The sequence below is a fragment of the Myotis nattereri genome (genome assembly GCF_964212035.1).
Source record: "Myotis nattereri genome assembly, chromosome: 1".
Taxonomy (NCBI): Eukaryota; Metazoa; Chordata; class Mammalia; order Chiroptera; family Vespertilionidae; genus Myotis; species Myotis nattereri.
Genome location: NC_138075.1, coordinates 160,788,368 through 160,895,136, shown reverse-complemented (window position 1 = coordinate 160,895,136; position 106,769 = coordinate 160,788,368). Strand labels below are relative to the sequence as shown.

Genomic DNA, 106,769 nt, shown 5'->3' with positions numbered 1-106,769 from the left:
TTCTTCCCGAACCTCTGAGAGAAATAAAGAATGCTTCTAGAACATCCAGCTGACAATGGGAGTTTGAACATGTATGCACTAGCCCCCTACTCCCACCCCCATTGGCTGAGAGTTTCCCTATGCATGTTAACTCCCCCTCACTTCCTGGATGCTCTTATGCATGGAATAAGGAGCTCCCAGGGCATCAAAAGAGATCTGAGGTAAAGCATAGAAAGACCCATGCCAAGTTCCAGGCGGGGTTGGCTGTGTTAGCTGAGACTGAACTATCAGAGAACTGCCTACTACGGGTGCTACTGAAATTGGAGCTTGACCCTGTGTTGTGGGCACCAGGGCTGTCAGCTGATCCCTAATTCTAAGATATTTTACAACTTGCAGAAGTAACTATTAATTAAGCCTATGATTTTCACACTTCACATTTGGCATGGACATCACCTTAATTGTAGTTATAGAGCAGTACTGTCGCAATGCCCACAGAGGAGTCAGCAGTAGCTTTTCTGGAGGGTGAGCATAGTCCAAGTGCAGGACATGGATGGCTGGCCAGCTCTACTCCTAGTTTTGTCACTAGAAGTCTGGATGCACAAGTCACTTAAACTCAATGTGTTTCTGTTTGCTCACTGGTAACATGGGCATAATAGAGTCTACCTCATAGTTTGATGTGGGGTTAAGTGAAAAAATACATGTAAAGTACTCAGCAGGGTGCCTGGATATATAGTAAGTACTCAAAGGAGTGGCTAGGATTTTATCAAATAATTTGCAATTACCAACCTATCAATTTCCTTCTCTCCTAGCAGGAGGCAAGTGCATTAAAAACACTCCAGGTCTTCCCACTCGTGTTTATAATATGCTAATAATCAAAAGCTTTAAACAAAATAACTACTATTCCAGAAACCAAACACCATGGTGACAGGAAATTTCACCACCCCAAACCCAACATTTTCTTGGCACTTTGTCTCAGAATAATGAAAAGTGTTTCATGGCATTCCTCCCTCACAGAAGCTAACAGCCGTGGGCAAACTACTGCCCGTGGGCCAGGTCCAGCCCGTTTGAAATGAATAAAACTAAAAAAAAAAACAAAAAAAAAAAAACACCGTACCCTTTTATGTAATGACTAGGGGCCCGGTGCACGAAATTCGTGCACTGGGTGGGGGGGGGGGGGGAGAGTGTCCCTCAGCCCAGCCTGCCCCCTCTCACATACTGGGAGCCCTCAGGCGTTGACCCCCATCACCCTCCGATCGCCTGATCGGCCCCTTGCCCAGGCCTGACGCCTCTGCCAGAGGTGTCAGGCTTGGACAGGGGACCCCCATCTCCCTCTGATCGCTTGCTCCACCCCCCGCCCAAGCCTGACGCCTCTGACCCAGGCTTCAGGCCTGGGCAAGGGGACCATCATATCCCCCCAAACCCCGGCTCCGCCCCCCACCCAGGCCTGATGCCTCAGCCAGAGGAGTTGACCCTCATCACCCTCCGATCACCAATCACCGGATCGACCCCTTGGCCAGGCCTGAGGCCTCCGGCAGAGGTGTCAGGCCTGGGCAGGGGACCCCCAGCTCCCCGCGGTTGCAGGCTCCACCCCTGCCCAGACCTAACGCCTCTGGCCTAGGCGTCCAGCCCGGGCAGCGGGGACCTGCAGTGGCAGCGGGGGGCGCCGCAATCATGGGCTTCGCTTTAGGCCCAGGCAAGGGACCCCTACCTCCTGGGACTGCCAGCTTCGACCGTGCCCAGCTCCCATCGCTGGCTCCACCCCTACTTCCTGCTATCACTGGCCAGGGCGGCAAAGGCGCCTGATTCTCCGATCATGGCCCCAGGGCCGCCTTTGCCCTGCCCCCCAGCTCTTAGCTCCCCCCTGGGTTTCAGATCACTGTCAGTGGCAGGGGCCTTCTTCCTGCTTTCCCTTTCGCCTCCCTGCATTGTGCCTACAGATGCAAATTAGCCGCCATCTTGTTGGCAGTTAACTGCCAATCTTAGTTGGCAGTTAACTGCCAATCTTAGTTGGCAGTTAATTTGCATATAGCCCTGAGTAGCCAATGAAAAAGGTATCACCGTACGCCAATTACCATTTTTCTCTTTTATTAGTGTAGATGTTTACTTTGAATTTATATTAGTTCACACAAACACTCCATCCATGCTTTTGTTCCGGCCCTCCGGTCCAGTTTAAGAACCCACTGTGGCCCTCGAGTCAAAAAGTTTGCCCACCCCTGAAAAGGTTTCAAAGGCTCCTATTTCCACTTGGTGAAAATCCTCTACTCTGAAGAGCAGTTGGTTAGAGCAGGGGAGAAAACCTGCCCAGGAGCTGAGTACCTGCTGGTCTCCATAGCAACCGTGTGTCATATTCTGACCTCTTTAATCACTTGATTCCCTAAAGATCAAGCAAGGAGCAAGAAGACAAAGATCCTAAAACAAAACAACAACAAAAATATCCATTTGGGGAGAGGCTGGTGATAAGGCTACAAACATGTCCATGGGGAGATTATAACCACCTACAGTTATGTGATATTTTCTTAGAATTACTTTTTCAGGAAGGATAGGTTAATATTGATTAATCAGAGTTTAGTTGACATTACTGGTCCCCCCCTATCCCCCTCCAAAGCTGTAAGCCATAGCACACATGTGCTGGGGTCCAACCCCAGCGGGTCCAGGGGTCCCCAAGGGTGTGGACGGAGTCGGCGAAGAAGGAATGACATGGAGACAGCGTTCAGTTGATCAGCAGCCTAGCCAGGATCTCCAGCCAAGTTCTGGTCTGGATCTCCAGCGAAGTTCTGTTTAGGATCTCCAGCCAGGTTCTGTGTCCATGGTCTCTTGCTAGGTTCTCCAGCCAGGTTCTCCAGGTTCTCCAGCCAGGTTCTGTAGCCATGTTCCCTCGCTAGGTTCTTCAGCCAGGTTCTGTCCAGGTTCTCCAGCCAGGTTCAGTCACCAGGTTCTAGGCAGGTTCTCTTGCCAATTTCTGTAGTCAGGTTCAGTCCAGGATCTTTTGCCATGTTCTCTCGCTAGGTTCTGTCTCTAGGTTCTGAGGCCAGTTTCTGTCCAGGATCTTTTGCCATGTTCTCTCCAGTGAAGTTCTTCTGTCTCTAGAGAACGTTCTGTGTAGGTTCTGTGCCAATTTCTGTCTCTCCTCGTTCTGTCTTCTTACATCTGTATTTATACCAGTTGATTCCAATCCTATCAATCTCTATTTCAAAGGTTAGGACGTTTCTTATCTCCATTCCAGGGAGTAAAGATTATGTAGCTTAGGCATGATTGTTCGTAGTTAAAGTGATTAATTACCCACCTGGCACTTAGTTAAGAGGTTTTATTCCCTCCCTAACTTCAGGGGAAAATCCCTACCTGGGGAAACAACCTTTCTCAGAGAGGAGACCTTGGTTAAAACACATAGTGCCAAGAAGGTGAGCAAACATATTAAGAACGGTATACCATATATGCCAGGTCCTTTGAAACAGCAAGGATGGACCGGCTCCCGGCACACATGCAAGATGGCATCCTGGGAAGAGGAGATAATTTGCAGCCAGGCCACAATTGGTAGAAAGATAATTGGTCTCCACAGGAATGAAATGTATGATACTTTTCTTCTTACCATAAGCTTGTTTTGCTTGATTTCTAGGAAAAATACTGAACATCTTTTGAATGATCAGAACAACATATCTCAAAGCCAGGTCCGTGGAGCTCCTGTAGCAGAATCCTGGGGGCCTCATTAAAGCACAGATTCCCAGGTGGACCATGGGACATCCCACAGAGCAGCCTGGAGGGGAGCCAGGGAGGTATATGAACAAGCAGTTCCAGGGGGTTCTTCTGCACCCTACCATTTGAAATCACTAATTTAGAGCCTGTGAGTTACTTAAAAAAATCTAACTTTAGCTAACTTTCTTTTCTGTTTGTGTTGGCATTCAAAAGATCATTTTATATAAATATGACTGATCTCAATTTTCTACAGATGACCTACAGAGATAATCCATTTTTGAATCAAAAACATGGGGAAGCATTCAGAACCACTTATGTAAAATGGAACAATTTATTTTTTTAAAAAAATAGCTGTAAATTAATAATAAAAAGTGAAATCTAGGCTTAACTAATTTCATGTAATTCCCTATATTGTCTCTCTAGTTATAATAATGTCCATCTAATTAGCATAAAGCATACCCTTTACTTTCTCTAAGATAGCAATTGCATGTTAAAAGACAGAAACCTAATGTACTAGTAATAAATCACTAATGTATGTCATACCTCCTGAAAGTTTTGCAAGTTGCATTTAGATGCCCATCTGATTTTATTCATACATTCACATATTCAAATGTTTACTAAGGGCCTATTCACTATATGGCAATGCTCAATGCTGGAGTTATGAAGTCAAAAACCCCTAGAAAGTGCTACAGAAAAATATAAAGCAAGGAGTGAGGTGTTGTAGTTTTTAATAACTGGTATGAAAAGACCTTAAGAATGAAGATGACATTTGAGTAAAAACCCAAACATAATGAGGGAACAAGTCTTACAAATAGTGGGGGGAAGAATGTTCAAGGCAGAGAAAACAGCAACTGCAAAAGCCCTGAGACTGAAGCAGACTTGGCCTGTCAGAGGAACATCCCCAGAGTGTAGCTAGCAGGTTGTGATGGAGGAAAGTTGAGGTGAGACATAATAATTTTGGCACAGGAGGCAGATATCATGACCTTGACTTCTATTCCAAATGAGCCTTGAAGAAGCCATAGGAATGTTTTGAACAGATAAATTATATCAATTGACATATTTAAATAGATCATTCTGGCATCTGAATAGAGAATAGACTGTAGGAGGGACAAGGACAGAAAAAGAGAGAGAAGTAGAAAGTGTTCCAGCACTTCCGAGTAAAAACATGTTGAATAAGATTAGACCGGAAGTTGTGATGGTAGTAAAGATTGATAAGCTTCTGGAAAAAAGAAATTGAAGGCAAACAGAGCCAAAAGGATCTGTGAAAGAATCAGATGTAATTCAAGAAAGAGAAGAGTCATATGTTGCTTTTTATCTGAGGAATTGAAAAAAAAGAATGGAGCTGCCTTTACTAGATGTTCAAGAGTGGGAGAAGGAGGTTTGGGGAGATGTTAATATTAAGTCATCTATTAGACACCCAGGTAGCAATGGCAAGTAGACAGTTGGATTAATGAGTCTGATGTTTAGAAGAGATCATTTGGGCTGGAGGTATACTAGTAAATGTGTAAATAACCAGCCTGAATGATATTTCTAAGGGAGTGAGCATAAATAGAAAAGACAAGTTCAATGTCAAAATACCGGGACACTTCAACATTTAAAGATCAGAGACATGAGTAGAAACCATCAAAAGAACTGAGAAAGAATGACTAGTGAGCTAGTAGAAAAAGACAGAAAAGTAGAGTATCCTTGAAGCCAACTGATGAACACATTTCAAAGAGGCAGGAATGATCAAAGATGTCTAATGCTGGGAAGTCAGTAACAGAGGTCTAGGAATGACCATTAGATTTACCGTCTCAGGGGTGAATTATGATCTTCGCTAGAGTGTTAGATATACTTCTGTGGTGCAAATCCTGATTTTATTAAATTCAAGAGAAAATAGAAGAGAAATGGGAGAGAACCAGTATAAAAATTTTATTTCAAGACCTTAGCTCTAGAGAAGAGGTGAGAAATGTGAGGTCAAAAGAACCGACTTTTTCTTTTTTTTCTATTCTCTCTTTTAAAAAAAAAAAACAAAACACATAAATATTTAAAGAATATTTCTAATCTAAAAGAATATTCAAGTAGAAAGGCCAATTTAATTACAAAGGACAGAAGGGGAAAATTGCTGAGCAATGTTCTTGAATAGATTAGAGAGGATATAATCTAGTAGGCAATGAAGTTATTTTTTTTCTTTAGTAACAAATTGTTCATCTGTAATATCAACAGAGAAAGCTGATACATATGGCCATGTGGAAGTGTTTGTGCCAACTTATGGAAGTCCTCTGCTATTTGCTTTTTTTCTCTCAGTAAAACAGGAAACAAGTGCATCTCTAAGGAGGGAGAGATGAAAAGTGTTGGAGGTTTGAGGAGAAAGATAAGGATGAGAACTAGGCTGGGCTTCAGGAGAATGGGAACAAATGACTTGGTAAATGTGGTGTGACTCAGCAGTACAAAGGACCATCTTGATGAATATAAACTGACACTAGTCAGCATTGTAATCTAAATGTCTAGAGTCAAATAGAAAAATCTGAATTAACAATTGTAACAAGTTTTCCATAAAGTTTAAAAAATATCTCCTTTTGATCAACCAATGAACTTGTATGCATATATGCATAACAGATGGACACAGACAAATAAGGTGGTGAGGGCCTTGGGGAGGGGTGGGGGAGAGGAATGGGAGTGGGTGGGAAAATGTTAATGGGAGAAAGAGGGGGACCTATGACCTATGTAATACTTTCAACAATAAATATTATATATATATATATATATATATATATATATATATATACACACACACACACACACACATATATATGTATTTAATCATGTCAAATATTAAATTTTAGTATTTCTCATTCTTCCTTAGAAGTGCTGGGTCATGGTTATTACCCCTGCATACTAGGGGTAAATTTTGGAAGGTTAGTTGTTGAATCATTTGGTCTTTCAGTTTATAAGAAAGTGAAGTATATTTTTTAAATCCCACTTGTTCTAATCCCCATCTTTTACTCTATGGGTCAAAACTTTCTATGCCATGTTTCAGTCTGACATAATTTCTAGGTTTATTCCTACCAATACTATGCTAAATGCAACTCAAAGGAAATCATTATCAATCTGAGCTTTTGAAGCCTTAGATTATTTATACCAAAAGATAATACAAAATTCCTCAACAGTATATGGCATATTAATATAATTTACTAATTTCAAAAGAAGTAATGCTCAATTTAACAACAAAAGGTGGGGATTTTGCAGCTCAAATTTTTAGGATATCTATACTAATAAAAGGGTGATATGCTAATTAGACCTGATAGACCGGACTTCTTCCTGACACAGCCGGGGCCCAGGCAAAGCCGCCTGGGGTCCCGGGTGCCTGTGGCCGGCCAGAGGGAAGGAAGCCCAGGGTGCAAGGGCCAAGGCAGAGGCGGTTAGGGGCAATCAGGCAGGCAGGTGAGCAGTTAGGGGTGATCAGGTAGGCAGGCAGAGGGGTTAGGGGTGATTAGGCAGGCAGGGAGGTGAGTGGTTAGGAGCCAGTAGTCCTGGATTGCTAGAGGGTGCAGGCCAGGCTGAGGGACCACCCCTCTCCCGGCATGAATTTTGTGCACCGGGCCTCTAGTTTTATATAAATGACAGAATTCCTACAGTCAGTCCTGCTTCTGAGTTCTTCAAAAATCATGAGTTTTCATTCACTGCTACTAATTAACACCCTGTTTCATGTCTTGCTACATCCATTGGTTTCTAGGCAGTGACTCAAGTAAGTTGTGTGAGAGAGGTATAACTGGCATTTAGGAAAAACAATTGAGACCTACAGCTGCATTGTGATTTCATTGACACCACCTGTTCTCACCAGGGACGACTGATTCTCCTCATCTTTTTCATAGTTACACATCAGAGTCCTGATATCACTTTTTGAAACTTCACAATGCCTTAACGTAGGTAAGAGAGGGGATGCCCATTTTATGGTACTTGGATTTTTTTTTTTTTCATTTTAAGATATCTTACAAGTTTATATTCAAGCCAATATGCCTCTGTTTGTGGCACATTTTGGCCACATGTGTGAGTTATTTGATAATGGGTAGTTGTTGTTACAGCTCTAACTATAGCATGTTCCTATGGAAAAGTAGAATTCACCTTGCCACTCGTAGTATGATGCCTGTGTCTCTTTTGTTGATTCTTTGATTGACTGATTAAAAGACTGGTTTATGCATTATAATGGTAAATAAACATTTTCAAGCATATCCTAGTTTCATAAGAAATATTATTTCATATTTGCTTTTTTTAAATCTCTTCAAAGATCCATTCACCAATTAACATATTAAATTTACCTTTCTTCTCTACTATGGATACTCTGTATCATTTTGACCTAATCTTTATACTCATAAGTCTTTACTTCTGATGAGCCATTCAGAATAGAAAATAGTTTAAATAATGGATAACACAATATGCTTTAGAGTCAGATAATCCAAGCTTCAAGCTGATTCCAGCATTTGGTTCCAGTGTGATCTTGGAAATTGATTTAATTTGTGAGCCTTATCTGTAATATGGAATAATAATAGTACATTTGTCATAATATCATGGTTAGGATTAAACATCCTAATTCATGTAGCATGCTTGACACACAAAGTCTGTCAGACTTCAATAAGGTTAGTTTGTACTAAATTTATAATGTATTTTAAATGTACTTTATCCAGGCTGCATAGTATATGGGAAGCATTTAGAGTGGGTTGAATCCCAATTTCTTTCACTTATAAGGTATTTAAACTCTCTGAGACTCAATTTCTTAATTGTTAAAATGAGATAGTTCTAAACCTCAAGTAGGTGTTCATATAGGACTCCTAATGCAGTCCCTAACACTTAGTAGATATTCATTAAAAGGTAGAACTACAGTCAATAATATTGCAATAACTGTTTGGTGTCCGATGGGTACTAGGTCATCACAGTGATCACTTCATAAGTTATACTAGTATAAATGTCTAATCACATGCTGTACACCTGAAACTAATATAATATTTTATATCAATTGTAGATTTTAAAAAAATTTAACTTTTAAGGTGGAATTAAATTCTATCTATATTAGTTTTCTAGGCATCCATAACAAAATACTACAGACTGGGTGGCTTAAACGAGAGGAATTAATTTTCTCATGGTTCTGTGAGTTAGAAGTCCAAGATCAAGATGTCAGCAGGTTTGCTTTCTTCTGAGGCCTCTCTCCTTGGCTTGCAGATGGCTGATGGCTGCCTTCTCACTGTGCCCTCACATGGCCTTTCCCCTGTGCATTGCTGTTCCTGGTGTCCCTTTTTGTGCTCTAATCTCTTCTGATAAACACACTAGTTTGATGGTATAAGGACCCACCTTAATGGCCTCATTTAACTTAATTACCTCTTTAAAGGCTCTATCTCCAAATACAGTCCCACTCTGAAGTACTTGGGGTTAGGGCTTCAATACATGAATTAGGGGTGAGGGGATACAATTCAGGTCATAACATGAGCCCCTCAGCTTTCTCATCCCTGTTCTCCTCACATAATCTAACTACCTTGATAGACACACTAGAAGAAATAGGGATTTCAATGTTCCAGATACCACAGTCTGAAGAAATAGAGAATTTTGTATATAATAACTTTATTTTCTTTTCATTTAACTGCAAACATTTTCCTCTTCCCCTGCTTCATTTCTAGGTCTTGAAATTTTAGGTAGTAATTCTAAAAATGCATGCACTTTAATAAAATGTATTACAACAAAACATTGTATTTAAGTCATTTATTTTTTAAAAAATATGTTTTTGTATCTGTAAACAATGACTGATAAGCAAATTGATAACATGAAAAAACAATACTGTGAAGTGAGATAAGTTTTGTTTTTTTTTAATTCTTAAGGCTTTAATGCAGGGTCCTTTATTTTTTTATTTTTTTTTTAATTTTGTTTTATTGCTTAAAGTATTACAAAGAGTATTACATATGTCTCCTTTTTTCCCCCCTTGGCATTCCCCCGGCCTCCCCTACCCCCCAGTGTCTTGTGAGATAAATTTTTAACAGATAAGAGGAAAAACTTTTTTTAACAAAATTTATAACATTAACCTGATAAAAACAACTTTGGCAAACACCATAACATGCCTACCCAATAGTCATTTACTCTCTTTGTGCCAATTGAAACCAAATTGTGTCCATTCTTTTCAAGAAGGCATTGCCACAGGGGGAGCAGAACTCTCCAGATCCCTGGGATGAGCCATGATTGGACTACAAGCCAATCAGTCATTCCACCATTTGCAGGGATTGGCCTACCTTAAGCCAATCAACCTGAGAGGAGTCTGCCAAGAGCTCTAGAAAATGGACTATAGGAAAGGAGTACATCCAGAGATATAGAAGCATCAAACAGACCAACAAACCTCAGAGGGAGTGGGGGTGGAGGTAAGAGATCAACCAAAAGACTTGTATGCATGCATATGAGCATAATCAATGGACACAGACAGTGGGGGGATGAGGGCATGTCTGGGGGGTGGGAGCTGCTGGGGAGAGGTCAATGGGGGAAAAAGGAGACATATGTAATATTTTAAACAACAAAGAATTTAAATTTTTTGAAAAATAAAGTTATGTGAGGATATGTGTTTTTTTTTTGAGGTTTCTGCAGCCGTCTTGTTCTCCAGATTAATTTTCTTTTCTGTTTCCTCTGACACCATGCACAAAATAAGATAACAAAGTCTCTGAAATCAAAGATTAATTCTTTTTAATACAAAAATTAATTTAAAAGAACTGCTAAGAGGCAAACAAAATGGGTCACTTTGACACTCAGCTAGAAAAAGGTCAAGAACAAATTACTGGGGGAAATTTATAATTCCAGGCCAGGAATTATAAGTTCTTAAAAATGGTTTTTAAAAGAAATGTTATTAGTGGGAAAGGTAACAAAGATTTTTAAAAAATGGAAAAAAATTTTCTTAATTTTTAATTTTAAAAGCATTATCTTTGAAAAGTATTCTTCTGTTTAATGCTATTTTATAATAAAGTAAATACACTGAATTTTTAAAATTCTTGACTTAAACGAAGAGAACTCAAGTAGAAAGCCACTATCTATGATCCCTGGCAAAACCAGCAGAAAGGTTGGTCAACAACGTCTGCCATTATTTAGTACCACTTCTTAGAACTAAAGCTTCAGTTCAAAAATATTATAAAAAGGCAACAATTTTCATAGTGGTATTACCCCTCTGGTCTGAACCAGGAACACTGGAGGATTTTTAAATATGAATCAATCTAAATTTTATGCAGCTAGGAAACTCTTTCCACTGCCCTCTCCCTTTCATCTGCAAGGTCACCATATTATGTGTCTGGTTAGGTGCGGGGTGGGAGAGTGATATATCCCATGATTTATTAAAGATTCTAAGTCATATGAGCTACAAGATACTTAGCATCCGTCTGGGAAACTCTCAGCTCTCTGAAAACAGAGAATGGATTTGTCTCTCTAAGTTCCGTGTCTTCATTGGTTAGAGTGATCAATAAATATTCATTAAATGAATGGATGATTGAATTGGAACTCAAAGGGTATTTGAGCCACCATTAAATACTAGTTTCCTTTATCCCCACCTCATTCCCAATTACTATAATTCACCATTCATTAACCTTTACTGTACAAACTGACTTTTGTCTACTCCAAAATGATTTAGTCAGTAATGGCCATTAAATTCCCAATTCAATACTAGATTTATACTATTAACCACTTTTAATTTACCAGTGCTTCGTGATTTTTCATGTGAATCACGTAACATCTTTACATGACCCTATCTGTGTATCTGTGATCTGGTATCATTTCACAAATGGCCATTTTAACTGCATTCAGTAAATAAAACTATGGTTCTTCACAGCTCCTAAGAAAGATAAATTTGCCCATCATTCTGTTTTCAAGAAATTGGGAACAAAAGATGTGACACAACAGTTAGGAAAAAAATTGACCATGTTCACTGAGCTCTGTAGCCTAGTAATCGCACAACCCAAAGGGGCAAGATGATCACAGACCTCCGGTGACCTCTGATTATCTTAAAGAACAATTTAGCAGGAAGGAAGACTTCATCTTGTTCAGTAAATGGAACATGTCAGAGTTCAATAGCCATCATTCTTACCGCATCTGTATCCCAACATCCAGGGAAAAAGTCATGAAGTCTGAATCCAGGTGAAATTTATTTCTGGTAGACACATTATTGAGTAAACACTTAATAAGATTTTAATTTGAATAAGTTAACTCTCCTTTCCTGGACTAATACTATTCCTATTTACTTGTGAGAGAATTTGGTAAGGAAAAGGGGTATAGTGAGGAAGTGAGAGGAAGTTTCTTGATGACCAATTGACAACTACTCACATTTCTTGCACTGATTCTGAAAAGCTCTTAGGGAGAAAGAAAAAAGCTCTTAAAGGCAGATTGTCTCTTAGAACAAAGGAATTTACCTTAAATATATGAAAGATTTTTCTTAACCTGTGAGAAAAGTATTTCTTGGCTAGGTAGTAGACTTACAGGCCCCCATTCTTTGCAGTAGACTAGAATCATGACTTCTGTCCTTCCAAGTCTTCATGGAAGACCCCTGGGCCAGTAGAAGGGACAGTCGGATGGGAGTCCCCAGAATCAGCAGTAATGGAACCAGAAATAAACTTTCTAAATGGCAATTCAGTGTTTCTAATGTAATTATAGCCAATAATTTCATTTCAACTTTCTTAAAACACCCACTAATACTACAGAGCAAGATTAGAATTGTAAATTAGCATGAAGGAAACAATAGAGTCAGTATGGAATGTGGAATGGCAATACTAATTCTGGAATCAGAGACTGTTGAGTATAAACTTCAGCCTTCCCCACTACCCCTCATTTTTAGCTGCATCAACTGGGGAAGCTACTGTGCTTTTCCAAGCCTCCATGTCCCCAGATATTAGAGGAGATAAGCATGCTTATTTCACAGCATTGATTTAAAGATTACATAAGATTATGTACGTAAAGCATTTCCCAGAGTGCCTACAGTTGCTCAGCACTCAAGACATTGTACTTAGTGTCATGCTGCTACTAATAACGATCCATTGTTGGCTCACATATAAGCACTGCTAACACTTTAGCATGTAGTCTTTCATTTTGTTTTCGATATGTCTGCTTCGCATTTTTTATACAATAATGGGATCATAATGTCTGTATGCATAATGTCTGTAGCTTGTTTTATTAAATAAATCTTTCCATGTCAAGAAAGTTCACAATATAATTTGCAATGGCTGTACAATAATCTCTTTTTATCTCTACAATAATTTATTTCACTGATCCCCTTATGGCTAAGCACTTGGGAGATGATACCAAATTTTCACTGTGATAAACAATGCTGTGATAAATTGCCTTGTACCTAAATATGTCCTCCTGGGGTTAAATTCCTAGCACTGAAGTCACTGGGTCAAACAAAGTGCATGAGCACTTTTTTTAGGTTTTTTTTGGCATATTTTGAAAAAGTCCCTTTTAGATAAGGCTCCCACTGAGAATACGTGAGATTCTCTTTTTCTGAAACTATCCACAACACTGGGATGTGTCATTTCACCTTCAAAAGAGAAAAACATGGCCAATATAATAGCAGTGAGAGGTGTTTTGTGGCTGCCACTATAAAATAAAAGCACTTTCTAATTGCTTTTTGAAATGGCTAATTGGAATTTCCTGATTGCTGTCTTCCAGTTGAAGTTTATTCTAGAGGAGTCGACAAACTATGGCCCACACACCAAATCTCACCTGCTGTCTATTTTGGTAGATCCCACAAGCTAAGAATTGTTTTTACGGATGAGCATTTGCAGTCGCTTTGTTAATAGGGAACAGTGACTTGAACTCCAATTAAGCAAAATAGTTTTTTTTTTTAATTCAATTCTTCTCATTAGCCAACCAATATTACAAAAAACACTCTATCTTTATTATCATATTTTGAATTTTGTCATGAGTTTTGTAGAAATGTGCTTTCTCTCCTATTATGTAAGTATCTACATAATATCCTCACTTTTGCACCTTGGCCCACATTGCCTAAAAGATTCACTACCTAGCTGTTCATAGAAAAAGTTTGCCAACCCCTCTTCCAGAGTGTCCATTAAAAATAGAAAAGTTTAAATGTATTTTTAAGTAATTCACCTAACATAATAGAGTGAAAAATTTAACAGGGATATTGGTTTATTCTGAACATCAGTCATTTTCAAACTTGGAGTTCTCAAGTTTCCCAGAGATCATCTTAGGAGAGAAATGAGGACAAAGAAAACCCAGCAAGCCTTCATACTTCAACCATTTTTATTGTCTCTTATTTCATACTATGGGTCCCAAATAATATTCCACGTAAACAATTCCACTATAAAAATGTGTCTAAAAACGGCTTCCTAATATGGAACCGGACCTCCTTCAAGCCAGAGGCTTTTGTTCTACCTTCTTCCAGTGACTGTTAACAGTGGACAGTTATTCCTGTGAGCCCCAGCCCACTTCCTTTCAAATCCAACTGGCTCCCTTCTTAAAAGGTTATAACTCTAATTGATTGAAATGGCCAATACAAATAAATCTGAATTGGTATTTGTAACTTTTTCTCTTTTGGAGAGGAAACTAATCTTAATGCATACAAACTCTTTCACATTTACAACGGTGGAGCCACTGTTCGCACAGTAAGGGAGGCAAGAGAGAGTGTAAAAGAAAAAATAAGCATAGAACAGAAAAATGCACGCCTACCTTTTCCTTATTTTTCTGAGCCATTTATTTAGGCAGTGAGAGTAAACTTACACTGAAGCTATTACTTCACTTTGAGACAAACTGTAAAGAAATGGTTAGGAGTGGAGAAAATAAACACAGGAATAAGTCTGGGTTGTTTTTCCATTAACTGTGACTTTCTTGATGACTGTGCATTTCCAGAAGGTTTAACGCAAGTGCCTCTTTTCCCTTCCTGAAGCTTGTTTAGATTCGGCCTGACACATTCCCACACTTATAGCTCTTCTACCCTCGGGTTCAGTTTGGCAGGGAAATTCTTTCAAATAAGCAAGAAAGAAAATAGCCTGTTTTTTACAGGGCATATGCTATCAAAAATCAACAACAAAATACATATCAATTCTATGACAGGAGCAATGGGCACTAGCATTAAAATTTCTATAGAATTTATATCAAAGTTATCTCCATTCCGGAATCAGATAAGTCAAGACAATGAGAATATAATCAACAGAATTATCAAAAGAGTAACAGTAACAATGGCACTCATACCCAATGTTTGGGTGCTTTCGGTATAACAGGCCATGATCAAGTCACAAGAACCGGATTCAACTGACTTTCGCTAGCACTAGCAAACACTCACTTATGATGGCCAGGCCCTGTTCTAAGTCCATTATGTGTATTAACTGCTTCAAGGCAACGGCAGCAGTGAGGCAGGCACCATTATTGCCACCATGTTACTCATGTGGCTCAGCAGGTTTGCCTGCTCACAGAGCTGGTACACACTGGCCTGGAATTGGAGCCCAGGCCTCTTGGTCCTAGAGCTATGCAGGAGGGTGCTCGCCCCTGACATTCTGCTGCCTCTCATATCCGCCTGCTGATGGCAGGTGAGGACATTATAGTCGGATAAACTCCAGACTAAACCGACACTGAAATATTGAATAGAACAGTTCTGTTCTCTTTTGAAAGGGTTATAAACTGCTGAGAATGAACAAGGAGGTAACTACTACAAAGGTGCATTTAACCCTGATTATCTTCAAAACTTTCAAAATAAAGACCAGAAAAAATGAGCTCCACACCATTCACAATACATTAGCCCATTTTAGACTGACAAAGCCATGGGTCTCAAATATTGCCCAGGGGAAAGTGATACCACAAGAAGGACAAACACGTGGGGACCGAATAAATGCTGATGCCGCCACATTATTGATGGGTACCAGGCTAAGTGGTGGTTGTTATAGGAATCACAAAAATTGAATGAGAGTAGGATAGTCACCATTTCCTGAAGGAATTAAGAAGTATAAATTGGTAGTTACAAAATACTTATGGGGAATATAGCCAATAATATTGTAATAACCATGTACAGTGCTAGGTGTTTTCTGGAAATATTGGGGGGGGAACACTTTGTAAAGTATATGATTGTCTAACCACTATCCATATATCTGAAACTAGCACAAAATAATACTGAATATAAACTGTAATTAAAAAATAAAATTTAAAAAATAAACCTCCCTCTATCCCCACCCTAGCCACCCTCCCCCCCCCCCAAAAAAAAGTAGCCACCATTTCCAAAAGTGTATTCTAGGTAATGCTAATAAGAATTATCCTAATATATAAAAACCCAGGGTCTGTAACATCCAAAACGACCAAAGGCTTGACCAACCAGAAGTCAGTCCTTCAGTCAGTGCTGGGTTGCACGGAAATTCAGCACTGACTGCCGAGGGGGCTGCGGATCAGGCCCAGAGAGAGGCCTGGAGAGAGCAGCAGGGTCTGATCCATAGCCTCTGTGGCAGCTGTTGATCAGCCCTGGCCTCTCTCTTTCTCTCCGGGCCTGGCCAGAAGCTGTGCCTCTCTTTCTCTCCGGGCCTCCGCCGGGGCTGATCAGCCCACCTCTCTGATCAGGCCTGGAGATAGGCCTGGAGAAGCTGACTGGCATAGAAACTGACCAATCAGAACCAAAACTGGGTGAACTGTGAAGGCAGAACCTAAGGTGGGGGCTGAGGAGGGGTTTTAAGGGCAATAGCTGCTTGGTGTAAGGTCTAAGAAAGTGGTTTAATTTTTTAATGACCGGTTTGGCAGTATAGTGCATATGGCTGGCTATCAGTCCAGATATAGGGATTATGTATTTTTGTCTGCCAAGAGCATCTCCTCCTGATGAAAAAGGCTTTTTCCCCCTATTTAAGCAATTCTATCCTATATAATCTACCTATACTAATAAAAGGGTAATATGCTAATTAGACCAGTTGACTGGCCATCTTCCAGAGGTCTGACTTCCTTCTGGACAAAGCCATGATGGTGGGGGCCAAGGCAGAGGCAGCTAGAGGCAATCAGACTGGCAGGGGAGGACGCTGGGGGCAAGATCAGGCTGGCAGGGGAAGGCAGTTGAGGATGAGATCAGGCTGGCAGAGGAGGGCAGTTGGGGGCAACCAGGCCAGCAGGGTCGGGCAGTTGGGGGCGATCAGACAGGCAGGCAGAGGCAGTTAGGGGCAATCAGGCAGGCAGCCAGGTGAGCAGTTAGGAGCCAGATTGTGAAAGGGATGTCCGAACACAGGGATTGGGCCTAAAGCGGCAGTTGGACATCCCCCAAAGGGTCCCCGATTGGAGAGGGTGCAGGCTGAGCTGAAGGAACTCACCCCTCCATGCACGAATTTTGTGCATCAGGCCACTAGTCCTATATAATAAAACCCTAATATGCAAATCAACCAAATGGCAGAATGACTGGTCACTATAACGCATACTGACCACCAGGAGTCAGACGCTCAACACAGGAGCTGTCTCCTGGTTGTTAGTGTGCTCCCACAAGGGGAGCACCACTCAGCCAGAAGCCAGGCTCATGGCTGGAGAGCACAGTGGTGGTAGTAGGGAACAGGTCTAAGCCAGCAGCTGGACATCCCCCAAGGGGTCCCAGACTATGAGAAGGCACAGGTCAGGCTGAGGGGAACCTCTCTCCCCCAGTGCACAAATGTTGTGCACCGGGCCTCTAGTCCAAATATAAAGAAAAATGCTATGTGATTTGATGAGAAAAGCTAGGTGACACATGTTTCTTTACTGCAAGACTTAGAATCTTGCTAGACTAATATGAATCTCCATGAACCAACTCTAGTATGCCACATTTCCTAAACTTTTTTGAACACAGTATTTTTTTCTTAGAAAAAGATGTTAACATTTTGTAGATTACCCACTTTCCATGAATCACAGTTTGAATAAATTAATCAACCTTTATTCTTTCTTTGTGGTAAAAATGTCAGAGTGCATTGCTAGGGGAGGGATTTGTGCTGTGTTCTCTTCCATGTAACTTACATGTAAAATAGTCTCATAAATCAGCAAAAACAGGCTGCTTTATCAGGTTCATTGCCATGTGACCCATATGCAGGACTATTAAAAGCAGAGGTCCACTTGCCTTGGCCTGGTGGCTCAGGAAGGTGGAGCGCTATCCTGTGAACGAAAGGGTTGCAGGTTTGATTCCCATCAGAACACATACCTAGGTTACAGGTTCAATCCCCAGTTGGGACATATGCAGAAGGCAACCAATCGATGTTTCTGTCGCGTTGCTGACTAAAAAATAAAGTGGGGATGTGAGGGCGATCTGGCTGCGACGTCTGTCACCCCATTGATCGCCAGGGTTGATTCGGCTGATCTGGCTGGCTAGGCGGGTGTCCCCCTCCTCCCTCACCGATCCATGTGCGTCCCTCCCCAAGCTGCGCGCTCAGTCGAAGAGGACGACCTTCCACCCCCCGAGGAGAGGACCGGTCTTCGGTCAAGGGTATACGAGTAGCTGCGCTCCCCTGCTAGAACCTCCAAAAAATAAAGTGGAGTCAGAGAGGGAAGAGGAACTGCAGAAATGTGTGTATGCATGATTATTACTGCTGTATACAGAGAGAGGCACCATTACATTAATCAGAGATTTAAAAAATTCCAAGATCCAAAAAAGTTTAAGAACCAATTGTACTGTACACAGTAAAAATAACCTTTACAAAGTTATATTAACACTGAATTCTAGATCCTCCTTAAAATGTCAGACAAATCATTTCTTTGGGGTTTAGTTTCCCTAAGTGCTATGCAGAGAATAAAGGGACTTATAAAATAAAATGAATTGAGTGTGTACCATTTACCAGACATGTTTTAGGCATGGGCACATTTTGACCTGGAAGATAGAAATTATTACCACTGATTTACTGATAAGGAAACTGAGGTTCAGAGAGATGTACCCAAATTCACATAGCAAGTAGATGTCAGAAGCAGGATTAAAGTCTGATCCCCGATTCCAAAATTCTTTCCTTTTCAATAAAACTGTTGTTTCTATAATAAAAATACATTTTAAAAAACCACTAAATAATGAAAAGTTAAGAAACTAAAAACAACTGCAGAGAAATGTTTTTGGTAATGAGAGTTCATACCCAAAAGTTTAGGTACCTGAAATAAGCTTATACAGTAAAATTTTAATCAGAAAATACTTCTAGAATTATCCCAGAAACTTACTTTTGTAATTACATATATAGGAGATATTTCTAAAGAAACATTACTTGTAACAGAAGTAATACTTGACAAGTGGTAGTGTAAGTGGTAAATGAAAGAAATAACATAGCATAATTAAAATTAGGAGAAGTATTTAATGGTTAATACTTATTGATTGATTGACAATAGATCCGCACTAAAAAAAAAAATACAAGTGTTATATTTAATAAAACATTCCCTGCTCAATATTTCCTATTTTTATACTGATCTTGAAATAGCAATGGCAAGTTCTGTATTTTAAAACCAGGTTGAAGGATGATCTAGTTTCTTTGCACCCTCTGCGCCCTTTTTAAGAAAGTTTCTTACCTTCACAATTTCTGTGAGAACACCTCACAAAACATTCATTTTAACCCGATAAACACGGCATTCAAGGAAGACACTTCCCATTCTTTACTCATCAGCAATAATAAAAATCATCTTCAAAAACACCTTTCCCTGAATATCCATTTACCACTAATCCTTCAATAAATAACGACATACAATGGGAACCCATGCTAGCATCCCTGGGTAGAAAGCCCACAGTTCTGTCAGGAGATCATTGAAGCCACGACCCACAATACAATTGGAAGCAAAGACAGCCAATTAGGAATTCCACCTGGAAGTCAGGGGCTGAGTTCCAGGATAAAGGATAAAAAACCATCCTTTCCCTCCAAATCTATATATACCCCATCCCCCTGTGAAACTGTTATTGTAGCAGCTTAAAGACACAGGGAAGCCCCTAGAAGATGAGGAGACAGTAGGAACCCTGTCAGCCAAAGGCAGCGGCTGTGCAGTGTCCCGCCCTGCAGCCCCTGCGCCCGTGCAGGGACAGCTAGCCCTGGCTACCGGCTGCCCAGGAGCAGGGAGTTCCACGGGGCCAGCGTCCAGCTGCACTGCCCACCTCCAAGCCTAGGACACCACCCCCTGTGCTTTCCCAGGCCTCCCGTCCTTAAGCATCTTTCTCCCCAGCACCCCAAAGCGTCTCTCCACCAAAGCGGAGAGTATGGAAATGACTACCTTTCCTGGGCCCTAGAGATTCCAAGCCCAAAAGCCAACCATCAAAGGTGAGGAGTCAGAGCCCAGGCCTGAAACTGCTTCTTTTCCTTCTAACCTGCAACCACCAGCCGCTGGATAAAGCTCAGTTAAGTAAAGAATGCAGACTCACGCAAACCTAACAGAAAAGTCTGTTGGGGCTTATCTCATAAAAGGGGGTTCGCTAAAGCAGCAGTTCTCAACCTGTGGGTCGCGATCTCTTTGGGGGTCGAATGACCCTTTCACAGGGGTCGCCTAAATACATCCTGCATATCAGATATTTACATTACGATTCATAACAGTAGCAACATTACAGTTATGAAGTAGCAACGAAAATAATTTTATGGTTGGGGGTCACCACAACATGAGGAGCTGTATTAAAGGGTCGTGGCATTAGGAAGGTTGAGAACCACTGCGAAAGGGTCCTGGCTGGGCTTAACTCGCACTCCTTCTGGTTTTCACAGAAGCAGGGAGTCTTTGGGGGGAATAATTTATCCTTCTCTGCCTCTTGGGTTGTCACTTTTTATTTATTTTTTTTTTGTTGTGGTAAGAACAGTTATGGTGAGATCTACCCTCTAAACTATTGTGGTGCACAATGTGTGCAGCAGTTCTCTAAAACGTATCTTGCTTAATTGAAACTTTATGCTCGTGGATTAGCAACCTCCTACTAGTATTTCCCCCTCTCCGCCCCCCTACCCCCCACAACTGCCATTTCACTGTCTGATATGATTGTGACTACTTTAGATACTTCTAAATAAGATAGTTTTAGGTGAATGGCATCATGCAGAAACAGAGGGCCTGTAGGAGAGAATGTGGAGGGCGGGACACTGCATACCCGCTGGCTTTGGCTGACAGGGTTCAGATTCCTACGGCCTCTGCATCTTCTACTGGCGCCCCCGTGTCTTTAAGCTGCTGCACTAACAGTTTCACAGGGGAATGGGGTATAGATTTGGAGGGAAAGGATGATTCTTTATCCTTTATCCTGGAACTCAGCCCCTGACTTCCAGGTGGGAAGGCAAATGGTGCAGCCACTATGAAAAAAAGTGCGGAATGTCCTCAAGAAATTCTAAATAGAACTACTATATGATCCAGAAGCAATTCTTTTGGGTGAACACTTGTAGGTGTTTACCCAAAAGAATTGAAATCAGGGTCTTGAAAGAATATCAGCATTCCCATGTTCATAGCAGCATTTATTCATAGTAGCATATATTCAACAGCCAAGACATGAGAAAGAAGTAAATGTCCACTGATGGTTGAATGGATAAAGAAAATGTGCTACATACGTACTATGGAGTATTATTCAGAGTTAAAAAATGAAGGAAATCCTGAAATGTGTGGCAACATGGATGAACCTGGAGGACATTACGCTAAGTGAAATAGTTCAGTCACTCAAAGACAAATCCTGTCTGGTTTCTCTTGAGTTTAGACATATAGAGAAACTTCTGGGAGACAAGTGGGTGAGGTGGCCAGGTGGGCAGAGTTGGACACCAGAATTTGCATTACAGAAGAGAACAGTGAGGAAGGCTGAATCAGTTTGCTTTAATTTCTGGCCATCTGAAGCAATTCAAAAGGGTTTGCACAACTAAGAAAAGTGATGATTACATGCATCAAGAAGTCCCAAGGAATTGGGACTCTAAGGAGAAGGCTTGTTAACTCAGCTGCTAAGGATAGCAAATAGGGGCGCATTTCCGCTTTCTACTTTGCATTCTCAGCAAATCACCTTTGTTCTCATGTTAGCTCCTCTCAATGTACTAGTTTAATTTGCTTGGGCTGCCATAACGAAGTACCAATGACTAGGGACTGGGGAGCTTTAAAAAACAAACAAACAGAAACGTATTGTCTCACAGTTCTTGAGGCTAGAAGTCCAATATCAAGTTGTGCTTAGGGTGAAATAGAATCTGCTCCATGCCTCTCTCCTAACTTCTGGTAGTTTGCTGGTAATCCTTGGCATCCCTTGGCTTATAAAAGCATCCCCCAATCTCTGCCTTTAACTTTTCATGGCATTCTTCCTGGGTGTATATCTGGGCCCAAATTTCTCCTTTTTATAAGAACACCAATTATACTAGAAAATGAACCCACTCTACTCCAATATAGCCTCATTTTAACTGATTATGTAACTGCAATGATCCCATTTCCAAATAAGGTCACAGTTTGAGGTACTAGGGCTTAGGAATCCAACATATCTTTTGCGGGTGGAATACAATTTGACCCCGGGGAGTAGCAAAACAGCTGCTCCAGACATCACATCTAGATACAATGGCTCAAGGAAGTAGAGGGTATCTCTTCCTCATTCCTTCTGAGAAATTTCTTGGAACACATACTGTCTTGTCTTAGTGGTCAGAAATGTGTCATATGCCTAATCCTAAGCAAATAAAATATATTTTCCATCTGCAAATATTACACACATACATCTAGAGGCAATATCATTGACAAAATAATTAGGAAAAGATATTTAGCATGTGTCAAAGATTTAAAACAGTAACAGGACACTTTACAAAAAGTTGTGTGGGAAATAAAGTTCTTAAGCTCTACATAGGAATGTAACATGACAGAGTATCTTATAAAATACAATGACAGAAATATAAAAGGACCGTGCGTGAAGGAGTTAGAATTACACAGATTTGGAGGTGAAATGTTTCAGAGAATGTAATTACTACCTACACTGATGGATATGGGGAAGGAACATACCAAGATATTATGCAAGTTGGCTACTGTGCTCCCCTAATTTCTTCAGTCCTTTAAGTTGTCTCCTTTTTTCCAATAGCATTTATTATCTTTTTTAGGATAAATGTTCATTGAAGAAAATTGAGAAAATAAAAAAAATTCTTGAATGATTTAAATCCCACCAACTGCAATTTCTTCTTTTAAACCATGGATACAGACATGTTTATTGAAGAAAACTGGGGAAAGGTTAATATTTTACACAGAACCAATTTGAAACAATTCATAATCCCACAAAAAAAAATGGAGTTACAGAGTGCATACTCCTGAGTAGCCTGCATTTTAAAGTTAATATTAATTTAACTGTTTACATTTCCTTTAATGTTGTAATAATACTAATAGTAGTCATATTATCTGGAACACCTCACCTCAAATATATTCACACTCTACAGCATAAATGATACCAAAAGGTATACAATTGGTATCAATGGATATTCATCAAATAGATACAGAATATGTTAATACCAGTTTAATGAAACCAAAAGTAACATTCTAGTGATATCAAAAGTACCATTTGTTATCATTAGTTGTAGAAGTGTTCCATCTCAAGTTAAGTCACAGAGTGAGTTCTTGTTTGCATCCATGGGAAGGAGAAAAGGTCTGGTCAGAAAGGAATTAAAAATTATGCACTAAAACCAATGTTAATAGTCAGATGTTACCTTCTCTGTGAAGTATTGCTTGACTGTCTCTCACTCTAACCTAAGGAGAATTCTCCTACTTGTGCCCAATTGCTATTTGTCTATGTGTCTGTCTATCTATCTGACTGACTGACTGCCGGCCCCTGTCCTCTAACATCTGGGTTAGTGGTATCATTGGTTTTTACATGCCTAAATCCCCATGAGCTTTCTGAGGGCAGGCATGGACTCTGATTTGTTTTGTATCCTCTGGGCCTGGCTTCAGTAGACATTGAATATGTACCTTACTGAGCTAATGAATTCATGCATTCACAGGACAAGGTCAGATTTTTTTTTTCTCATCCCATGCAATGATTCCCTGCAAAGGTTTCTCTTATTTTTTAAAGTAGGTAAATTTTTAATGGTTAATTTTTAAAGTGTCATTTGGAAGAAAGTGAAATGTAATTATTCCAACACTAACCTGAATATTATGCTTAAGCATTAGTGAGGTATGTGCCTAAAAAAGCCAGGTGTCTATAAAAATCAAATAATAACTTGACAACCAGATGATAGTTGCTAAGAGACTGCATTTTTTTGCAAACACATGGTGTATGAAGTATGGCCTAGATTCCTATCCCACATAAAACACCTTCCTTGAAGTTATCGAAAAAGTCTGACTTTGTATGGTTTGTCAAGGCATATAAGTTACTCCCTTCAATACCTTGCTCCTGCTATTAAAAACCACCGGTCTTGCCTTAGCAGGTTTGACTCAGTGAATAGTCAGCCTGCAGACTGAAGGGTCCTGGGTTCAATTCCCGGTCAGGGCACATGCCTGGGTTAGGGGCTTGGTCCTCAGTAGGGGGCATGCAGGAGGCAGCCAATCAATGATTCTCTCTCATCATTGATGTTTCTATCTCTCTCTCTCCCTCTCCCTCTCCCTTCCTCTCTGAAATCAACAAAAACATTTTTTAAAACCAGGGGTCTATACATAGAATATTATCCCAACCCCATTATCTGTTCTGAACCCCAAGTTGTTAGATTACAGACTGAGGGCCCCTTTAGCTCCAAAGAATTTCAGTGGTGTTGAATGTTACCCTCTCCTGAAGTCACCAGTTAGAAACAACCATCATTCATGATGTACTAACAGAGCTAAATAAAAAAAAATTAAATATCTACAATGTTTCTAGGTTCCAACGTGAAATAAAAAATGAACTGAGGTTATCTGCAGGTTTTGAAAGACTTGTTCGCCATTAGTGGAACGTAATGGAGATTTTGCTCTATCTGCCCAAAGCTAGAAATTGTGTTTGAAATAAATATGGCAATACTTAACTACTGTACAGTATTAGTTAGAAAGTTTTATTGCAAGTAACAGGAACTCAAATCAAGTCATCTAAATCAAAAGAAGAAAGGACCTCCAGAATAGCTTGGGTAAATTGAAGGAATTGCAGAAAAATCAGAAGCATATCAAGGATGTCAAAGGCTAGGACCACTGACAACTGAGTAAGCCCCTCTCTCCCTTAGTCTTCAGCCATAACATTGTCCTCTCTCTGGGCACCAGTCTCGTTTCCTCAGGTTTCTCCTCTGCCGGAGGTGTGACCAACCAGAAGCTCTGGAGCAATGTCCAATAGGCAAAAGCTCTGGCTCCTCGCCTCCAATGTGAGAAAGATTATGATTGGCTCAGCCTGGTGGCTTGTCCTGCTTGAGGCACAGAGGTGGAGCAAATGCTGTGATTGACAGGCCCTCCTGACCACTGGAGGCGGGAGCAGCCCGTTTCTAAAAGGAAGACTGAAGCTGTTACAAGAAGAAGGGCGGAAGTCAAGATGAGCAAGAAAAATCAGAAGTGCATTATTCCAACCATGTTGGCAATGATTTTAATATCACTTTAATCAGTTTTTCACTGCAAAGTCATAGGGGCACATAACACCTATCTTATACAATTTCACCTCTAATATTCACTATTCTAAAATGTTTAAACTTTTCTCACCTCAAAACACTAAGGGATCACTATGACAGTTGATTATTCTCACACTAGAGGCCTGGTGCATGAAATTCATGTACTGGGGGCAGTGGGCATCCCTCAGCCCAGCCTGCACCCTCTCCAATCTGGGATCTCTCTCACAATCCAGGACTGCTGACTCCCAACCACTTGCTTGCCTGCCAGCCTGATCACCCCCTAACCACTCCCCTGCCAGCCTGATCAACACCTAACTGCCCTCCCCTGCCACCCCGGTCACCCCCAACTGCCCTCCCCTGCCAGCCTGGTCACCCCTAACTGCCCTGCCCTGCCAGCCTGGTTGCCTCTAACTGCCCTCCCCTGCCAGCCTGGTCACCCCTAAATGCCCTCCCCTGCAGGCCTGGTTGCCCCTAACTGCCCTCCCTGCAGGCCCAGTAACCCCTAACTGCCCTCACCTGCCAGCCCAGTGTCCCCCAACTGCCCTCCCCTGCCAGCCTGGTTGCCTCTAACTGCCCTCCCCTGCCAGCCATCTTGTGACCACATGGGGGCGGCAATCTTGTGTCAAAAGACAGAAAGCAAAGGTAGAGAAAGGAGGAAGGTGCATACAGTTTCTAAGATTTCTAAAATCAGCATTTCCCAGTTCCTAGCAATTCCTCATTTAATTCAAGAGTAACATTAAGACCAACTAATATAAAAACCCCAAAGGAAAAGCATTGTCTGCCCACAGGTGTCTACTGCAAACAGGCTCTCACTCTGCAGCCACAAGCTGGAGCCCCTGGTTTTCTCACTCAGCAATGCCTCATAATAAGTCAAAGTGCATTTTAACTGAAGGACTGTGATACCTCTACGTGGAAAAATTATCACAAGACACCAACTGTTTATTCAGCATCACTTACAGAAATATATTCACTCTGCCCCACCTAGAAATCCATGTCTTTATTTTAAAAGTGTGATGTTTAAGAAGTGCTGCCTCACAGATAGTTGGAATATTTTATCTGCTCCAAAGATGCTTATCTGCCAGAAGTACAATAAGTACACTTGATAGGTAGTCTCTCAACACATCCTAGATATTCTTCTCTGTTTGAATTGTTATTCATACAAATTAATCTATCTCAGCAATGTTCAACCTATTTCATCTCATGGCACACATAAAATAATTACTAAAATTCTGCAGCACACCCACAATATATATATATTTTACCTTTCTGGCAAAAAAAAAAAAAAAGTATAATTTTGATTTATTCACACCTATGGCTATTTTTGTGTTGGCTGTTGTCATGTTTTTATTTGACAATCTAAGGGAAAAGAGGTCAGTGCCCCTGACTAAATAGTCAGGTATTGCTTTTTTTAAAAATCCTTGCATCATACCAGTGTGCTGTGGCACACAGGTTGAAAATCACTGATCTAACCAATTTCCATCCTAAGAACACCTTCTAACCATCTTTAGCCCCTGGCAACTTTCAGTTTGCTTTCAAATCACACTCATTCCGCTTCCCTTTACCCATATTAGTGTCTAACTCTCTCCCCAAAATTCAGATATAGTCACCTTCTCTTCCAGGATAAACATTTACTGCTGATCAGTCACAGTTGCAACTGGAAACAAACAGCCCACTCAAACTAGGGTAAGGTGAGTCAAGTTTATTTATTTACAAAGGGTCTACACTCATGTGCAGCATAACAATGTTTTGGTCAATGATGGACCGAACATATGACAGTGGTCCCATAAGATTATAATGGAGCTGAAAAATTCCTTTCTCCAAGTGATGTTGTAGCCATGGTAACGCGGTAGTGCACTGCCTTTCTGTTTGGTGAAGGTATCAGTCTATGGATAGTAATACCTGGGCCCAGGTGAGCTTCCCACAGACTTCTTGCCTTTCTGAACCAAGGTTACAATTGAACACAATGCCCTTTAGCAATAACCATTAGGAACTTTGAAGGAAAAAAAAGATTTTATTTCTTTCAAACCCTGGACCCTACCAGGGGGCACACAGCAAGGTCACAGGTAAAGAGAGAGAGAGAGCAGGTGTATAGGACTGAGGGTTCTGCTTTTATTGGGGTTGAGGGTGGAGGCCTAGGGTTTCACAGGTCCCTCTTTTCTGGTGAATGGAGAACATACAAGTGAGCATTTAAAGTGTGGGAGTGGTAAAATGCAAGCAGCCCAAAAGGTCAATTATCAAGAGCAACCAAAAATCTCTTTAAAAAAAGGACCCTCAGTGAGGGGAGGGGCCTGGCTCTTAATCTAGTGTGAAGCTGGCAATGTGTTTATCTGAGACAGCTGGCTTTAAAGTGGATGCCCCTCGGAAATGGATGCCTTTGCAATCAAAGCTTAAGCCAAGCCCTGCATTGCCTGCCCCCGCCCCCACCCCCCCAAAAAAAGAAGGAAAAAAAAAAGCTAACTGTTCTGGCTTACACTAGGATTACTCATATGTTTGTGGTGATCCTGGCGTAAACAAACATACTGCGCTGCTAGTCCTATAAAAGTCTGTCTGGAGCACACAATTACAGCAGTAGGCTCTCATCTAGGATTGTGCAAATGAACTCTATGATGTTCACACAACAATCACTCAGGTCGCATTTCTCGGAACACATCCTGGAGGTTAAGTGGCACGTGACTGTAACTACAGGTGTGCAAGAGGGACTTGGGAAACCACAGCGTGAACCCAGGGCTAACTGCAGCTGAACTGTCACTACCCCTGTGCCGAGGGGTCAGAGAGAGACCCTGCCAAAAGCAAAGGTGAGGGATCCACAGACCTAGTGTTTGTTCAGTGAGCTCCATACAGCAACTGAGAGGAAGCATGTACAACTTTCAATAGCAATTGGACAGAATAAGTGTGTGTCTTGTATGTAATAATAAAAAATGGTTTGGATTATCTATGTCTTTATTTTAATTTTTACTTCATTTTCTACTAAAGTACCAACCAGCGACAGACTGCAAATGAGAAAAATAAAGCGGCCCTTCACTGGCGGTAATGCAAGCGCTCTGCCTGGAAAAGGCTTCTGAGGAGGAGTTGCCTTCACTCGTGCAACAGGCAGCCCAGGGAGCCCCGTGGGAAGACAGCCCCTCCCCGCTCTCCCATCTCCTGTTGAAGTTCTCCGTTAGCTAAACCCTTTGACATCCACACAGGTCAGTTCTCTGGGACAAAGAGAAGGGTGGAGACAGAAGGGTGGAGAGTGGGTCCCCTTTTGTACAACCGGAAAAGCTCACGTCCCCAACATCGCCAATGCACCAAGTCCCATCATCACAGCCATGTTACTGTGGCCCTTCTCCCTGTGCCACTTGTCACTTTATTGCCTCTCAGCTCCAGATTCACCCTTCCACACATGCTCTGCCTAACGATCAGAGGTCTTGTAAGCAGCTCTCCTGTACAGCAAACACCCTGTTGAGCTTTCTCAGTAGAGGGCTCTGGGGACACTGCAGGAGGAAGGGGCTCTCCTGCTGTTCACAGCTGCTGCCTGGGGTCAGCGGTGCAACGGGGATGACTTCCGTCACACTCTGCCCCAGACACACACCCAGAGTATGTGGCCCGTTGGGAGCTCTCAGCTCCAGCCTAGCCTGGCATTAAAGATAGAACCCATTGCACCGGTCGCCGTGAGTACCGGTTTTAAAGTGCACATGGAATCAGCACATGGACATGCAGTTCTTAAAGGTGAGCCCAAAGCAACTTTGGTTACTTCCTCACCTGCTTGGGGCATGGGGACCGGGTAGGCCTTCACCCCTGGGTAAAGCTTGGCCGACACAATGACTGTTCTGACGCATACTCCGGGGGGGACCTAAGGTCTTACAATCACTAAAGAGAAACATAGTCTCAGGTCAATTATTGAAAGTTTCCAGTCCAGTATATAGATCAGTTCTTCCATCTTTATTCAAATGTAAGACTTCTGGGAAGGAATCTTTCTCTTTCATCCCTCTTCCTCCCCCTGTTTGTTAGCTGTGACCACGGGGCCCTCCAGGGTTGAGTGCTCGCAGGGAGGAGGTAACGGAGGCAGAGAAAAGCTCTTACATGGCCATTTTAGTCAAAATATGGCTTCATGCTGTCTGCACTGACAGGTACTTAAAGCAAACCCTTTCTCTTCACAGGGTATATAAATGTCTAATCACTCTATGTTGTACATCTGAATAATATAATATAATATTGTATGTCAACTGTAATTGTAAAATGTGTTAATTTTTAAAAAGCTGATCCTTTCCCTCACTGACAGCTGTAGGATTCCTCAGAGGGGTTCCTCCCCAGTGGCGTATTCTAGCTCTCCACGGACCCCGCCCGGCTCAGTCCTTGGTTTCCCAGAAGCCTTCTCGGTGCTCACCTTCTCTGTCCTCAAGATGTATCCCTCTCACATGTGATTTTGAATTGTTCCTGCCCAGCGCTCTCACCCCCCAAGTGGCTTACACTAGGCCAAAAGAATATTCATGTAGCCTTTGTCCCAAGAAATCTAGGACTGAAGGTCAAGCCAAAGGCAGCAACAACGCTCCTCATTCACCTTCCAAAGCTACCTGCCAGCATCCCCTCAGCCTCTCTAGACTTTTCTGGAAGAGAGTCAGACACCATTCCACTGTGTCCATCCTAACTCCAGTGCGGCCCCTACTGAGCGCCCTGCAGGCCCACTGGTGCGCACCACAAAATCAAAATGAGACAGGTTTTATGAACTTGCTCAGCTTTTTGAGGGAGGGCAGCATTTCTGATTTCAATGCTCCCTGAGAGACTCCCCTATAATTTGTAATTTTACGTCTCTATTTTTCATTCCCATAACCCTTGGTCAGACATCTCTTTGGTGCGCACAAGCATGATCATAAATTATCCACATAATTTATGTTAGTTTACTGGGGTTTTACCACAGACTGCTCCATACAGTTGTGGGGGTAAGATGCACAATCACTTAAATAGGAATTCAACTATTATGTTCAACAATAATGTTTAAAACTTGCAAGCCCTACCCATTGAAATCATTCTTTAGCAATCTTGCTGTGTACATTCAAACTAGAGGATGTTGAGATTTTTATGTCACCAGTAGTCACCATTTTAATTATATGCAAAAACCAGATAACAAATAACATTTCTGATCCAACTTTGCTTATGCTAAATAGCTGTAATGACATATCAGGGGGAGTATCCTATATAATAAAATGGTAAGTGTCCTAATATGCTAAGTGTCTGGTCATCTGTTCAACCAAAGGTTAATATGCTAATGATATGCTAAGGCTGCTCAATTGCTCGCTATGATGTACACTGACCACCAGGGGGCAGACATTCCAACCAGTAGGTTAGCTTGCTGCTGGGGTCTGGCTGATCGGTTACTGATCAAGACGGGCCAGACATGCACTGACCACCAGGGGGCAGCTCCTGCATTGAGCGTCTGCCCCCTGGTGGTCAGTACACTCCCACAGGGGGAGCGCTGCTCAGCCAGAAGCTGGGCTGGCAAGCGCAGCAGGATTGGCAGAAGCCTCTCCTGCCTCCCTGGCAGTGTGAAGGATGTCTGACTGAAGGCTTAGGGAGCAGGCCTAAGCTGTCAATCAGACATCCCCAGAGGCCTCTCAGACTGCGAGAGGGCGCAGGCTGGGCTGAGGGACCCCCTCCTCCCCCCAGTGCACAAATTTCATGCACTGGGCCTCTAGTAAATAAATAATTTTTAAATTTTCTTTTTGCCAGTGTTTGCTGATAGTTTTATAGCTTTGCATGTGAAGAATTTTAAACAGAAAGATCAAAGTCCATTAAAAAGGAGGTTTGGGGGTTTTTGGTGGTTTTTTTTACTTGTTTTCTTAAAATTTAGACCATCCTTTGGAAACCACAGGATGTATAAAAATACATGTAGCACTCACAACAGGCTGAGACAGAAAGTACAAAGATGAGTACAACTTGTATGAACAATACTGTTGGTAAGACTGGTTATGTGGGTCAGTATAATTAAAATGGTCAAGGTGACATGGAATTACTCTGAAAGAAGCCATGAGAATTCCTAAAAGAAGAAGCAGTTTCCTGAACTGGCTGTGTCAGAACCATCTGGAACAATAATTCCCCCAAGTAAACTAGACACAAGCCTGTCTGTACCAGGGTGGCCACTAGTCTGCACAATGTCCATTCTTTGCTGCTTCTCAGTAGCAGAACCCTGATTTTATTGGTGCAGTGTATCCAAATAAAAGCAACATTTCCCAGCTTCTTTTGAAAATTTATATGACCGTGTGACTCATTCTGGTTGGTGAATAGAGCTAGAAATGTATATTATTTCTGAGAACGCTCCTTTAAGAGGGGTGAAGCACTGGGTGTGAATTTTTTGTTTTTCTGCACAACCCTCCTGAACTACATAGAATTTGGACTCTACAGCTGGATCCCTCCAGCAAACATCTTAGAACATGAAGTAATCTTGAAGTCAGAAGCCCTAGATGAAAGATCGAAGGAGCCCGGGCTCGCAGTGTCTCCAGCCCTGCACTGTTTCTGCCACACTTCCTCTGTAGGAAGGAAAGTGAGCCTGACATGTTTAAGTGCCTGCTATTACACACCATCAAATCCCAAACACAGTGATCCTGGCATTTTCTTGGCCTTCCCAGATTCCAACAGATTCTCTTCACTTTCACACAACTATAACAACCTCAACAATGCCACCTGGTTGCTAGTGATTGTAACATGTCGCTTGGAAATGTTAAAATCTGGGGGAAATGCCTGTCTTAGAATGAATAGAGCAGGTATTTGGAGTTTTCGGTTTATCGTGTCGCCTTAGCTTCACTGAAATGTTACTAGTAACATCACTGATTATGGGACATGGAGAAGTTGGGGACCTCCAGTATAGGAAGTTGTCTGACCATGAAAGGATGCTTTGTGTATACTCAGCACAGGAAGGAAGCTAAGGGAAATGTGATCTAACACATTTGCCACCCACAGCTGGGGCAAGGCAGCATGTCAGTGAAACAGTAGCTATAGCAACATCAGTGTTAGGGAATTTATGTATTATTGGGTTAAGAATCTCTTGCACTGTAATGGAGCTTAACCAAACAAAGCACCTGGAAATTAGGATAGCCTACTGATAAATATCAAAGAAAGGCCCAAAGGAAGACAACTCCAATCAGAGGATGGAGGAGAGATAGGCCATCAGTAATTGGCCCTGTTAAAATACCTATGTTGACTATCCACACATAACGTACACTGGCAAAGGAAAGGAAATAATGTTCTAATAAAAGGGAATCTGAATAAATATTTGCATTAGAACAAGGAAATGGTTCTGGAAACTTCTAATGAGTTATTATTGATATTATGTATTTTCTACCAGGTAAAATGAAATACTAAATAGCCTATAGAAACCAGTTAAGGTAGATTGAATCCTTTTGTTCTCCTTCTCCCCCTGTACTAGAATTATGCACCTATGCTCTTTGCCACATGACTTTGCACCTCTTTTTACAGCAGCCCAGCCTAGCAGACCCCCAGCCTGAAGCTGAGCTGAGCCACCCAGCAATAGCCCAGGCTAGATCAGCTGACCTCCAATCCACAAACCCATGAGCATGGGAATAGCCTGGTGTGAATCTCCAATTCTGCAGGTAGTAAGGGGTCTTCTTTGTTATGAATGTGTGTCTTCTCCCTGGTCCATATGTTGAACTCTAACCCCAAAGGCGATGGTATTCGGGGGAGGCTTCGGGAAGTGCTTAGGTCATTAGGTGGCGCCCTCAGGAGTAGGACTGGTGCTCTGACAAAAAGGTTCTAGAGAGATCCCTTGCCCCTTCCACCACATGAGGATACATTGAAAAGGCACCATCTATGAATCGGAAAACAGGCTCTCACCAGACACCAAATGTGCTGGTGCCTTGATCTTGAACTTCCACCCTTCACAGCTGTGAAAAATGAATATCTGTTGTTTATAAGCTACTCAGTCTGGTATTTTTGTATAGCAGCCTGAACAGACTAAGACAGGATATGATACAATACTCAAAAAATGCCAGCGATTTCTGGGCATTTTTAAAAATTTAACAATACAAAACTAAAAGTATGTAACCCAATATATCATGCACTGGAGTCATTTTTAGTTTGTCATAGCATCATTAAAGTCTAAAGATTAGAGAATGTTCAACTGAATGCTTCAGTATATATGTTGACTGATAGGGTTATACTTTGTCAAATAGGTATCTTGGATAATATAAATTTAATCATGGCTATCCATTTCCTACCTATTGGAGACAACACACATAGTCTTCAATAAGTAGCAATTTTGTTTTTGCTTTTTGTCCCTTCATGCTGTATTGTCTGTGTTCAACTCATAGTTGAGGAAAATGGCCAGAAGGTCAACACATGGAGAAGATAACATGAAGCACCCAAACAGTCCATATATGCAATGATCTATTGTTTTAATATCATGTTGTAAATAGTTTCTTAACCCAGACATACAATCTGTGCTTTGAAAAGGTAAGATTATTTCCTAAAATTTTGTAAACAGATGACATGATAAAAATAGATTCTATGCCTACTGCCTTGAATGAAGAGTTACTAACTTTATCATTTTTATTTGCTGAATGTCCCTGAAAGAAACACGTCACCAACTTCCTATTTACCTATCCCCCTCATAATACCCAGTATATGAAAGTTACTCAAAAAAGATACATACGAAAATTCATAATGAATGACACAATACATGGTTTCAAAGGTGTTTACTATTTGGTCAAACAATATTTTTAATTGTCAGTCATAAAGTGAAATGTATATTCACATGCATGTTAAACACCCGTCAGACCTGCATTATTGCTATGAGACACCATTTTATACTCTGTGGGAAAATGCAATTCCTGAGGTCATTATTGGCTTTTATAAATCATTTTCTTCACCGTTAGATCATCTTTCCTTAAGTGACTTGGGAGTGTGAATTGGGGGCAGGATGTCAATTTCAGACCAACTTTCTGTGCCTACTAAATGAGAAAACAGGCTCTATCTTTTATAAAAGGTAGAAAAATAACCATGATGTGCAGAATTTTTTTCCAACATATACCATAGAGGAAAAATGTAGAATGAACACAAAAAAGGGCTTTTCTGAATGATCTCAATCCCATAAGGAACGTATGTTTTCCAGATAATCAGTCCTCAACATACAGCAGTCCAGCTGTTGTTTTGCATTTATTTAAAACATCCTTTGCTAAATAATTGTGTTCATCTTTAAAAGAAAATTACTTAAAATTACATTCAATTTTTTTTTTTCTGAAAACCAACATAAAGCAAGGACATTATACATGAAAACTGAGCCATCAGTTACCAGCTTTGCAGACTCTTTTTGTTTGGTGCATCCACAACCTAAGTCATACAAAGCAATTCCTACTTTTTGTGAAATCTGGTAGAGCTTACACTTAGAGATAAGTATCAGAGACGGTCTAAATTTACTAAGGCTAGCAAAGCTTTATTGATTTCATAATTTATATTGGATGGTTTTCAAAACAGTCCTATGAATGCCTAACTAAAGTATGACACAACAAAAGCTGTGAGCAATACTTCATTCCTGGGCTCAGGAAGGCCTGGGAATCCTTTGTGTCTGTGTTGTGTACGTTTTGATAGCCTTCACATTTTTATGTACTTGCTCGTGAAAGTACTAGAACAAATCAATTTAAAAGAACACCACACTGAAACCTCTTGAATTCTTGATCCTACCCAGAGGTTTAAAAGCTTCTACCACCTAGCTTGGATTCTCCTCTGGGTTTTTGGTGTCTAAGTGACTATACACTGCATGTTTCTTGCTTTGTGATGATTTTCTAATATGTATGATACATGAAAAAGTATTTCCCAAAGATCTTGCATTCAAGGCTTTTCAGACTGGAACTATAATCTTTTGAAACATTTTTAATAACAAATAATAGCCTATTTCCCAGATCTGAAAGCAATAGCTAGTTTTCTTGACCTACAGTTGAAAAAAAATTATCTTTTAACTAAAGAGGATCAGCTTAAAATCCCTCTGGAGATGTTTTTATTTGTTAAATGCCTTCATTACAACACCATCTTTCATCTCCTGCTACCCCAATTCAATTTCTCCTGCATACAGAGTAATGAGCAGGATGGCTGTGAACCCCGTTAACATTCCAGCGTTCTGAATCATGAAGAAGGTGAAGTCAATCTTTCTGCCAGTTACCTTTTCTCTCAGCATGTCGTTCATCTCTGGAAACTAGAAGAGAGATATATTGTTAGATAACTGTCGCCATCTTGTGGTAAAACATCAACTAGTCATTTATAGACTTCTGAAATAACCATTTATTTCAGATGTTTTGGTGTTTTAGGAATATCTAGCTCTATTAAATATCAAAAAATAAATAAAAGTACTAAAATAGTGTTCCTCAGTGAGTTAATTAGTTAACCAGTGAAATGGGATTTACCTCATTTAATTCTCTCTGTCTCTCTCTCTCTGTCTCTCTCTCTCTCTCTCTCTCTCTCTCTCTCTCTCTCTGTCTCTCTCTCTCTCTCTCTCTCTCTCCTCTCCCTCCCTCTTCTCTCTCTCTCTCTTTCTCTAGCCCATCACAGCATTCTTTCAGGGCCTCAAACACATGGAGCCTCTTTCCTCCCTCAAATCTTCACATCTGCTAAAATTTTTACTGAGCTTTTCCACCTCCAGTTTTCCAATGAGCTAAATCCTTCAGGTTTCAACTTAAACCATACTTTCTTAGAAAGGCTTCTCTTAGCCCCTTCTAACTTACATTAGGTTCCTTTACTTTCATCTCTCAGATATATTGCTTTATCTTTTATTTCACATATTTTTATGTGTAATTACTTAGTCATGTGTGTGGTTTTTGTTTCTTTATTGAACTTTAGCTTCTCCTCTTTGTAAACAGGAAGCCCCATGAGTGAGGGGACGGTGCCGCTTGTTCACACCAGCATGCCCAGTGGCCTATCAATTTCCAGGCCTGGTGGCTGAATAAATCATTTTTTAGTAATCACTATACATTTAAACCCTGTTCTTTTCAATTTGTGTATTTTTGCTTGCTCTGCCCCTCACAAAATTACAAGGTTTTTAAGTAAATTATGCACTGCTCTAGGATTGAAGACTATAACAGTCTCATTACAGTGAAAGCAATTAAACCCCCAAGTTCTGTACTTAAGATCTACTCTTTCTCAGCAGGTAACTTCTACTGAAAAGGCTCCATGTGGAGATCAGCAAATGCCACTCCTAAAAACATATTCCGAAATGCTTGCTGTGTGTGCAGTGGTGCATTGTACCAGCATCAGCATCCAAGAGGTCCCCTCAGTCAGTCATGTGCCTGATTTAAGAAAATCGGTACGAAGATAAAATGGGTGAAACCATTCTGAAAAGAATGAAACTGCTGCAAGTATATACAGCATCATTTATCAGTATTATTTCTGCAAATTAACCACTCTAATAGAGTCTGTTCTTATATCAGAGAAAGGAGAAGTGATGACCTAGCATCAATAGAACAGGAAACACTAATTCTGTGAAGAAAACTGTAAATGCAGTGATGGCTCTAAAGGATGTAATCCTTGCTCTTATAAGGGCTGAACAGCACAACCAACAGGGCTCAGCAATGATCATTTGGAGCTAAGAATGCAGATGAAGGAACTTAAATTATTAAATTATGCCTGTAATTTAAAACATTCAGTTCCAAATGCAAAGGAAATACGCCTTGATTTGCATACACTTAGCACCTCTTCATTTTCTAAAAAGCTATACATGATGCATATGAAAATGCACAGGACTATTTATATTCTCTCTCTTACACACACACACACACACACACACACACACTAAATAAATAAATAAATAAATAAATAAATAAATAAATACACAAGACACAGCCATAGGTATAAATATAGATATAAGTATAGACTGACCCAAGTACATATTGTCTACTTTTAATTTACCAGTTTCAGTTTCCCCCAAAAGTCTCTCACTGTTTAGAACTTTGAAATAACAAAATTCTATTTACAAAACAAGTTAGTCCTCTTCCAATGTGAGATCCTCACAACAGAGAAGGAAAAAACCCTAAGGGACATACACTAATAGAATACAAGGTTCATCCACCCCAAGACAAAACCTTGGGAAAATATCTCTACTTCAGCAAGAATAATTCATTTCCTCTTCTATCAATAAGATCATAACTTAACGAATCACCCTGCCAACATGGCTCAGTGATTACACATCGACCTAGGAACCGGAAGGTCACAGTTTGATTTCCGGTCAAGGGCACATGCCCGGGTTGCAGGCTCGATCCCGGGTGTGGGGTGTGCAAGAGGCAGCCAATCAATGATTCTCTCATCACTGATGTTTCTATCTCCTTCTCCCTCTCTCTTCCTCTCTGAAATCAATAAAAATATATTTTTAAAAAAGAATCAATGAGAATACCTTTCAAATTACTATTCAAAGAGTTATCTGCTAAACCAGGAATGTCTTAAATTACAACAAAAAGAGTTTCTTTTCATCCTTAGTCAAATTGTAACCCAGATGTTTATTCATAAATTTTAAACTAAAACAAGATAAAAATTTAAAATTTCTTACCATGTCTGCCAGAGAAATATACAGGAACATGCCTCCAGCAAGTGCGAATATAATATTTGGAGCAAAGTTGTTGCCCACCAAAATGCCAAAAGCTAACCCAACATAACAGGAACACGCCGAAAGGAAATTGAATAGCAAGGCTTGTCGAGTGCTCATTCCTGCATTGAGTAGGATCACAAAGTCCCCTAGAAGAAGAAGAAAATATCAAGAGTTTTTTTTCAATTTGGGATGAGATAAAAGATAATGTCTAACAAGGGCTTCTTTACTTTGATGCCATCAGCAGGGCTTTTAAGTGTGTCACCTGAAATGTCTCATTCCACTGAAAAACCAAGAAGCAACTGACTTTCCCAGCCTGAGCAGAGCCCTTACCCAGCTCGTGAGGAAACTCCTCGCACAGGATTGCTATAGAGGTGCTGAGTCCCTGGAGAAGAGACAAGGTGCAGGAAGCCCCAATCGCCAGGCCATCGATGAAATTGTGGAGGGCGTCACTGAGCGTTATCATCCAGGCGATTGTCCCTATCTCTGACAGTTTGGGCCCCTTCAAGCAGGTGCATGAGCTTGACTCCTTTTTATCATCCTGTAAAACGGCAGAAAAATCAATCAGCAGAAAAAAAAAAACATTTCTTGAAAGTGTAAGAAATATAGAGAAGTAGGAGATATGTTATGTCTTGAGGGAGACAAAAGGTTACAACAGAAAGTCTTTCATAGCGGATGGGAACCCCTCATCATTTGTAACAGAGAAAAGAAAACTTATGGTAGGGAAAAGGGAAATGAGTAGATTGGCAGGCCTTGAACAAGCCACTTAAAAGACATTTTATTTTACTTTCCCCTTAAAATAATCCTTTGATTTACATGAACAAATTCCTACCACTGCCTTCCTGAAATGTAACAGTTATTAATCTATGAATTTGATTTATTCACATACTTTGAAAAAAAATTTTAAAGGCTAAATTTAAAGTCTTTTGCATGTCACTATTTAAGTGTGAAATCCATGTTTAAAGCATGATGGCATCAAAGAATGTTTACTCTAGTCACTCCTGCACCACTATGGGACTGTGAGCAAGTGATCTGGGCCTCAGGTTCTTCAGCTGTAAAGGGAGGAGAATGTATTAGATGATTCATTTATTTTTCCATGACTTATTAAATTTCCACCGTCTTCTAGGTGCCATGCTGGGTGTCTAGGCTATAATAACTTGGTCCTACCAGCTCTAATTTCAACGATTCCCTTAACAAATTTCACAAAGTGTGATTGGAACAAGCTTGCCTTTATACTAACACTTCTTTCCATTTTGAAACAATTATAAAAATAGAAAATCTTACAATGAACCCGTTTTAAGAATTTAAATTTTCATGAAATTTACAAAATGTATAAAATCAAATGTCAAATGCCAACTAAAGCATTTTCCTGAAATTGTGGTGGGGGGAAAAGATAATGTCATGCAAAATCATTTTTAAGTAGGGAAGCAATTTACAATTAACTCGAGAACATTTTATTCCTAATTCTCCGCCCCTCAACTCTACTTCAGCAGCTAATCAACATATTTATTGAACATCTGCAATTTGGAAAACAGTGTGCTGGATGTTACAGGAAATGCCTGGAAGCATAAAATTCAGCTTCTATCTTCAACAAGTGTATTTACCTTGGAGAAACACGACTGTAAAGTACCTGACTGACTCTTTTTAAAAGGTGCACTATATATCCAGCTGAGAGAGACTTCCTTCAGAGCAATCATCTGAGAGTTTTTACATTTACTCCAACATCACTTCATTACGCAAAACACTTTGGGGACTGAGCTTTCAGAATTGACTTTAGATCTTGCAATACATCTTTTCACTGTTTCCTTAGTGGCAAATATTCACCTTTGGGGGATGATTTTTGTTCGTAGACACAGCCAAAGTCATCTGGAGCCTATAAATTATTACATTTATATGGAAGGAGGGAGGATTGTTAGTACTAGTAATAGTAGAGGCAGTAGTAGCAGCCTTCATAACAGCATTGGAAATAGCCATAGCAAAGCCCTATAGTTTTTTATTATGTGCCAGGTACTGTTCTAAGCACCTAGATAGTTAATTCCTTTAGGACAAGTCTATGAATTAAGCACAACTGTTATCATCATTTTATAGCTGAGGAAACTAAAGCACAGAAAGGTTAGTTAACTTACCCAAGAATACAAAGAAAGGAAGTGGGATTTTTTTAATTTTATTTTTTTAGTAACCATTTCACTACTCCAAAGGCCTGGTGGCAGAGGGGCGGGGACTTCTTGTTTGGAACAGGATCTGGAGGCAGTTCCCCAGGAAAACACCCCCTCCTTTCAAACACCTCTTCTAAACACTTGAAGCAGTGTTGGGGTAAGTGTTCACTCTCCTTTGGTTTTAATAGGCAAAATCTCCTCAGCATAAAAATATTTCATCTGGTCTTAAAATATATTTTTGTTACTTTATAGTGTTAAAAGACAAACTGAAGCAAATTAAAAATGTTAAAAAGAGTTTTTTTGAGCAAATATCGATTCAAATAGGCCCCGTCAAACAGGAAGTGGTGAGGAGCGCTCCACTGACAGGAGCTCAGGGAGACACCATTATAGAGACGAGGTAAAGCCAAATTGTTGATTGGCTGTAGCTTCCACCCAGCTGGCTGTTTGTGACTGATTGCCCTTGGGTCTCTATTTTGTACCTTTCAGGCATTTACAGGCTTAGATTTGAGTTTGCTTCCATGGGCCACCATAGCATTAGAGCCACCTCAGTCAATGGCCTCCTGGTTTAATTAATTTAACCATTGATGTATCTTAAACGCACAAAAATATACACAATTATGATTTAGTACATGGCTAGGAATAAATGCGGGAAGCATTTACTGCCAACAGAAAAACAAAGGCGGTCATGGGAAAAACCATAGAGGAAGAGACCTTGGCTTTGCAAAAACTTACTGCCAAGATACGCATACTAAGATCAGTTGTTTTAATCTTCCAGCTTGGTTTACCTAATCAAATATTTATGATTTTTAAATTTTTATTTCTTTTCTTTTTTTATTTTTCAATTACAGTTTTAAGTGTCTTTATTTACCTATAATGACTTAGGGAAGAGACTACAAGACCAAGTCTTGAATGCCTGATATTACATAATATATACAAACTCTGTGTTCAAACTCCTTTAATTCTGAAAAAGAAATTAAATTAATATATTAGACATGATAATTTTACCTCTAAGTACAGTTATTATTGAATCTATTTATTATACTCCCTTTTAGCTCTATAAGCTCAGGTCTCCAATGGCACTGTTAGGTAGGTTAACAGCTATACATTTTTAATAGCTTTGGAATAAACAAAAGTAGGCAAACATTCACACAAAAAAAGTCTTTTTTAATTTGCCTATAACTGAGCAGAGAGAACACTAAATTCAAGTCCTTCTAATTAAGTTAGTGACTATTCTTCTCTTTCTCTTTCTTTTTTATTTCTGTTTGCTGTTGTTATTGTTTGCTTGCTTGCTTCTTTGTTTAACTTGTACACTAAATGTAAAGCTATGTTCATCCTCAGCCATGATGAGACAACTCAATCTAGTGAAAAAAAAGACAGAGGTCTGAAATCCAGAACTGAATTCTAGCTTGGTTCTGAAGAGAATTACTGTGTAATCATCAGCAAAGTTCTTAACATCTCTCACCTTAATTATTAATGGAAATGAAAGTCAAGGCAAATTATAGAATAATCAAAATGGGGAGGGAAAGAATATCATGGACTGAAATTATAAAAGTAGAGGAGAGACTGAGTAGAAACTCAACATAAATATGGAGGAAGAAGCAAAAAGTAAAAGCAAGAAAAACTACAAAGTAATCAAAATGAAGAAAACAAGTGGGCTTACTGCAGAACAGTTAAAGTTGAAGCAAGGAGGAGGAAGATCTAAAAGAGAAAGAGCAGCATGAGGTGGAAGGAGGAAGCAGAAGAGAAATGGAAGGAGGAGAAAGATAGAAAGGATGAAGAAAAGGAGAATAAAAAATAAGGAGGTAGAGAAGAATAAGGAGGGAGAGAAAGATGAGGAAAGAAAAAGAAAGCACGTGGCTATCCTTCAGTAGAATATAGTTTATAAAAATATGGCTTATACCTGCAATGAAATAGTATGCAGAGTAATAGAGATGGTGAATAACTATGTATTTCCACATGTAGAGATGTCCAAAACATACTGCCAAGGTAAAATAACATTATAAAACAGCATGTCTATTGGGTACCTTTTCTGTAAAAATAATAATTATTATCCTATATAATAAAACCTTAATATGCAAATCGACCAAACAGTGGAATAACTGGTCACTATGATGCACACTGACCACCAGGGGGCAGATGCTCAATGCAGGAGCTGCCCCCTGGTGGTCAATGGGCTCCCACAGGGGGAGCGCTGCTCAGCCAGAAGCTGGGCTCATGGACTGTGAGAGGGCACAGGCTGGGCTGAGGGACCTCTTGCCCCCAGTGCATGAATGTTGTGCACTGGGCCTCTAGTAATTTTATAATGGTCTCAGGGAAAATATATTTGGAATGAAGCATACAAAAATGCTAAGCATGGTTCTCCCTGGGAGATAGTACTATGAATAATCCTTGTTTGTGTGTGGTTTTATATTTTATGGGTGTCCTGGATTTTTTTTGCACTTATTATATATTGTTTTAATACTCAGAACACAAAACATTAAAGCCATGGGGTAAGAATCTGCAAGAGGAAAAATGAATTTGTGATGACTCAGGAGTTATTATCAGCAACAAACAAGGTAAAGCTGGAGAAGCAGGCTGCCTGTGGGCTTGATCTGAATTGAAAAGAGGATGTATTATGTAACTTTTTGTAGGGTTAATGGTTGCAAGTTCAGCACGATCACAATCAGACCTCATCTGCATTGGGGGAGGCAAGATGAGTCATTATTAATGAAAATGTTTTTATGGTTTATTGTCTGTAAGTTTTATCAGTAAGAAGATAAAAGCAAACAAACATTACAGGTAAATATTAAATTCCCAATTCCATATTCCATGCTGAAAGAATTTTGCCGAGTAAGAGCTCTGAAAAAAAAAAAAAGAGAAAAACAAGCCAAAAATGAAAGTAGCACCCACCAAAAAACGCAATGAAGATAGCAAAAGGAAGTATAAATGACAACAAAAGATGAAAGTTATATGCAAAAAAAACCCCATAAGATTTATGCCTGTGAAGGATAACCTAATGAAACATAAGTACAAATAACATAATATCATAAGAATCTGCTAATAAAGATAGATTGGTGAGATTTAATTTAAGGAAAGGAGCACTGAATACAAGATAGCTCAGTGATTAAAGGGTATGGAAGTGCCTTGGTATCAAATGGGTGTGAGTTTGAGTATTGGCTCTGCTACTTAATACTGCTGTGTCTTTCCGAAAGTTACTTGGGTTCTAGCTAATGTACTAAGATAAGAAAAGGCAATAAAAGGTATATACACATTGAGAAGGAAAAAATATAATTGCCTTTGTTGACAAAGATTACCTATGTAGAAAGTGCAAAAGAATTGACAAAGATGATCTTGGAACTAATAAGCAATTATAGCAAGGTTGTAGAATGCAAAATATACAAAAGTCAATTGCTTTCCTATATCCCAACAATTAACAAGTGGAATTTGAAAATACTGTTTATATTAGCTCCCCCCAAAAACAAAATACGTAAGTGTAAATCCAACAAAATATGTACAAAATCTATATAAGGAAAAGCATAAAACTATGATAAAAGAAAAACTAAATAAATGGAGAGATATTCCATTCTTATGGATTGGAAGACTCAATATTGTCAGCATGTCAGTTCTTCCCAATTTGATCTATAATTCAGTGAAATCTCAATCAAAACCCTAGCAAGTTATTTTGTGGATATTTTGTGATTCTAAAGTGTCTATAGAAAGACAAAAAATCTAGAATAGCCAACACAACATTGAGGGGAAGGAACAAAGTTGGAGAATTGACACTATCTGATGTCAACTTACTATACAGCAACAGTAATCAAGACAGTGTAGTATTGGAGAAAGAATAGACAAACAGATCAATAGAACCCAGTACAGATCACAGAAATAGACTCATATAGATATGGTTAACTGATCTTTGACAAAGAAACAAAGGCAATAGAAAAAATAGTCTTTTCAACAACCAGTGCTATAACTAGTGGACAGCTACACATACACACACACACACACACACAATCTAGACACAAACCTCCACCCGAAAAATTAATTCAAAATGGATCATAGACCTAGAAGCAATGCAAAACCAAAAAACTCTTGGATGATAACACAGGAGCAAACCTAGATGACCTTGGGTATGGCTACAACTTTTTAGATACAATGCCAAAGGCACAATCCATGAAATAAATAATTGATAACCTGGACTTCATTAAAATTAAAAACTTCTGCTTTGTAAATACGGTGTCAATAGAATGAGAAGACAAGGCACAGACTGAGAGAAAATATTTTCAAAATGCACATCTGATAAAGGACTGTTAAAGAAAATATACTAAAAGCTCATAAAGCTAAACAATAAGAAAACAAACAGCCTGGTTTAAAAATGGGCCAAAGACATTAACAGGCACCCCACCAAAGATAATCAGAGGGCAAATAAACATAAGAAAATATTCTCCACATTATATGTCATCAGGGAAATGCAAATTAAACATGATAACACAATATACCAAAATCGGGAACAATGACAACATCAAATATTGGTGAGGATGTAGAGCAAGAGGAACTCTTATTCACTGCTGGTAGAAATGCAAAATGGTACAGTCACTTTGGAAGGCAGTTTGGCAATTTCTTACAAAACTAAATGTACTCTTGCCATATGACTCAACAATTGTGCTCTTTGATGTTTAGTCAACGAAGTTGAAAATTTTTATGCTCATAGATGTTGCAGTAGCTTTATTCTTGTTTGCCAAAACTTGGAAGCAACCAAGATGCCCTTCAGGAGGTAAGTGGGTAAATAAATTGTGGTATATCCATGTAATGGAATATTATTAATACCCCCCCCCCAAAAGAGCTATCAAGCCATGAAAATGCATGGAGGAATTTTAAATGCATATTACTAAGTGAAAGAAACTAATTGGAAAAGGCAACAAACAGTGATTCCAACCACAGGACATTCTGAAAAAGGCAAAACTATGGAGACAGTACAAAGAACACTGGTTGCCAAGGCTTAGGGGAGGAAAGTGGATGGGTAGGTAGAGCACAGAGAATTTTTAGAGTAGTGAAAATACTCTATATTATACTATAATGATGTACACATATCATTACAAATTTGTCCAAAGCCACCCAATTTTCAACACGGAGTGAACTATCAACTATGGACTTGGGGTAATTACAATGTGTCACTGTAGGCTTATCAATTATAACAAATGTACTGACCTGGTAGGGGACATTGATAATGGGGGAGGCTATACCTGTGTGAGAGCAGAGGTACATGAGAAATCTTTCTTCTCAACTTTGCTATGAACCTAAAACTGCTCTTCAAAAAATTAAAGTTCTTAAAAAAAAGTTGCTTGGAATCTGACTTCAGGTTCCTTATCTGTAGAGTGGTGAAAATAAGACTACCAACTTCATAGAATTGCTCTGACGATTAAATGAGATGTTTATAAACCGCTAAGAGCTCCATGAATAATTATGTATCATATAGCTCATTTAATCTAACAGAGTGCAGATGAACACAGGATTATTATAAGGAAGAAAAACAAAACAAAACTGCCTAAGAGAAAAATGTGCAAAGCAAAACATTTCTCATGTATGATCCTTGAATATATTTAAGAGCATACTGATCAAGATTATTGGAGAAAAAATGGAGAAAATTAAATCTACAGCAAAAAAAAGAGAGCTTTAGGAAAATAAGAGGGTGCAAAGACTTGTTAAAAAGAAAAAGACAATTTTTAACTAGGTCTCTTGATCTTGAGTATAAATCTATTCTTAAAGAAAGCTATTGATTTTCAACTACTGAAGTTCAAGGTGTGTGAAAGAGTCAAGCAATTAATTAGCCAGCAAGTAAAAAGTATGAAATCTGAGTTAATAGGGTTATATGAATTATATAGCTGACTGGGTATAGGAAGAATAAAAATCGTAAAGATGTTAAGTAATATCGTGCATCCTCAGCACTTCACAGTTTACAAAGCACTTCCACATGTTAGCGTCTTCATTTTCTTCTGAATTTTACAATATATTCCTAGTAAAACAGAACAGATACTGGTGTTCTAATTTTAGAGATGAGAAAGATGACAATCCTAGAATATAAATGATTTGCTCAAAGTCACACAGAAGGTGTTGGGATTAGGCTACTCCATTATTGACTGAGCACCTATGTTACAGCAGGCAGGAACTGTGGGAAGATCTGAGGACAGAAATATAAATAAAGGAATATCTTGTTGGAATTCGCAGTCCAGAAAGGAACATCCAGGACTCAGATGTCAAGCCTGTGAGAAGCAGCTTTCATCTGCCCTTCCAGCGTGACTCCCCTCCTCCCGCCCTGCTCTCAGTCCTGAGACCATCCGGAATGGGCCACCGCTACAGGCTCCTTGTCCTCTGGTTTCCATTTGAGATTGACCACGGGGGAGGCCTAGCGGGAGTTCAGCCATAGAAAGGAGGGAGAAATCATGGTATGTATTCTCCTGATGCCCCTTTGTATGGTCACCTCAGCTGTCCATGACCCTCAATTGAAGGCCACGGCTCTTCTCAAGATAATTTCCTTCCCAGTTTCTAGTAAATGCTCCTTCTGTTCCACCCTTTGGGTCCAGGCATGGTCACTAATTTTCCATTACTGGTCCCTGGTTTATGCATTACCCCTGGGTCCTCTAACACCCCACTCACACCCATAAATAAGCCTTCCTGAAATTATTCTAATTTAAGAGTCTCATCTGTTCCCCATCAGGATGCTCACAGATATAATCATTGGTGTGGAAATGGCCATAAGGAATAGATTCCTCCCACCTCCCCCCCAAAAATGGTATTTAATTGAGTTTTTCATGGACTCAAAGTAGAGAGAAATAGGAAATTGATTACCCATAGGGAGGCTGAATTTTTCAGTGAAGCTCCGAATTTTAAAGGGCTCTGCAAGGTCTAGGCTACATCACAAGCTTTTCTCCTCTTGGTCTTTATGGCCCAGCAGGCCCAGTAGAAGTGGAAGGATCTGTGGCTGAAAGGAGTATTCTTGCAAACCTCAAACAGAGACTCACAGCGCAGGTCCCTCGCACATTCGGCTAAAGCCATGTTCTCTTTTGCTATTACTGGTAACTGATATATTTTTAGAAAGCGGTCCCTCGCTTGTTTCTGGGACCTTGTAGAGACTTCCCTTGTGTCCATGAGACATGAAGTGGCCATGAGATCATGTTCAACACACACTAGAGGGTATCGGATCCAGCAAGCCATAAACCAACCGTTCACATCCGCATTCCATTATTAAATTGTGTATACAAGATGAGGGCCACACCAGTCTTAAAGACACAAATTGCAATGGCAGGTGATTCAGACTCTCATGATATCTAAACTTAAGGCTTGACCTCTGGCCCTGAAAACAACAAGGCTTCGTGAGGGTTCCCTACAGCCATTTATCTGTGGGTGGATCTGGAACTGTGCCAGCACCCGCCAGCTACACAATCTCACTCAAGCTGAACTTAAAATATATTGATAAAGAGAAAGCCATTAACAGGAAAATAATAACTTCCAGTCACCTTGAAAATTGTTTCATTTCCCTCCATCCTTTCTGTGGATTATAAGCAAATTGTTTTGTTCTTTAGGAGTTGAAATAATTGCCTTTCATTTTCAGTTTAGGAGCATTATCATTTTACTGCCTTGATAAAAAAAAATAATAATAATTTAGGAGAAATTTGAAGGGTTTCAAGAAGTATGCTACTATTCCATCAATGGAATTTAAAGTACATACTAATTAAGCATTTGTAGTCATCTCAATGGACTATTTATATCACTCCAAAAGATTGCCTATTGTCGCTTCAGATGAGGATAGCATTAATGTTTGGTACATTTGGGAAGTAAGGTATCATTTCTTATGAGAAGCCTGCATAATGTTCTCCCCAACCCATACAACTCTCATTGTTAATGAAGTCTTAAAGGGAGTCAGGAGGCACAGAAAATTGGTTGAGTTTTTAAGGTAAATTACAGAAATTTTTGGCTAGGCTCCTGGAAAGTAGTGTTGTCCCCAAATACAGGAATATCTACCTTGCTCAGCATGAAGGCTTCCAGAATGATTCAGCCAAGGAAACAGGAGTAGGACAGGGTATGAAAGGGACCCAGGCAGCAGCTGCCTGTTGTGTACTTACCATTTGACAAGAACTGTAGAAGCTCCCACCCAATGCACTACAAACAATTGGTTAACTAGCCTTGCAAGAGATAAGGGAGGGAGTGCTCTCTGGTTGGCAGAGAAGATCTAGAAATGCAAATCTCTTAGGGAAAGAAACCTGGGAAAAGTGCTAAAAGCAAGGAATGATAGATGACAAGAGGGACGAGATAAAGTGTTAACTGCAGTCATGGTGACAGAACAGGCATTTAGGATCATAGTGGGATGTTAAGAAATAGGCAGTCTGCCAGCAGAGAAGAAAATGAACAGCAGAGAGTTAGAAATTAAAAAGCTCTTCTCTTTAAGAGGGCACTCTGGTCTATATTTTAATGATTGAGAAAAACAGAGGCCATCTCTACTTTGTATGTGGAGGGCTGGGGTGGACGTTCATAGGGGATAAGGGCACCAGGACCTCACTGCCTCTTAAAGATGTCACTGTGATGCTCTGGAGACTTGATGACCAGCTTGAGGAAAGAAGTTCTATAGTGAGGAACTGAGTGTCAGAGATATAAGGTACTCTCATTGAGAAAAGAGCAGTAATAATTATAGTATTAGGAATACAACTTGTTAGTTGTACAAGTCATTCAATCTTCATAAGAACCCAATATGGTTATTATTTCCATTTTACAGATGAGGGAACTGAGGTAGAAAGAGTTTCAGTAAGTTGCCAAAAGTCATACCTCTAGAAAACAGCATAAACAGGATTTGAACCTGTATGCAAAAAAATTATGCCTGTGATCTCTAGAAGATGTGGAATTTAATTTTCTTCCTTCTCACTCCTGTTCACCCAGTGTCTAGCATTGCAGACCCTCTGAAGATTTGGTGTCTGAATAAATGAATGTATAGTAGGAGTAAAAGTACATTTTTCTCTCATGACAGGTTCACAGATTATTGCCATGTGAAGCATCTATTCTAATCTTTTCGAAGAGCATTTACACGCAATATAAAAGGGGGGAGCCTAGAAAGGTGATCATTAATTCCAAATCGGTTGCTCTACATTAAAAACACCCCAAAAGTACTGAAGTGTTTTTGTTGTTCTTTGTTTTCTTGACAATTCTTTGTGACTAAAAGTTGTGGAGCCAAAGCAAAAGTTCCTGGAACACAAGAAAAATTTTTTTTAATTTCAGCCCAGAGCTTAACATTAGTAGGTGGTTCAATAAAAAACAAAACAAAAAACGTATAATGAGTAATAAGATAAGGAGCTTTTTTTGTTGAACTGAATGGAAAAATGGAAAGCCAAAACAGCATGTTAGTCAACAGACCTCAGGGTGCATCCACCCCAGTAACCACTAGAGAGAGAAGATTGTTGTCAGCAGCCATCTTGCATCTAACTTTATGAGGCTGACACATTTTTCAGAAGATTGTTGGAGGAAGAGGGCATCAACATAAGAATAGAAGCAACAAAGGCAATGTGAGTGCTTACTGTTAGCAAAGTATTCTCCTACATGCCATGAGATGAGTGCTTCCAACGTCAGAATCACAGGTGAAGTAATGAGGACACCAGGACTAGAAATGGGAAAGCCAGAACTTGAACCCAGACAAATGTGCCTCCTAATCCCCAGACAATGTGCAACAATAAAAAGCAGAGAGACTGCACAAAAGAACTGAGTGCTTTAGGTAAGAAATTCTCAGTTCCGACGTTTATTGCTAGAATAATGGATTATTTTATTGCTGTTTCCAGCCTCCATCCTGGAAGGCGCCAGTGACTGAAGCACCCCCGTTTTGAGTAGAATATGTTAAGTTGATATTCTGAGGTTTGCCAAAAGCAGGAAATCTTACCCTTGGTGACAGCATGGGGACCTGGGGAGTATGATGCCAAATGAAATAAGCCCGTCAGAGAGAGACAAGTACCATATGATTTCACTTATGTGAAAACTAATGAACACCATGGACTCACAAGCAAAACAGAAACAGGCTCATAAAGGCAGAAAACAACCTGACAGCTCTCAGAGGGGAGTGGGCTAGGGGCTCGGTGAAAAAGCTGAAAGGCTTAAGAAAAAAATAAATAAAACCGCACACACACAAACTCATAGACACAGACAACAGCATGGTGATTACCAGAGGGAAAAGGAGGTGGGGAGAGGTAGAAGACGGTAAGGGGGGGGGGCGTGTAAATGGTGATGGAAGGAGACTTGACTCAGGGTGGTGAACACGTAATTAAATATACAGATGATGCATTATAGAACTGTACACCTGAAACCTATATAACTTTATTAACCAATGTCACCCCCAATAGATTAAATTAAAAAATAATACCTCCAACTATTGAGGAGGGAAAAAACACCATTTTGGGGCTTTCAGATCTATTCCATATAACCTGTTGTTTACAGACCACAGTATGGAGAGAAAAATGAAGTTGCTTTCTTGACTGTCCCTTCCTGAGTTTGTTACATTGAAGAAAATGTAACCTTAGAACCAGAGGCTTCCTTGAGATTATCGATACTATTTAAATGTTAGAACACAGCAACACTACCTTTGAAGAAAGAGTTCTAATCTACAATTTTCTCCAATGTCACTTTATACCAGCATCCATTATGCCCAACCTATGCTGACCTTCTTCTACTCTAAAACCCACCGGATGCTTTCTCTCCCTCGAGACTCTGCACCAGCTCTTTCCTCCACGGGGACCTTCTTCTCCCTGCTCTTTGCCTGGATAGCTGCTTCTTGCAGTTCAGTTTTATCTTAGATGTGTCCCTGACCACCCAAACTAAAGGAGCCACCCCGACATCGTCACATCACATTTTCATTCCCTGCACAGCCATGTGTAACCCTATAATGTTGAACTGTGTGTCCCACTGGAATGAAAAAAAGTTCCAGAGAGCAGAAACATCTCCTATCCAATTTGCCACCATATCTCCAGGGTACAGAACAGGATACATGACAAGTGAATGAATGACAGGACGAATAACTGCCTACCATCCTCCTGCCCTTTAATACAGCTTCACTGATCAGAGCTATAGACCAGGATGTCATTCAGAACGTGAAATGTTACCACAAATGAAGGCTCGATTTAAGATTGCCATTACTGTTTTACTATAAAAGTTGCATGACTTTGAAATGTTGGTCAAAGTCACAAAAGCTACAAAAAAACCCAAAGATAATGTAAAGTATTTCTACAAAAGTGGTGCCTCCCCAGGAAAGAATTTTTGCAATTTTACTTTCCAACTGTAGAACAACCTCTAGATTTGGGTGCTTGTTTTGCAGCCTAGAAAACAATGATCTCTCACTTCCGTTTTTCCAATATGTATTTCATAACCTAGTAATAAAAGCAGACGAATTAGAAAGCATCAGGCCCGAGATCTGCATGGTTTATTGAATCTTTATTGGTGCCTTCTCAGCTATTGAATTTTTTTTACTTTAATCCACCTTTACTGCATTGCTATAAAGGTTTAATAAATTCATGTTCATTAAGCAACTTGATATTACTAAATAGAAATTCTATAAAATGAAATTTGTTCCTTTTTTTACTTTTAATGCTCTGATAGCTGGTAACAGAGAAAAAGTACAATAATAATATCCCACCACTTTAAAAATAATTGGGATCTCTCTTTTCTGGTAAGAATTCAAAACTTACAATACATTTGAATAAATTGGGCCACTGATTAACATGGTGAACAAAGTTAAGACAGGAAAAATTCACCAGTTAATTAAAATAAATGAGGTGTCATCAACTTAATTAGGTTGAGATCCTCAGAAAGGGTCTGAAATCCCCTATCTAGCGAGGAGGCATATAGTAAAATCCAATTTCACCAACCAATGACCTGACTCTAACCTGATGGTACATTTATTAAGGGTGAGCACTTAATTTGGCCTTCAAACACCTTCAACTACTTTTTTTATTCACTAAGATTATCAGTAAAGTGTTAATAACTATAAAAGTGATATTTTTTATCGGGACGTTTGCCTCAGACATAAAACTGAATAGACATGAATACAGAGACAGTTGAATAGCTATAGGTGTGTGTGTGTGTGTGAATCAGTTGAAACTCTACTACATAGTACAGTCATGTGAAACTCAAAAAAACATTTTGGCAAGACCACACTTCATTTGCCAGATGCTTTAGCTTTGTGATTTTTCTTAGTTTGAAATTTATAGAATAAATAGAACACGGAATAATGGAATAAATTATAAATTCTGCCTCCTCCGGGGCTTCTCTTGGGGACATACGATTCATTTACTATAATAAAACACTTCATCCTTTGGTCAATGTTCCATCATGCAATACGCTGAGTAAAAGTTACTCACCAGGTCTCGATCCAGTATCCCGAAACTGCAAAATGTAGCATGTAAAAAATATAGCACCATATAAATACTTTGAAATGAGCAAATGACAGAAATCAAAATAAAAAGGCTTATTTTGGCAAGTTCAATCTTTATGACATAGACATCCTTTACAAAGCAACCGTAAGGGGAAAACTTTGCAAAAACTGATGTTAAAGACACATCAACAATAGAAAATGTATTTAAACTTCACTATTGCTTATGCTGATTTGCAACTGGGCTTTCTACACAACAGAGTTAAACAACTCTTTCTGATGCCCTGAATAATTTTCTTGAACCTCATAAATTTTTCCTCATTTATCAAAGAAAAATATGTAGGCATTCATTATCCTTTTCTTCCCCATCAATCAGCAAGCACGACAGAGCAACACAGAAATTCTTCATTATATTAATGGGGGGAAATTAACTTGACATCAAACCTAATTGAGTAAAATCTCACTAATTCTTCTAAATAGAGATAAGTCCTGCTTGATTAGTGAAAGCAATTTAGCATAGAACATGTTTAGATAAATATACTGTTATTGCTTTTCAGAACTCCCACTAACAAAGGGCTCCCGCAGCCAGCTCGGGGTATGGGAAAGGTCCTTAAGAAAACCGGCGACATTTCCATAGGTACGATGAAAGCAGCATATCAATGATCTAATAGCAACTTGGTGTTTCTTTAGAAGACTTTAAAACTTCAGGCATCTCTTACAACAATTTGCTTCAAAAGCAAATTTTATAGATGCTGCCAAGATACTCTATGGCCTCTAAGCAAAATATAAAAAAAATTGTAATTTATCAGTTATGACTGATTAGTAGAGTCAAAATTAACAAGGTCTCATTATGTAGGCAATCCTCAACTCAGTACAAATTATATTTCAAAAATTCATCTGTAATGCAATTGTTAGAAATCAGAACTGATTAGAGCAATGTTCCCAGTAGGGAGCGAGTGTTATGTACAGGAAGGAACATGGGCTTGGAACTCAAGACCCCAGAAGGGATCTCATCATAGCTTTGCCATTTATTATCTGTGTGAGCTCGAGTGAGTTGCTCAACTTAATGGAGTCTTAATTTACTCATCTGTAAATAGATTTAATGCCTACGCCACGGGCTGTTGCAGGAATTACACACAATAATAGTGGTAAGTCACCTATTGCAGTGCTCTCTGCTCTTACCCCTGGACATTTATTTTCTTTCTTCAGGATGCTCTCTACGTCAGAGAGCATTAGCTGGGAGGCTGTAGAGGTGCTTCAGTGGGCTCATGAATCCCTTTAAATTGTAGGCAAAAATGGTGGGTCTGTATATTCTGTTGCCAAAGCCAATGAGCATCATCAAACAACTTCCTAAGCGGAGTGTTGAAGAACCAGTGCTCTACAGGGAAATGTCCCCAAACTTTTCAAAATTAGAAAAGGCCCAATATTTAAAAATAATAATTGGAAATATCCTCTGCACCTACTCACCATTCATCCAGTCCTGCTTACCCAGCAATCCTTCAAGATGGGTACAGGTGTCATCTTCCCAAGAGAGTATCCGTGTCCATTTCACCTACATCTCTTCCAACCCTAGGGTGTGCCACATCTTTCTTAACCCAGCAACTGTGCCTACCTCTACAATAGGTCTTCTTCACACGAACTATATATACTACCTTTACCTTTCTGTAAGTGCCCTTAAGGAATACCAAGTACTTGGTAGATGCCTGTCAAGTAGGTAAGAATTTTTTTTCTCACAAAAAAAATCTATTTATATTTGGATTTCATTCAAAGTTGCCATATGAATTGATGAGAAGCATACAAATCAGGAAGCAACTTAGCTTTATTTAAAAAAAAAAAAAAAAAACTTTGAGTGGATTGATCTAAGTTTAAATAAATCCTAACTCTCACTTTTCTCATCTGTGAAATGGAGATAATCACACCTACAATCAAGGATGAACACGAATAATATTGAAAAGGACTGAGCATATGCCCTGCACATGACAGGGACCATCACCACCACACCACCAACTACCACCGTGACTATCACTGCTCTTCATTATTCAGAAGTGACAGGTAATAGAAATCTGACGTGCATATTAACGGGTTCCTGTACCTGGCACTGAGTATGGTTCAGAGACCAGAGAAAAGAAAATCTGTGCAGCGACAGCCTTCCCGGAGGGGTAGCACGAAATTATGTTTCTGGAACTTTGTACACAGGAGCCGGCTCCTTCCATACACGACCGCCTGGCTCCCTGAGCCTTCCCAGGTCTGCAGGCAGGGTGTCCCTGTCTGCAGTAGCGTGGGACTCTGCCCAGGCGGAGTGTTGCTCTCTGTGCCTCACATCTGTGCAGAGCCGTGCTCAACTCCATGGGATCCAGGTCAACCTTTCCACCCTGACAGTACAGACCTGGGCTTAGGGCTGAGAAACCTGCCTTTCTGATAAGCTGACTTATCATTCCCATTCATTCCTCTGTGGGGGGCAATGCGAACAAAGACATCCAATCAAGGAGAGTCCTCTCTATACTGGGCTCCTCAGGTGTCTTCTATTCACAGCTCGAAACATGGCACCACCCCATCCCACCCCGTTCCCTGGTCACTTTCTTCGACTTTTCCTCTCTAATGCTCCTGAAGATGGCATTGCACGGGACTTGGTCTCCAAAAATCTCTTCTAATGAACCCTGACAGGGGAATTTTGTTCTGAAGGGAAAGCAAAACAATATAAAAATTCAATCCAACTGCCTTCATATCCTGTACTCAAACTTGCTCTTCGGTTTTGTTCTCTGCAGGCTGCCATGAAAGCCCTGTTCTCATTTAGTCTGGAAACCTTCATCAATATAACTCTTGACTGTAAATTGCTACTACGCTGAAGTAATCCATCTATTTTTTTCATATCTCATTATTGTTTAAAGAATTACAGATGCCCCCCCCTTTTCCCTCCATTGACTTCCTTCACCCTATTTCCTCCCCCTCCCCAGGCCTTCACTGCACTATTGTCTGTGTGATCCATCTATTTTTGAATCTTCAAAATATTCCCCACCATATCTTCATAGAAAACCCACTGCATAAAATGCTTCCCTCCTTCTAGTTGGCATGTGCTTATAAACCTGACATATAATCCCACAGTGTGGTATTAGCCTCCCACTCTTGCATGAGCTCCTCAATGTGCTGCCATTGAAATAAGGAACTTGTGGCTTTGTGTCCAAACACAGTGTTGGCCACTGTTACTCTCACTTGATCCCCACTGCTTCTCAGTGCCATGGTGATGCTCGGTAGTGTGGTGGTAGTAGGAATAAGATTTAATTTACTATTTACTGCATACCTATGCCTGTTCATTACTTTTGAAAGATTTTATTTAATCCTAGTAATAATCCTGACTGCTATACATTTTTGCCAATTTACAAATACAAAAAAAAAAAATTAGTTTTAGGAAAGTGAAGTCACCTGATTAGTCATCAGAGTCAGAATTTAAACTAAGACCTACGCCTCAAGTTCTTTTGACAAAGCAAAGTTGCTCTAATTTTCATGTTACTGACTAATTAGCACACCTAATAAATAACACTGTCGTTTAGAAATGAAGTGATTTTTGTGAGAAAACGTACTTACTTATTTATTTCATCTTTCACCCTGCTCTAAGACTCCCAATTCTAAAAGTAGACAAATTAACTCTGTATAGATTATCCATAATTGGTAATAGTATAGAACAAATTTCCAATAAAATTTAAAACTGAGAAAAACACTTAGTAAATTGTGAATAATGATGGAACTGTCTTAATCTAATTAAGGGTATTATTTTTTTTAAGAGGGACAATTGAAGCAAGCAACCTACTGAACTTAGAAGCATTCCCATCAACGTCAGAAATAAGACAAATTGCCAGCTATCACTACTTCTACTCAGCATTATCTCATGAGTCCTTGTAAATTTAATGAGACAGGAAAATAAGAGTTATAGCAATTGGAGAAAGAAAAGAAATGTGTTTATTTGTCCTTTGGTGTCTATATAGAAAATCCAAAAGACTAAACAAATAAAACACAAGAAACAGTAGGAGAGTTCGACAATACCGCAGGATACAAAATCATTATACTAAAATGTGTGTACTGCTACATATTAGTAATTACTAATTAGAAAATATAATAGGAAAAAATATCATTTAGAATACCTGCAAAGCTACAAAGTAATTAGGAATAAATCCAACAGAACAATTTACATGGAAAATTACAAAACAAAGAAAATCTAAAATATTATAAACATGCCAGTTGTCTCTCAATTATCTGTAAGTTCAATATAATTTCAATAAAGTCCCCAAAATTATACAGATATGAAAAAAACAAAGACAATTTTTCAATTAAAAAAAGTTAGGAACCTTGTCTTAGGAGCTCAAGGCTAACTAAAAGGATAATGAAGGTAGTGTTGTTTAGAACAAGAATGGTTGTGGTATAGGGCAAGAAGAGCATAAAAAGCCCTCATGCAGCCCTAGCCAGTTTTTCTCAGTGAATAGAGTATCAGCCTGCAGACTGAAGGGCCCTGGGTTTGATTCTGGTCAAGAGTACATGCCTTGGTTGTGGCTCGATTCCCAGTAGGAGGCACACAGGAGGCAGCCAATCAATGATTCTCTGTCATCATTGATGTTTCTATCTCTCTCTCTACCTCTCCCTTCCTCTCTGAAATCAATAAAAAAAAATATATGTTTTTAAAGTCCTAATGTAGACACATTGATATATAGAAACTTGATATATGGCCCATCTAATGAAAGAAACTAGGATAACTGCTTATCTATACAGAAAAAAAAATCCTGGATCTTTTTCTTATATCATATCCTATATAATAAAAGCCTAATATGCAAACTGCCCCCTCAGGTGGTCATTCCACCAAGAGTTCGACCAGGAATTTGACCGCTCACTATGACGTGCACTGATCACCAGGGGGCGGTGCAGAATATGGCAGGTGTCGGTCAGCAACACGGTGCTGGCAGCATGGGGCAGTGGAGGTGCTACCGGGCCTGATGGACCCCACGAGAGCAGGACCGTGGCAAGATGGTGGAGCAGGTGAGGGGGCAGTGCCAGTCCAAGGCGGGGTGCCAGGCGGGGCTGCAGGGCTGTGGGGCTGCGGGGCTGCAAGGCTGGGGACAGAAGCTGTGGCTGCAAGGCTGGGGGTGTGAGCTGGGGCCCGATCTCCGCAGGCCACCCCAAGGGACCTCACCCATGCACAAATTTGTGCACCAGGCCCCTAGTACAAAATAAAATTCCACTTGGGAAATTAAACTTTAAATTTTTTAATGGAAGAATATTATCTTTACTTTGGCAAAGGAAATATTTTTTAAACAACTCTCAGAGAGTAGAGAAGAAAAGTACTGATATGCTGCCTATGTCAAAATTAAAACTTTTAAAAAATATATATTATAAACTATGAGAAAAGAGAAGTCACAGACTCCAAGAACATCTTTTAACCAATTTAATAAGTAAAGATTAGGATCTAGAATATCTGAAAAACTCTAACCCATGACTAAGACTCTCCTTGACTGAACTCAGTCAGGCTCCTCTGAGCCCTCTTCTCCACTAGGTCTCAGGCGTGGGCTTCTCTGTCCATCTTTGCAGAGTCCAGTTATAGCAAGAATCCTGCTAAGGCAGCTCAACAAGAATCTCCTTATCCTTGATATCTGACCATCCTAGCCTGCCTGCAGCAATAATCCTGTTAAGTTGACTTAGCAAGAGTCCTCCCTGCCCTGGATGTCTCCACTTAGTAATTTTCTATCCACTGACCTCCTCACTCGCCTATGAGCTATAAATCCTCAACAGTCACTGCTATATTCTGATGGAGTCCAATCTCTGTCTTCTATAGAGTCAACCCATATTGTTACAGTCTTGGTGAAAGTCTCCCTTACCATTTTAACACGTGTCAAATAAAAAAGACAGACAACTAAAAACATGTGAGATAGGTGAACAGGAAACACAAAAGTGAACTTTTGACCATTAAGCACATAAAGAGATGTTCAAGTTTGCTAGTAATCAGACATATGCAAAGACAAATCACAAAAAGATACCATTTCAAACTCATTAAATTGGCAACAAATTTTTGAAAGTCTGAAATTTTCAAGTATTGTCCAAGATGTGGAGAAAATGTGAATTCTCTTCTGCTGTTGATGAAAGTGTGACTAAAATAGCAGGTGGAGAACAATTTGCTGTCATTCAGTATTATCACATATGTGCAGACTCTGACTCATTTCTTACAGGCCTAGCTCTGTAGCCCCACCTTTCTCACAGAAATTCTGCAGGACAATTAAGGTTAATGCCTTAAGGTATCCATTATACATAGTAAAGTAATTTATCTTTTGTGCATGTAGACTGCCCTATGCATTTTGTGCCATCCTTACAGGGAAAGAGAAAATAGTCACAAATTGTTTTCTATGGGGCTTACTTGTCTCACAGCAACCCAGTTGAGAAAAGATGGATGGTTCTGAATCTGAAACTACCTAAATGCCGCCCTAGGGCTTTTAGAAATGTGAAGGTACTGGGGCTATTTTTTGGTTGTCATTAATGACTGTAGTGCTGCTACTGACAAATAGTACCCTGGGAACCAGAAATGCTTAACGCACTACAATGTACAGGAAATTCTCACACAAAAAATTGTTTTACTCGAAATGCCTTCATCACCCACCTTAGCCCTAGACAAACTCTCATACACAGACACAATGAGATGTGGGTAAGCATGGTACAAAGCAGCATTACTACAGCAAAAAGCTGGAAAGACAGAAATTATCATTATCAGAGGAAATGGAAAAACAAGTAGTAGTAAAATCACACAGTTAAAATGAATGTGTGGTGATTGCAGGGACAGGAGAAAGGTGGAAGAGGGCATAGAGGCGATAAATGGTGATGGAAATAAAAATAAAATAAATATCAAAGTAAGTGTTATATCAGAAAAAATAAAATGAAATAAATAAAGACAACATAACACAAAAAATGAAAGTAAAAATGAATACTTAAAGCCGAAACCGGTTTGGCTCAGTGGATAGAGCGTCGGCCTGCAGACTGAAAGGTCCCAGGTTCGATTCCAGTCCAGGGCATGTACCTGGGTTGCGGGCACATCCCCAGGGGGTGTGCAGGAGGCAGCTGATTGATGTTTCTCTCTCATCGATGTTTCTAACTCTCTATCTCTCTCTCTTCCTCTCTGTAAGAAATCAATAAAATATATTTTTTTAAAAAATGAATACTTAAAGTGTTAAAAGGATAATAAAATTACAGAAATTGCAAATGGCTAGAAATGAATTAATTAATTAATTAACTAATTAATTATTAATTAATTAATGACTAAAATTAAATAGAAATACTAGTACTCAAATCAAGTTATAAACCAAGAAGGTTTTGGTATCTTATCCTGATAATTCACAAAAGGTTTCTTTCCACTGTGGGTAGGAATCTGAGTAGATTTTTAAAGGTTTTTGGCAAGCAATGTGTAGGACTAGGAATTAGTCAAGATTTCTCTCCAATGTCTAGGGAGTTGAAAGGATGTCTCTTGGAAAGTCTTGTCTTTGAACACCTTTTCTTTTTTTCAGTTTTACTTCAAAATATTCCTTTATTCAACAGAAATTAGATTGGGGGAGAGGACTATATACAGAGGGAAAAGAAATCCCTAAAAGTCTAGAAGTTATAGCCAGAAGTCAAATTCAATAACATTTTAATTATGTTTGCATGAACCTGAAAGCACATATCAACAAATTGAAATGAGAAACTCCACAAAAATACTAACCATTTAAATGTTTACCAGACAATTAACTAAAATGTTCCCTTTTCATTTAGATACGATAGCAGTCCCTGAATGACCCTTAAGCAACCCTTAATAGATTAAATAGTACAGATTTGGGTACCTTTCAAAGCAATTTTATATACATTATCTTATTTTATTCTCCCAGCTAGCCTAGTAGTTGGAAGTAAAAACATTTTTCTTTATAAAATTTCCTTGTCAATGGTGATGCAATCAATCTTCCTGTGTGAGATCAGGAATGTCCTAGCTGGCCAAGTGATTGGCTAATTAAAGGAGTTACAACAGATGGCCCTAAGTCCCTCCTCACATAGCGTATCAACAATACTTTTGCCAAATGTACATGCCTGGGACATAGTTCTATCTGAGAAAACAAAAGTAGTTCTTAATGACTGATTTCCCTTTTTGGCCAGTTGCTGACTACTTCAAACCTTTCTGAGTTCTAATTTAATTTAGATCGCAATACTATCTCTAGCAGTGTGATTTTATTCACTAGTGCTCTGTCTCATCTTTTAAAAAATTACGATTTTTACCCTTGTATCACTAAATTTTTCATCTTTGTAATTAGTCTATATAAAATTTTTATATCCGGATTTAAAAATTAACAGCACGAACTACAACCCTTAATTCAATGTTAAGAGATTTTATGCACTCCAATTATTTCAATAATATGACAATCAAATAACTTTCATACATAATAAAAGTGTTATTATTTTAATGCCCTTTCAAATGCACCATATATATCAGAGTGTGACGGAGTGCATAGCTGAACAACTCTGACAGAGAATCTGTGGGGCAAAAGCTGATGATATCATTCAAGTGGCAGGTTAAACTGGACTTTAAAGTTTTATTCCATTAAGTGGGAGTAAATGTTTCAAGTTCTCTTAGACTGTGTGACAGAGGTCAATGGCAGCCTGCAAGCATTTACATTCAGAAGGTTATCTTTATTACCAAATGGCCTTCAATTTTAAACATCAAACCTCGGGAAGTACTCAAATTGTAAAAAAAGATAAATAACAGAGATGAGAATGCATGGAACTGTGTATACTTTATCCTCTCGTTGTGTTTCTCTATTCCAGGAGAAAAATACAAATAGAGTCAAAAGCCTTTATGATTTAGTACAAAAAGTCCTCTTCTAAATAATGATCTGTAAGTAATTAAGTACATAGATTTTGAAGTTATTCCCAGAGTAATGAAAGTTAAAGTGATGGGATTTGATGGATTACTGCAATTAAAAAGTACGAAAAGAGAAGAAAAAAGTTGGTGAACAGAAGAAGGGAAATGTATAGTTATCATACACATACCATGTGTCAGACACATTGTTACAAAGTTGACCCATAATAAATTATTTAATTTTCACACAAAAAATCATTAATTTAAAGATGTTTGCTTATCATTTAACAGATGAGCAAACACAGATGCACAGATGTTAATTTTCCACAAGTCACACAACAAACGCTTTATTGCTAAAATGCAAAATGAAAACCCCTTGCTTTCTCCTCTAAACCTACTGGGTATGAAAAAAAAAAAAATGAGAGAGAGAGAGAAGAGAAGAGAGAGAAAGGAGAGATTCAAAAGCTGAAATAGCAGCAGAAGGATAGTACTACATCACAGAAAACGACTAACTAATGAGCAATTTCAAAAGGTAGGGGAATGGCTTTCAGTGAAAAATCTGCCTGTATATTCAATAGTATTTCATCAATAATAAACAGGAATCTACAGGAATGCCTGGGGGGTGGGGTGGGGGGGACAATGAGTGTTAAGATTATAGCATGCTGCCTAGAAAAATCACTGGTATCATTCAAAAGAGAAATTTTAGAAAATAGGTAGATTTTTAAAAAATGTACACAATTGAATATTTGAGGATATAATGAAGAAGAGGAGGGGGCGCGTAAAGACTGGTCAGCAGGTGGAAATAGCAGGCAGTGCACTGCAGGGTAATGGTTAACCACATGGACCTTGGAACCAGGATGCCCGGGTTTAAATCTTAACTCGGTGCCTGTGTGACCCTGGCGCAGTTACTTAACTTCTCTATACATCCGTTCCCATGTCTTTAAGATGGAGGTAATAGTTGTACTTACCTCGGAGGGCTGTTAGTTAGGCGTCAGTGAGTTAATGTATGTAAAGCAACGAAGACAATGTCTGGCACATAGTCATCTCAGGATCAGCTGGTCTTTCAAGAAGGTGAACAGTGACCGGCGTAAGGACGCAGGGAGTGTGAGAAATCTTGGGCCGTAGCAGAGTCAAGGGGAAAGCAAAGAGAAAGGTGGAAAGACGAGAGCACGTTTGTAGACATGGGGAGGAGAAGCGAATCGGGAAAGGTCAATAAACACAGGAAGAGGAGCACAGCGGGGAGAGCCGGCCTTGAAAAGAGGAAGGACGCAGGTTCTGACACGAAAGGGAAGGCAGAGAACAGAACAGGAGACAGCAGTGTTTCAGGAAGTAACAGATGAGATGACACGCAACGTCCAAACACTGGCCTCAGTCTCTCCACTAGAGGAAGAAAAGGTAGAAGTGAGATTTTAGGGAGTCATGAAAAAAAGTTATTCAGAAAAATTATCCTTGAAAAGATGAAAAGGTAGTCACTAATGATGAATAAAAGCGCTGTTAATATCAATGATGTGTGGACCAATTCAAGTGGATTCAGGCACCAATTTTTATGACTTCCACAACACATTAACTATCGCCAGATAAAATGGCCTGGCATGGGCAACGAGGCACAGAGATGGATCTGGTGAGAGCAAATTTCACCACTAACCAAGCATACCCAGAATTCCTCCTCCTGATGGTCTAGGGCAGCGGTTCTCAACCTGTGGGTCGCGACCCTTTGGGGTGGAAAGACCCTTTCATAGGGGTCGCCTAAATACAGCCTGCATATCAGATATTTACATTACGATTCATAACAGTAGCAAAATTACAGTTATGAAGTAGCAACGAAAATAATTTTATGGTTGGGGGTCACCACAACATGAGGAACTGTATTAAAGGGTCGCAGCATTAGGAAGGTTGAGAACCACTGGTCTAGGGACATCATCCGCCTCTACTTAAACCAGCTTTTCTATTAAGTGCCAGACAATGAAAACCACTTCTTATATAATTTTATTACCTATATAGTTTTCAATTTTAACTAATTGTTAATATAAGCACATACAGAAAAGTAACGGATTTCTGTTTTTAAATCTTTTGACGTTAACAATCTATGTGGCCCTAGCCAGCTAGGCTCAGTGGATAAAGCGTTGGCCTGTGGACTGAGGGTCCTGAGTTCAATTCCTATCAAGAGCACGTTCAGTAGCAGGCTTGATCCCTGGCCTTGGTTGGGGTGCATGTGGGAGGCAACCAGTCAATGTGTTTCTCTCATATCAATACTTCTCTCTCTCTCTCTCTCTCTCTCTCTCTCTCTCTCTCTGTCTCTGTCTCTGTCTCTATCTCTCTTTCACTCCCTTCCACTCTTTCTAAAAAATCAATGGAAAAATATCCTCAGGTGAGGATTAACAACAACAACAAAAATCTATGTGATTTAAAATAGAAAATAAGTTTTTGGTGAAATATGGCAAACTGAGACTCCTTGAAATAAAAGAATAAGAAAGCCATAAGGTCACAGGGTCAGAAAGAATGAAAGGTGACATGATAGCACCGAGATAGCTATTTTGGGAGCTAAAAAGAGGTGGGTGAGTTCTAACTGATTTCACGGAGGAGAAAACTCAACAAAAAAACAAAGCGAAGCCAGGCCCCGAACCTCAGACACAATGAGGGACTGAAGGTGCCAAGTACCTCTGAACATGGTAGGTAAAGAGTGAAAATTAGTTGTAAGCAATTAGAACCCCAGATCCTGCTCCCAAGCCAGTGCAGCAAGGCAACCACCCCCAAATAACTAGAAATTTATCCTTTGGGTAAATTCAAGAACAGAAAGCACACTTGAAGCCTAGAGTGAAGTAAAGTACCTACGTCAGATATTCACCGCCATCCGGACCCCTTCTCCTCCCCCCACTTCATCCCCACGTGGACAGTCGTGAACATCCACAGCCCTTCCCATCTCCAGGCAAGAAGAGAAGAAAACCAACCACCCAGGAAGGAAGACTCATAGGCAAGCCTCACACATATACACAGGGTGTCTGATCAGTTTTTGTATCTGATACTTTAACAAAAGTGCTTTCCATTTTTCAGTATAATGTTATATAATATTTCAGTTATATTATGGAAGTTCTTTCTGTCCCATTAATGCACTCTGTCCCATTAATGCATTCCCAGTTCTTAGAACAGCACCAAGTACACATTAGGTGCTCAGTAAATATTTGATGAATGAACTGAGTGTTTTTAAAATCTGTTGGACTCTCATAGAGACCCAAGAACATCAAATAGGTTATCTTTCTATTTGTAGAGTATCACTTCCTGCCGGTATTGACAGTGTGTCTCCTGGACATCACCTTACTTTGCAGCTCAAGTCCTCTTCATTGCACCTCGATTTCAAACACAAAATTTGCAATAGTCAATTTCTAAAAATGGATGATATTAATTTCCTTCTATAAGGGAAAATAGGTGGCTCATGTCACTTTATATTTATTAGCGTCTATTCATAAATGAAAGCACAAGAGGTTTTCATTTAGAAAATGAAACTGATTACAGTCCAGGAGAAATGCATTAGATGGGCCCTCTAGTGGCCTTGAAGAGCTAATACTTTCCAAAATACCTAGCATTCCTAAGGAATCCACAATTAATAATACTAATACGTGGAATATAAAGAACAAAACTAATGAACAAACAAAATAGAAACAGACTCATAGATACGGTTGGGGAGCTTGGTGAAAAAGGAGAAGGGATTAAAAAGTACCGATTGGTCATTACAAAATAGTCACAGGGCTGTAAAGTACAGCATAGGAAATATAGTTATTAATATTGTAATAACTGTGTTTGGTGCCAGGTGGGTACTTAAAATATCAAGGGACTTTATAAAGTATGTAACTGCCTAACCACCATGCTGAACACCTGAAACTAATATAAAATAATATTGAATGTCAACTGCAATTGAAAAAAATATTTTTTTAAACAACTAGTAAACACAGTCCTTCCAAAGCTGTAGATTCCGGGAAAAACACACCTGGCTGCACAGATACTGACATGACTTCTCCACAAGACTGCACAGTAACTAGAGAGAAAAGAACGAAGCAGCGAGTGTCGCAGGGCGAGGTGTGACACATTGCCTCGCGGCAATAACTGAGGAACTGGCGCAATGGAATCCTGTGCTCCCTTCTTCCCTCATAGCTGCCTTCTTATGATCCCCCTAGTTCCCTCACCTTTCCTGAAAATGCACATGTTCCTGTGTGTGTGCACCATATCCCACAGGGACTGCAGTGCCTCACATGCACTGGGTCCGGAGCAAGGTACTAAGGAAGCGTCACATCATTGGTATAAATATTTGGACATTACAATCAAGCTAACAAACTGTTAAGTAAAATATCTTCTACCCTCCTAGTGTGATAAATATGCTCCTATGGCAATACAATTTTTAAAACTTTGTGTAAAGGTATAATTTTTATATGACCAGATATAAACAAAATTCCACAGGCAACTAAACGTCAATATTATTGCACATCTGAGTATTCTGGGATGGACCAGAATTGTTTGGATGAATATCAATAGAGACATCCCTAAGTCATGCATTTTAATTATTCTGTAACAATTCGTTGTTCTTCCTACGCTCTAGCAAAATCATGAATCATGCTGATATCATCTAGATTGTCACATAATTTGTGTTCTATTGATAGTAATGTCAAGTTAAATGACTTTTCATAACTCACTCTTAGATAGGTTCTTACTCTTTGCAATTTGAAAAAAAATTCCTTGTGTGGAAGCAGTAGCTACAAGGAATCATCAACGAAAATATTAAGGCAATACGTGGACTCAGAAATGATCCATAAATTTTACATCCCATGATTGATCATTGTAATGGGGTCACCTGGGTTAAATTATTTATATAATCTAAAATATAAAAAAATATTTTATTTTTTTTCATTAAAATCACTTATAGCACAATACCTACTGTCTCTTAAAGTCGTATTTAGATCCTTGTGGTATTTAATTTCTATTTCTTTGAATTTTTTAATGCAATATAATGAGAAAACTGAAAATTGTATTTTGCTCAATTTGTTTAAATCTCTTTTCATTTAAGACTGTATCTTCAACCAAAATGGCTGGAAGATAATCCCCATAGGAAATTAGTGTCAGGACTACTTATATGGCTCATCTCGGGGCCTAGTACATGGTCGTCATTCTGGTACCCACCTTCTCTGCCTTCAGTTTGACTTCTTATTCCTGGAAGTATATTTCCAGAACCCAAGCTTCATTCCATTCTCTCACTAGATTGGTAGTTTACCTATGTATACAATTCCACAGTTGTTTCTATTCAGAATATTAAAGAAATTGTGTCACTGGCCTCTCGCATTGATGTCAGTAAGTACAATTTAGCTTCCAGATCCCTCATATGTGACCTGTTTGATTATTCTCAAAACTTTTAGAATATTCTTTTCCCAGAAATGGCTGGCTTTTTCATTATCCAGTTTTCCACTGACCTCTTAAGGGACCTTTCTTTTTTAATATGTTTTTATGGATTTCAGAGAGGGAGGGAGAGAGAGAAACATCAATAATGAGAGAGAATCATTGATTTGCTGCCTCCTGCACACCCCACACTGGGAATCGAACCTGAAACCCGGGCACATGCCCTGATTGGAATAGAACTGATTGTCGGGTTCATAAGACGACACTGTAGCACTGAGCCACATTGGCTGGGCTCAAGAGACCTTTTTTGATCAGGCAATCAAACAAGCTCCCACATGTCACTCCCTCATCACCAAGTTTTATTTTCATCCAAGTATTTATTGCTACCTGATATATTCTTGTTTTGCACTTTTCTATACTGTATTTTTTTTTCAGCTGAGTAAACTATAAGCTCCACAAGAATTTGTTCACTTCTCAATCCCCTTTGCCTAGGATAGTGAGGAGATATTAATAAATGTTTACTGAATCAATGAATGAAAGCCTGTAAACTAGCACTACAAACAGAAGTAGAGTAAAAGTGGCCTTTTGATTAACATTCCTAAATTACGTAAAACAGGATCATGTCTAGGACCCCAACTTTGTCACATTTACTGCAAACATGTCTTCTGGCCATAGTGAATTATAAACCAGGAGCCCTAAAACTTAAAACTAAAATCATGCTGGAAATATCGAGGGGACACTATATAAAGTATATGATGGTCTAACCATAAGCAATAGACCTAAAACCAATACAAAATAAAATTGGAGGCGGGGGAGAAAAATGTTTTTAAAAGATTAAAAAACTAAAATTAAACTTTTGAACAATTCAATTTTTTTGGCCTCAGACAGCAATTCTCTGGGGCCAAATTATTTTCTTTCCCCTACAAAAAGTTAATATTTATGAAGTTAAGAGTCAATGTTATCTTGGTTCCAGTAGAGCAGTGACATGAAGAATACAATTCGGCATGGTACGTAAGAATACAGCCTTCAACATCAGAGGACCTCAGTCCTAATCCAAGCTTGGCCATTTAGGATCTGTGTGTTCTCGCATTTGTTATTTAAACTCTCTAAGCTATAGTCTCCTAGTTATAACACTACTTGTCTCCTTGGCTATTGTGAGGATCAAATGATAGCATTCACCTAAAATTTAGGTGTGGTCCTTGAGCACTTAATAAATGTTAGTTGTAATTATTATAAGAAATCATCTATTTGAACATTTCCATATTCTTTGCAAAATCTTGGCTGAAAGCATCCTTCATTACATTGCATGAAATTATTTTCTCTCACAAACTGCCTCTTCAAATGCACTTGAGATTTTCCTTAAGCAGTTGCAGAAATACATGGCTAACCATGTTGTCTTTCCAGAAGGAAATTCAAGTCATTTTCCATAATGACCTTTTCAGGTATCTTTTTCCCACCTTTTTCTCCTTGGCTGGCTTTCTTTTGATTTTATTTTTTAAATTGTGATCTTTTGTATTGCTTTTAACTTTGTAGCTTATGAATCTGTCATTTGCGAGCTGAATGACCCTGGAGAGGTTATTTAACATCTAGAGCTTCACTTTCTTAGTCTGTCAAATGAGAATTGTTGTGGACACCAATGACACTATCACCCCAGCGTCCTTTTCAATACTCACTCCTCTACAGCATCCATATTCCCTGGGGGCCATATATGGGGTCCAACCCTCTAAGCACATGGATGAGTCTAGTAGTAGACATCTAATGCAAATGGATCAAGAAGACCCTTGCCAGGAATTCTGTATTTAAGACTGAAAGAATCAGGTCAATTTCCTTTTGTAGCTGAAACTGTAAGACATAAATCTCAGGAGTTGCTAGTGTCTGTGCTTCACACTTATTTGGGAGTTGGTACATAGTGAAGAAGAGCATGCAAAGAGGAGAAGAAGAGGGGGTCATAATAGTTCTCATGGTCCCTAGGCTCTTGCTTTTCCTATAGTTGGGCTATTCCATTAGACATCCCACTATCTTTCCAATAAATTCTCCTTTTGGCATACATAATTAGGATTTGATTCCCATCACTTGAAACTGAAATATTCCTAATATAAAGAAAACAAACCCTATTTTGGATAGGTATTATAGAAAGTAAATGAGATAAAATATTTAAGTGCATAGCATGTAACCTGGCATATAATATTTGTTCAAGCAGTAATACCTATTGACATTATTTAGAAGATGGGAATACAAACTCTAAGTCGATTTAATTACTGAAAATAATTTTAATAGCTTACACATCTTCTTTCTTCTTACAGTTTCAAAATCACTCAAAGGTATTACTTGATTTCAAATACGGAAAGAATAACAAAATAAGAGAAATGCTTTGATTCATGTTGCTACATATGATTGTATAAGTCTAAGTGATTTTTATATAGCTAAACAATCTTAGAGAATAGTGAAGCCTCAATGTCTTGCCTAACTCACTTGCTTAGAGTAAACATAGGGAGGGAAAAGGGAAAATAATGCAGACTTAACTTTAATTATCCCACACATACAGGAGTAAGTCTGACCCATTTAAACATACAAAATACTGACACGGTTGTATTCACAACAATCATCACATAGTGTAAAGGATCAGTGAGTAAAAAGAAAATGAAATTCCCATACCTGTAGAGATACCACACTGACATTATCAAAATGGATGTGTCCATTAGGCTCTGTGACAGCTGGGTTTGCATAGCATGTCACACCATTGATGGCAGGTAATGTTTTAGGTTGATGAGTTTTTTCTGGAGAAGGGCCAAAGTCATCATTTCTAAAGTGGGCATGATCATTCTACATGGAAAAATTAAAAAAGTAAAAAGGGGTTATAAGAAGAAAAAAGATGGCTCATATAAACAAGAAAATAGAGGTCAGTGCTTTTTATCCACAAGAGAGGACTGTTATGTCTATTCTGTGTGTACCCTAACCTTTTTAGATTTTTAAGATTTCTCTACCTTTAAAAATATCCTCATTTATTAGTCTGTTGTGTCTGTTTTCTCATGTTAGAGCATATATGCCTTCTTATTCTGTTGAATATGAATAGAATACATCTGTTATTCAACATTAAATTATTAGTACTAACTTCAAATTCTACAATATAAACCAAGTGTGTCTCTTATACTTATCAATATATATATTTCTTTTCTTTGTCCTCACATTCACAAATCTAATACATGAACAGTTCATAAAATTCTAAGAATAAAATTCCTTCCTTTATTCGCCTTTATAAAGTAGCTTTGGCAAGTATAATAGCAAAAGTTTTAAATAAAGTCCATTTACCTGACCATATGTCTTTAATAACATCTTAAGCATTCTTTCAAAAAAGAAAAGTAAATAAAAGCCACCAAATACAGCAACAGCCTTCTCAACATAGTTGTCAGTTTTAGGATTGAATCCAAATGCCTGGGGAGGAAAAAAAATGGGAGCAAATCAGGTAAAACCAAGTAATATTACCTGATTTCTAGCAAATAATACCAAAATTTCTCAGTATTCAATTTTCACTGTAGTTCTATGCCCATCTTCACATCCAGCTAATATTGAGAACTTACCTGCCAAAATCACAAAACAAAAATTCAAGTAAGCAGACTGTAAGGGATGTTTTAGAAACCTCATGACCAGCGGATGCTCCAGTAAACAAACCTGAGTATCTTGTTTCCTAGCTCCAACACCTGCAGTAATAAGTGCCTTGAAAGAGGAAACTTTAGTGGTAAAGAAGCAGCACTAAATCCCACATCTGTAAGGTAGCATTAAATCTAGGTAATAAGAATACCAGTAAATGAAACATTATTTGCTTTCTCTAAAAAAAATATATTTGTCTATCGTATCCAGAGTCAAATATTTTTATATTCTTTAATTGATTTCAGAGAGGAAAGGAGAGGGAAAGAGAGATAGAAATATCAATGATGAGAGAAATCATCGATTTGCTGCCTCCTGCATGTCCTCTCACTGGGGATTGAGCCCACAACCCAGGCATGTGCCCTTCACCGGAATCAAACCTGGGATGCTTCAGTCTGCAGGCTGACGCTCTACCCACTGAGCCAAACCAGCTAGGGCCAAAGTCAAATTTTTAAAGCAATATGGCAAGCCACTTGGATTACTGTTTTCCCAAAGGAGATCCTCTTGAACCTAGAGGATCCCAATAAGACCTAATGAAATTCAATAAATTAAGAATTGAGCCCAAGAATAAAGAAGAAAAGATTTAAGATACCAGATAAGCACGTACACACACACACACACACATACACACATACACACACAGACGAGTATGAGAATTTATTGTTTAAAGAACATAGGACAAGAATTGGAGTTTGAAATTATAAAGAGTAGAGATATTGCTAACAGACAAGAAACACAAGCTTAAAATAAATAAAATAAGAGAAAGCTTGACACCATTCCAGACATTGTAAATCTTCCCTCTGAAGAGCAACCAGAATAGAGGATGCCTTGGTTCTTGTTCTATGCCTGCCTCTGGGAAGAGCTCACGGCCACATCTTCATTTGATTGACTGCTCTATGCTTATTTATACAGTGCAAAACTGGCACAAAGACACCTACTCTACATATGTAACACAGAGGTTATGAAAACCAAATGAAGTAAAAAAAAGGGAAAGAATTTTGCCAAAAGTAGAAATAACTGTCTATGGAAAATTGAGGTAATATTACAAAGACAGATTATCCAGTGCTTATATAATTTTCTTTTTACAGCCATAGTTACTTAATTATCACCTACAGGCAAAAGGACATCCACAAATGCTGTTGAAGGAGTTTCTTATTTTCCTAAGACATTTCTTATGTATTACTACATTTTCAATAAAATAGAAAACCTCAAAATCATAAATGTGGAATCCCCAGTCCATACACAATATCAGTTTTTAAATTTAATTTGATCCAAATTTCAGATAAGTTAATATATACACATATAATATTATATTGTATTAAATATATTGCATGTATAATGTTACATATAAAATTATTAATTAGAAAATCTGTATTGTCATACTAGTTTTGTTGCTAGCTGATTGTATCTCTAGTTGAAATGACCTTTCTAGTTCCTTTCTAGATATAATGATAACAATAACAACACTCATAAGTCTGTGACTCTAAGAAAAACCCCAATTTCATATATAGCTGTGAAAATTAAAAGAAGCTTTTCTAAAACTTATGAGATGAGAATAATACCCTGAACTACTATTATTCTCTTTGCTCAGGACTCACCCACCCATCTTTGTGTGTGCATCTTTGGGGGTGGAAGAGATACAGTCCATCTATGTATATAAAACCCTAAGCGACCGGTCCACCATTTAACTGGTCGAACATTTGGCTGGTCGCTATGACACACATTGACCAGCAGGGGGAAGATGCTCAACGCAGGAGCTGCCCCCTGGTGGTCAGTGCATTCCCACAGTGGAAGCGCCACTCAGCTGACTGATGGGCGACTCCTGGCTCATAGCTGGTGAGGCGCGAGCCTCTCCACCTCTCCTGCCTCCATGGCAGTGCTACCGGGTGGCGGTAGCAGGAGCAGCGGGGCGGATTGAGCAGGAGCAGCCGGTGCCCAGCCGGGCTCGGGCTCCTCCCCGGTCGCCTGCTGCTTCACGCACTACTACATCCCTCAGGGGATATCAGACTGCCAGTTTGGGCCTGATCCCTGCGGGCCAAAACCAGCAGTCCAGTATTCTCCAAGGGATCCTGGATTGTGAGAGGGCACAGGCCAGGCTGAGGGACCCCACCAATGCACGAATCCATGCACCGGGCCTCTAGTGTGTATATATTTCCCTAGCTCCCCTTCCTCCTACTAATGTCTCTTTCTCTTTCCCCTCTCTTCCCTCTCAATTATTTTTCTTCCTCTTTCTTCCTTATACTGGCTGGCCATAATATAGATATAAAATAAAACATATATGTTATGTGTTGATTAACTGAATAATGCACTATTGTCAATGTCAGATCAATAATACATCTTATGAAAAGGAAAAAATAAGCTGCTGTTCATTCATTGACCTCAATTGATTTTTTTCCACAGTCAAAAGAAAATTAAAAGGTCTGTCAACCACACTCTTATTGATCCTCTGGTCTTCAGTAACTGTAGTAAATATATAAGAAAATTTTATGGTATATCTTCAGTAAATTTGACATTGCATGCCCTTTAGATAAATAAATAAATAACTGAAGTATTAGAGAAATTAAATTTTCCAAATGCAGGATAGAATAAAATGTTAAGGCCCTATCTGAGCGCATCCTGGTGGCTGGTCTCCAGGAATATTAATTTTATCTCTGACACCGGCATTCCCTGAAGCTTCAGACATGCTTTTTTCATTTGCTGTGATTCCGCTCTTTTATTCAAAACACCATAAACCAGACCATAAAATTCTGTGAGAATCATGGAGGTTTAAAATGTACAAAGTGCTAAAACATTTTAAAGAAACAATTATTCACAGAAACAGGTAGCTAACACCCTTACCTCTGGAATAAGTTGGAAAATTGCGTTTGAAAATAGAGTCCCAATAGCCAGCCCCACAAAATAGGTCAAAATCTTGGGGAAATAAGATTTCTTTATCAACGGAGTCAAAACCAATCCGAGGAGAGATGCCAGATTAATGATTGTCACTGACAGGAATCCATATCCCCATACTGTGAATAAGAGGGAAAGAGGAGCAATTAATCAGAGCAAAGGAGCCAAATGAAGACTTACTCTCCATTAAACCTGAAACACATTTCCTCTTTAAAAGCTTGAGACCGATTTCTTCTTGCAAAGAACAAAATCATCTCAATGAAAATTATACAGAAAATTGAGACCACATAGCATAATAAATATTAATAGAAACACTGCCTATGCTTTCATCAGTCTTAAGTCATCATTACAGGATCAAAGAATTGTACTAATTTGCATAAGACCTAGAATAGTGACCATCTGAGGTCCACAGGCTTCAAGCCACCTACTTTTATCTATTGGTTCATGGCCTAGTTAAAACTCAGCCTTTCAGAGGAAGATAGAGGTCATGTGAGTTTCAGGGGAAAGGTATGGCAGCTTTGCCTGTGGCCTCACACACTGTGCAGAGACAATGTGAAAAATTAGAAAGCTGCCTCTACATTGCTACTTCTTTGTCCAGAATTTTTAAACCATGGGCCACTTTTCTCATGGACACTATCAGTTGAGTAGCATAGTAACACTTAATGCTTAGTGAGTGTTCACCATGTGCCAGGCACTGTGCTGGGCGACTAACATGTATTAATTCATTTGATCTTCACAAAACCCTATGAGGTAAGTACTACTATTATCTCTTCCATACAGTTGAAACCAAAGCATATGGAGTTCAAATGAGCTGCCCAAGTCATGCAGATTGAAAATCCTGCAGATTTCAAACCCAGACAGTTTTTCTCCAGGGCCCACATTTTTTTTTGCAATATGTTTCATTATTCCTGTGGCGGTGATTTAATTTTTAAGAAGCCCATGGGGCTCAACAGAACTAAACATTTTATAATACTCTTTATGAACATAAGACATTCCACCATTATTCTGGTTCAAGCGAGTCTATCTATAAATAAGCAATCTTAGCAAATGTTTATGGAGCCTAGGATGCAAACCATGATTCCTGCCAACAAGCAGCTTGGATCTTTTGCTTGGGGAGCTGAGAAATGTGAAGAAACACCCATGCGCAAAGCAATATAAGGTAGCCTGTGCTGAGTACCAAGTAACAGGTAATAAATGTTACTATGTCATCACAAGAATCATCACAGCACTAACCATGACTTTATCTTCTCCACTTTCCTATCAGTTCAAGACTCCCGACCATGCCCTACAAAGTCATCTCATTGGACCTACAAAGGTCCACCTCATTCCCATTTACTATCTTATCACCTCAGACAGCAATATCTACTCTCCTCAGACTTCCCACATAGAGAAAGTTCTCAATCCCACATCCTCCTCCATGATATATCTATGTGTAGTTTCCCTTCATATGAATAGCTTTCTATCTCATCACTAGCCTACATTCATTCACTCATTCAATCAATATTTATAATCTCATTGGGTAGACAAGATGCATACCTGTTGAAACTAAAATTAAAATGCAGAGATGTTTTTGAGTACCAAATAGAGGCAAAGCCACATACACATATTAAACTCATCATCTGCCCCTGAGAAACCCTGCTCCCCTACCCTTGTTCACTACCTCCTTAAATAGCAGAAATGTCGGGGTCAATTTCAATTGCTCACTCCACCACTCAATTCCATACATGATTGGTGATCAAACTCTATCAATTCTGCTTGAGATCTCTCACTCCAGCTTCTCCAGCTTCATTACCGATACCTTGAGTTCAGGTCCTCACCATCTCTAACTCCTTCATCTAATGCATTATGACAGTTTTCTGTCTGCCCTTCCTCCCCTACTGGACATGACCACCTGACTCATTATTCTAAAACACAACTCTGATCACCTCATACCCCTATTTGACACTGCCCTTCATCAACTGAATCCCATAGAGCCTCACTGGTGTTATTTACACCTTTATCAACATGCCTTTATGCAGACACAATGTCTTCCAAATCCAGAATTACCTTTACTTGTGGCTCTCTATCTGGAAATATGTTTTTATCTTCTTTGCGTGAGAAACTCACACATGGTTCTCCAAGCCAACTCAAAGACCTCCTCTATAAAGCTTCCCTAGCTCCTCCAGGCATCAGTGCCTTGCTTGTCAAGCTTCCTATAGCTCTTTGAAGATAATTGGGCGACTTACCATTTCTGTGTGCGATAGTGATTTTATCATTTACATATTTGTCTATATCATATAAATTATGAGATTTTCAAGGAGGGGGCTATGCTATATTCACCTTCAGTGCTTAGCAAATAACACAAATTCCTTGAAAAATGAATTCATGAAACCCATACTTTAAAATGCAGCCCAGAACTCTGTCAAAAAATATCAATTCATCTGCTTATTTAATCTTTCTAACTTTCCTTAATATTGTGCACGTTTATCAGAACCACTTGGGGGACTTTGGGGGTGTGAATCACCACTCTTTTAGGCACACTACTTCGTTTTCCCTCCTTTCATTGTTAGGACATTATTGGGGGCCAGGGGGAGGGAGATCCATCATCCACTCAACTAGGGCATCAAAGAATGAATTAGTATAAAAATACTCTTTGGATCTCTCCATATACAAATAGGACTTCCTCTAATGATCTGTTTCAGACTTTCTGATCCTTAGTGAATGTGGAAAAATTTTAATACATTTCCAAGGAATATTAGTGACACTAGTTAACATTTATTGAATGCCAATATGTGTGAAAATTCTTCTAAAAACTTTACCTATTTTTTTAATTTTTCTATTTAATAGATTATTTTTTACAGGAATAACATAAAGCCAGTTACACATAGCCCCTGGAATACAGTCAAGTCTTCAATAAATGTTATCATTATTTTTTTAAAAATAGTAAGTAGACCAGCATGTAAATTTTAGTTCCATTAGCTCACTGTTGTACAGTGGAAGAACCACAGGCTAGGAGTTAGGAGCCCTGGACTTGCATCCTCCCTCAGGTACTGTCCCTAAAGAAAGCCTTTAGTCTCTCTGGAGCTTGAGACTTATGTCGTCGGGTTGCACTATGCAGTTCTGGACTATGTGATCTCCAGGGATGCTACAAGTAAAATTCCATTATTATTATTATCTATTATTTAAATTAAATAGCGTTATATAACTTCATCAAAAAATTAGACAATTTTGGAGCATTAAATGATGGTTAAAATATATATCACCTAGAGAATTTAATTTACCATCCATTTGTTGCACTCATCCATTTTACGACTTTGAAGTGTTGTCCTTAGAATTCTCTCACTTCGTGTCCCCACTGCCTATTCCTACCTCCTGGTTCCTAAGATAGAGTAAACCTGAGAATTGAGGTGACAAACACTTTTGAATATCAGAAATTAACCTTCACAGAGTAGAGGATTTGCTTTTACTAAAGCCTCACCTCCTGTACTCACAATTATGTCTGTTATACATATATACATATTTTATTTAGCAGACATATATATAGTGCCTAACCACGTGCCAGATAGCATTCTAAATGCTTTGCCAATATTAAGTTAGAAAATTACAGAGCTGGGATTTGACCTCAGATGGGCTGACTTCAGAATCTATGCCTTTACTACGCTGTACAATCTGTATTGAAATTAAACAGATTTATGGGAATACAAACATACTCCCATTTAGTATATATTCTATTAAAAATATGTGTTTGAACCATTAGCTCTAAAATTGTTGTTATTCACAAATATGATAATTGTATTGACAAAGTATACTTAGTGATTTCTATTCCTTATATATGTAAACATAGAATATAAAAGACAATGTGGACCCAGCTGGTATGACTCAGTGGTTGAACGTCACCTATGAACCAGGAGGTCACAGTTCAACTCCTGGTCAAGGTACATACCCGGATTATGGGCTCAATCCCCAGTAGGGCTTGTGCAGGAGGCAGCCGATCAAGGATTCTCTCTCATCACTGATGTTTCTATCTCTCTTTCCCTCTCCCTTCCTCTCTGAAATCAATAAAAATAAAATGACATATCTCCAGCCTCAACCTATTCTCTGAGCTCTACATGTATGCATGCCATTGCCTACTGGATATCTCTCCTTGTTGGTCGACATCAATGCCTCAAACTGACCATGTCTAAAACCATCCTCTTGATTCTCACCACTGGCTTCCTTTATAACAAACTACTCCACCCCAGTCTTCATCCTGGGAAATGGCACAGCCATCTATCCACTTTCAAGGACTTAAACTTTGATTTATCATTCCCTCCTCCACATCCAAACCATTTTAGCACAGTCTCTGAAATCCACCCTGAATCTCCTCACTTCTCCTCACTCCTGCTTCTCCCACCTTAGCCCCAGACCCCATCATCCTGAATACCAACCCCTGGCAACAGCCTCCTGCCCAATCAGTCTCCATGCTTCTACTCTTGCCCCATGACCGGCTCTCCCCAAACTGCAGGTAGAACAATCTTTTACAAATCCAAATGAAATCATATCCCTCTCCTGCTTAGAACCCTACAGTGTCTTCATAGCACATTCAGAATAAAATCCAATCAACTTACTGTACACTGCAAGGCCCCTGGGTCCCCCTCCTTCTGTCCTCCCTCCTGCTCACTATGCTCCAGACGCACAGACATTCTTGCTGATCCTTACACATGCCAAGCACATTCCCAAGCTTATGCTCACTGTTCCCTTGACCTTGCTCTCTCTTTCCCCAAAGAAGATCTTGCCATGGCCCTCTCCTCCGACCTTAGTCGGGATTCAGTTCAAATGTAATCTCATCAGAAATGCCTCCCTTTTTTCATCTAAATTCACACGCACCCACCATCTCCTTCTATTGTGACCTATTTTATTTTCTTCAAAGCATTTATCCCTCTGAAATCATATTATTTATCTTATTATTTGTGTAAATGTTTATTATGTTTATTCTCTACTACATTATAAGCCCTAAGAGGGCAGGATTTTTTTCTTCTTGCTTATGACTGAATCCTCGATACACAGAACAGTGCGTGTCATGTCAATCAACAAACACTTATTGAATGAACAAATAAACAAAACAATGAGAATTAAAATATCCATGCAGGACAGGGCAACAATTTGGGAATACCAAGAAATGGCACACAGTTAATAAATAGACCCCCCTGAACAATTGGTTTATCTCATTTGTGAAAGAACCCTTCATACTTAAGTGTGTGAACTATATTATATAGTAAACAAGCACTTGTTTTCTTATATTTTAAAATTTCTTTGCAGCAGATAATTCTTTTAAAATGCTGTCTCTGTGACAATACCATTATAGGCACTTAAAACAGCCGCTGGTATTTTCTTTCATTTATGAAAATTATATATAAATATATATATATATATATATATATATATATATATATATATATATATATATACGCCTAAGCCACCGTTCGACTATTCAACCATTCGACTGGTAGCTATAATGTGCACTGACCACCAGGGGACAAATGCTCAACGCACTGGCATGGAAATATGGAACAGACTGATGAATCTCAGAGGGAAGGAGGAAAGGGGGAGGGTGGGAAAAGATTAATCAAAAAATCTTATATGCATACTAGAGGCCTGGTGCACTGATTCATGCACCAGTGGGGTCCCTCGGTCTGGCCTGCAGGGACTGGGCTGAACTGGCAGTCCTATATCCCCCAAGGGGTCCCAGATTGCGAAAGGATGCAGGCCAGGATGAAGGACCCCACCGATGCACAAATCTGTGCACAGGGCCTCTAGTAGTGGTAATAATTCAGTACTTTTAGATTTAATCTAGAGACACACTAGTTATCTTATCTCTTTACTGACACATATAGATAAATTGACAGGGTTTTTAATACTATTTAAAAGCACAATTTGATGGAAATTAACTGATCAATGTTGAGCTAGGTAGTTAATATATAATCCAATGTGTACAGTATAAACGTATGTTTAAAATAAAGCATTGGGTTTTATAAAGTTTTTACATGGTACCACGTATAATTTTAACTCCACAAATAGAAGAGTATAACTTAAGAAGTTTAAATGAGCTCTAATTATTCTTATCCTACATACTTCCAGAAAGGATGTATGAATATATGTGCCTTACCAGGGGACTCTATGTAGAGTAATAAAAGCAGAAAAGGGAAACATGTTAATGTCATTTCATACAACCCATAAACCTTTCAAACAAATGGAAAGACAAGTTTCCAACATACCTTCGGAAAGACTTGGTTTTGAATCGTGTTTGGGCCGCTCTTCACAGGGATGAAAGTTCAGTTGCTGTAGGACTGCTGGACAGATGACAGAGAAGTTTGAGCTGGTGATCTGCGTAGCATTTGAAAAGCCATGAAGGGAAAAGATCTCTTCAGCTGACAAACACTGAAATAGAAGAAACAAAGTAAACATATACATGTTAATACAGTAAAAGCACTCATGCAAAGACACTATGAAGAGACAGAATATTTCTTCTAGACACATAGCACTAACTCTTTATACAAAAGCCCACTCCAGAAATGTATAGACCCCTAAAATTGTAAAATAGCCCACACCTCTTTTAACCTAGAAACCATAAAAATAGCAAAAACCTTCTTGATCAACAGTCTACCTATAGAAGCCTAAAAGGCGAAAACTGGTTTGGAGGTTTCCAAGTGCTTTAAGACAAAAGGGCTTTAAGATGATTCAATATTCTCAATGTTCCCTCTCTGTTCATCTTCAGCTTGAATGCGTATTTTGTGTGAGCTATTGGAGTGGCTCTCTATAACATTTCCTGTAGACAAACACCAGGCTTACTTACAGTTTCACAATTAAAAGAGTATCCATCCTCCTAAACAGCAATAATAGCCCCATCATATAAAAGTTGTTTTAAAATATGTCTTTAGCACAAATGGTTGTTTGCTAAAACATGTATTTTGCTCAATGATGGTGGATAGCTTTTTTATTTTATATAAAGTTTTGAAATAGTGATGTGCTGTTTAGAAATTCATTAACTATTAATGAGAAATAGAATCTTCATTAGAAAAGAATTCTCTGCAAAAAAAAATAATAACTTTTTAAAGGTATCATTTTACCCTAGGGCAAAATTTAACTGTAAACTATTTTCCATATACTCACATTATTAAGAAGAATATAAAAGAAATTAAATGTGTTACTATTATTAGTAAGTGTTATAAGAATTATAGAGTGTGAAAACATCTATTCACTCAAATAGAAGAGTCTGTTTTTAATAAGTGCAACTGAGAGCATTTCTTTGCATATTTCAGCCAATATTTAAACCCTGCTGAGATCTTAACTTTGTAAAATAGACTGGATTGATTCCTCCTAGATTTCATATAATGAAGCCCTATCCTCCAATGTGGAGATTTTTGGAGGTAATTAGGGTTAGCTAAAGTCATGAGGGTGAGGCCCTGCTCCAATCAGATTAGTAGACTTATATAAAGTCACAGAGAGAGGATGTAGCAAGAAAGTAGTCGTCTACGATCCAAGGAGAGAGCTCTAAACAGAAACCAATCCTCTGTCACCTTTAATAGTCTCCAGAACTGTGAGAAAATAAACTTCTGTTATTTAAGCCACCCAGTTGATAGTATTTTGTTATAGCAACCTATGCTGACTAGTACACTATGATTGATATTGAGAACTCAAAAGTCTTTGTTAAGTGTTTGACCATAAGTGCTGTAACTCTATTCACAGAAGGAACAATGAAACTAAAACTGTAAAATTTTTATTATAGGAGATCACTACTGATTTTGAAGGAAAGATGAAAAACATCAAATACACCAAGATGTTTGGAGTTGTCAAAAGCTAAGAGTACAATTGCCTTAAAGAAAATATACATTTAGACCTCTCTTTTTTTAATGTCTAAGTATATGCCTACAGCTGTTTCTTATTCAACTCATGCTCTCCTTTGGGTTCATGACAATGATAGCTGTGTGCCATCCCTAGAAGAGGGGACAGTACACTCAGCGCTATGTTAACAGTCTTCCCTTCGGTGAGAATGGGGGATAATAAACTAATGAAGGGAGAAAATAGCTAATAGCCAACTGGGGGAGGGAAAGTGAGTATAGTCTATTCATTACCATGAAACTACATGGAAGCATAATTGCTAGGCTCAAAAATTACAGAGTCCATGAGTTCCAAATGCCCACTGCATGATTCCAGGAATAAATAGGTGTAGTAGGACAAACACAAAGCAGCACTGTGTCCCTGCAAGGAAGTCTTCACCTACCTGGACTTCAGGTTCCTCCAACTATAAAATAAGAGGAAAAGGGGAAGCTGCCAATAGGTCATTTCCAAAGCCTTCTCAGAATTAATATTCTAAGGTGTCCTAAAACTTAATGACTGTTAAGCAGTTCTTTTCAGACTCCTATTGTGACCTGTTAGTGGGTCAGGAAGTTCACTTACAGTCAGCATCTTATAAGGAAGTAAAAAAACAATCTAATAGAAACTATAGAGTGTACCACACATAACTAGGATAAGTGTTGCTGGATCAAATTTTACTTCAGCTATACATTATACATACCATGCACCTGTACATAGGAGCACATGCCAAATTAATTTTCTACCAGCTGTGTGAAAAGGGTAAAGGGATTAAGAAGTACAATTTGGCAGTTACAAAATAGTCATTAGTCATTAGGATGTAAAGTACAACACAGGGAGTATAGTCAATGATATTGTCATAGCTACATACTGTGTTAGGGGAGTACTAGACTTATTAATTAGGGGGATCACTTTGTAAGTTATGTAAATCTCTAACCACTTTACTGTACACCTGAAATTAATAAACTATCGAATGTCAACTGTAAGTGAAAATCTTTTTTAATTCTTTTAATTTAAAAAAATCATTTTTTACTATAAGGGCAGTCAAATGTTTGAAAAACACTGCCCTTAAGGATTCTCAAATTGCCTGTTGTACATCCTTAAACACACTCTCCTATATACAGTTAGAATAAAAGATAATCAAAGGAAACTACACTAATAAAAGAGAAAGATGCAAATTGACCATACCTTCGTGACACCCACCAGCCAATCAGGAGTGAGTATGCAAATTAACCCAACAAAGATGGCGGGTTAATTTGCATACACAGGCACTGAGCAGCCAGGGGTGGGGCAGGATGCTTGCATCGTTACCATGGCAACAACACAGGCGTTTTGCACCGCCCCAGCCATGCTGGGCCTCTGGGCAGTGTGGGAAGGTGAAAAGGTGGCTCTGGCCAGAGCAAAGGTGGTGCCAGTAGCCAGGGAAAGGAAGGCCCATTCTTGCACAAATCTTCGTGCATCGAGCCTCTAGTAAATAATACTGTAAGTTAGCTTAGAGTCTTGATGATCTGTGCAGCATCTGAGTGGATATTTTGGTTGGCAGGCACTCATAAATAATAACACTGACAGTGGCAAATGCTCAATCTCAAAAAAGAGTAAGTAGGTGGACAGATGACAGAACTTTAGATCTTCCCTTATGTTATGAGAATGAGAATAGAATATTAAGGGATATTATCAGTATGGCAAAATAAAAATAATGCAGCCCTGATTTATTCAAAATAGCTATATACCAGCAAGTAAAATGCAAATAATTTTATACAGCAGCCTAATTTGGCTTTAAATAACTTTGATTTTATTTTGTTTTTATTTATTTTATTCTTTTTACTCCCTTTACCTATTTCTCCCACTCTCTACCTCCCACCTCTGCCAACACAGATCTGCTCTCTATATCTGTGAGCTTGGTTTTGTTTTGTTTGTTTTATATTCTACATATAGAGAGATCATATGGTATTTGTCTTTTCCTGACTTATTTCACTTAGCATAATGTAGTCAAGATCTACCCATGTTATCACAAATGGTATGATTTCTGTCTTCTTTATGGTTGAGTAATATTCCACTGTACATATGTACCACCTCATTTTTCTCCATTCATCCATCAGTGGACACTCAGGTTGCTTCCCTGTCTTGGCAATTGTACTAGTAAATAATGCTGTAATGAACATGAGGGCACATATATCTTTGTGAGTTAGTGTTTTTGTTTTCTTCTGATAAATATCCCGAAATAGAATTGCTGAAGATATGGTAGTTCTATTTTTTTATTTTTTGAGGAACCTTCATACTCTTTCCATAGTGGCTGCACCAATTTACATTCCCACCAACAGTGGACAGGGTTCCTTTACTCCACATCCTCACCAACATTTGTTATTTCTTGTCTTTCTGATAATAGCCACTATGTGAGGTGATATCTCATTGTGGTTTTGATTTGCATTTCCTGATGATTAATGATGTGAACAACTTTTCTTGTGCCTGTTAGCCATCTGTGTGTCTTCTTCCGAAAATGTCTAGTCACGTCTTCTGCACATTTTTTAATCGAACTGTTCGGTGGTTTCCTTTGCTGTGCAGAAGCTTTTGGGTTTGATGTGTCCCCTTTTTTTCTATTGTTACTTTTGCTTTTAGTGTCAGATTCAAAAATTGTTGCCAAGACCTATGTCAAGGAGCTTACTACCTATGTTTTCTTCTAGGAGTTTTATGGTTTCCGCTTTTAGCATTCAAATATTTAATCCATTCTGGTTAATTTAGGGGTATGGTGTAAGATAGTGGTCAAGTTTCATTCTTTTGCATGTAGCTGAGCAGTTTTCCAAACACCATTTATTAAAGAGAGTGTCCTTTCCCCATTGTATATTCTTGGCTCCGTTATTATAAATTAGTTGACCATATATGCATGTTTTCATTTCTGAGCTTTCTATTCTGTTCCATTGACCTCTGTGTCTGTCTTTATGCCAATGCCACACTGTATTTAATTACTATAGCTTTGTCATATAGTCTACAGACAAGAACGTGATGCCTCCAGTTTTGTTCTTTCTCAAAATTGTTTTGGCTGTTCAGGGGTTTGTTTTGTGGTTCTCTACAAATTTTAGGATTAGATTTATAGTTTTGTAAAAATGACATTGGTATCTTAATAGGAAGTGTATTGAATCTATAGATTGCTTTGGGTAGGAAGAACATTTTAACAATATTGATTCTTCCAATCCATAAGCACAGGATATCTTGCATTTATTTGTGTTTTCTTCAATTTCTTTCATTAATGTCTTTTAGTTTTAAATACATAGGTCTTTCCCCTCTTTTATTAAATTTATCCCTAAGTATTTTATTCTTTTTAATGCAATTGTAAATAGAATTATTATCTTAATTTCTCTCTTTGATAGTTTGTTATTAGTGTGCAGAAATGCAACAGATTTTGTGTATTGATTTTTATTATGCTTTGATTTAACCAAGTTGAACTTGAAACAAAGAAAGCAGTTGTCTAAGAAAGGGCAGTGTTGCCCTGACCGGTTTGCCTCAGTGGTCAGCCTGTGGTCCGAAGGGTTGCCGGTTCAATTCCTGATCAAGGGTACATACCTCGGTTGCATGCTCGACCCTTGGCCCCAGTCGGGGTGTGAACAGAAGGCAACCAATCCATATATCTCTCTCTCTCCCCACCTTCTCCTTCCCCTCCATCCTCTCTCTAAAAATAAATGGGGGCAGTGTTCCCCAGAGCAGGTACAAACAGGATGACAACCAGAGTTGTGAGAGCAATAAAACCAGTAGAACCACTAAGGAAGTTCAAACATCCTCTCAAACACACCTCATTCACCTCCAAAACAAACAATGAATATATTTTTAAACTGTGGGATTCACAGTACTCAGGAAACAGCTCAGGGTGATTAGCCAGAATAGTATGTGCCTTAAAAGAAACTTCATAAGCTTTCAATATCTTCCAATTGACATACTGAGCTTTTCTTCTATGTGTTTTTACAATACTGCTGTTCTCAAGAGTGTGCTTGATGCTTGCTCTAGCCTCTTGAACCTTGTGCTATCAGAGGCAAACTCCCTTGATGCCCTCATGTTCAGTGGGTTGACTTTTTCCTAAAGACATTCATTAGTCTCTTGTCACCATAAGGTGATCTCAAATGGGCCTTATATAAACAACAAACCAGAGGAAAGTAGTAGAAGCCTATCATAAACGAGATCTCAAATTATATTCAAAATCATTTTCCCAAATAGTTCCACACCTTTCTTCTGCTGCTTTCCCTACTCCTTCTTCCTCACCTGTTCTAACTAGTCAACAGTTTGGGGGGGCTGGGATTTGTTTTTGTTTTTTTACCTTCTTTCCAGACATATTTTAGTGGGAATGAAGGAGGCTGGTACAAGGAGGGGAGGGAAAGATGATAGTTGAATGATTACAGCAAGTTCCTCACTCAACGTTTTTACACAAGTTTAAGTCTGCTTATCATAATAAATGCCAAGGTGTTAGGCAAGATTTAAAATTACATAGCTTAGATAATGACACAGGCTCTCTGCTTAACTAAACTTTAGTCAGGCTCTCTCAGCTGCAGCCTCATGTCTGTCCCTGTGGGGCCTGCATTGCCCAATTTTAGCAAGAATCCTGCTAAGTCAGTTTAGAGAGCATCCCCCATCCATCTCTGACATCTGATCAGGCCTGCCTTCAGCAAATATCCTGTTGGGTCTGTTTAACCAAATTCCCCACCTCTGATGCTCTGTCTCGTAGTGTTCCACGCACTCCCCCACCCTGCTTGGGGCTGTATTCAGAACTGAGCACAGCTCTGTCCTGAGGCCGTTTTCCCCTTGCTGCAATCGTTCTTAAATAAAATTTCTTTTTATGGCCCTCACTACTGTTGGTAGGTTTTCCTCAACAATACCAAGTATAATAACCATGCAGTTATACTACGTAGCACATGAATTCTTCCCTTCTCTCAACAAATATTTATTGAATCATAAAAACCTGGGTAGAATATTGATGGGAGAAGTGGGAAGTGGGGGAGCTGGAGGATGACCCCCAAGAAAGAAATACAGTGGTCCTCCCTTTTCCACAGGGGATACGTTCCAAGACCCCAGTGGATGCCTGAAACCTCCAATACTACCAAACCTTATAGATATACTATGATTTTTTCCATGCATACACACCTATGATAAAGCTTAATTTATAAATTAGGCACAGTAAGAGATTAACAACAGCTGATAATAAAATAGAACAATTTATAACAGTATACTGCAATAAAAGTTATGGGAATGTGGTCCCTCTCAGCAAACTAGCACAATTTCTTTTTCCTTCTTCACAATTTCACGGAAAGAAGATTCCTTCTTACCAGACAAGTTAGCAACCTCAGCATACAGTTCTTTTCTTATCTAAGTTGAAAACTTTTACTTTTTCATTTAAACAAATCACTTTGCAGCTTCTCTTAGCATAGCTGTCCTGCCAGCATCACGACTCTTGCACTTCAGGGGCATTGAAGAAAATAGAAGTTTCGTGAATACAGGCACTTTGATACCAGGGCAGTTGATCTGATAACTGAGAAGGCTACTACGTAACTACTGAACAAGGAGCGTATATACAGCATAGACATGCCGGACAAAAGGAAGAAAACCAAAGTTTTGCCACCCCAATAACTGTGCCTTTTGGCACACTGATTTTAAGCTGGTTCCTAAGAAACAAAAGACCTAGAAAGAATCTTTGACCTTCCCCTTTTCCTACCACAGAGAGTCAGACAGAAAGGCCTACTCCAGGAGAAAACCTCAGGATGTTCGCCTCTGCCTCACTTGGGTTGAGTACGGTGCTTGGGAGCGCTCCAGGTAAGGGCCTGATGGCCGGATCAGCCCCTGTCCATTGATTCTGGGTTGCCTGGCAGGAATTTGCCTACCATGTGTGTTCCGTTCTTCCTCAATTACCTGTAAAGCAATAACTTTCACTTTTAAAATCTAAGATCTAGTTCCCCCTTTTCTCTTTGTCCAAAATGACATACTCAATTTTTCCTCACTATCTCTGCAATTTTATGCTATATGAATTCCCCATGTGTATGTATTAAAAATTTATTTTCGCCCTAACAGGTTTGGCTCAGTGGATAGAGCGTCGGCCTTTGGACTCAAGGGTCCCAGGTTCGATTCCAGGCAAGGGCATGTACCTTGGTTGTGGGCACATACCCAGTAGGGAGTGTGAGCATGCAGCTGATAGATGTTTCTCTCTAATTGATGTTTCTACCTCTCTGTAAAAAAAATCAATAAAATATATTTTTTTAAAAAAATTATTTTCATCTATTAATCTGTGAATGTTGTTTGAATTAGCCCAGCAAGACAAGCTTCAAAGGTGGAAGTAAAAGCACTTCTTTAAGCCCTCACAAATGGGATGCTTCGTTTCCTAGGCGGGACAGAGATTTCACCACGCTACTCAAGGTGGTGCACAATATAAAACTTACAAATTTTTTATTTCTGGACTTTTCCACTTAATATTTTTGAACTGCAGTTGCCCGTGGGTAACTGACACTGCAGATCAGGTGGGGACTACTGCAATACAAAGGTAGTTAGTCATAACACTTGTCATCAAGAACCCTACATAATTGTGGCAGAAATAAATCATATACAACAATACCTACACAACTGGAGAGAAGGTGATAAATTCACAAGAAGCCTAATGGTAAAGAACTATGAGGACTCATAAAAAGACGAAATAACATGCAGAGGAAATAAGTCAAAAATTACTCTGAGGTTAAAACTCTGAGAAAATAGCAAGAGGGTGTTGTTACTGGTGTGCTTAAGGAGCCCAGTAAGAGAAACAAGAAGGATGGTGGTCAGTTTGGTGTTAGACATTTTAAGTTGCAATACCTGTGGGACACACAGGTATTGCCTAAAGCTGGTCTGCCCTTAAGTCTTCTGTTAGTTATTGAGCCAATGAATTCCCTTTTTGACTTAAGCTAATTAAAGTCGTTTCACATTCAAATGAAAGAGTCCTGACTGATATATAAAGTAATTATTTAAAATACTTTAAAAAATTTTATTGATTTCAGAGAGGAAGGAGAGGAAGAAAGAGATAAAAACATAAATGATGAGAAAGAATCATTGATCAGCTGCCTCCTGCACGCCCCACACTGGGGATCGAGCCCGCAACTTTGGCATGTGCCCTGGCCAGGAACCTCCTGGTTTATAGATCTATGCTCAACCACTGAGCCATGCCGGCTGAGCTAAAAGACGTTTTTAAGGCTAACAAATGAATACAACATCCAGTACCTATGGAAAAACAAAAAGATAAGTTTTTCTAATGTTTAAACTTTCTCCATTCTTCTTCCTTTTCTCAACACATGGGTTGTTTTCTCTACTTGGCTGACTTGTCAAATGGCACCCATTAAATAATACAAACCAGTAGGGCCCTCTGCTCCTCAGCCCGTTGTCCCGACTCCTTCACACCATAAATGAAATATCACCCCATTCAAAAGTCACCCAGAGGTGGTTTCAGATTTTGTTTTGCCATGTACTGTGCTTCTGTAGAAGCTCATTCACATTCCCAATGAGGACCCTGTCTGTGTGGCTGTGTTTTCTTTTGTGGAGGTAAAGGTGAGAAGAAAATGTACATCATAAGGCAATCAAAACTGGAATAAAACACCAAGTCCACTCAGCTTTCTAGGTTGTCAAGTAACTGAACCACACACTTTAAATTGTATTACAAAGCTTCTAGCCCAGTGGTTCTCAACCTTCTGGCCCTTTAAATACAGTTCCTCATGTTCTGACCCCCAACCATAAAATTATTTTTGTTGCTACTTCATAACTGTAATGTTGCTACTATTATGAATCGTAATGTAAATATATGATATGCAGGATGGTCTTAGGCGACCCCTGTGAAAGGGTCGTTCGACCCCCAAAGGGGTCAAGACTCACAGGTTGAGAACCCTGGCCAGAGGCAGAAATGGGGTTAGAATACAAGTCTGAAAGAGCCCCATCTACCCTCTTTTCCTTAATGAATTCTCTACCCAGCTCTGTCACAGCTGTTGCTTTCAGCAAGAACTACAAGTACTGGAATTTGCCATCCTTCTCCATACCCCAGTGAATGATGGGCCTTCCATTCTTTGAAGAAGAATTCATTCAAAGTCTTCATCTATTTTGCTGTTATAGAGCCAGTTCCTCTTCTCCCTCACTCTCATTAATTTATTCATTCATCAAACACAGATTGCTCACATAATCTCGGGGATATATATTAGTCTCTGGTAGGTGCTGAGACTAAGATATGGTTCCATAAAGACATAAAACAGCTAACTATAATACAAAATGGTAAGTAAAATAATAAAGATTTGTGCAAAGTGTTGTGAGAGGGGACAGTCAGGGAAGGCTTCCTGGAGAGGAGATATGTGCGCTGAGTTTAAAATGTTAGTTCGGTGCTTCTGATGACTAGAGAGATAAAACATGAACCACAAAAACCTAAGGCAGAAATCAGTAATGCAATAAGCATACGATTAGTGGACAAATGAATTTTAGAAACAATAGTTATTATAAGAGTCTGGGAAGCACATAAAAATTATATGCTAAACATATATAATCTTTTTTAATCCCTACATCAGCTACCAAAATAGATTTTAGGAAATATCTGGGATGAAGAAATCATGTATTAGAAAGATCAATTGTTCAAAGATTAAATAACTTATTAAAGGCAGAATTCAAATCAGTATCTTCGTATGTCATCTGACTTCTAAGCCAATACTCTTGCTGCTGTACTCTTATATGTTGATGAGTTGAACAATGAAAAGAGCACAAATAGTGACAGAGAGAACCATTTAGTTAGACCCTGGCAAGGAATGTATTTGTTGCCCTTGATAGTGACTTGAGTCATACCGTTAAATTACTCTTAGACCATATTTAGCATCCCACCCAAAGAGAAACTGCAAAAACAAGCAAACATCAGCCAACTCCAACAATTCAAATTATCAGCCAAGTTTTCTCATCATGGTGAGAATTAAAGAAATGCAAGATGGTTCTGATTTTTTGCCCCAATAAGCCTTTCTGTCCAACACCCAAACAGAATATTGGGCAGACACAGTAACCACAGTCAAGCAGCAGACAGCCTGGCACAAACTTGCACAACACCCTCTGCCACATGCCCAAGGCTGCCGATATTGCTGGGAGGTATCCTGTAACAGGATCATCAAACCTAGAATGTCTGGGTGTGTGCCATATCTTGAATGTTTTGCTTCCCTATTACTGTTTTAAACCCAGTATTTTTGCTTAAGCAGAAAAGTCAGATTGTTGATTCATCCACCTGAGCTACCATCACACAACCATATGACTATGAGACCAGTACAACTAGCCATAGATTGCTAGGAAAGAGGATGAAAAGATAAAGATCCAAAATAATTATTTAATGGGGAGGAAGCCTCTAGAATCCTGGAGATCATACTTACCTTAGAATTTACTACTGCTAATACTAATAATACCATGTGCCTGGCACACAGTAACTCAGTAAATACTTGTTAAAAGAATGAATGAGTAAATGCATGAGTGAATCCCTCACTTGTCTTGAAAGTATTTTGCAAAATCAATTGCAAAACCAGTTTAAGTTCATAGTAGTAACTTAAACAAAACTAGGAAAAAGCCAAAGCAGTTAAGCGCAAAAAGTGAATTACTTACACATAAGAGTGATTTAAATATGGAACTGGACAAAGATCACAACAGAACAATTTAAATATTCCCACTTTAAAAGGGTAGTTTGAGTTTAACAATTGGGAGGCCACTTCTGATCTTGAAACAAGTGAGTAGTCCCTTTTATCTCTTCAGAGGTGAGTGAAGAATTTCATGAAACTGGTGATTTAAATGCTTCACACTGGACCCTAGCTGGTTTGGCTCAGCAGATAGAGGGTTGGCCTGTGGACTGAAGGGTCCCAGCTTCGATTTTGGTCAAGGGCACATGCCCCGGTTGTGGGCTCAATCTCCAGTAGGGTGTGTGCAGGAGGTAGGTGATCAATGATTCTCTCTCATAATTGATGCTTCTATCTCTCTCTCTCCCTCTCCCTTCCTCTCTGAAATCAATAAAAATATATTAATAAATAAATAAATACTTCAGTGGATCCCGGAATCCCAGCTGGGCCACTGGCAACAGGAGTACTCAAAGCAGGAGTGACTGAGGACATCACTTCTAGGATTGTTACTGATACAAAATGAAACCACCCAACAGGGAACTAGAGTACCACTCCCAAATCTCCTTGATATTGCTCAGCATACTAGTATCTATGTACTGAAATACCCTCTACCAACTTCTCTTGAACTTTTTCCCTCTTAATCAAGTGCTCCCACCTCTGTTTCCCAAGATGCATTTTTTCCATTATTCCTTCAGATTTCTAACACTGCTTACTGAAGCCACTACAGTGTGGGTGCATTCTTACCCACAATACATACACACATGCACACACATTTGCACACTCACATCCACTCTCAAAACTCTTCCTTACGAGGAAGCAAAAAGTACCTTTCCTAAATATACTATCCAAAAGAGAAAGATGTCGTGTTTGGGGATGCATTCTTAAGGGAAAAAGAATTATTATGAAACAATATGTATAGAATGACACCATACCATAAACGTTAACTAAAATCTACAGATACATTCTTCAAAATGTTAACAGTTTTATCTCTGGGTGGTGAAATTATGGGTGATTTTTATTTTTTCCTTCCTGCTCCTCTGGATTTGCCAAAGTTTTAGACAATATGCATGTTCTTATTTCAATTAGAAAAAATTAAGTTAAAGCATGGGGGAAGGAGGGTTAACACTCTTATCGTGTTCCTCCAAATACAATCAAGACAGGTTAGAATTATTTTTTAATTTTACTAAAGAAAACAAAATTGTAAAAGCGATTACATACTTTTTTAAAAAGATTTACAAAGTTTTCTGAGTTTACCACAGCTATTGACAAGTTCCTCAGCCTTATTCCATTCCACAGTCAGTTTCTCAAGGCCCCCTCTCCATAAAGCATGGCCTAGCGTCAGAGCACGGATCCTCAGTCTGCATTCTTGACTTCCTGCCCCTGCCCTGCCCCAGGGGGCAAGGGCCACCCTACTTACTGTCAGCTGTGATATAGCTGCACAGGCCTTCTGTTGGTTGTCAAGACCAAAGGGCCTCCCACTCAGTGCCTCTGGGTTAAGGTGTGGAAGGCATGCCTCTTCAACTCAGGGCTGGGGCGAATGCCACAAGGAGTGAGCTCATCCTCTAGAGCAGTGGTTCTCAACCTTCCTAATGCCGCGACCCTTTAATACAGTTCCTCATGTTGTGGTGGCCCCCAACCATAAAATTATTTTCGTTGCTACTTCATAACTGTAATTTTGCTACTGTAAACAATATGTAATTATATATGTGTTTTCCGATGGTCTTAGGCGACCTCTGTGAAAAGGTCATTCGACCCCAAAGGGGTTGCAACCCACAGGTTGAGAACCGCTTCTCTAGAGCCATCTCATCTCTGCAAGGAAAGGCCTTGTCCATCACAGGCCCACCTATGTAACAATCCTTTAGCACAGTGGTTCTCAAAGTGTGTTCCCTAGAAAATATGCAAGGTCAAAACTGTCTTCATAATAATACTAAGATTGCATTTTCCTTTTTCCAAAGGCTACATGACATATGTCACAATAGATTGCATGCAGAAGCATATATGAGACTGTTTTCTACTAAGCCAGATATTAGAGATTTGCAAGAATGTAAAGCAATGCCATTCTTCTCTTTAATTATTGTGTCATGGAAAATACTTATTTTTCATTTTAAAAATGTTAACATGGTATGGGTTTATTAATGCTATTTTTAATAAATAAATATTTTTAAATTTTCTCAACATTAATTTCTATAATTGTAAATATCAGTAAAAATAAACCACATATACTAAAGCTGTTTGGTGTCCTCAATTTTTAAGGGTAAGTACACAGGAGTCCTGAATCCCAAAGGTTTGGTAAGACACACAAGAATGACATACAAACAGGCCCTTATATACCACCTAACTGGCGAGTCAGTAGCTTCCAGTCAATCTTATCTAATACTCGTCTCATCCAGTTTAGTCTACATGCCCACAAGATTGATTCTACAGAAACACTGCCGTTGTCACTCTTCTTCTCACATTGCATCCCCGACACACACACACACACACACACACACACACACACACACACACACACACAGCTTTCTTTCTACCAAGAGTATAAGGTCCTAACACTGAAGAACCTTAACTATCTGTCTTCAGTCTTCCACTCCCTTTACTAGTACTGTCCTCCAAAGCATACCTGAACTCTATCTTAACCAAACAGTTCCAATGTCTTGTATTTTACAGTCATTGTGACTTTGCACGGCCCATGTCCCCCACCTAGAGTTCTAATATGCCTCCTCTCAAAGTTTCCAGCTGCTATCTGTCCTACATGGGTCCACATCTCCTCTCCTTCCTATTGCTATGCTCCCCCTCCCTCTCCAGACTCCCACACCAACATATTTATTTGTTTAGCACTTATTCTATGCTTTCATGCATTATCATCTGCTCATAAAAATGGTAAGATCATGAACATCTAGAGAGGATAGACATATTCTCTTTTATTTCTTCCTGAACCTTTAACAAAGCCTCAGACAAGAGTACCAGGTTTTGATGGAAAAAGCATGGAGTTGATGAGTTCCATTTGGGGCAGGTTTAGACCCATTGAGTTGGGGAAAATAGAAACTTAGACGTCAATAGTCAATAGGATGTGCAAAGTGAACCTCATGAGAGAAATCTGAACCAAGCCAACCTATTTAGAAAACATCTACAGAGAGGTGATAACTATAGGCACAGGGGTGACCAGGGTTGTACAGAGAGAGTGTACAAGAGGATTTGAGATAGAACCCTAAAACACACCAGTATTTGAATAATGAGCAAAGGTAAAAAAAAAAAAAATGAGGTAGACAAGTTACAGGCAAGAAAGGGGTGTGTTTCAAGTAGGAGTGTTCAACGCTATAAAAATTTAGCAATAAGAAGGTTTAGGGTGAAGTCCTGTGAATAATTTCAAGGGACAGAGCCACGCCATAATATGTTCAAGAGTGACTGGGAGGTGAGGAAATGGAATCGGAATTCATACCTGTTAGGGCAGGACCTGCTTCCTCTGCTAGCCTAAAGGCCCTACCCAGACACTTACTTAAATGCCATTCATCCCAAGATTAGAAATAGAGTCAGCTTTTCTCATGACTATGTATAGGTGTACAATAGACCTAAATTCTGAGATGCCTATTCCTAAAGAAAACTGCAATGCAACATGATTTGATATACAAACTCAGTTACCTGGTATCAGTTACAGGCACCCATTCACAAGTAGGTCTGTGTGTTTTCTAGCACATGTGTTCAATATACATATATAGCAGGACCTGTTACCCAACTCAGAATCGGCCTATTGACTTGACTTCCCCCTTTCATCTGACACACGGGCTAATTTTCTCTTTCCCTGAAGAGACGCATCTCACTTCTTCCAGGGAGACCGAAGTGGCTCCTGTTCTCTTCTCTGCTTTACCAGCTCACAAGGGCGGCTGAACATGGACTGCATGGATTCTTTCAGCTTGCAAAACCCATGCAGAGGTCCTGATGTAAATCTAAATTCAAAACCACAATGATACTGATCTCTAGAACTATAATATGGACTCTCAGCCATTCACATTTCAGTAGTGATATAAATTTTGGAGCCAATCCCTAAACACGGCTTCAGAAGTCCTGTTGGAAGAGAGGGAATGTTCATAATTTCAACACATATTGAAATACTCAAATTATTTCATTGGCTTCTACATCTGAGGTTTATTTTCAAATATTCATTACTATTATTTGATGAAAGGGAAGTAGAGGCAAATCATAAAAGCCTTTCTCAAGGTGCGAATCGTCATGGAAACACACTGAAAACAAAGTCACTGAACTGATGTATTTCTCACTGAACTTTTTATTTCATTAACCTCAGCTGTCTTTTTATAGCAGTGCTTTCCTCTACACGTTGACTGACCCTAAAGTGCTCAAGTCTTAGGCAATTTTGTTAAGGGTAGTATAGCTATATCAAGGAACACAGTATTATAATGATAATAAAAATGCATTGAGCATATAACGTGAGCCAGGCATGAAGCTAAGCATTTTGCATATATTGTCTTTTTTATTTATTATTTATCACTTGAATTAATGTGGTTAATGAAAAAAATATATCTTATTTGTCTGAGTTACTATATGTAATGCACTAAATTTATAAGTGCCTAAAATATAGTGAATACTCAGTACATGTTATTATTGTTCTCACTTTTAATTTAAGCAGCCATCCTATGAGTAAGGTTCATTTTTTCAATTCACAGATGTAAAAATTAAGGATCAAGGGGTTGTCACGTGCCTGTGATTCCCCAGCTATAAGTGACAGGTTTGGAATTTCTACCCAGATCTGTTTGATTCCAGAAGCCAAATTGCTAACCATTATGTTGTATTCTCTAGTTAGAGACCTAAGAAGCTCACCAAATAAATTGATGATAAGTGGGTTATTTTTTAATTAGATTCATAGAACTAAACCCTTAGGGCTCACTGTATGTGTGTTTTTGCTGTTTTCTTTTATTCCTTCAGTTATGAAGAAGTCAAGATATTAAATATTTGGGCTTGGAAGACATAATGCTACTTTTTAGGTTAACACCATTGATCTGGATTCACAGAGTTTTGTTTTTGTTCTCCTTAAACTTCAGACCAAGAAAGACAACAGAGGATCTTTGGAAGGAGACAGAAACCAATTTCACAAGGCTCCATTCTGAAGATTTTCTATGCTCCTAAAACCCATCATCACAAAAATAATTCAATGATAGTTTCATCTCTTGATGAAATAAATGTCAAGACTCAATGACCCCATTTGACTCCAGAAACAGACAACTGGGAATAGTCTGAGAATAAATTAATTAGTTTTAATTACAAATAAGAATCTACCATTATCTGGAGTTTAAAATGGGAAACTCTGAAAACAACATAGATTCTGAGGTTGTCTAGAGTTTAGTAACATTCTTTTTTTTTTTTTTAGTAAGTTGCATTGTAAATGGTCTTAATATTAACTGTTTGCACTTAGTAAGAAATATAGACAGTCCCTTGAGGCAATGCCACTTTGTATACAAGTAACTCACAAACTCTTACTCCCAACATCAAGCTGCCTTAATTAGGGGCTGCTTTTCTTTTCCTTTCCCTGAGGAATGTCAGTCCTTCTCAACTTCAAGCTCTATTTTCTGTTCCTATCTATATTCCTATTTTTCTCCCCCAACTCCTACTGATATTGATAAGAAATTGATAACAGGGTATTTAAATGTACATTAAATTTAAAGAAAAAATACCTTTAAAAAAGAGTAATGGGTTTTAGGACAGGGGAATGAAGCCCCAGCCCCTCACCATCCCCAATGGTGTCATCAGGAAACAGGAGTAGGGGTAAACCATGGAAAGCAAAAAAACTGCAAGTCTCCCACCCAGCTACTCTACTTTGAACATCCCTAGAGAGACATGAAGACCTAACCCAATTAAGGAGAAAAAATTACCTCTCCCTTTACAGTAATCGTGTGAGAGAGCTCAGACTAGCAGCAAAGACCTACGCACAGCTAGTTAGTCACTCCATTAGAGTACTCCGCTCACCTACTCTTCCCTCATGGCTACCACTCACTCCCTGTCACCCAGGCACCGGCCACTTTCTCCAGTGTTACCCGGTCAGCGAAGCAGTTGCTTCTCAGCATGATAAAGGAGGCTTTACACTCTACACTGCAGAAGAGAGAGTGAGTTCATTGGCAGAATCCTTCTACAATAAGATTGAGAACAGGACTGAATAGTTTTTTTCTTTGCTTTTTATTTTAAAAATATGGTTTTATTGATTTTTAGAGAAAGAGGAAGGGAGGGAGATAGAAACATCGATGAGAGAGGAACATCATCTATCAGCTGCCTCCTGCAAGCCCCCATTGGGGATCGAGCCCACAACCCCTGCATGTGTCCTGACTGGGAATCAAACTGGTGACCACCTGGTGCCTGGGTCGAGACTCAACTGCTAAACCACACCGGTAGGCAGGACTGAATGTTTTAACACTAGACATAAGTGTTTCTCTCATATCTGAAGTCTATTCATAGAAGAAATCTAGTTAATATGCCTTTGTCCAGGAAAACTTTAGGAACTCAAAATTAGGAAAACTATTGCTGCCAATATATTTTCTCTGGAAAAAAAAAAAATTCCTCATATGAGAAAGAATAAAAGAAAACGTCATTCTATTAAAAAGTTCATGTAACTCACAGGAAAATCTATCTTGTGAGTAAAGGTAGAAATACATTTGGTACAGGCAGATATTCAATAAATGAATATATTACAAATCACACCAGATAAGCAGAATTCTCCAAAAGGATAACTGACTGATTTGTAACTCTTCCATGAGACATCTCCCAAAAGGATCCTTTGCCCTTCTAAACTAGTAACACCTGCTGCAACATTGAACCATTAATCACATACAGCCTTGTGAGATGTCTTACATGTGGTTCAGTGATCACTTACTGCAGTTCTGCCTGGTATACCTTTTTCAAGTTTCTATCTTCCTTCTTAACTAAGTTATAAGCTCTCTGAGCACAAGGACCCATCATCGTTGGGGGAGTTTCTGTAGTCAGCACTGTTCTCTCAATGTGACTAAGCAATAGAGTTAGGTAAGCGGTTGATGATTAGTAACTTCTACCCATAGTTCAAAATCTGAGGTTACTGTTGTCCCAGCTACAGAGAGTGTGCTTTTCTAGCCTATAATTCAAAACACCCACTACAGCACATGTTTAGGATTGCCTGAGGTTCTACCCCTTGTTGTGTAACATTGGTCCAGTTACTGAACCTCTCTATACCTCATTTTTCTCATGTATAAAATGAAGATGATAATGGTACATTTACCATAGGATTGTTATATGGTAAGTATGAAATATGATAATACAAATAAACTGGGTAAAAAAGTTATGTCACATAGAAAAAGACTGATAATCCCTCGCTATGTTATGTAGGAAGAGTCCATGTGACTCCTAGGTATTGGGCAAAGGTGCAAGCTTGGGAGTTAGGTATGGAAAGAATGAAGGCCATTTTCCCATAGATTCCAAGCATACCTGACCTGGAGGCAAACTGAGCTCCCGACATCTATACAGATGTAGATTGAGACAAAACCAACTCCATCTCTGGGTCCGGGGCTTTATTTCATTTTTAAATTCCATGCAGTGACCTTTGACCAACCTCACCATCCTTAGCAAGTACATCAAAGCCTTCCAGTTGATGTTCTGTGTTTCCTTAAAATGTAACTATAAATATTTTTGTTAGTATAGCTGGACTGGCATGACAACTGAGATAAGTATCAAGTCGATAATAGTATCGATTATATGAAACCATCTATCATAAGACCCCCAGGAGGTATGGCCCCTGGAGCTACAGCATTCTTTGTCCCTTTCCCTTGTCAAGCATTAGAGCCTGAGTTATACTATAAAAACTACAGTACTACAGCAGAGGTCTGTAGGTGAGGAATAATCTGTGCAGACTGTTGGGTCGTCTTTTCCATTCCAACCCAATCTTCCCCTAAGTAAACTGCTATCTAATAAATTGTTATATTCTGTCAAGTATGCCTGCTTCATTTTTTTTTTTTTTTTGGTCCAAAGATTCTGTCTCCTTACAATTGGCCATTACACCTTTGCCCCGCCAGCAGACAGCATCATTGTCAAATGATTTATGAATACCCCTCATTTTCCCAAAACCTCTTGAAAACAATGATTGTGCTGTACACAGTCAGTTTAAATGAGAGGATATAACAGATCAGAATAGGTCCATGGTCTTGAAGAAAAAATGACCAGAGACCCAAGTGTAACCTTGCCCTCACGCACCACCATTCTGCCCCACCCTTCCAGTTTCTCACCTGCTTTGTCCATGGTCAGTGCTTCCCAGAACACCCTTCATCTCACCCACCATTACCCCACCCCAGGAAAATCCACAGTATATGACAACTAGCTATGCATACAATGTACATGTAATGACCCCCAAAACACACACACACACACACACACACACACACACATCTTCTGTTTGCAACATACCATTATGTAGCAAGTGTCATGTAGCAAATGCAATGTAGCAAATGTAGATGTATTTAGCCTGGCCATCCATTGAAATAAACCAAGAGTGGGGGGTTAAAAATGGCAGCAGAGCCCTAACCGGTTTGGATCAGTGGATAGAGCGTCGGCCTGCAGACTGAAAGGTCCCAGGTTCGATTCCGGTCAAGGGCATGTACCTTGGTTGCGGGCACATCCCCAATTGGGGGTGTGCAGGAGGCAGCTGATTGATGTTTCTCTCTCAGCGATGTTTCTACCTCTATCCCTCTCCCTTCCTCTCTGTAAAATTTCAATAAAATATATTTTTTTAAAAATGGCAGCAGAGTAAGTGGATGCTGCACGGACATGCTCCCAGGAACAAAATGAAATTACAACTAAAATACGGAAAGGTTGCCGAAACCGGTTTGGCTCAGTGGATAGAGCGTCAGCCTGTGGACTGAAAGGTCCCAGGTTCGATTCCGGTCAAGGGCATGTACCTGGGTTGCGGGCACATCCCCGGTGGGAGATGTGCAGGAGGCAGCTGATCGATGTTTCTCTCTCATCGATGTTTCTAACTCTCTATCTCTCTCCATTCCTCTCTGTAAAAAATCAATAAAGTATATTTTAAAAAAATAAAATAAAATAAAATACGGAAAGGCTTCCTGAATAATCACCGGAAAACTCACAGGCGAGAACCCTGATACCCGAGGATCAAAAGTGGAGACCACATAGAGACTGGTAGGAGGGGCAGAGGGGAGAAAGGGCTGGCCGGGCGCCCACAGACAGCAACTGAAGTCTCAGAGAGATCTCTCAGCTGTGGGGGAAAGGGGGTGCCACTGAGAACTCTGGGATCTAATCCCGAAGCTGGGCTCCCCAGCAGAGAGCACCAAACTGAGGAGGGTACCCACATAACAACTAGCTGTGAAAAGCAGTGGGGTGCTGTCAGCCAGGGAGTGGCAGCTTGAAAGTTCAGGCACCCACTTAAAGGGCCAACACACAGAATTCCCTGTGGAGCCACCCACCTTATGCTCTGGCAGAGAGAGGGTGAAGTGGACTAGAGCTGTGAGAGCAGAAGCCAGGACTGGGGACTCGGGGGATAGAGCTCAGAAGGCAGACTGGGGAAGCTGAGGATCAAATCAGTGAATCAGAAGACAGAGTTGAAAATATCACTCAATCAAAGAACCAAAAGGAAAAAAAAATTTAAAAAAACAGGAGGACAGTTTAAGGGATCTGTGGGATGATGTGTAATGTCACAATATTAGAATAGTAGGTGTGCCAGATGAGGCAGAAAGGGAGAAAGGAATAGAGAATGAGTTTGAAGAAATAACGGCAGAAAACGTCCCTAACCTGGTAAAGAAGAAAGTCACACAAGTTCAGAAGGTACGGAGAACCCCAGGCAAGAAGAACCCAAACAGGCCCGCGCTCAGACACATCATAATTAAAATGCCAAAAAAATTAAAGACAAAGAGAGAATCTTAAAGGCAGCAAGAGAAAAGAAAGCTGTTACCTACAAAGGAGTTCCCATAAGGCTGACACCTGATTTCTCATCAGAAACTCTACAGGCCAGAAGGGAAGGCAAGGATCTGAGCCCAAGATTACTATATCCATGTGTAAGAGCAGGTGTTCTTGTGGACAGGAGCCTCATAACTCAGGTTAGTTTGTTTGTTTCCTTAACAACTCAACAGCCACCCCCCACTTTTAAAAAAGCCCTTAAGACCATTTTTACCATCTTTACGTTCAGCAACACTGAACAAAGGGAGCTTCTCTGAAGCTACCTGCTACTTAAAGCCTTTGGACCTTGGCTCATGCTGTTCCAGGCTGTTCCCTCTGCCTGGAATGCATCACTTCACAAAGAAAACCTTCCCTTACCCGCCCCTCTCAGCAGAGCTAAACGCCCTTCCTCTCTGTTCCCACTACATATCTGATCTTGCATTTCTCCCATACCTAGCACAAGCCCTTCATCAGCCACATTACAAGGTAAAAGCCACCATGAGCTAATCACAGATGGCTTAGTGATGGACAAAAAAGGCAACAGTGATGAAGAAGAGCACTCAAAGTATGGTTTGACAGCCTCTATAGCCTTAATGATGAACTTCTCCAAAGGTGTACAGCAGGCCTTTAAAAAGTGGCCACAAATAGGTTAAGGCCACTGTGATTTGTATGACATTTAAAACTCTCGCTTCCAGACCATGTTAGTTGTAATATTATGTTAACAGATACAAAAATAGCTTTTAAATTATTGATAAATAAATCACTTTAAAAAAAAGAAAAAAAGAAAGGAACCAAGAGTTACCTCGCTGCCTCTCCCCCTTGAAGTCCTCAAGCCAGAAGCGAATGAAGAAAAAGATCTAATAATAGTTAAATGACCACTGCAGGCAAAAGACTGAAGGAGAAAGTATTTATCTTGGGGCTCTTTGCCTACTCTTCAGCCATGCCGGCTCTTCCAGAAAAAGGCAGAGCCTTTGTGCGTCCTACTGCCTGTCTCCAGGTTCAAACGATCATTACATCTCATGCATAGGACTGCAGTTTCCTCCTTAGCTCCCATCCTGACCCACTCCAGCCCTTTCCACTTGCTCATGCAAATGAATTTTCTGAAAACACAAGTCTGATCCCATTCCACTTTCTTTTGTAATTCTTTAATTAGACATATCATCCTAGCATGCATTATAGTTATGTGTGCAGGTACCATACCTCCCCCAGTGAACATTAAACTCATGTGAGGGTCCAAATAATCTTACTCATATTAAGCAATCTTCACTTATTCATTCAAAAAATACATCATGAATACATGTTATGTACCAGGCACTACACTAACCTCAGCGGTTCTCAACCTGTGGGTTGTGACCCCTTTGGGGGTCGAACAACCCTTTCACAGGGGTTGCCTAAGACCATCAGAAAACACATATATAATTACATATTGTTTTTGTGATTAATCACTATGTTTTAATTATGTTCAATTTGTAACAATGAAATTGGGGGTCACTACAACATGAGGAACTGTATTAAAGGGTCGCGGCATTAGGAAGGTTGAGAACCACTGCTCCAGACAGAAAAGTTAGGTCATTCCGTTTGATTTGTTTAAAACTGTGGGGTGGTAAGGAAGTTGGAAGGGTGTAGCCATATAAACAGAAAATTATAATACATACTAAATTATTTACATATTATAATATAATTGCAACTAAACCCTTGAGTAGACCAAGAAAGGCTTCTCAGAAAAAGTAATGTATAAACCAATACCTAAAGCAGAAGCAGATGTATATGGGAAACCAGGAACTACAGGCAGTCCACTAAGACTGCAGTCGTGGCAAAGGATAAGGCTTGAGAAATATACAGGGACTAGATCATACAAGGGCTTAAGCCACATTGAAGTGTTTGAAGTTTATCTTGAAGGAATTTAATTGTTTTACTAAGATGAGTGATATGATCAGATTTGTACTTTAAAATGACCACTCTAATTAGAGTACAGTAGTCATTCAAAATACTTGTTGAACACATGACTAGTTAAGTGTCATTACCATAGTAAAAAACATTTCAGTTATTCAAAAAGAGAGAGAAAACAGCCTATCAGTGCTGGCTATTATACCCTGGAAAGGTTTTATGGAGGAGGAGTGGCAAAGGATAACTGGGAGATTAAACATACAGGATTTTGATAGGGCAATTCCAGGGGGAAAAAGGATATTCCAGTTGGAAACAGAAAGGGTGTAAGGAAGATAATAAGCTAGGAAATGGTTGGTGAATTCATAGAAGAGTAAATAGTTTTTTAGTGAGGTCTAGGTCTGGAGAGGCAGGTAGACTTTTCAGGGTCAACCTTGAGGTGAAGAGCCTCGAATGCCAGGCTCAAGATGAAAGAAGATAGGCGTACTCCAAGTATTGCCTCAGGAGGATGGAATGTGAATTGAAAGTTTCCACAAACAATGTTCAAGCAAGCAGGTGGCAGGAATGTCAAAAGGGGAAAAAAGGTGCAGGAGATATGCTGCAAATTATGTATCAAAAGAAAAAAGAAAGTTAAGAGAGAGAAGCAAAGGATGCGGTTGAGTGATGGTGTGAAACAGTTTGCCTCACAGGCCAACCTACCACACCCAGGCCCACTTCTCCAGCACCCCAATAACCCTCCCTGGGAGACTGACTTATTAAAATCAGTTTAGTGTGATAACTTGGAGGATGAGGATCTTCGTTTTTATCAGTCTATTTAACCAGTGTCTACAAGAACTTGGAGGTGAGGCGTTTGGAAGAGGAGATGAAGAGAAAAGAGCAGTTGGAGAGTGAGAAAGGAACATCTGAGGCCATTTTAACCCCCTAAATTCATCACCCAAAGAATGCATTCAGTTGGGGCTTCTCTGTGTATTCTAGGAAATCCCTGACTTAGATGATTTATACCCCATCACCTCCCACTGAACTAAAAGAGCCACCTGCTCTCACTGTTTGGACCGCCTCTTCTACCTGATCTTTGGACCCTCAGTGACCATGAAGCAAAACAATAAACTCAATAGTTCTATTGTCACCAGTCTGAACTTAAATCACTTTGATCTCCCAAAGCAACAAGTCAATTTAATAGTACTTAGGAATACTGAAAAAAAAATATTAGAAAACCTTCCAAATTGTCTAACAAATCTCCAGAGTCCAAGAGTCTATAACCTGAGTTAAGCTCACCTAAGAAATACCACAGCCCTCATCCAAAGGAACAATGTCATTTGTGAACAGGTCCCATAGAAGAGTCAATAAATCCCTGACCCACAGAAATAAATTCTATTTTTTTTTCAACCTTTTTTCAAAGTCAGAAAATCAAGTTTCTCACAATAGGCCCATACATTATTTATTCTACTTTGTCACAGGTGAGAAGACTGGAGTTGCATTCTTTCAGGTATGCAGTCTAAATTAATGAGTCTAAGTTTTGCTCCAGATTGGATGGTTTCCTGCTGGAACAAATAAGAATGTGAACAAACTAATAGATTCTTCTGGAATCTTTCATTTGTCGGCATTTTGTTTGGTGATTGTTGTTTTCATCAGGACCTTTCAGAACCTCGAATTTTTATTTGTCAGGCCTGAGTAAGTGATACATTTTCTTTGGCTTCCCTTTGTTTCCAGATTATGGGCTTCTTCCTGTTCCTTATTGTTGCCCAAAGAGGCCATAATGATGGCAAAGGTGCGATTGTGAGAATGAGAAACAAGGTGTCAGCATGCATACGATTTATCTATTGAGGTGTCCTACTAACTCGCAACCTGGGAATCATACTACTAATGAACTTAACCAACTTTTAAAAATAATTTAGACCTATTTTCCAGTCTTTGCCAAGAGGTGGCTCAGAGGTCTTTTGTCTCTTTATGATTCGTCAACACCTCCACACACTGCGAGACAAGGAGATAATTTAAGTCAAAACAATGTGTGGGCTACAGATAGGCAGCTGCAAGGCCCCAAGCTTCTGCCCGAGCATGTGACCACTCCTGCCGCTACCTAGAAATCCTTTAGTCAGCTCAGCTGTTTCCCCTGCTTGAAGAGACTGCAACTAGGCAGAAAACACTTTGGAAGTTGTTTGCTTTGTTTTCTTTTCCAAATATTAATATAATATGTGGGAATTTCAGTTTTGCTAACATACGTCTTAGACATTAAATCAAATGTTTAATTAAGCCATGCCAGAGCCAGAACTACAGTTTATTCGAAAACATGCCTAAGTGAACCACAAAACCCTTCTAGTTCAGAGGGAGGTCACCCTCTGATACACATGGCATCACAAAGTTCTTCTTGAGCAGTGTCTGTTTTAATTGCGGCAAGATATTTCCTACACAAAGGATGTCTTCCTCTCCATCATGTTCTTAGCAAGGAGGTCACCTGATTAAAGTTTCTCCAACTGTGATCTAAGGTCAGGTACATTAGAAAATGTTAAATTTCCAAGAGTGGAGTATAATGTGCAGCATTCCCCATACATCTTGGACCACAAACAGTTTGTAGCACAAACATGGGCTAGAAGTGACAAATAATATGGAAAAGACTGCATACTACTATTCCTCGTCCATTCTCCCAGGAACGAGAGCAGGAGGAGAAAAAAAAAATCAGGGCACTGAGTTAACACTTTTAAAAAAAAAAAAAATGGGGAGGATGCAGAAACCACACTGTGCTTCCTTCACAATTTTAAGAAATTATCATAGACCATGCATTCTGTAAAGAACCATCTATTCTATCAGCGTGCTGAAATTTATTAACAGCTATAATCTTCATTGCTCTCTGTACCATGAGCCTCCTCAGGTAAACTAAAGGCCTCGTGTAAACCTACACAGAAAAGGCGGAACTGCATTGTATCTCGTTGGCAGTGGTTACCTGCCACGCAGCAGTTAGCGAGGGCAGCATGCGAGCCCCTATCTTTGCTGGGAGGATTTAAGTACGCCGTTTCTATGTTTGTTTGTTTTTGTTTTTTAAAAAAGCATCTCTTAAGGTGCTTCCCGCCTTAAATTACTTTATAAACTTTTCTATAAAATTCTATATTCACAAGCGTCTGATTACTCAGCTCATCGGCTGCAATGTCTGGCTCCCTCCCTCCCGCCAGCCCGTGAACCCCGGCGTAGGAGCTGGTCTGGTGGAAATCAAGTACCACCAGCCGCCGCTCCGCACTTGAAGCAGGTCCCGAAACTCGTCCTCCCGCAGGGTCCCGCAGGGTCCCGCAGGAATAGCGCCGGTGTGTGCAAGGGCCGCGCAGGGGCAGCGCGGGGCGCGGGCCGGCGCCTACCTGGTTGAAGTGCAGCGGCGCGGGCTGCGGGGCGCCCTCCGCCGGGCCGGCTCCCAGCCGCTGCAGCAGGCGCCCGAGCTGCGCCGCCGACAGGCTCCCGTTCGCGCCGAACACGCTCAGCACATCCTCGCTGAAGGCGAGCCCGGGCCCCGCCGCCGCCCCTCCGAGCCCCGCCGCCGCCAGGAGCAGGAGCAGGAGCCCGGCCACCGCCCGGCCAGGGGCCATCCTGGCCGGGACTGCTCCTCGCCGACCCGAAGCGGGCGGGGGCGCACGGGGACCCGCGGGGCGCGCCGGCAAAGATGCCCAAGGGCGTGCGGGTCAGGCGTCGGCGCCGATCCGAGTCCGCGGTGGCACCGGGCGCCCGTCGTCCTCCGCCGCCTTCGGAAGAAGAGCAGCCGGCGACCTGCGGGGCATTGAAGTGACGGTGCGGGGGGTGGGGAGCGATAGGCAGAGCGGCCCCGGTCCTCCTGGAGAGCCTGAGATAAAGAGGACAAAGGGGGAGCAGAGATAAAGGCCCCCGGCCACCCGCCGGCCGGCCCCGGGGACACTGTGTGGCTGGAGCCCTCGGACGCTCGGCCGGGCAGGGGGCCAACTGCCCCGGAGCCAGGTTTGCAATCGGCCCGGGATTTGCTTACAGTGCGGTGACACAGGCTCCTCCCGGAGACCGAGCCCACACCACCCACAGTTCTTAAGAAGGACTGAACCCGCATCGCGGCGGGACCCCACCTCCCCTTCCTGTCGGTCGGCCCAAGGCCCTCGGAGCAGACTCAAAAGGGATGGGCCGTGCCGTCCCTTTCGGCGTCCTGGGGTTTGAGCGCCTCCACGGGACCCTCCCTCTCCCAGGTCGCTGGCCTTGGCAAGCCAGTAGGAAGGACTGGGTTAACCTGCTAACCTCTCGCCTCGCCTCGCCTGTCTGCCCGTTGGTTGCCGTCCCGCCCGGCACCCTTTCAGATAAGAGGCGGATGCCCCTGTCCCCGCCTCTGCAGCACGTGGGGGCACACTCCCCCAGCCCGGAGTCCCGCGCGCGTCCGCGCGAGGGCGCCGGGCCACTGGGCTGGCCTCTGGCTTTGCGGGTTCCCAGCCTCAGCCCCGCCGGCTCCGCGCTCTCACCGCGTGAGGTTACCTTAGTGACACCTCCGTGCCGGTGTTCCCGGGCTTGCTTTCTGCTCTCCGCGGTCTCTTTGTTACCTGGAAGCCGGCTTCCTGGAATAGAGTCTGGAGCCCCTTGCATTGTCTCAGATGCTAGCAGGAATTACTTTTTTGTCTTACTTCTTAAACCCA

At 39.7% G+C, this 106,769-nt stretch overlaps 1 protein-coding gene across 1 annotated transcript; it reads right to left on the bottom strand.

Annotated features, from left to right (window-relative positions):
- Positions 1 to 33,733: 33,733 nt before the first annotated feature.
- Positions 33,734 to 106,403, bottom strand: SLC39A8 (solute carrier family 39 member 8). The gene is made up of 9 exons (XM_081082504.1): positions 106,381 to 106,403; positions 105,489 to 105,964; positions 79,141 to 79,303; positions 72,857 to 73,026; positions 69,683 to 69,805; positions 69,029 to 69,196; positions 37,951 to 38,158; positions 37,582 to 37,766; positions 33,734 to 35,241 (listed from the first exon to the last, which is right to left on the bottom strand). The coding sequence occupies exons 2-9, from the start codon at positions 105,711 to 105,713 to the stop codon at positions 35,092 to 35,094; spliced, it is 1,392 nt and encodes a 463-aa protein (XP_080938630.1). The 5' UTR covers positions 105,714 to 105,964; positions 106,381 to 106,403; the 3' UTR covers positions 33,734 to 35,091.
- Between the last annotated feature and the right edge of the window lie 366 nt (positions 106,404 to 106,769).

Coding starts and splice junctions, on each gene's coding strand:
- SLC39A8 (XM_081082504.1), bottom strand. CDS start 105,713: ATGGCCCCTGGCCGGGCGGTGGCCGGGCTCCTGCTCCTGCTCCTGGCG. Junction 38,159..69,028: donor TCAGTGTGGTATCTCTACAG/GTATGGGAATTT, acceptor GCCGTTTTACAG/GATGATAAAAAGGAGTCAAG. Junction 37,767..37,950: donor GGAGTTTCCTCACGAGCTGG/GTAAGGGCTCTG, acceptor TTCTTCTTCTAG/GGGACTTTGTGATCCTACTC.